The sequence below is a fragment of the Phodopus roborovskii genome, unplaced genomic scaffold, assembly GCF_943737965.1.
Source record: "Phodopus roborovskii unplaced genomic scaffold, PHOROB, whole genome shotgun sequence".
Lineage (NCBI taxonomy): Eukaryota > Metazoa > Chordata > Mammalia > Rodentia > Cricetidae > Phodopus > Phodopus roborovskii.
In genome coordinates, this window is record NW_026126436.1 from 5,158,304 (window position 1) to 5,286,618 (window position 128,315).

Below are 128,315 nucleotides of genomic sequence, written 5' to 3' on the forward strand. Positions count from 1 at the left end.
AACAAAATTTTCCTTCTTTCAGGATCTGTCTGTCAATTGTCACGACTCCTCGACTTGGGATAAAGGACTTCATGTCTACCCCACCTCTCCCATGCTGGGAGTTTGTCCAGCCTAAGCTTGTGAAAGTTTTCACATGCTGTCACAATCTCTCCAAACTTGTATATGTATCTTCATTGTTGTGTCAGGAAAATACTGTTTCCTTAAAATCACCCACCACATTTGGCTCTTAAAATTTTTGTCCTCTCTTTCACATAGGTCTATAAGCTTTGAGGGGAGGGGTGTGGTATAGACTTACCATTTAGGGCTGACCATTCCAAAGTCTTTTATTCTCTGTTGTGAGTTTGTTTTAATTGCCTTCTGTTGCAAGAAGAAACGTCTCTGATGAAGACAGAGTGATGCACTGATCTATATATAGGAATAGACCATTAGGAGCCGTTTGATTACAGAGTAGTAGTAATAGGTTTTTCTCTAGACCGCCTAACATATAGCCTCAGGTTTTTTACCTCATTAATAGTGTCAGGTTTAGGTTATGTCTTGTGCAATGGGCCTGGAATCCAATAAAAATGGCCGATTTCTTCCATTCATGCCACTACTGCATGAGTGGGAATATCTTGTTAAGTAGATCATTATTGTAGTTTAAAGGGTTCATAGCTGGGTGAGACAGATGATTAATTTTCTCCTCTGGTAGTGTGTATAACACCATCTGGCACTATCAGTAGCTATGAAGCTATTATGAAGTGTACTATTGAAGTTGAGCACCAGCTAGATTTCTCCATGTTCTATGGCACAAGTTTGTGGTGCATCCAACAATGGGGTCTTATCATCAAGTTCCAGAGAGTAACTAATAGCATTGACTTATAACATTTGAGAGACTCTGGGATCCCACTGGCAAATAACTTAAAAAGATGATTCCCATTTCTGGTACTGGAGGTTTTATTTGATAGCATATGATATCTAGTTGGGTGCATTATCCTCATTTATGTGTTAATTTAATTTAAACTCCTTTTATAAGTTTATAAAATCATATCAAGGGGGAAGGGGGAAATAATGATAGAAGGAATGAGGTGAGGAAAAGAATTGGATGGTTGGACAGAGGAGGTGGTCAGGGAAGGATATCAAACACTAAGGATATTTTTTAAAGGCCGTATGGGAATGTACTGTTTTTATAATCTCCATATACACGATAGATAGATTGATAGATAGATGTAGATAGATAGACAGACAGACAGACAGACAGATAGATAGATAGTAGATAGATAGATAGTTTGATTAGAGTTATTAGTTATCCTACAAAGGAGATAATGCAGATAACTTTAAAATATGTTTGTGTAAGTTCTTGGAGGGTCTCATTCAATGTCAGATCATACTCATCCCTCAGTCTTCCCTTGACTATCTGTCTGTCTCAGCATGGAGTGCCATTATTTTGCTTTCCTTCCTAATGCAGCTCACACAGTTGATGCAGATTTACACAGCCTCTTGGTTTCGCTCTTGTTTCACTTCCCATCTCCTCTCTTTCTGAATTCAGTGAGGTTATGGCCTAGTTCACTCAGCCTATGATTCTGAATGTCATCTACAAGCAAACGGCTCCTGGATTTACTCCTTTGAATTTAAACTCTTTCAAATCCTGGATTTTCATATCTGATTTTCCACTCAACATTTCCACTTAGGTTTCTAATAGGAAGACACCCAAGACTAAATTAGGACACTGAATTTTAGCATGTAGGACCTTTCCACCCTTAGAGCAGGTTTCACAACTCCAGTTACTCAGAATGCAACTCTTTGACTAACCCAGAATAGTCCACTTTGTCACATATCTAGTTCATATTATTTATCCATAGATAATTTTATAGTAAAAATCCATTTTTCAATTGCAACAAAAGTGATAACAAGTCTAATAAATATTAAAAATTAAAAAGTAAAACTCCTTTTATGTATTTGTATATATTTTAAAAAGTTCTTCTACAGTAGTAAATTTCCTTTTGGCTTTTTAGATAGCCTTTAGTGTTGGTTATGCCTCCCCATATCCCTTCCTACCCTGACTGCCAATCCCCCATCCTATTTAATTCTTTCTTTTCCATTTCCCCCTTTACCCTTTATAAGACTATGCTATTTCCCCTCCCTTGGGAGACCTCCTTTGCCCCATTGTCCCTCACTGGCTACCCAATCTCTATGGATATACCTAAAGCCCAAAAGTTAATATCTCACTCATGATGATCATTTTTAGTTCTGTCCACTTCCCTGCAAATTTCATAAAATCAGGAACAGTTGTGACAGCTGAATAATATTCCATTGTGTAAATGTACCACATTTTCACTATGCCATCATTAGTTGACAGACATCTAAGTTGTTTCCAATTTCTAGGTTTATTACTAGAGCAGCAATGAACATGGAAAAGAAAGTACCCCTGTAATACAATGTGAAGTCCTTTGAGGATATGCCCAATAGTAGTTATATCTTGATCTTGTGGTATCTCAATCGTCAGCTTTGTGAGAACCTATAGCCTGGTTTCCATAGGATCTGTACCAGTTTACACTCCCACCAGGAGTTAATAAGTGTTCCCTTTTACCCATATCTTTACCATCTGATGTCATTTATTTTTAATGATACTGGTGATTCTGACTGGGGTAAGATGAGATCTCAAAGTAGATTTAATTTGTATTTTCCTGATGCCCAAAGATCTTGGGCATTTAAAAAATGTTTTCCTGCTATTTGGGTCTTAGTTACTTTTCTATTGCTGTCAAGAGACACCATGACAAAGGCAACTTACAGAAGAAAGCATTGGAAGTAGGAGCTTCCTTAGAGTTTCAGAGGGTGAGTCTATGACCGTCATGGCACACAACATGGCAGCAGTCAGGCAGCCATGGTGCTGGGCCAGTAGCTGAGAGTTTATATGTTAGAAAACAACAGCAAGGGGAGGCAGAGACAAGGCAGAGACAGAAGAGGCAGAGAGACAGAAAACCAACTGGAATTTTGAAACCTCAAAGCCCAATCCCAGTGCCACACTTCTTCCAACAAGGCCACACCCCCCTAATCTTTCCCAGAGAGTTCAACCAACTGCAAACCAAGCATTCAAACATATGAGCCTATGGGGACTATAACACATTGAGGTTTGGTTTTGTTTAGTAATCTTTATTCTAGATAAAATTTTTCAATCATTCTATAGGCAACTTCTTCACTCAAACGATGGTGTCCTTGCCATACATGGCTTTTAAAGGTTTCAAGAGGTTTTGTTTATCAATTGCTGGTAGTAATTCCTGTGCTATTGGGGTCCTGTTTAGAAAGCTCTTTCCTGTGGCAATGAATTCAAGTGCATTCTCTACTTTCTCTTCTGTCAAAGTCACGGTATAAGGTCTTGTGTTTGGGTCCTTGATGCATTTGGAGTTGAGTTATGTGCAAGGTGATAGATATGGATCTAGTTTCATTCTTCTATAGGTAGTTGCCCAATTTGACCAGCACCATTTGTTGAAGATGCTGTCCTTTTTCCAATGTGTAGTTTTGATTTCTTTGTTAAAGAAAAATCAGGTGTCCACGGGTAGGGTCCCATCTTTGGGTTTTCAATTCTATTGCATTGATCAACATGTTTGTATTTATGAGAATACTATGCTAGTTTTCATTACTGTAGCTTTGTAGTAAAACTTAAAATCTGGAATTATGATAGTTCCAGTAGTTATTTTATTGTTCAGGATTGTTTTAAATATCTTGTTTGTGTGTGTATTTTCATATGAATTTTAAGAATATTTTTTCAATTTCTGTAATTTCAATTTTCTGTAAAGAATTGTGTTACAATTTTGATGAGGGTTGCACTGAATCTGTACACTGATTCTGGTAGCATGGCCATTTTCACAATATAGATCCTACCAATCCATGATCATGGGATGGCTTCCATACTTCTGATGTCTTCTTTAATTAAAATATTATACAGGTATCTCACTTACTTGGTTAGTTATTCCAAGATATTTCTTTTAGAGGCTATTGTGAAAGATGCCATTTCCCTGCTGTTTTTCCTGGTACGTTGTTGGTAGTAATGCCTTCTGAGATTAAAATTGTTCATCTCAAGACAGGCTGTTTATAGGGAATGAGACAATAGGATGTTCTATGGGAGGTGAAATACTCCAGGGAGGCTCATTAAGATACGAAATAAAACAACTCAAAATGCCTTCAAAAGGTCCCTGAAACTACTAGATTCACTAGAGCACTTACTTTCCAAGAGTATGCAAGCAGTAAAGACTACTGAGATGAGACTCTGACAAGCTGCGTCACCTGGAAGATGTAGAGACCAGCCAGACTGTCTAGAAGATCAAAGACCAGCTGAGCTGAATATAAGTAGTTCAGGTCACCAAAATGAACTGGAAGGATACTCTTCAACCTGTTAAGCTGGCTCCAACTGTGTGCTCCAGGTTTCCAGCTACTGTGTTTCCATCTAGTCTATCCATTCCAGGCTGGGGAAGACTTGGTAATGCAACTGTCTTTGCAGCTCCTGTAAGAAACCCCAATCAAGCCCACTAGTGCTATCTGTACTTTGGTTTGTCCTCAATTTTCTATCTGGGGTTTGTTCACATATCCCCAGGAATAGTGTCACACATGTTTGTCATTTGTACATAGGGAGGTTAACTTTGCATCTTTATACTTTCCTCCATGTTATTAGCTGTAGAATTTCCTGGTGGAATCTTTAGTGCCTTTTATGTATAAAAATCTTATCATCTGTAAATAAAGATACTTCGTCTTCTTCCCTTCCTATTTGTATCCCCTTGATCTCTTTCAGTTGTCCTATTGGTTTAGGTAAGACTTCAAGAGCTATATTTCAACAGGTATGGAGATAGTGGACCACCTTGTCATGTTCCTAATAGTTCATGTGGAGTTCCACCTCATTCCAAACCTTACCAGTCTCAGAAAACCCAGGAATCAGAGGCTCCTCCCCCAGAGATGCTCAAGAACACTCCTGCAGGTTATTTAACCTACCATGTGGTTTTCTGGTTCCTTCTCCATGTCGTCTCTCTGGGAGTGGGAAGAACATCTGGGAAAATTTCATTCATTAAACTTGAACTTTTCATTCTTAATTCAGTTTGGTTTGGTTTGCTGTGTCAGCCGAGAGACTTACTATCAGGGTACAGAAACCTTTCATGTGGTGTGTTGGCTGGGAGGAGTTGACTGCCTTTGTTGGCACCCATAAATTTTGGCATGATGTTTTTATTTTCATTCAATTCTGGAAATTTTAAATTTTCCTTCTTGATTTGTCCTTGACACAATTTTCATTTCATTTCATTTTATTAGCTTCCATGAGATTGTGTATTTTCTGCTGTTTCTATTGTCAATATCCAGATACTTAATTCACAGTTATCAGACAGGATGCAGGATGTTATTTTAATTTTCCTAAATTTATTGAGACTTGCTTTGTGTTGTAATATGGGTCAGTTTTTGGGAAAGCTCCATGGACAGCTTAGAAGAATATGTCTTCTATAGTGAGTGAGTGAAATAAACCCTTTCCTCCACTAGTTGCTTTTGGCCATGGTGTTTCATCACAGAAATGAAACCCTAAGACCCTGCCTATTTTTTTTTTTTTTTTTGTTGTTGTTGTTCCATTTGCTTGGGATACCTTTAACCCTGTGATGGCATCTGTCCTTCATAATGAAAGCAGTTTCTTGGAGGCAGATTTATCTTCTTTTATAGTCCAATCTGTTAGTGTCTTTTGTTGGGGGAATAGAGACAAATAATATTGAGAGTTATTATTGAATTTATTAATTCCTGTTATTTTGCTGTTGGGGCATTGTTTTCTTAGACCTCTTTGTTAAATGTTCTGAGATTATTTATTTATTTTTGTGGCCACTTGGTTGTTGTTAATGTTCCTTTCAAGCTGAAGTGTTCCTTTTTGTATCCTCTGTAGAGCTGCCTTTATGGAGATAAAGTCTTTAAATATATTTCTATCATGAAATCTCTTTCTTGTTCTGGCTGGTGATAGTTTTGTTAGGTATAGTAGGCTGGGCTTGCATCTGTGGTCATTCAGAACTTGTAGAATGTAACTTTCCTTTCACAGTTTCCTTTAAAAAGCAAGATATTATTATAAGTCCCTTAAGCTTTTAATATCCTTTTTTTTTTGTTCTCTACATTATTCTCTGAGGAAGATCATTTCTCCTGTTCTCAGCATTTCCCAGTTGCCTGTAGTTCTTGGTCTTGGGTTGAGGCTCCACATGCTTTCCCCTTTCATGTTAGCATTGGTGCCATCATTGTTCAGGTCTTTGACTTCATGGGTGTAGCCTTCCTGAATTTCTAGAAGACACAATCTCACAACAAGTTTTCTGCTCCTCTGGCTCTTATATTTCTGCCTCTCTTAAGTGCAGGAGTTTTATTGTAGATATATCAGTTGGGACTGGGTATTGTAATTAAAAAACAAAAACAAAACAAAATAAAAAAAACAGTGCTTGAAACGGCCATTAGACAGGGTTCAAGCAGAGGGTTTTCTTTTGTGGGTGGGGGAAAGGATCACAGAAAGTGGGAAAGGGGAGGGGAGAGACAGACAGACAAAGACGGAGAGAATGAGTTGGGGGTGAACAGGGCCCTTTTAAAAGGGAACAGAGTGAATGTGAACAGGTGATGCTCTTAGTAGCTTCAGCTGAGGGCATACCCTGTCAGAACCCCAAGGACAGGCCAGTACAGATGTCTGAATACTAAGACTGGTACTCCCTGATCCCTTATTCTCTGCATTTTGATCAATTGTTGTTTTTCTTTAATAGTCTCTTCTGTTGCAAAAAGATGATTATTTAATGAGGAATGAGAAATATATTTATATTTGAAGACTTGGAGCTAGGAACCACATTTGACATTTGTCCTTTGGGATCTGGGTTATCTCACTCATTATAATCTTTGCTAGTTCCATCTGCCTAGACCTTGAGAAGAATGTGCAAGCTCTATAACTGCTATTTTGAATTCTTTGTGCATCAGCTCAGTTGTTTTTTGCAGGGAGTATTACAACGGAGGTCCTGGTTTTGGGAGGCATATGGTCTTAGTGGATTATGGTTTTTGCATGAGATGTAGGCATCTGCAATTAGGTTGTTTATGGTGTTCCTTTATGTAGATACATGCTCTTAGCTTTCTTTGGTGTATGTTTGGATCCTTATGTTCTGTGACCACAACTTGTCAGATTATGGACCACATGAATGATGCTTTGTTTTCATTATTGTGGCTACTCTGAGTTCCAGGTCCAGGTTTCCAAGGGCCCCAGTATGGTATGGTGGGTAGTGTAGTTAATAGGAGAACATATCAGTGGGGAGACTGGCTATGGATGTCCCCAACTAGAATTCTGGGTTGGGCTCCATAGAGTCTTTGGGACCAGTAGTGAGTGGAGTGGCTGTGAATCAGGCAGACTAATGAGCAAGCTCTGGGAGTTCCTTTGTGTATTTCTGGTTAGGACCCTGGGTTTAGATTCCAAGCTGTCCTAGATCATCTCAGTAGGTGAGGTGGATGTAATGTGTACATATCTGGGAGGGGTAACTGCTTCTGGGAATCATATCTAAAGTTCTGGTTTGAACTCCAGGCATTCCCAAATCTGCACAGTGGGTGGGGTGGCTGATAGGGGAGCGGATGGTAGAAAAGGACTAACTCTGGAAGTTTTTAAACTGGGTTTGGAGATCAGGTTCATGTAGTCCCAGTTGGGTCGGATGGTTTACACTGGAGGGCAGGATTGAATAAACTGGCTCTGGGAATCCTAACCTGAAGTTCTGGTTCAAACTGCCCACCTTCATATTTTAAGTAATGATTTTGTTTAGTTGATGTGTAAATACCACAGCATACAAATCTTAAATGTAGAGACTGATAGATTTTTCACAAACTGGACAAACTCAGGTAACCAACAGTCATAGAAGGAACTAAGATATCACCAGAACTCTTTCATGACATACTTGCTACCCATGCCATCACCTGATATGCCAGAGGTTGTTACGAGTAAGTTTTCTGCCAGCCTCGTCTCACCCTGGTGCCAGCCCCAAATAACACACAGAGACTCTGTATTAGATATAATTCTGTTGGCCAGGTACTAGTTTCTTATCGGCTAGTTCTGTCTTAATTATTAACCCATTTCTATTAATCTAATTATTTCCATATGGTCTCATCTTACTGGAGAGTGGGCCCAGACCTCTGTTCTCCCGGTCTCTACATGCTGCCTCCTCCTTACTACTTCCTTGAATCCTCCTTCTCTCTTAGTCCTGCCTAGCTTGCTTTCCTATTGGCCAACAGTGCTTTATTCATTAACCAGTATGAGAAACATATTTACAGAATGACATCTCCCATCGTCTCTCTTTTCTGTCTAAAATAAAAAGAAGGGTTTTAACCTCAACATAGCGGGAAGTGGTTTGGAAAGAACAATGCCAAAATTCCCAAATATTGTCTATAAATGTTTGTTATCATTTAAATGGGGTTGGTTATAAATGGTTAATGACCACAGCCAATTCTTTTTAAAGGTAAAAAGGGAATTATGGTATAGATAAGAATACTTTGTTTTGGAATGGATTTTCATTTATTGATACAATTTAAGGTCAATTTTGTGATATGTATATTTCTCCTCTTATTTAGATATTGTGTAGAAATGTAATATATAATTCAATACAGATTATAGATAGTACCTATGATAGTCAGATCTTATAGTTTAGTTAAAATTTCTAGATATACAGACATGTATTTGAGATGGATGGGTATTCTTCAAACCTTTCAAAGACCTACAGAATATGGGATTTAAAATGGTTTAGGGTTTTTCTTTACAGTGAGACATAAATGCTCCTGGCAACACCACCTGCGTCAGAAAGGAAGATGGACATCAAAGAAACGCATTATGAAGTTTACTTCCAATATGGGAAGACTAGCCATTTGGACAAGATACTGCTCTTGTCTGGACTGTTTGACTTTATGCTGTATAAACTGAACATGCAGGACCCACAGGAAAGTGACTGCTAATACAAAGATGAACAATGTTGCGGGGTTCCTGCTTCATGGAAGAGTCTGCCAGACAGTCTGCTGGACACAGAGAAAAGTGACTGACAAACTGCCAATACAAGAAGACAGTTTAAAGTTTAAAGTTTCCTGCTTTGCTGAAGAGTCTGCCAGACACACTATGGCCTATGGGCTCAAGATGGAAGATTAAAAAAGAACTTCGGGTGACTGACCAGGCATTGAGTTGTCTCTGTCATTTCTAGATTTTATATACTATCCTTCTGTGGTCTTTGAAGAAGTTGAAGACAAATAGTTATGGTTATAATTTTCCTTAGTTAGGATTAAAGATAAGTTATATATAGGACTTTAAACTCAAAGATAGAATAGATGGTGGAATATTTTCTTCAAATCTTGCTAAATGTTAATGGACTAAATATTGTTAACTGTGATTCTTACTTGATAACTGTTGTGTGATATATTTTGGTATGTTAAGGTTAAAACTCTTCTTTTTATTTAGACAGAAAAGAGGAGATGATGGGAGATGTCATTCTGTAAATATGTTTCTCATACTGGTTAATGAATAAAACACTGTTGGCCAATAGGAAAGCAAGATAGGCGGGACTAGGAGACAAGGAGGATTCGAGGAAGTAGTAGGCAGGAGTCAGCATGGGGAGACTGGAGAGAGCAGAACATCAGCTCGCTCTCCGGTAAGATGAGACCACGTGGAAATACTATTAATCTAATAGAAATGGGTTAATAATTAAGACAGAGCTAGCTGATAAGAAACAAGTAACTGGCCAACAGCGTTATATATATATATATATATATATATATATATATATATATATATATATATAATTGGGGCTGGCTGCTGCGGTGGGTCCAGCGGCAGGAAAAACTACTTGTAACAAGAGGTAATATCATTTATGTTATTATTGCTGCTTTGAGAATTTTTATTGAAATGTTTTTTTTTTAATTTTGATCATATTATTTCTCATGCCCCAGCCCCTCTTAGATCCTCCCCATCTCTTTATTCACCCAACTTCATGTTTTCTCCTAAGAAAATCAAGGGGGGGTAAAAAAACAACAAAAAAGAATCTTCAAAAAAGAAACAAGCAAAAAAATCAAAGCAGACAAACAAAACAAGAAACACATAAAAAAAATTCACAAACCTAACAACCAAACAAACAAATATGGAGTCCATTTCATGTTGGCCAACTACTTCTTGGAATGGGGCCTTCCCTGGGGTATGGTTGATATCTCCATGTCATTCTACTGGAGAAAATTTATTTTTCTTTTCCTGGCAGTTATCAATTGAAAACATCTTCTTGGTCAGGGGATGGACTTTGTGTCCACTTCTCTTTACATGCTCAGATTTTATGTGGTTTGAACCTGTGCAGGTTTTGTGCATGCTGTCACAGTCTGTGTGAATAGACTGTGTGAACAGAATTATGTCTATTCACTCTGCTGTGTGTGCAACACACTGTTTCCTTGGAGTCAGCTACTACCTTTGACTCTTACAATCTTCCTGCCCCCTCTTTTGCATAGACCACTTAATCTTAGAGCCAGGGGTTGGAAGGGACATCCCACTTAGAGCCAAGTGCTCCAAAGACTCATTCTCTGTACATTGTCCTGTAGGGATTTCTGTGTTAATTACCATCTACTGCAAGATGAAGCTTTTGCCACGAGGGCTGAGTGATACTGTGTTCTATGTATATAGCAATATGTTAGGAGTCATTGTAATGCTATGGTCCTTTAGCTGAATAGTAGTACATTTTTCCCTAAGCCCAAAGCATATTTAACTCCAGGCTCTTGGTAATTTTATCAGTGTTAGGTATGGGCTCCATTTCATGGAGTGGGCCTTAAATTCAATCAAACAGTAGGTGGTTACCCATTTTACCCATATATCCTGCAGTCATGTCGCCATTGTAGGTTGCAGGGTTTTGTAGCTGGGTGAAATTGGTGATTACTTTCCTCTTCTAGCAGTATGTAGAATGTCTTCCAGCACCATGAACACTAGTTTGTAGGGGTTAAACTTCTAGTCTGCATCTGCTAAACTTCTCTATGTAAAATGACATAAGTAAGTTGTCTTCAGTGATAGAGAATTACCCTCTGGTTATGGAAAGTAACCGATAACCTTTACAATAGCCTGTGATGTTCTGGGAAGGAAGTCTATAGGACTCCTTTAGCCAATAACTCAAGATTTAACCTACTCCTGGCACTGGAGGTTTACTTGATGGCATCATATGTCTAATTGGAGCCTTGACCCCACCATTACATGGTGACTCCACTTAAATTCCTTGTGTGTGTGTGTGTGTGTGTGTGTGTGTGTGTGTGTGTGTTTGAAGTAAAGTGGAATCCCAAAGAATGGGAAAATATTTACTGGTTATAAATATGATAGAGGGTTAGTATCTAAAATATATAAAGAAACTAAAATGCTGAACATCAAGGAAAATATAACTCAATTAAAAATGGGATCTATAACTAAACAGAGAGTCCTTGAAAAATGAAATACTAACGGTTGGGAAACCCTTAAAAAGTGTTCAACATGTTTAGCAGTCAGAGAAATGCAAATTAAAACTACTTTGAGATTTTTCTCTTACCACAGTTAGGAAGGCCAAACCCAAATAGCACATGCTGGTGAGGACTCAGGGAAAGGGACCACTTACTCACTGCTGGGGAACTGCAAACTGGTATAGCCATTATGGAAATCAGTGTGGTGGTTCCTCAAACAGCTGAATAAGATCCAACACTCCGTTCTTGGACATATATGTCCAAAAGGCTCTTCATCTCTACTACAAGAGATACTGGCTCATCCAATATTACTGTGTTTTTTTTTTTTTTTTTAATTCCCTAGAAAATTCTTTCTTAGAAAAAAATGCTACTGCAAATTGGTAAAGCACTTTACTGTTTTCATCAGGAAATTTTGCTGACTAATCCCTATAAGCAAACAGTTACATCCCGAATAAGCAACTTACTTTAAGGACAACAGTTTGGTCCTCATAAAATTCACCTGCCTCTTCCTTTCTCTCCCTTCATTCTACTTAGTTCCTTACCATTTTCCTGTTATAATATTTTTCTTACTTGTTATTTTCAGGTGGGCCCCTAGTCTGACTTTTTTATGCTACATACTCATCACAACTGTACCACTCACTCTGGTGATTTTGCCAGTGCTCCACATTGGGCACTGCTAGACTGGAACCAGGAGGAATAAGGATCCCAAATATTGAAGTGTTACATGAGAGGAATAGGGATGAGAAATAAAGAAGATAAAAAGACAAATAAGTTGATAACTTATGCCAAGCATTTTTTTAAATGAGGCATCTTATATAATAATTGCAAGGGAGAATGACCAAGGCCATGGAGAGTAAAACAGATAATGCTGGCAAAGAGAACACAGGATACTGCAAATACGGTTGCCTAAGGACTGATACCCAAGGGGAAGAGTTGGGTCCTCTGGAGCCTCAACCTTGACTCTTGAGACACTAGTGCCAGCCATAGACTGACAGAGTTCCCTTCTGGACAAGGGTACAGAACTAAAGTTCTTTGTCCTTTCATTGGAGCCTCTGAGAAAGTCTTGGGCTGGTCTATTTACTCGCAACATAACACCCAACTAGAAAACCACCCAATTTTTTAAAAAATTTATTTAAATTTGAAACAAGCTTGTTTTACATATCAATCTCAGTTCCTACACCCTCCCGTCCTCCCCTGTTCTCCCTACCAGTCCCTGACCCACCCCCTTTCTGCTCCCCAGGGAAGGTGAGGCCTTCCATGAGGAGTCTTCAAAGTCTGTCATATCATTTGGAGCAGGGTCCAGGCCCTGCTCCATGTGTCTAGGCTGAAAGAGTATTCCTCTATGTGGATGGGTTCCCAAAGTCCATTCATATACTAGGGATAATACTGATCCACTAACAGAGGCCCCATAGACTGCCCAGGCCTCCCAACTAACACTACATTCAGGGAATCTAGGTCACAACCCCATTTTTAACAGTCCAAAGACTTACACTCCTCAGATAATTCATGCTGATACATTTATTCTTGATAATTAAATTATTTCTAGATATCTTACTTCAGACATTGGCTCAATTCAACACTTCAATATCTAGTTGCAGACAACAAAGATAGGCCTACTATTGTTTTAACCTAAAAAAAATGGTGGGTAAATGTCTTCTCTTTGTCCCTTTTTAGAAGCCACCCAGGAGAGACATCACACTGTGATTCTAGACATTCTAAGTGCCTGAAAATAGATCCTGAGTTACTAGCCATCTAGCTTTGGAGGCCAGAAGAAAAATGAGAAGCCCAGTCAATGGATGCTGCTGTGAGCCCATTAAGATTCTAATGGACTTCGATTTGGACAAATCCCATATTCTGGCTTCTCCAGAGTCCCTGCTGAGGCCAATAACACTTAGCTTTGCTTCTCTTGCACATCTCATTCCAGACACTAGTCAAGGACATCCTTTCCTCCCTACATCCGACAGGGTCTTTTAGATAGGCCCTGTAGAGGAGAGCCCCCAAATTGCTACATACACTCAGTACCCCAAATTCAGATTGAAGAAGCCAGATAAATGACCGCCCTAATCCTACAACAGTAGTTAGGGTTACCTCTACTTGGGGAGCATGGTTAAGAACAGGAGGGAGAAATTAGCAAGGCAGCTTAAAAGTAACCAGCTTTTTTTCTTGGCTAAAAGTCAAAAATGTACTTGGGCTTCTTGGCAGCCTCATCCTTTCCAGAGGGCAGATATCTCAAAAGCATTTTGGTCACCCTAATCTCTAATCTGTTTCCTAAGCAATTTTAGGGTTACTTTTTCAGAGGGGAGATTGGTAAAGTAGCAGTAAAGGCATATCAAGACAAGTCTCTCTGATCAAGAGAACAGGACTTCTGGCCAGGGTAAGAAATACTCCATCTGGGCCAGGTCAGTTTCTTGGTCAGTGGCTGACTTAATAGCAGGAAAAGGATCAGAGAAAGAAAGGCTCTGATCTTCTTATTTTCCCCATTTGTGCTAGTGGGGCTCCCAGCCTCTGGAATATTTCCATATTCAGGATGGTCTTCCCCTCCATCTGTTTCTCTCCAAATGCTCCTACATATATGCGCCTCAGTTCTCTAGGCGATTTTGATCCAGGCAAGTTGACAGTGAACATTAGCTATCAAGCCTGTTCTTCTAATTTTTAAATTTACTTATTTTTAAAAATTATCTGATAATTACACCCATGAGTATGATGCTTTGCTCAGTGCCCCTCAGCTCCTTGTATCCCTCTCTTCCACTCTGAGCTTCATGTTCTTTTTCTTAAGCTCACAGAGTCCATGGAGTGCTGCTGCCAGTGTGTACATGCCGGTGGGGCCATCCATTCAATGCATCTCAAGATGTGCTCTCCCTCCCTCAGCAGCCACCAGCTGCCAATAGCTCCTCAGTTAGAGGTAGGGATTTGTGTGCCTCCCCACATACACTAGAATTTTATCTGGTTTAATATTGTAAGGTATAGGGTAAAAGGGCCTGCCAAAGAAACCCACTTTGGTCCTGAAACGGGAGACAGTGAAAAACCCACTCTGACTTTGAAAAAAGATCCAGTGAAAGAAACATAACCTGGATCTGAAACCTGAGACAATGAAAGACACACTTTAGCCCTGAACCCAGAACCAAAGAAAACCACTCTGACTCTGAAACAAGAGCACACTGGAACCAGGGCCAAAACAAAACAAAGAAGCACAACAACAAAAACCACGCTTTGGCCCTAGAACTAGAACCAGTAAAAGAAATACATCAATATACCTTAGCCCTGAAAAATAGAGCCAAAAAGAAAGAAAGAAAAAAAAAGGTCAGTGAATGAAAGAAGCACAGTTTGAACAGTTTGACCCTGAAACCAGAGCCAACTCTGCCTCTGACCAAATGAGACTAACCAATCTGTGATCAGGAAACTAACCAATCCATAAGCAGAAAAATCTTCTCCCTGGGAAAACTCTGCACCCAAGAAGCCCTATTTTAGCCCCTCTGCCTTTCAGTTGCTGGCTGTCCTTTCCCACCCTGGCAGAGGCAGCCACTCTCCTGGACTTCTCCTTCCCAAATAAATCTCTTTCAAAAATGAGTCTTGGGTAAAAATCTTTCAACGGCATGGAACAGATTTTTGTTGAAAGCATCACTAATCTATGAATATAATGGTAAATATTCAGGTGAAGTTTAATATTATACGCACTTAGAAGAATAATAGTTAAGTTCTTTCCTAGGGCCTATGACATTTCCAACAACAGATTCTTGCCCAATTAACAATATCAGACATGTTTTCTGGCTTGTGAAGTGTGTGTTATATCCAATCAGAAAGTGTTTTGTTACTCCAAAAACACTTATGCCACTACTACACCAATGGACTTATTTTGCTAGGCTGGTTGTGAATGTAGCTTACAGGATTTTGTATCTAGGTAAGACTATTAATTACTTTTTTCCCTGTATAGTGTTCATAGACACTTCTAGCATTATGGAAGCTAGTCATTAGGGAGGAACATTCCAGGTCAGTGCCAGCTTTGCTTTTCCAGGTCCCATGGCTCATATATATGGTGTCTTCAGCAACAGGATCTTATCTTCAAGTTCTAGTATTCTTCTAACTTCTGTACCCAAGCATGTTTGTGGGAAGCTGTCTTGGCAGGGCTGCAGTCAGAGCCAGCTGAGTTGCCCATGATTCATACTTGAGAAGGGAAGTGTGATTTGAGAAAGGCTAGCTAAAGACATTAAGAGAAAAGATAGAGACACAGGTTAGAATTGGGAGGGCAAATCCAGTTTATTCTTCAACATTGTTAAGTACCCAACCAAAAGTGGGGATAATGGCAGAAGACTTCTATTATCATGTATAAGGGACAGACTTACTTTCCTTAATTCTCCAGATATTTGGTAACCACACCTGCTATCCAGCCTTCAGAGTCAAGAGTGAACACACCTGAGCACAAGTCTGTTAGAGACCTGACCTGTCACACCTAACTCCTCACCTTTTAAAATAATAAATAAAGGTGGGAATATAAGGATTCAGGCATTATGCTGGCTTGCCTGTCACCTGGCAGAACACACTCAAGCAGTAACTGGTCAGCCCAGGGTTCCATGGAATCTGCATGCAGGTTCAAAGGACCTCTTTAAAAGAAAAACCCCGCCCACTTAATGGTCATTTTACTCATCTCTTTTTGCTCTCTCCCTGCTCTCCTCTCTTTCCTGCTGTTTCCCTGGGGCAGGCAGAACTTTTCCTGTCTCTCTTCTCTCCTTTCCTCTCTGTGTCTCTTTACCTATTTTCTTTTCCCTTCTCCCTTCCATCTCTGTCCCCAGTTGGCCAACACCTACTCCTCCCTTCACTCCCTTCCCAATAAACTCCATGTGTGGTTCCTGTTTCATCGCCTGCACCTCCAGCAAGCATCACACACACACACACACACACAATCAGAAAGGTGAGGTATCAGATACTTCCCCAGACAAGATGCATATAAATTTCTATTTACAATATCTGGAGAAAACCAATACATTTATAACTTCCATTAATATTCTTAATTATTTTTCAGATATATCTTCTGTTAAAGATGGAGATAAGTGGTGTGTAGCTGGGGGTGAGTCTATAGAATAATAAATGATGCACTAGACTCCAGATCCCTACTTAGGAAGTGCCCATTATTAAATCGTGATGCAGACAAGGGCTGCATGTTTCTATAAACTGTCATTAACTAAATTGATGGCCCCTGATCATGTTTCTAAACAGATATGAATCACTGAGCTAGCTGAGAGCTTTCACTCGTATTTATCTTAAAGGGACACAGTAACTTGAGATTTGACTTGGTGGAGATAAGCTAGCTTGGTAAACGGATCTTCCCAGAGCAGATTGTTCTTAAATAATTTGATGGTAATATTAAAAACCACCACCTGGGCCCAAGATCAGAAATTCAGACATATTCCCTCTATATCTCTCTATCCCACAAGTTATAGACCTAGTGCTACAGAGCCAACATTCAAACACTTGGTGTTCCTTTTGCCTTTCTCTCTCTCTCTCTCTCTCTCTCTCTCTCTCTCTCTCTCTCTCTCTCTCTCTCTCTCTCTCAGAAGTTTTCCTTTTCACAAGAAAGAATCTCAATTTTGCTGAGAATGACAATTTTCCTCAGGGAGAAACTGCATTTCCAAGTTTGTTTGTTTGACAGTAGAGCTAACTATATGACAACTTTATCATAAGTGATTGTGTGTGTGTGTGTGTGTGTGTGTGTGTGTGGTGGCAGGGCTAGGGAGGTTGGTGCTTTGGGGAATAACTTAAAATGTAGGACATAGTTTGTCTTTTTACTCCAGATCCTTTCCTGCCTGAGACAGTCTATCTAGGTGCAGCTGTGAACATAACTCTCAGCTGGAAACAGTAAGTGCTTCTATCACAACTTTTTGGACATAAGCAAGACCACGAAGGAGCAGAAAGACGACTCTCAGGACACCCAAAGCACCCAGTTACAAGGTGAGGGCTGAGCTGCCTACCTCCTGGTGTTGTGACAGCCGATGAGAGAAATGGTTCACCTGCCAGGCTGCTGTCTGTTACTCCCTTGTTTTCTTCTTCACCGGTTCATTATGTCGACATTGTGATGGAAGTGGCAATAGAGAAGGGATCTTGCATGCACTGAAGACACAAGAAGCTGCTGTTGTGTTGCTTGGTAGAATTGAAATATGATTTTGAGACATTTCAGTTGTGTGGGAAAGAAATGGTGGGTTTGTTAATTATGAGATAAGAACAGATACTTCATTGCACAGTGTCTTTGGAGTTTTAACTGTATGCTACATTAGGAAGAGCAAAATGTAGAATGAGATGTACGTGCCTCAGACCTATAAATCTATCTAGTACATATGCAGGGGGCAAAGTAAGGAGGACTGAGTTCCAGGGCAGCCTGGGCTGCAGAGTGATACTTAGACAACAAAATGGCACAAGAAAGAGGATAGCCTGGTGTGTTGATTCATGTCGGTAATTCCAACACTTCAGAAGGCCAAAGCAGATGAATCATACAGTTGTGGCTAGCCTGGGCTATACAAGGATGCCTTATCTCATAAAACAAGAGTTCAATTTAAACTTGAATTAAAAGATGTTTGTGTAGGAACTTAGTTTCTCAAGGCTCAAAAGCAAATAATGTGTCATCTGAAGATGCACTGAACAATGGGTGAAGAGAGGAAGTGCTTTTTAAAACTGGACATTGGAAGCATTTAATAATTTATACTTCAGTGGCCACTGGATAAAATAGTTTGCTCTCTAGCCCTGAAAGTGATGTTAAAGAATATTTCTGAATTGTATTTTTTGTTGTACTATTTAGAGAATGATCTACAATAGCAACACTTTTGGTTTCACATAAGTTTATTAGGCAGATGGCAGACAGGAATAAATAAACCAGCAAGCAGCATATAGGTAGTAAAATATCCCGCACATCATCCAGCAGGAACCACACACACAAGTCATCTGGAGGTCCTGACCAATCAAGAGAAACCCAGGCATGATGTCTCCACTCTGGTTGAGATTTCTAAGTAGACATTCCCAACACCTCATTTTAATGTCGTGGGATAAACAGTAGCCTAGTTGTTAGCTTTGGGAAACTGCTTTGCTTTACCTACCAACAGTGTTCATGGGCTTACAAATAAATGATTTATTCACATTCTCAAAGCCATGACATTTGCACACAGGCTGTTTGCTGTTCTCTGTTCTTTACTATGGATCCAAGAGAACCAGCCCAGCCCTGAACGCTATTGAGATAAACATGTGTAGGTCAGAAGGGAGGGGCGTAACCCCCTTCTCCCCCAGCCAGCTTCTCTGTCAGTTTAAATAGCACATGGCTAACTAATAACAATGTGTGTTAGAGAGGCATAAGCAATCTATAAAGTTCCTTCATCAATAGTTCTAGAACATAGTATATACATTTGGCACTGGCAAAATAAGCCTTTCACTACACAAACTTAAGTCCACAGCAAGATCTTTTAATACAACTACCTTGAAAGAACAAATTTTGTTGTCCCAACACCTGGGGGCAGGGACAGGAAGATAACTGTGTAGCTTGGCTACACAGGAAGACCTTGTGCAATGAAACCACACAGAGGGGCACATGGGGCAGCCACGCAGAACTGGTTATGATGGTTTCTATGTTCTTTGAAATCATGGCATTGTGGTGACATGTACACGACTCACTCAACATTTTCTATGATTTTATTCATCATCTCTTTACCAGGAGGAACTGTTTCAAGGCTCAGATCAACTTCTTCAGGAGAGCAAGGCTTAGGGGAGACAGAGAAACACCTACGTGCTGAACCTGCTGTGCAGAGAGAATGGGCATCCAGGCTAAGATGTCAGGTAATGGACGCTTTTCTATGTCACATCTCCCTGTGTCATCTGCTTGTACATTTCTACCTCCCTCTAAATTGTCAGAATCTGCAGTGTAGGGAAGAATGACATCTAGTATTTTATCTTCAGGAATAAACCCTCAGTACTTGGTTAGCAACAACGCACACATTCCTGAACTTCATTAGATGAACTAAAAAATTTAAAATATTCTGTTACTGTAGGGTTTAAAAAATTTATTGTGCATGGGTGCTTTGCCCGTAAGTATATAAGTGCATCACAAGCATGCTGGAGGTTAGAAGAGGGCTTCAGATTCCCTGAAACTGAAGCTACAATATGGGTTAGGGGACTCTAACCTGGGTCCTCCAGAAGAGCAGCCAGTGTTCCTAACTGTGGAGTCATCTCTCCAGCACCAATATAAATAAATAAAATTACCAGCAAGCTCTGTGGTTAAGAACACCTGCTGTAGGACCTGTGTTCAGTTCTCAGCATCACATCAGGCTGCTCACAGAGGTCTGTAACTGCAGTTCAGGGATCCCACACTGCTGGCCTCTGCAGGTACCTGCACTCATGTGCACACACCCACACACAGGCACATACTAAAACAATACAAATAAAATCTTTAAAGAATACAAATGAGACCACTGAAACCCAGATTGACAGACACTTGCCTAATGTGACATGAAACAACAGGAATCCAGTTTTGGATTTTGAAATCCAGTATTTCAGGTTTCTCATCCACAGTTGTTTTGATGACACATCTAATAGTGGCATCATGTACTGATTGTGGATGCTTTTATTTCACCCTGTGTAAATGGTTTCTTTCCGTTAGAAGTTTCTTAGTCGCCCCCCACACACACACACAATGGGCCAGCAGCTAGTGGGCCATAGTCATTTTCCTACTTTTAGAATAGTTAACTATACAACTTTATCATAAGCACTCAATATCTGCCTCATATCAGCCTGTGTTCCTTATTGTAGATAAATTTTAAAAATGCAAAGGTAATTCTGGTTTTATTTCCAGACCATAACTCCACACTTCCAGTATCCACCCGCCATCTTGTGGGCTCCTACTCTCATTCAACTTAGCCAATTTAGTACCCAGTCATCATTTACCATTAAGACCTGTGAAGCTGATGAACTTACACACAGACAAACAAACACACACACACACACACACACACACACACACACACACACACACACACACACAGAGAGAGAGAGAGAGAGAGAGAGAGAGAGAGAGAGAGAGAAATGGAAAAATGTGTGTATGTGTTTGGAAGCATGTGGAAGTCAGAAAGACAGAAATTTTCCTTCCATTATGTAAGTTCTGGTGGTTGAACTCAGGTTAGGAGGCTTGGCAGCAAGTTACCCTACCTATTAAGCCACCCTAACACCCCAAATTAACTTTTTATGTAACATATAGTTTCAGACCCAGACAACTGTATTCCAGAAAATGCTGGCAACCCTTAGATGGATCAATGCTAGGCTACTACAATGGAAGCAAATGATATAAAAATATATGGTGGCACATGCCTGTACCAGCACTCAGGAGGCTGAGGTAGGAACACTGACTGGAATATATAGCAAGATTCTGTGTCCAAATAAACCCAAAACTTCTGAGATAAGCACTAAAAACATTACAATATTTATTGAGTAATTTATGCATATACATTAAAAATGTATGTGCTAGTGGATGTTGTGACTCACATACCTTTAATCTGAGCATTTGTGAGACTGAAACCGGGGCTCTGATTTCAAGGCTAGCCTGGGCTACATAACAACACTACATCATAAAACAAAATGTGACTGTTTTGATTGGGCTAATATGAACAACCTCTATGAAGATGGGAAAACAAAGTACTAGCTGGATTTGTAGATTCTGTCAACAGGAACAGTTTTTCTTTCCACTTTTGACAGGATTATAGTTGTGTGTGGACTTTTGTGTGTAGTCTTAGTTACCAAATAAACCTTCCATCAAGCAGTCCAGGTCTCTTAGAAATGTTAAATATTAGTGTTGCACTAATAAAAAGCAGTTCTCTCCTGTTAGCTATCCTGGCATTTATGGTTAAACAAGGTGCTTTCTAAAGATAACAAGTAATAACTATTACTGTTCTCATTTCCCCCAGAGCCAGGCTGTGCCATAGCTTTCTGTGCCTCTTATGATCTGAGTTGGGCATTCTTTATTGACTGAGCACGAAAGCCTTGAAATCTATTGGGGTATGTTTGCTCACTGCTCCACTACACTGACTTGGAGAAAGTTGCCCACAAACATTTACTAGGCTAGGAAACAAGAAGGTAAGGTAGGTTACAGGAATGCAGGTTTCAGGTCCCCCTTTATGTTTTTAAAGCACTGTGTGGCCATTACCTTAGGCCTTAAGCTTGTCTATCACTGAGCACCCTAACTCCTAGCCTATTGTTTGAGACTCAAATCTCAGATATTCTCTTGATTACCAGGGACATCAGGTTTGGGGAATGTTGGGGGAGAGCAGAGCCCAGGAACAGACCTGAAATACTGCACTGGAGCCGAAAAGAGCCTTGCCGTAATCATAGTTCATCGGGTTGTTCTGCTCTTTGCTTCCAGAGCACAGCATTGACCTTTTATCCCATTGCCTCAATTACTCTGTGTGTGAGCTAATGTGGAATCAAGACTTTGCTGGGAAAATGATTCAGTCTCATTTTAGGTAGGTAACATAGACAATAAACCCTTTGAAATGTAAGAGAACCATGCACATCTAATTTTGTCAACATAAGAATGCATCATTGTCTGCTTTCCATATCCAAAATGAAATCTGAAAACTTGTCCCATGTGCCTGTACACAGTACAGCCCGAGCCTGGTGCCAGGAGGCTGGCTTTGTAGAGTCACTGTTACAAACCAGTAATAATGCTCATGTCATTGGGTATTTTTAAGTTGTAAGTTTTAATTTAGTTCTTACCATTAAAAAGGCTTAACTACAAAAAGGAAAGCTGCCTGCAGTTTTCTGCATAAGGTCCCTAGAAAACCCACTGTGATGTCCTAGCTTGTGAAGTCAAAACTACACAGTTCACTTTGGTAAAACTATCAGATGAGACCAATAAAATTACCTGCTTCTGAATTTAATGAACATATTGCAGACCCTTAGGAAAACTAGTGCTGCTGAGTTAGCGGGCTCTTGCTTGCTTGCTATAGCGTCTTTCCCAAGCCTGAGCTCCACTCTCACTAGGGAGCACATGTGCAACTCCACAAATAGTCTCTCACACACACAGTCTTTGAGTCTTAGGTCAGCAGGAGAGTTTAGGCTCAGCTTCTCTCCTTATGTCAGAGTACCAACTTCTTACAGCCAGGTGGTTGGTGTGTGTGTGTGTGTGTGTGTGTGTGTTGTACCAACATGCAATTTGCCATTTTAGAAAATAACCTGACTAAAATTCTGAGAATGTAAAAGAGGGATGGGATGCAGTCGAGATGGTTTTGTTTCAAAGCAGGGATAATGAACACAGTTTTTGTTTAGAAAATGATGGAGATCAAACTCAAGTCTCGCAATATGAAGTAAGTCCCTTCCAGTATGTAAATCCAATGAGTTTACTGGCTCTTAGGTTGGGGGCAGCAAACAAGGCCTGCCAAGACAAACTGCTGAGCATTCAGACAGTATGATTGTCAGCAATGTCTGTATACAGCAGCCCCACAAACCTCAAGTGCTCCAGCTAACACTTTAAAGCCTCCATACAGAAGGGGCCGTTTTGTCTTGGTAAGAAATGAGCCCTCCCTTGAAGAGTTTGAGATACATTATACACTCTCAGAAGCCAATGACGTCTTGAATACCTCCCTGTTAAAGTGGGAACAGGATACGAGGCCACCCCTACCGCCTGTTACTTTTATCCAACATATCCACTCTCAGGGCACTTATGCTAATCTTAGTATTTGCAATATACAAATTTAAAATTCTTTTGCCAAGTTCGAAGGTATTTTCAGGAACAAAAAGGTCTTGCTAGGTTCAAGGGATGCAAACAACAACTTGTAGCTACAAGTTTGGATTACAGCCACCCATTTACACCCAGAGACACTACCACCAGTCTGCTCAGCCTCTGTATCATCTTCTCATTTTCTGGCACCTTGCACTTACTGGTTCACAGCTGTAGGGGATAGCTTGGAGACAGCCCTTTGTCTTCCTCATTCCCTACTGCCCCCCAACCAACACCTCTTGGGTAGGTTCCAGTTCTCCTTAAGCACAAATAAACCAACAAAAAACAAAGGTAAACATGGCTTTAAAAGACCATCCATTAACTCTTAAGGTTGTTCCCAATCACCAAAAGTCTTCCCAGATCAGCAAGATTTTGCCATCACCTTGTATTCTCCAAATCACAACCCACCAAAGGCAGGCTGGAAGGAAGCAAGTTTGCATGTTTCAAAACGCTTCTGTAAATATAGGAAAGAGCCCCAACATATACAACCTTTGCATCTTAAAATTGGATTAGAGGGGATGAGAATATGGCTCAGTGGATAAGGGGATGAGAATGTGGCTCAGTGGATAAAAGTACTTGCTATGAAAGCTTGAGAACCTGGAATTGAACCCCAGTACCATATTACATCAGGCATGGAAGGGTCTGTCTGGAATCATAATGTTCCTCTGATGAGATGGGAGGCAGAGAGAGTATCTTGGGAAAATTCCTGGGCAGCAGCAGGTCAGTGGATCTTGTCTCAAGAGATGAGGAGTGACATGGGAGGTCACCATCTGACCTCTACATATTCACCATGACATGTAACATATTCAGGTGTGTGTGCACGTTTTCACATATATACAAAAATGTAAATTGGGGATTACATTACCAAGTTGTGATGCCTATGAGGCAATGAATGGAACAACAACATATTTCTGAGGGTGCAATGGTGGCATGCAATAGCCATCTAATTGGACTTAAGGCCTATTCAACCGGAAAGCATGCCTGGTACTGGAAATCTAGCCAACTAGTTAGGTCCTGGATCTTAAAAGTTCCTATTGTCACTTTATTAAATCAGCACAATTTCTAACTTCAGTCTATATATTTATCGTTGTATCCACAGATCAGTGTCATTTCTACTCCTCATTAAAGTAGCTTCCCACTGCAGCAGAAGATGACACATATAGAGAACTACAATAGTCAAAATGCAGAGAACTGGCTGGTGTGCCCAAGTCTTATAAATACATCCACAATGCAAGCCTGCACCTAAAGTTCAGGGACATTATGGAAGAAGGGACAGATTCTAAGAGCTAAAGGGCCAGGGGGAATGCTGTGAGATTCCATTTCCTAGAAATACAAAGGAGGCTTGACCCCCTGAAAGCTCAACAATATGACTACCTAAACAAGCCTGCCAAAGTGGGAGGGGACAATCCCACTGTGTCCTACCCTCTAGTGCAATGGCTCTCAACCGTCTTGATGCTATGACCCTTTTAATACAGTGTGACCGCCAACCATAAACTCTTTTGTTGTTGCTTCATAAGCACAATTTTGATGTTATGAATCATAATGCAAATATCTGATTGCAGGATATCTGATTGGCAACCCTCAAAGATATTGCATCCCATAGGTTTAAATTTGCTGCTTTAGACAAGGAATTACAGTCAAATAAGGCATACTGACAATGGGAAATTTATTTTCCCAGGGATGAGCCCCCTAATTGGATTTAAAATACCATGTTAGAATCATATACACACAAACAACACTAGACACAGCAGATTCCATGTATGTATGTATGTATGTATGTATGTATGTATGTATGTATCAATCAATTGGCCATGAACTTGAGGAGGATAAGGGAACATCGAAGAAGTTGGAGGTAAGGGGAGAAATGATGTAATTAGAGTCCAATTTAAAAATGGTGTTTAGAGATGGTGTAAGAATAGGTAGTAAAAAATGCAAGTTCTTAACACGCACAATCAAGTAGCTGATAGAAGTTAATGGTACAGGCTAGATGTAGAATGAGAGGGGCAGAGGCAGGCAAATCTCTAAGTTTTAGGTCAGCCAGGGATACACAGCGAGACCCTGCCTACAAAGCAAAAACTTGTCATTAGCTAATCTGACATATGTGAAATAGGGTTAGGAAGGCTAGATATAGCACACTTCTACTATATAGCCCAATCTCATGGTGCCCCCCTCCACAAAGTTCTCAATTACCTATTCTTTTGAGAATTTTAATTGCTTCTATTCTATTACTACATTCTCCAGAATGGGCTCCTGGGGGAAGTCCTTCTTTATTGATTCACAGATTTGTGCACTGCAATGTCATCTTAACTGAATCAGTCTGGATCCTCCATGACAATGTATGTGCATAAACAGCTGCTTTCCAGGCTCTGCATGAATCACCCACAAGCACTGTTGTTCTATTGTCCCTAATTTAGGATATCAAGTCTTCTCCAACCGATTCTTAGGAACACAACCTATCCAGTATCAGCTAAATTCATTATTCTTCATTCATCTCCATGCTTAATTTAAAGGTCACCTCTCGACACTGTTAGGTGGAAAATTCTTACAACTCAATAACATTCAGACTCATGTTCAGCCTTATTCCTATGCCCTCTCCAACACAAGAAGGGCTCCTAGTCCCTTTACTCCGTGTCTTGCCTGTTACTACCCATACTTAATTCGTTGATGCATTACTACCAGGAGTATCACATGATCAAGCAGATCATGCTACACAGTCCTCAAAATGAGAAACTGAATGTCACCTAATCTTTATATATGTCCTAATTTACATCATTCTGATTTTCATTTTCTTTTGCTGAGAATTTGTTGCCTTATATACAACAAGGAATTTAACAATTCTACTTTTTAAATGCATCTAAGTTGTGTTCTCTGTATGACTCTAACATTCCAAACTTTGTTCTTGGGAACAGGTTCCATCTACTATCCCAATTCCTACCCCTTTGTTGGCAATCATTATTCATTATGCTTAACTAAAAAAACTTAAAAATTCTCTAAATTAAAATGACTAACAAAAATGAATTATACGGTTTAGTTTTTACTAGCGGATCTCCCAATGTCATTTGTTATGGCCGCACACCTTGTTGTGATCTTTCTGGGTCTCTTCCTTCCCAAGACTTTCCTGCTTGACTACCTTTTATTTTCTACATACTTGTATGACATGCCATCCACTCCCACTAGATATCTAATTATCTCTACCTAGTGTTAAAATGGCAAATGCCCAAATTTTATCATGTAGCCAGTCATCAATTCTAACAAAATACATACCCAAGAGATGAAAGAATGTTTCCTTCAAAGTTATTTGAAGCCCACAATTGTCCTGAGTTAGAAATGCTGTACTCTTCACCTTGAAAACCCACAAGAGCCTCAAACTCACTACTGATCCTCCTAACATGACTTCTTTACTAGCTTGGCAAATATCACTGCCATTGACATAAATCACCAAAGTCATCATCTTACAAGTCAATATATACTGTTTCTCACATTTTAATCTACCAAATCCCTCATGGGCACTTCAACACCTTTTAGAATTTGGATGGGAATCCATGATAACTTCCAGTTACCAATTCCAATTGGCTTCTAAAACTAAATAATTATAATTTATTCTTTTAAAATTAGGAGCTCCCCAGCACACACCCAACTCTGAATCTGTGTATACTCTTCCCTTCACAACCATCCATTCCTAGAACTTCTGGTCCAGTCCTACCAGAAATGGCATAACCTTTATTCAAAGCAACACCCAGAAATTCTATTTTTCCTACTGCCTGCATTTCCCTCCTTTTCCATAACCCACAATCAAATGCCATCAAATATTCTAAATCACTCAAATCTACCTAAAGTTTCTATTACTCTTCTAGTTACCATTCTACTCAGAGTTTGCTTTCCTGAATGACTGGGACAATCATTCTTTAGACTTCTTGAATTATCCACTGTATTGTCTACACACAACTTAAAATGTAAAACCCCAATAATCTCATTCTTCTGTGTTAACTCACTGGTTAACACAGTCCAATACACTTGTCTAAGACATTACATGAACTAGTCCTTGCTTACATTGCCTTGCTTACACCTTATCTCTACCAGCTCTCTACCATCTCCTCAAAGGCTTCTCTATCAGCCCCTTAAAACACAACACTTTTCTTCTGGCCTAGAATTAGCTTTGTTTTTTTCCTGCCCTAATTTCTTTAGGGAAGTCTTTCTTTCCCTCAATGCATACTACAGGGCATCATCTTCTCATTTTATTATTTTGTCTTTCAATAATTGGCATCACTCCTTTGAGAATATTAACTCTGTAATTCAACTGGGATCTCAATAAAGAAGAAAAAGCAGTAACTCAAGAGGGCATGAAGGAAATCCAAATGTTTTAGAAATAAAACAATTGTGGGTTTAAAAGAACAAAACAAACAAAACAAAAAACACTCAATGAATAAGTTGTAGCATAGTAAAAAAGACTTCAAGCAAAAGAAACTACAATGACTAAGGCATTGAGACACAAAAAGCTTACGGGTTTGAGAATTTAAAATGAAACCAATATAACCAAAATAGGCATAGAAGAAAAACAAGATGTGCTTAGAGATATATATTATGGACCCCAAATAAACATCCCAAAGCACACTGAAAATGAGTGTTTTACTCACTAAACTTTCCATTTTACAAAAGATTTAGCCAATTAGTCGTGGAAGAAAACACTCAAAAAGAAAACCAAGGGGACAATGTTCCCCGTAAGAGTTGATTGTGCTTGGGTTATTCCATGAAGACAGGTAGAAAGATTTCTTTCTCTGAAGGAGGTAGAAATGACTACAATTCTGACCATTACCATGAAGCATCAAAGGACTTAGGTTTGAAAACCACAGAGACTTTACCTTTCCACATAAAGGATAGTGGGTGAATAGATCAAAGGAGAGGAAGTAAATGGTCTGAGTATGTAATGCTTATCTCTCAAATAGATACCTGTGTATAGACCTGGAATATTGAGTTTGCTCCTTGACATACACTGGTAATAGGAACCTCCATAGAATGGACTAAAAAACACTCACCCCAATGAATCACAGGCCAAGTACTGGAAGCCAGAGATGGTCATATGGACACACAGAAACACAAACACACACCCCACGACTCAGAGGCCAAGTACTAGAAGACATAGGTGAAGAAGCCAAATATGAATGACAGGTGGTGGCAGTGTACGCCTTTAGTGGTGTATGCCTTTAATCTCAGCACTCGTGAGGTAGAGGAAGGTGAATCTCTTAATTTGAAGCCAGCTCAGTCTATAAAACAAGTTCCAGGACAGCCAATGCTACACAGAGAAACCCTGGAGAAGAGATGAGGAGGAAAAAGAATGTAGATTTCAAGTTGTTATAAATTGTACTGAATGATCTCAAGGGAATGAAAAACAGAAATAGGTATGGAAACACAAAGGAGGTGTGTGTGGATAGTAGCAGTAGTTCTGAAAGAGTAATTTTTAGGAAGATTGTACCCAAAGTGTAGAAATGGACTGTGCAATCAAATGAGCTATAATTGGACTTCTTTAAGTTATAATTGGATAGAAAAGTCTCTTTCTCCTTTATTTGCACGAATACCAGCTAGCTACTAGGGTCCATGTATGTATGTATGTATGTATGTATGTATGTATGTATGTATGTATGTATATTTTAAATTACAAAGAACCCAGTAAAAGAAAACACGATGGGCAAAGTTAACTGCAGTTTGTCTTTCTGACCTGAGGAGGGAGCTGGAAGCTTAGAACAAAATAATAATAAACAGTCATGAGAACGAATGGGGGTGGAACACTATAAAGCTTAGCAGGGGCTTTTACAGGAAGACAGAATTTCAGTAAAAATACTCTAGTCAATAAGTATTACTGAATACAGAATGATATTCAAATCATTACCAAGAAATACTACAAGGGCCGATAAACTGGAATGGCAGGTTCATCAGGAAAATCACCATCAATATACAGCTGAGATGGTACACACCACATCAGTTCTAACAGAAAGTGCTGGGGATGGAGCACAGGGTCTCTGCACATAAGGAAATCATCTACCAACAGAACAGAGACAGCAATTCTCAGTCTGTCTCTCAGATATCAATATAGTGGGACACACTGTTTAAACATCAACAAGAAAAAGGTTTCCATAATCAGCCAAGCCTATTTAAGAGTCTCTTTTTAACAACAACCTTGTTTCCTAAAAGACTTTAAAATAACTAATATACTAATGTACCTTCTGCTTTCATAGACGTTGTAACACACAGGAAATCTGATCACATGGCCCCATAGGAATGGACTACATGCTTTCTATAAACACTAGTTTCTCTCCCAACTTGTTAAGTTGTAGTTCCTCTGTTTGCATCAATTTTTCTAAACAAGGAACATGTCTTCCTGTGAATCTCCAATTTAGCCCACCTATTTGCTGAATTTTAATTGTCTAAGCTGAGTACTTGATTATTTGTTCAACTTATATACACTCAAAGACCACATACTTCTTTTAAAAACTTATCTACCTAGCCTTTTAAGACATAACACTGCTGAAAAGTGTTCAAAAGTGTTTAAACTAGGTAATGAAGTATTCTGAATAATACACTTCTAAACTGTAATAAAATCTTTGAGATTTAAAGAGAGGGGGAACAAGTTCAGTCTTCAATGATGAAACTTTGAGTAAATTTAGGTTGTAGGAAAAAGATATTTTAAGAACAGATTGAGAATAGGTATGGTGGCTTACACCTTTAATCTCAGCACTCAGAGGCAAAGAAAGGTGGTTATCTTTAAATTCAAGGCCAGCCTGGTCTACAAAGTGAGTTCCAGGACAGCCATGGCTACACATAGAAACCCTGTCTTGAATTTAAAAAAAAAGAAAAAAGAAAAAGAAAAAAAAAAAAAAAACTATATACTTTGTTAATAGCGACACATACTCCATGTCAGCATTACCAGCATGTTATTCTGTAAATTCGACCTTGTTTTATAATTTCATGTTTTACATTAAAAAACACCTCACTCATAATTATTTTAGTATTCACTACCTATAAAATAAACAAACAAAAAAATGCCACCCAATGTTAGCAAGCCCTTTCTCTGAAAATACAATAGATAGCTAAAGAAATGTCTAGTGGTCAATATTCTAACCAGGAAAGAAAATGCACACTCTGTTGATACTGTTCTCCTTGTTGTCTTTACCATTGTTTTGGCACACAGGCCCTTGTTCTGTGGCTCAGGCTGGCCCGGGCTCTGAGGCAATTCTGAAGACCAGAATCATATGTGTGGACCACAATCCCTGGCTCTGCACTGGCATTTTCATGCTACAGTGTAACTTACACTGACTGGCGACAAAACTCCCTGCTGCTGCATTCTGTCAGTCAGTTAAGCTAAGGGTCCATCTATAAGTCAGGAGGGTTCCTAAGAGAACTATAAGGAAACATCCCATGAACAAAACAATTATTCAGTTGTTTAAAAAAATATAAATCACCCATGAAAACCACCTTTATTTTAACATTAATAAATAACATTGGGCTTACCAAATGGTAAGGATTTTAGTGTGTCAAGTTTTATGCATACTGAAAAGAAACCTTAAGGTAAAACCAACTACTCAACACAACTCACTACATCCCCCAAATAAAACTATGTTTTAATAATAAAACTTTAAAGTTTCCAAAAGCAATTAAGTTCATTCCTTCACCATGCTTATTTATTCAGAGTCCCAGTAATTTCAGGTAAATGATTCATTTCTCCTGCAAGTCTGACGCTGTACAGGCAATACACACATCCATATGACCACAACACCACAGCTCAGGCTAACACTGTGAATGTAACTGCTTCATAATATGTCAGACAAAAGAAAACAAAACAATTATGGCAAACAAAAATGGAAGTAACTATTCCCAGGATGCCTTGCTTGTTTCCAGTACTGGCGTTAGCTGTGCTTCCCACGAGGCTGTCAGTGCTCCAGGGATAACCGCTCCCATCAAGCATAGGTTGGTGAATAAAGCTGAGCTAGAGTTAGATACTGAGTGATCAAATCATCAACCATGACTAATACTGCTCTTGAAGACTAATCTAATGAAAATAGTATCATTAGACAATGTGAAAAATACAGACAATCTGCACAACCTAAGGCCTATAAATAGTAAAATCAAAACATATGACTTCCTTATAGAAAGTGTTAAATCTATATAACTATAAATGTTAGGGATTCTTGCATTTTATAAACACAAGATGGGCTCACTTTGATGATACCAATTTTAAAATTTATAAAATGTCTAAGAAAATTCTTTCCACAAAAGTTTATACAGTTTAAAGCTATACACCATCCATAAATCTCAGAAAATGGGAAGAAAAAAATCTTTATAAGATCACATACAAAAGAAGAACTGAAATGTGATTTTATTTAAGGCAATACTGGGCTACTTCACAAACCACCACCTTGAATATTTACACTGCTCCACTACTAGTTTCTATCACATTGACAAAGGATATTTTAAAATACCAATGTTTAAAATCTTCAATGTAGTAAAGTCTTTATTCACATTTCCATTACATTTCATGGACTCATAATAACTATATCCAATTAGAAGCAATGGAAAAGAAAAAAAAGAAAGAAAAAAAACCTGAAGCTATATGAAACTACTGAAGTATCTGCTTGAATTTCACATGAATACCATCCAAGAAAGGAGGATGGCAAACTCATAAAGCAGAGTCTTGTAATGTGCCTACTGTGCGAACCACTTTGACATTATCTTGTGTTTTGTTAAAAAAAAAAAAAAAATCAACTATGGCAGTTTCTAGTTTTAGTTCAAAAAGTTCTTAATTTAAAACAATAAAAGTTTAAAAACTTGATCACTTTGTTAAAATTAAATTGCAAATATAAATGTATCATTTACTCATTTAGACTTACAGACTGCTGGTGGCAGCAAATGATTTACAATAATAAATATATACAAAATCTATCTACAAATAAAGAGTACTGCTATACATGAGTGGTGATCTGCTGAAAAGATACCAATCACACAGATAATTCACTATAGTTCATGGAAAGGACAATTGGGTGACAGAAATTTGAGGCTTAACTCAATTATTTACAATAACTGAAGTATTGATTTTGCTCAAGTCCCATAGGGATAAAATAAAGTTCTACATGACAAATGTCATGGCTTTTTTTTTTTCCTCATTTTTTAAAGCTAGGTTAATTCATGTCAACAAATTAAAAAGCTCACAATTACAGCATGCTTGATGGCTTTCTATTTAAAATAAAACTACAAATGATATGTATTTATAGTACATCTATTAGTACTGCCCTCGGCCTGTGGCTTTACCTATACCGACTTCTTTCACAACAGTCCTATCTGGATCATTTGATAGTACTTCAAGTTTTTTTAGGTTGACAGTAGGTTTCATTTCCTGAAGCTGTTTTAGGACAAGCTCAGTGCAATCTTTAAGAGTCTTGTCTAAAACAATTTTTACATTCTCACTGCACGGAAGCTTGGAGGGATTGGCAAACTGCACAAAGAGTTCGCTTTCTTTACAAGGACAGGTATGATTCCCACCGGTCACAGAGGTCCTATCAACATTTCTCCTTGAATGTGAATGGGACCCTCTCTTAGATCCACTGCTTGAGTGGTCTCTGTCAGTATTTTTCTTCTGCTTCACTGCAGATTCTTCAAGAAACTTAAGGAACGACACTTCAAATCCCATTGGTTTGAAGGAGCTCCAGTCAAAGGATGCAGGATGCTCCTCGGTGGTTTGAACTGCCACAGCAGTCTCTTCATCCTTGTGTGCATTATTTACCACCAATGATAAATCTGGCTCAGTTTTATCAACCTTTCTTTTTTTATTTTGCACAGTGCTTTTTTCTTTATGAACTCTCTTCAAGTTGCTTGCCTTTTGTTTTTCTGATAGGCAGGAATTATTTTCCTGAAAATCATTATTTACCTTTAAAGTAGTATTGGCTTGAGTTTCTACATTTGTGCTATCTTCATTTATTAATTTTGTAATAAATAATTCGGTCAGCTCATCCATTTCATCTTTTTCACCTTTTATACCTTCTTCCTGTGGAATGGTAGCTGTTTTTGAATTATCATTCTTCTCTAACACAAATGTGTCAGGGTCTTTTATATCATCTTTATTATCCTCTTGCTCAGAAGTTTCCTTTCCTTGTGGGTTGCCATATCGCTTAAAAACAATAAGAATATTGCGGTGTTGTGATGTAAATGCTTTAGACAATTTATGGCACTTATAATGTCTAATTATATTGCTCTCACTTGTAACAACAGAAGTACACCCCTTTATCATACACGGATACTGTGTCACAAATTTGCTTGTACACTCTGATAAGGCATCATTTCTAGCCTTTATGGAATATACATGCTTTCCACGTTTTAGAGAATAAGGCTTATTTTCTTCAATCTCTACAACTTTTGCACTTTTGGTTTCAAAATTACTTTTTTTCTTTCGTTTGGTCTTAGGCATTTTTATTCCTTCTTTTCCAGATCTGCTATGTTTTGTTACCCGATGTTTAGACTTTGATTTTTCTTGGTTTGCCTTACTTGATATATTTTCCTGCCCAGTTAATTTTCTTGGCCGAATCAGATGAGCTTTATGTTTGTCATTATGCTTATTAAAGATGTGTCGGAGGAGATTAGACCGAGTTGCATATATCCGGTCACATCCTTCACAGTCACACTTGAATATGCCATCTTCTTCTGTTTTACTTGTCCTTGTTCCAATTCCATGGTCTACCTCAAGGTGAACAACATAGCTCAGATATGTTGTAAAAGAACATTTACACTCTAACTGGTCACATGGAAATTTGCCAACATCCACAGCAGCAGTCATGCTTTCAATTTCCTCAGGGGTCATGTCATGAAGTTTCATGTAGTGCTGTATTAGGCCAGTAATTGCTTGAAAAATTCTAGAACAGTCACTCACCTGACACCGAAATTCTTTCATTGATTGTTTAGTTTCAGTTTCTTCACTTTCTCTGCCAACTTCACTTTCCTCTTCAACCTCTGCAGAAAATGTAGGAAGATTTGATTTATGTACAGCCTGGTAATGAAGAATCAAGTTTTGCTGTATTGTAAATGCAGCAAAGCATCCCTGGTGAACACAGCAGTAAGGTCTATATGGACTATATCTTGCTGGAAGTTCAATGGACTGAGAAACCGGGTTTTTATCTCTTTTTTCTTCCTTTTCTTTTCTATGCCTCTTAATTTTCCTTCCTTTGGTATTAAGATTTGTGAGATTTGCATGATATGGTTCAACAGTGACTGTGACAGGTTGTGAAGAACTTTCTGGTTTCTCAGGACTTTTTTTTTCTGTAAGTTGTTTTTCTGAAATTACTGCTACATTGCCAAGGCCGTCATCTGTCACTGGTGGCAACTCTACAGCAGGATGTAAGTCTGTTTTCATTTCTTCTGTGATGAGTGGCTGTGTCTTCACTTGAGTAATTTGTGGAGCTGACAAATTTTCACTTTGAGATTTTCTTCCATATGGCCTTTTTATTTTTAACTTTACCATTTCTTCTGTTGTAAAATGATGGACCAACTGACAGTGTGCCCGGAGATTAGAATTTCTTGTAAATGTTTTGGTACATGTAGGTACTACACATTTAAATGGAGCAAATTTTAACTGGTTCTTCTTAATTTCAAGAATCATCTCAGGAGTATACTGGTGGATCTTACCATAGTGTTTGAACAGGGCATCCTTTGTCATGGCACTATAGTTACAGCCTTGGTTTTGACACACAAAGGGCTTATTAACTCTGTCATTAAGCTGGATATGTATCATTTCGGAAGGTGGCTGAACTGCAACATTTGCAGATGATTTAGTAGGAGTAGGGGGCAGTGTTACTGTTTTGTTTACTAGCATACACTGAGAAAGGTCAGTTTCTAACTTTAAGTTTTTCAAACCTTCTAAAATGTCCTGAATTTGATCCTCCTTTTGCAATGCTTCAGACTGAGGACTGTTACTTTTTGTTGGCATTACAGTTAGGAAAGAGGAACACTGAGAAGAATCAGGTAACTTGTTTTCTAGGATAGGGTTTACTGAAGGAAGTGGCATGCTGTAATTTATCTGAGCATTCTGAGGTGTTTCACCAGTACCCTGAGATCCACTTTTTACCTCAAGTAATTGAGCATTCATAGCAGTTTTAATAATTTCAAGAGTCTTTTCAAAGTTCTGTATAACGTTGTCTTCAGAAACCTGCAAATCAGAATTCACTGATGTGCATGAACTCAAAGCCATCATTCGGGAATCACCATTTTCAGTTTTTAATGTTAAAGGGGATAACACTGTGTGTGGTTCAAGATTGGCTTTAAAGTTCTCTTTTACATCAGTTACAAACACATGATTGTCAATATTATTTAATTTCTGGGTGAGATTTTCCACCAAAACCTCAGGTTCACAATTTGGAATTACTTCTGAACTAATGTTGGTATCAGGGCCCTTAAGGTTTTTTGCTGTGAGTTCCATTGTTACATTAGTTGGTACCACATTCTGGGAAGCATTGGGTACAGTTACTGGAGGAACAACTTTTTTTCTTCTCTTGGATGCACTATTCCCTTTTTTATTCAAAGGACTGGATCTTGTATTTTGAGGACCACTTATAACAGAAACATGCGTGCTACTACTGGTAAAAGTTTGTGAAGGCTCAGTAGAATCAGTGAATGAATTAGAGCACAAAGCATTTTCAATAGTCTTTAGCAGTAAGTCATTTGTTGTAAAGATAGGCAAATTGTTACATTCCTTGATGTTGGAAGTTTTGGAATTGGGTGTTTTATCCTGGTTTGTTGGTGAGGTGTCTGGGTGGCAAGCAGTCTGTAACAAGGGTGTCACAGGTGGTGCTGGCATCCCTGTTGCACTTACTTGTGCTCCATCAGAGACCCTGGCTATAGGAACAACCTGAGAAAGCATTTCGGCACTCTCAAATGTGCTGGGAATACCAGCCGTTTCTAAAGCCTGCTTAATAATTTCACTGCCTTCCTGACTAGCACTGGCATTAAAGTTACTCACATCACATCTAGGAAATGAACTTGATAAAAATGATGAGCGGTTTTCCACAGAAAGAAGGTGCCGGAACGATGGATCTTTAAAACATGCTTCTGGATTAAAAGTAGACTGATGCGGCTGTTGCACATTTACTGCACTTGTGGAAAGAATCATGTTGGCCAGAAGGGAAGGGTCACTGTTACTCTGTAAAAGTTCCTGAGCAATTTCTGCTCCATCCAGTGGCTTACAAAAAGACCGTTTGGACAGGTGTCCACCCAGGGACCTAGGGTTCGTGAAAGCCCTGAAACACCTACTACAGATAAATTTCCCATCTCTGATAATTGCAGGCCATTTAGCCCTTTTGTTGTGCTTGGGTTTTCTTTCCTTCCCATTTGGGCCTCGACCACGGTCTTTTTTCACTTTCTTAGAAGCAGACTGCTGGGCACTGGTGCTACTGAAGTCATCTGCAATATTCACTTGTGAGGCAAAAACGCCATCTTCACTACCACCTCCTTTTAGAAAGGAGGAAGTCATGTTTCCTTCCGTCTGTGAGGGATAATGATTTGTACTATTTTCCAGTTGGGAGAAAACAGAATTATTCTCACTGTTTGCTGGTGAAGGGAAGAGAGAGCTATTTTCTGTAGGTAAAGGAAGGAAAGGATCTGAGCCGCTGTCAATATTCAAAGGCAAAACTGTTTTGGTTAGATCTTCCATTTGGGTAGGCAAGGTAGTATTAGACAAATTTTCCATTTGTGAACATAATATACCATCTTGTCCATGCTTATCCTGAGAAGGTATGTTTGTACTTAGGACACTTTCCACTGAGGGTAACAATGGAGTGGATACACTTGCTAAATGAGATGGAAAAATGGAAGGCGAGACATGCTGCAACTGGGCTGAACAGGCAGGATTCCCATTGGCTTTGGTCTGTGGTGTAAAAAAAGCATGATTAGAGCTGCTCCCTTGGGATTGTAAAAAATAAACACACTTTCCATGATTTGGTGTATTTAAGTTGTTAGATTTCTGACCTTTTTTAGTTTTGCGCTGCATTTTAAAAGCAGCATATTGGTCAGGGTGTGCTGTTTTCATGTGTTTTCCAATACTCTGTGAGGAGTTATATGTTCGAGTACATCCCTCGACCTGGCAGCTGAATTTCTGAACTGGAGCTTTTGGAGGTACTGCTGGAGCTCCCAGTGAAGTGCTCAGGCTGAGCTGTGGCGGAACAAATGCAATACTTTCTAGTGTCTTAAGAGGTAAATCGTAAAGGCTGGATGATGTCTTCGCATCACCTCCACATTCAAACTTGGAAGTTTGTGGACTATCTTCAAGTCCTGCCTGATTTTGTATAGAGAACGTCATCAGACTGTTCACCTGTCTTTCTAAGGTCTGTGGGTTAAGGTCACCCATCTTCAGTGGCTCTGCATGTGCTAAAGGATTCTGAGCAATCTGGGCTTCACTTAGGTGCTCTTTCTGCTCTTGGAGACTTGGATGACACAAACCAACAACAACACCTTCACCCGGTTTATGCAAATCTGTCACCAGTGGCTCACCAGTGCCTTCCACAGTAAGGTTTTCTTGTTTTCCAAAGTCATCCTCAATCCCATGATTGAGAGACACCTTGATGGACACAGATACTTCATTAGTCTGAAGAACACCAGTATTATCAGAGTTTTCCAGACCATTTGACAATGGTACATTAGCTTGCCTGAGTTCAGAAAGCTGGCCTGGTTTAGTTGCAACTGATTCTGCTTGGCTTTTCTTCCAATCATCACTTCTGTCTGCTCCCACGCTCTTCTCAATGCTACTCCCTAGAGGAAGCACTGCTCTTTCTTCCCCAGTATTCCCTTCTGTGTGCTGAGCCACATCATTTCCAGGTAAATGAAGTTGGTCTTCAGGAGACAGCATTTTCTCAGGAGCACTGTGATCATCCACATGCTTTTCCATCTCACTTTGAGAACGGTAAACTTTACCACAACCTGTGAACTTACAAGTATAGGTGTTATAATGTTGTGCTTCATGATCATATAGTAAATAAGCTTGTGAAAAAATTCTGCCACATTTTGGGAACAAGCACTTTGCTCTAAAAACTTGATGCTCCTTTCGGTGGGCTAACAGCTCTGCGTAACTGTTAAAACCAGCCTTACATTTCATCTGTATACATATATACGGCTTACTGCCACAGTGCATTTGTAAATGATCGTTGAGATGAGTGACACTTACAAAATGCCGTCTACAGTACTGGCAAATTACCTTTTTGCTTTGCATTTCAAGAAAGCGCTTGGCATCTTCATTATCCTTATGACCTTTTACATGAGCAATTAAATTTTTGAAGTACTTAAAGCCTTTTTTACAGAAAGTTACAGGGCAATTAAATTCATTAACAGGTACTGGTTTCTGGACAGGGATCACCTCTGGCTCATAAGATTTATCTTTGTCATCATTCTCATCATCTGAACCATCATTGTCATTAAACACTATGAAATCTGTTGAATAGAGACTATTCTTTTTTATGGGTCGTTGTTCCTGTTTAGCCACAGTATTAGTGTTAGTCTTTTGACTTTCATGGGGGGCTGTGATTTTAGGAGGCCTTCCCAATCTTCTTAATGGTTTCATAGCTGCTAATCTCTCTTTACTAGACTGTTTAACATGCAGTGTGACATGAGGAACAAAAGTTTCCTTAGAATTAAAATTCTTTGCGCATATGGGACAGCTGTAAATCCCGTCTTTGTAATGTTTTTGAGCATGCCGTACTATTCTGTGTCCAAGGAATTCTTTGTCACATAGCACACAATACTGCATGTATGCTTGCCAATTCCTAAATCTAGCAGATATAAAACCCCTCTCTTTTAATTGTTTTATCTCCTTCTTCTTTTGTTTTTCATCACCAGTATCCATAAGCAGGTCAGAATTAATACCAAGTCCACCAGAAAGACCATTCACAGATGTCTCTCTGCTTTCATCTTGGTAATCTACTTTTTCATACACTTCAAAGTCATTCAATTCATCAATTGAAGACACAATAGATGCCTCTTCGCCCATTAGTGCAAGACATTGTCGTTTTAAGGTTTTCCAATCCCAAAATTCTGGATCAAAGGGCCACTGAGTTTTCAGAACAAGTAAAAGCTCACAGCGTAAAGAATTTGGTATAGGAAGATTCTCTTCATCATATTTCTGGTCCGGCTGGTTGTATAACATTTCCACAGCATAATATGCATCTACTGTAGGCTCAATAAGAAATTCACTTAGTTGACAAGCACGTTTCACTTCTAGATCATCAGGCAACAAACATGAAATGGTCTTGCAAACTGATATTTTCACTTCGGTATTTTCTGCAGATTCCAAGCGAAGAGCTTTTACACATAATTCTATGCAAGTAGCAAGTCCAGCCCCTTCAGTCTGTGAAACAAACAAAACCAGGCAAAGTTAATCTACACTATCCAGCACAAATGCATTTTTAAAAATATGAAAAGAAAAAGAATTGTGCTTTCAAGAAGCTAACCATAGTTTCTCAAATATTTTGCCTGCTAATTTGCCTTGATACCATTTATGAACTTTCCTCTCTTTGTGTTTAGGACTACTTGAGTATGAACACAAATAAAGTGGGTTAGACAACTCACTGGTGTCATTTACTTAGCAGCTATTTTATGGTTTTGCTTGTGAGCCAAGCCTTTAACAGCTGAGCCATCTCTCCAGCCCATTAGCAGCTATTTTATAAGCCACTATTTAGCCAATATTACAATGTAGTGGAAAGGTCTATAGAATACACTGCAACTATTCATGTGTCTCCCTCAATCAACAGATCATGAAATCTTTAGGGAAGGGCTATAATTTTCAACTCTAACTTCAAGGAATGTGAGAAAAACTATACCACATGAATAAAGATATACCAAACTACACTGCTGGATATGGAGCACATGTGAAATCCAAACACTTGGGAGGTAGTCATCTTTACCTGAATATCAAGTTCCAGGCCAGCCTGGATTATATGAGATCCGGTCTTAACAAATCAAAGTACATTGTCAACAAAACTGTTTATATAATAAGAGAACATTCTACTAGCTGTGTTATATTACCATGAAGGACCACTGGGCACATAAAATATGGCAGGCATCATGGACAGAGAAGCTCTAGGCAACATAAACCCTAGCAACATGGCCTCCTTACAAGGAAGGAATAAGGCTAAAGGTGGCGTCACTTTTACCCTATTCCTTTGACTCATTTGAAAAATTAAATTGAAATTAATTGAGAAATCGTATTTAATTGAAGCGCACAGTGGTTAGCTAATCAGAGTAGTAAGTAGTGAAGCAAGATTGATACCTAGCTAACCTGACTTGTAGTTCACAGTTCCTTCTGTTCTGCCATGCTGTTGACTAAGTTAGACAGAAAGTAGTAACACAAGCTGACTATAAAAACTACACAGTAATATCCTAGGAAACATACTGCCCAATTTCAGTATACTTTTAACTGTGGCACCATATTACATAACAAGGCTGACATACAGAGGAAGAGCTAGAAAGCAGAAAGATATGATTTGTTTACATTCCTGAAAGGAAATTATTCAGGACAAAGTAAATGTAAAAATATATTAAGACTTAATGACCAAATAAAGGTAATAAAAGGCACTTTTAAAGAAGGATAGAGTAGTGGATTTTCTTTAATTTTTATTTTACCTTTCAAGAAAATTTGAACATAATTAAAATAACCCATTGTCATTCTGAATTTTTAGTTCTACACAATGATAATACCTTTTGAAGATGTCTTCTGTATACAGTTAAATAGAAATGAATTGAATTCCTATACAACTTACCTTTAAAAAAAAAAATCAGTAACACAAGGCTAGGAATAGAGCTCAGTGACAAGGTAATGATCTCTTTAGTAAATGTGTGGGCTCAAATCGGCAGCATCTGCAGCATCAGTTTCTTCACCTACATATAACTTCTGTACTCTACCTACACTGTTTTAAAATTTTCAATTACTATGTTTCTGCATTTCCAAAAGTTCTGACTTGTTTAAAATCTGGTTATTTAATATAGTGTTACTGTTTAATAGTGTGGTGGTTTGGATGTAACTGGCAGTATTAGGTGTGGCTTTGTTGGAGAAAGGGTCATTGTGGGGGCAGGCTTTGAGGTCTCAATACCACCCAATTTCTCAGACCACTTACTATTACCTCAGCTACACCTCTAGGCCATACCTGTCCTCATGCAGCCATGTTCCACCATGATGATGATGATGGTGGACTAAAGCTCTGAATTGTAAGCTAGCCCCAACTAAATACTTTCCTTTTTAAGAGGTGCCACAGTCATAGTATCTATTCATAACAACAGAACCCCAAACTAAGACAAACTAAGACAAAAATGTAATTCATGCTTTACTATTTGGTGCCTTTTCAGTGTTTTTTTTTTTTTTTTTTTTTAATAATTTATTCATACTACTAGAAAAGTTAATCTAGTTACTCTTTTCTGTATATGCTCCTGAAGGGGGCAACAGTTCCTGAGACTAGATTTCCAGGTGATTGTAAGCTGCTAGCTGGGTGCTGGGAATCAAATCAAAGAGCAGCTGGTGCTCTTAGCCACTGAGTCATCTCTCTAGGCCCCTATTAATTTCATTATTTTTAATTATGTGTCTGGACACATGAGTTGCAGTAGAAATTAGAGGCAATGGATTCCCTAGAAGTGGAGTGAGGTGATTGTGAGTTGCCTTATGTGGATGCTGGCAACCCAGCGTGGGTCATTCACAAGAACAATATATGTTTTTCACCTACAAACCTTTCCTCTAGCCCCAATCTACTATGATGAAATTATTTCAGACTTTTTTGTTCGTGTCTTTATATATGTAGTTTATGACTTTTATCCTTTCATGTTCAATTCTATCCTCCTACCTGCTAACATTTACTCACAGAAGGCAGTTTAAGGTCATCCTTGACTACAAAGGGAGTTCAAGGCTAGCTTGGGCTACATGAGACTATGTGTCTAAAACAACAAACCAGTAGGTAGAAACAAGGGTTCTTGTTTTTGTAATTTGTAAGCCTTAATGATGAGCTTTCTATGAGACTCTTGTATTAAGGTGTCCCTCCAAAGCAGTTCTGTATCTGCTTCTGCAACCATGTCACAGTTGTGATTTCTTAGGGAGTCACCTTTTAACCCAGAATCCAGCTGAGTATTATCTGAGGCTCCCTCTCATCCACTATTATATTTTTCTTGTCTATTTTCAATGAAATAATGGTACTTCACAGGTTTTAGAATTGTGTGTGGGTGTAGGAGAGGGAAGAATTCAGATCTGACTCCCTAATTAGAGAGGTCTCAACACATAATCTGATCTCTGTATAGCTATGTCTGCTCTCTAAATAGACATGGAAATCTGAATATTGTAGTTATTTCAAGTACCAATACACTGTATACAAATCAGTTCAAGCTTTTTTTCCCCCTCTACAGCTTATCTCTTCTTCCCTCTCCTTCTCCCTGACACAGTATCTCACACATCACACGCTGGCACTGAATATGTGGCCATGGAAAAGTCTGAACTGGGACTATATGTGTGTACTACCATTTCTGGTGTACATGGTGCTGGGGATCAAACCCAGGGCTCACTGAATGCTAGGTCAAGCACTCTACCAACTCATCTCCAGCCTAGCCCCTTCCTAGTTCAAGCTTCTTGCTACACTTATTGGGTTTTTTTTTTTTTTTTTTTTTTTCCTAAATCCTAGCAAGGGAGAAGTTTTTTTTTTTTTTTTTTTTTTTTAAATGTAAACTCACTGATATTTTATCAAGGATTCGTGGTTGTGTTATAGCAGATTTTTTTTTTAAGACAAAATATGATAACCTACTATCAGCAACAGAATGATTTCTACATTCCTTTTCAGACTTTCTAAACTTCCATAAAGCTAACCTACCAAAGTAGTATGTGACACATTCTAGGTAACTGAAGGAAAAAATGGCAAATATTACATAGGTGGTAGGAGGAAGTCTTCTGTTTCAAATGAACTTTACTACAACCTGTGAGAGCAGCTCTCATAACTGCACCAGGGTTGCAGAGAAGAATGCCTTCAAAGTAGAGGAGCTTAGGAAATTTTCCTATCTATCTGAAGGGGAAAGACTCACATACACTATCTGAAGGTCAAGCTCTGTATCCTTCCCAGTTCTCTTTTGCTTCTTTGTTCACATAACTTATATACACATTTAACAACAAACTTCATGCAATAAAAAGTTACAAAGGCTATTTCTCAGGGTCACAATGCATTCCTTGAGTTAAGGAGAGGGGACACAGTAGAGATAAAGTTGTCAGCTTTCTGATTAATGGGCAGCTGTAAAAGAGAATTCCGCTCTGTACAGTTTGGCTATTGCATTATCTCTTAAGGAGACTGCCTACAAGGGGCTACAGAAAAGAGAGGCTGAACTATTGCGAGGTCTAGAGAAGAAATAAAGAAGTCATGTATTATTCTACATTTCTTAAATGTATTAAGCCTTACAGGCTTATTCTTTGTGATAAACAGTTTTTCCTGAAGCCCTAACAGGAGAGTGCAGCCACATGGCTGGGGGTCCTTTGTGAGTAGTTGTGAGCAACCTATGGGAGCAGGTCTTAAAGCAATGGCAGAGGCAAATAGCACTAAGCACTTCAGCACTTCCCACATGGACTAGCATTAAAAAGTGTCCCTAGTCTAAAGATATATTTTCATATCCTGCATTCAGCCCCAGGGCACAAGGAGGGAATTACAGGAGGGAAGCATGCAACTGTTCATTCAAGGCTTGAGGCCAGCACATCCTCTACAGTCCTGGCCATATGTAAAGCCTTTCTTACTATTACCTCCGCGTAAAGCTGTTTCTCTCCAAACTTGGTTAAGTGATTAATTGCTCTTTCCACTTACCCACATACATTTCAGGACTTAAACATAAGCAGTTAGTTAGCTGAGCCTAAGATCTTGTACCATAAACTGACATTAGAGGTTAGTACAAAGTGTTAATTATTTAAAGAATATGAGTAGGGAGTGCTCTGTGTTATCAGTTAGACCTGGCAAGAGAAGGTGACAAGGCAGCTTTAGACCGCTTTTGTGTCTAAAAGAATTAGCATGAACAAACTAGACACCTGCAATTCTGTCCTTGTGCATAATCTGTGAAAGTGTAATTTACGATGGGTTCAGAGACACTCAGTTAACTATACTTAATTGCCATGTCAGCTAGCTCATAATGGGAAATAGACTTCTAAGTCGCTCACCATTTTGTGGCACAAAGGTTTAACTATACAGGCATATTTTATTCACCAGAATTACACAGTATGGGAAGAAATCATCCTTCTGTTGATTCACAGGAACAGTGTCCAATAAAGGACACTCTCAGATTGGCATATGACTACCTGTCCAATGGGTTTCCTTGGGGCAAGGCACCTGTGGAAACAGACTTTCACTTGGCAAGGACCAGTAGTAGTCCATGGGACAGTGTAGCAATTTGTAAAAACCATGCAGCTTGTAGGCTCTTTTCTCTCATTATATTGGTAATTCTTTGGATGGTTTTTAGTTTTATCAGTGTCAAGCTGTAATTTCCCCTACAGATTCTGTTCTTTCTTGAGTACTTTCCCTTATGTTTCAGCAGGGGACTAATGTCTCTCAAATCTCTTATCTGAAATTACTAACTAAATTCCTAATCCTGGGAACTTTTCTGACTTAATATAGACAAGTATATATGAGAAGTTTCAGCAGGGGACTAATGTCTCTCAAATCTCTTATCTGAAATTACTAACTAAATTCCTAATCCTGGGAACTTTTCTGACTTAATATAGACAAGTATATATGAGAAAACAACTCTTGGAACATTAAGCAGGTCTCACAGTTCTGGAGTGGAGTAAAGTATACATAAAAAGAATAGGAAAATAGCCTCAGGAGTACATGTAGTGCCAACTGTTAAGCATACATTCCCTAGAAACCAAGCATATAGAATAAATGGTAGGATCTGGGATGCTCTAATGCAGAAATAATGCAATGTAAAATATGGGATGGTAAGCTCCATCTTTTAGCATACACAGGAGCTTACATTGGTGAAAGATGTATGGTAGAGTGGGATGGGAAAAGGGTGCCTTATCAAAGTCTGCCTTTTACAGAGAGATTGAGACATGGGACCGTCTTGTAGAAATGGGGACTGGATAAAAGCATATCTTGCAGACATGAAATTGTCTGGGCTTGAATACTGTTATCTTTAAAACATTGTGCCCATGTCCATTACTTTTTAACTTTGGAACTGCAAGTAGCAGCCAGGTTACATAGTGTCATGAGAGTGTGGTTTGTCTGCCTCTATATTTAGTTAAGCCTGCAAGAATGTTGAACCCTATGTCTAGAATAAATTATGGAAAGAGTGGGAAAGTGTATTTGGAGGAGCATAAAGGGGAACAACAATGGCTTTCATAATGCTTATGATGTATTCCTTAAAATATGATGTCTTTCGTAAAAGTCAAAAATACCCAATAATAGAGCTGTTCATATAAGCCTGGTAAGAAAAAACTCTGTTTAAATATAAATTAAGATGGCTCAAGCCATTCGGAGCCACTTGAAGGCAATCAACATGGTGGTGGGAATTTTTCCTTGTACCAATGCCCCTTCCCTGCCTCAGGACCTGGGCCAAGGCTGGACCCCAGCATTTTTGGCTTCTTTAGATCAAATATTACAAAAAGATTAATAAGAAAAATCAAGACCCAAAGCACAAAAATGAAAGAAGAAATCACTGAAAGAAGTGTCAAAATAACACAAGTTAAGAGCGTATTAAAGTTGATTTATACAGTTTAAATTAAGGGAAGATACTTTGATTATTCTTACCTCTGAATTAATGACTTTAATCAGGAAGAAAATGTGATACACAGTCTTCGTTAACAAAGAAAGTTGACGACACCTTTCAAGGTACACTTGTATCGATGGTTCTACCCTCTGTTGTAATTTACTCCAAAACAGAGTGAGTTCCCTTAAATAAATAAACAAATAATTGAAGGGTGAGTGGAAGGAGTATTGCAATAATCATAGAATAATCATGGAGTAAACAGTTCAGCCATTGCATTTGAAATTAAAGCTGACTTTAGATTCTAATTCTATGGATAGAATTATGCCTAAATGCAAGACAAATCTATACCCTGAATTTCTGAAAACCAAATAGAAATCAGATGCAGTTTCTTACTTTATTGTTAGTATTTTCAATCTCAGAGTAGTACTCTTTTAGTAAGAAAATATCTAATACTTTAAAAAGTTATATAATGAGAGCCTTTGAGTCACATTTGGACTTTGAAATATGTAATATAAAAGTACAAATACCTAACAAGACATAAGGATTAAAAACACACTATACCTCAGTGATAAAACCTTACACTATCACCCCATAAAGCATGGATCTTCTAAATTAAAATCTATCTATAAAGTTACCATTATCAGATGAACAAAAGAGGCAATAATGACACAGAGCCCAGAAGGAAAACATGCATCTGTGCCATAAAGAATAAAAAAGAAAACTTAAAAATAAAATTAAAATTTAAGCTTATCTAAATGTACTAAGGTTTTCATAGAAAATAAAATGATAAATGTGCTCACTGTATCAATTTCTCTTCCACCCTTCATTTACTTCCTCCTGCTTCAAAATTTCCAGCAAATGTTCTCTCCAATGCCAGCTTCTGCTAATGTTTTCTTCAGTTTCCAGCTCCTTACAACTCTGTCCTCTTCACTGCACACAGAACTGCTCACTTACTGGATTTTAACATCTATCGAGGACCTCATGATCTGCCTGTAAAATTTGGCCACATTCACCTAGTTCTTTACAAGCCTCATCTATTTTGAATCTTCAAAACCTGAACCTTAATAGAGTCATGAATCCTATAACAGCACTTCAATTAACATTCAAACATACAGTTTGAATGAATCTGTAACATTATCCATCTTAGTAAGGCACACCACTGTAGCCTTCTCAATGACAAATGATTTCAAACCACACATTTCTCAGGATGCACCCTATCTCTAAGCAATGGGTAACTGTCTGAAAATGGTATCTGCCATTTTTTCTATTTCTACTTGAATGCATCATTATCACTGATCCAAAGGCCCTCCTCAACTTTTTTGTTATACTTGAAATTGAGAACTATGTTTCTTTTACATTTCTATCACCTCATGCCATAAACATAAGGATGGTTTTACAGCTTCCTAGTTGGATTTCTCTCTGGCTTTCTTGTGTTTGTCTAAGTGCTTCAATTCCACTCACTTTCTGCCATGTTGTCCTCTCTATGCATCTTCCAACCAGCTCCCAACTGTACATTTAAACCATTTTTTAAACATGAAGTTTTTCATGTTGCCCTTCAGAGTTGATAACAGACTGCATCTGAGTATCATATAAAATCCACGTTGATGTCTTTTTAAACCAATGTCACAATGATCCCCTAATTATCACTGACTTTCACATTATCTTATGACCCCCAAACCTGCTTATCCTTAATAAACACACTGTAGTCATCCACAACTTTTAGAGCAATCCCCCTTTGTATTAAAGATTTAAATTTTATTCAAAACAAGAAGCAACTGCATTGAAAAGCTTAGTAACTATGAACATAAATGTATTTAATTACGAAGCCATTTATTCATTTTGCCTATTCTATATTTTTCACATGCCATGTATTCCCAGAAAATGCCAGGTTATAAGCCAAATTTTCTTCAGACTAATAATGACACTGAGTGTAAACAATAGTTAGTCTCAGATAACAGTAATCTAAGGTTGGAATCAGATATTTTTTTCCTGCCATTTTAAAATTTCCCTTTACATTCTAACCATAGTTCTCCCCCCATGCCTCTTCCAGCTCCCCCACCTACTCCCACTAGCCCCCCATCAAGTTTTTTAAGTCAACAGGAGCCAATATAAGCTGCAGCCTCACAAAGGTATATTATAACAAGTTTTGGGAATACGTCAGATCAGGAAGCATGCACTTAAGAGAGAATACCAAGGAAGTCAGCAAAGAGTAGTGACACTACAGCTATGAAATAAATTATACTTCCATATATTAATGCTAAGTAACTCAAAATAGATAATATGCAGATGAAAAATATAAACCTAAATCTCAGGATGGTAAGAACAAGTTGAAATAAGAAGCTTCTGATAGAGTAAACCTTTTTAATTGTAGTGTTCTTTTCACAGACTTTCTAAAATTAAAGTATGAACTATTCCATAGCCAGTTTGCACAGATTATAATACCTGAAAATATACTTTTTGTTTTGGTAAGAAAAAAGGTCTTTAAAAATTCCTAAATTGGGGCTGGAGAGATGGCTCAGAGGTTAAGAGCACTGACTGCACTTCCAAGTGTCCTGAGTTCAATTCCCAGCAACCACATGGTGGCTCATAACTACCTGTAGTGAGATCTGGTGCCCTCTTCTGGCGTGCAGGCATATATGCAGACAAAACACTGTATACATGATAAACAAATCTTTAAAAAAAAAAAAAAAAAAAACAAAAAACCCTACATTATATAAATTCATAAAATCTACTTTGTATTCTTTTGTTTTTGTTTCCTTTTTAGACAGGGTCTCACTATGTGGCCTTGGCTGGCTTGTAACTCACTATATAGACTAGGCTAGATTGGAACTCATAGAGATCAGCCTGCCTCTGCCCTCAAGAGTTATGGGACTGAATGTGTGTACCACCCCACCTGAACTTTGTTTTTATATTTAGTGAAATCTCCTTTAAAAGAGAAAAGCAACTCACCAAGCGCAGTACATATCTCCTTGCTGGAGCTGCCGTGATAGAAAGGCAGTACATAAAACAAGGGCGCTTTTCTCATCGCCCTCAGATTCTAAATTACAGATCATTTCTAATGCATCTTTACAATCAACTTCCGAAATCTATAGAAAAAGGAAACAAAAACAGGTCATAAAGTGGCTTTAGGATATATATAGTGAGCAACATATTTAATTTTTTCATTTGAAACACAAATTTTCATCAGTAAAATGTTATTAACTTATATACTATCAAATTATAATTGATATAAAGATTTGGCTAGTTTTCTTTTTTTAAATCCTTTCTTTTTAACCAATAAAAATTCTGAAAGAAAATTATTAAGAAACACAAGATACCAAATATGTTCAGTTAATTATGAATGCCCAGTAAATAACTAGTGTTACCTATGAGCATTCTTTATCCATTAAATTGGATCCACTCATTACCCAGAGAAGAAAACCACTGCACTTTTACTATCCCTTTGACTCACTGATTTACAATACTACTAGAACAAGAACACAGACATAGAGGATGTACTGGCTATTGGTTAATAAACTCAATGTCTACTCATCTTAGGGGAAGAAACAATCCAGAATATTGTATATAGCTATACCACTCTAAAAATAAGCTCATACATCCCTAGATGAATCCTAGAATTTATATAATTATTATATATTCTAGGAATTCATATAATCTAGACAAAGGCAACCTGAATGGTTTAACCTATTAAGTATTTAAAACAGTACCATCATCTTACAGTACATCTTATTACGTGTGTGTGTGTGTGTGTGTGTGTGTATACACATATACATATGAATTAACCAATGACTTCTACAGTTTGCTACAACAAACATTATCATCTTTGTTTCACAGGACAGAAAGGCTTAATTCCCTGAGGTGTAAATAAAGTAGGAAAAAGAGCTGAAGACAAATAAGTATCATTAGCACCCTTATAACACAGAACTATGTTTCTCCTGATTATAATCTCTCTTACACCTCATCAAATACAAGGTAAGCCAAAAGTGTAATGTGCTGTGTTTAAATGGAGAACACTAATGTGTGATTTTAAGGTTGATCAATGATCAGGATGAAGATTGTGTGACAATTTGAGAGGTTGCATTATATGAAATTGGGCTAGGAAACATTAATAAGAGGCTGAGCATGGTGGGGCTGGCTGATGAATCCCAGCACACAGGAGACAGAAGACAGGAAGATCAGAAGTTCTAGGGCAGGCTGGGTTACAAAACAGAACAAACATAATTTCCATTCTTGTGATTTATTTTTTTTAAAGACCGTAAAAAAGATTGAATTTTTGTTTTCTGTATGTATGAGTGCCTACATGTACTTATGTGTAGCCTGTGGGCCTGGTGTCAGAGGAGACCAGACAAAGGAACCCAATTCTTTGGAAATGAAGTTATGGATGGTTGTAAACTGTAGTATGGGCTGGGAAGCAAACCCAGGTCATTAAGTGCTCTTAATCACTGAGCCTTCTTTTAAATAATTATGAAATTAGTAGCTGGGTTCTGACTGAAGCCTAAACTGTTTGTGGTCAGACACATATAATGTCCTAGGGATGTTGAATCAGGACTGTGAGTCTGAGGACCACCTCTTGGTAGCCCACACAGTGAGTGTTCTTCCACTCTATCTAACACACTGTAACAAATCTTTATCTGTAAGTGATCCTGTTTACACAGTCCAACGAAAAAAGGAACTAAAATATCTACAATTAATTAAACAATGCCAAACATTTCACATATGTTATTTAATTGTAATTTTACCACTAGAAAGTATGTTTTATATACATAAGAAATTGAGTAATATGCTTATGACAATTAAGAACTAGACCCACAAATCAAAACAAACCGTATCTGACTGACATCAAATACCTAAACTCTTGTCATTTTACTACATTATCTATTCTAAGAGTTTTGTTAATGTTAAATAATTACTCTAATATACATTCATGATGAAAAATTCAGCCAGACAATGCAAGTTTTTAAAACTTTTTCCTAATACAATGATAACAGTAGCGTGAGCAAACTCATTAATGAGGCCAGCTCCTTCAGAATTAGCATGGATAATCAATATAAGAGCTTGCTGGAGAGGTGCTACCACAGGCTGAGTGGCGCTTAAGTTGAAATTGCTTGGAACTAGATATGTATTACCTCTCAGATTTTTAAAATTATTTGCAAATATACAAAGAAATACTGGGTTTGGGAACCAAATCTGAACACAAAACTTCTTTTTCACATCTTATACACGATCTATAATGAAATGTACCCGTGTCTTGTACATCATATGATGGCAGATGTGGAATTTTTCATTGTTGGTATGTCTGTGTTCAAAAAGTTACAGATTTAGAGAAAATTCAGACCTCAGATTTGCTGACTACAGGTGCATGAAGAGGTCAAAACTACTTGAAATTATAAATTTATTGACAGAGTCATGACTTCAATACAGGTTTAAATTCAGTCTGTCCTCATCTCAGAACTCCACAGACCTTAGCATGCTAAGGTTCCACAGTGCTAAACATGGTTTTTTATTTGTTCAAGTTTTTGAAAAATCTCTCTATTTTGAAAGTCTGACTTCTTTGAGTCTCATGATTACTTCTTTTAAAAACCTGTGATTCCTTTGAAAGTTCAAATGTCATCAAATGTATTATTTTCTCAATGAAATTATCTCCATTAAATTACCTCTTAATATTTAAAGTGTATGCTTTAATGTACATGTTTATTCACATACACATACATATATATCATACCTACATGTACGCACATATATGTGTGTATACATAGAGTATACCAACTGGAACATATGGTATCCTAAAAATATACAAACACTTCGATGAAAAGACATTGTTATTATTACTACTAGTGTGAGGGAGTATGTGTTGTGCACTAGTTGTATTGCTTCTCACCTTTCACTTTTACATAGCTTCCAGGGATTAGACTCTGGCTACAGGCTTTTGTGGATTACACCTTTGCTCAAACTTAGTTTTGTTGTAGTTGTTGGCTAGATACTAAACTTTAACAATTTAGGTATTTTATATTCCTGATTTGCCAGGAAGTGACCTCTTTAAAAATGAAGATTTAAATATATTAAAATATAATGAAACTATATTTAAGTTAATGAATGAATGGAGTAAAATTTGGAAGTAAAATATAACCTTTGAACAATAATTGTTTTAAAACTCCAAACGTATAATTCAGAGATTACTGATAAATCACCCTACGCTCTATTTTTCACTCTATTTTAAAGACTAAGCAAAATTTCAAATGCCAGGAAAAAAATTGAAACCAAACAGAATGATCTATTTGCTGAAGACATGCTATGCTGAATCCTCTTTTAAGCAGAAATAATAGCTAAATGCAAATATTTTTGTTTTCATATGGCTCTGTTCTGCTTAATATAAGCACAAAAACATTTAAATGGTATTTCATGTAAACAAATTGTATTTATAATATATTAGTACTAATTATATTTAAAAAGCTTCAAGACTACACAGTTTGCTTATCAAAATAAGATGTTTCATACATAAAAGAACATGTAAGCCATACAACTAGCAAATATTTCTAAAACAACAATCTCCAGTGTCAACGGAGAAGTAATTTCATGCACCATTTTTAGAGGGCACATACATTGCCTTTTTTTTTTTTTTCCTGAATAATCATTCCCTAACATATTTAAAAATGTATGGATTCTTTGTTTAATTCTTGATTTTATTTTTTTTTTTTTAAGACAAGTCATAGCTCAGGCAGACCTTGAAATTGCAATCTTCCTGCTTCAAGGTCTGTGCAACAAGTCCCATATCTAAAAATATGTAGATTCTAAGATTCAATTCTACTTCTGTAAATTATCAGTATACTTGCAAGGATGCAACAAAGTTCACTTACAGGAAAATATCTACCTGACTGGTCAAATATTCTACAAATCCACATTGTGTAACCATGCAGCTATTAAATGTACACAGACCAGAATTTAAAGATGTCAGCAAAAGAAAGTGTTGTGAATGAACGTGTGTGTGTGTGTTCAGTATATAAAAATGTGCACAGAAAATGAAAGAAAAGTACATTACATTTCAAGCTTGATTATTTAAGGTAATCAAAAAAATCTATGCAGTCTGTGTAAGTGTTGGCATGTAAATGACATGGTGTGGTATGGAAATGGTACCTGTCTTCCTTGCGTGTGTCTGTCTTCATCTTCTACTTTCAGACACAGTCAATATTTGCTGTTGTACACAGCCTAACTGGGCCTTCACCCATACTCTCCCACCCAGAGAATGTGAAGCGGGAAAATGATGATTAGAGAGAAAATAAGATGGCATAAAAAACCAATCAAACAAATAAATCCTTACATGTTTATTATAAAGATAATATCAACTAAAAACTGGATTTAAAAACTAATGCTACCAACTGTCTCTACTACATATGCCAAGAATTCAAGAAAAGCTCACTACTTTGAGAGAAGTCAGATGAACCCCATAAAGTCTGACATCCACCAGGAACAGTTCTGTTACTACTGAGAAATCATTCATCTCTTTCCTATCGACTCACAGACAAATCACAGGCAGGTCACATCTGACTCTTAATTATTAAATCCATCCCTATAATCTCTAGGGAACATACTTCTAAAACTCAAATCTTACACTAAGCAAAAGAAGAGGAAATGAACAAAAAGTGTGTGTGAGAAGCAGAGACTAGAACACGATCCCTAAGTGGGGATAATAGCTCTTGGAAAGTTTCAAGGTGCAGGTGACATGACTACTTCTCTCTTGTAGCAGAAATAATAAGCCTGTTGACAAATCAATTTAAAAAATATTCTCCTCATATGGGACAACAAATAACAAGTGTCAAATATATTTCTAATAAATATTACAAAAGCAATCTATTTCACAGAAAAGGGATGTTTAACAAGGATAATCTATCTATATACAAAGACCCTGAAACTTGATCACTGTGATTGACATTTTTCCTTGGATGGAGGACACAGATCTTAGTGAGCCACACTTAAGAACAAGAAAGAAACAAAACAAAGCAAAGCAAAATAGTAAATTCTGTGTGCCTAACAAAGAAGAGGAAAATATCACTGTACAATGTCAGAGCTCCAGAGAAGCTTTCTCAAGTATGTTTCAGAGAACACTGCACTGCTGCTGCCTAACTCTAGACAATTAGACCAAAGGGGAATGTGAGCTGAGTATTTGAAGATCTGGTTATTTAGAGATCTAGAAACACAGTTTTTGAGACTACAAACTCAGTCTTCTATTTCAAAGGTAATCTAAAATGTACATCGTTAGCTCTCCATTAACAAGCTTCTTTAGTGCAGAGACTACACCTAGTTTGCTGTCCACCCTCCTACCCACAGTATAGCACATATTGTACATAATGACACACACAATTGAAAGACTATTATGAGAAATTTTTACATTTGCCAATTGTCATCTTCAACTAGTAGAAAATTTAAGTTTTAAATTTATTCTCCTACATGGAATTGAAAACTGCAAACTATCTGTGAAAATAAAAGAAACAGTAAAGATAAATAGTTATAGCTTGAACAATATCTAAACTAATAGAATAACATTCAAGACTGGGAGACTATGTTTCACATCATCCAGCTGAAAAACTGGCTGCAACCACTCTTCCTAATTTTTCTAATATCTCACCATGTCCAGGAAGCTTATCTATCATCTAGCTTAATTTTGCATTCAGAAGAAAAAGCACATAAACACTACAGACAGAAAATCTCTACCATCATGCGGGCATTCACTGCTAATGCTACCAAGTCTGAATTCTAATTACAGGCTTCTTTGTCTGCTAGAGACTGTACATAGAATATGTTTGGTAACTGTGTTCTCCTTCTTGTATTTCAGCCTTCCCTCTTAAACAAATGAAGTCCTTTAACATGTAAATCCATAAAAGGATCCTTACCTCTTGAGAATTTTCTATCAATATACAATGAAAACTATCAGGACTACCTTCATCTCCCTTCTCCAATTACTTTATTCTTAAAAAAACAAACAAACTCAGAGGTCAGTAAGTGCTGCCCATGTGTGTACGAGTGTGAGGTCATTTACTAGAGCTTAGGAATTTAATCAGCATTGCAAACCCCCTCCCCTTGCCTTATTCAGCAACTACACACTGCTAAAATAGCTCCTCAGTAAAAGATGGAGATAAGCTGCTCCATCTATGCCAGAATTTTGGCAGGCTTGACCTCCACAATACCTTTAGTTTCTTTTTACTGCTCTTATACAGGATAGACGTAAGACACTTGAAAATAGTGCTTGCAGAGTAATATACTAAATAACATTTACAGGTCAAACACACTGCTAATTTTTATCTAAATTCTTTAAACATAAACTGCTATTATAAAACTGAGTACACATAAATGTACAATTTCCTTTAGTAACAATTACACTTCCAGGTTCCAGGTGTTTGTGCAAATTCTGCACTTTACGCCAAATTAAGTTAAACTAGAATTTTATTAAAAAAAAAAATATGCATTTACACTAAATATACAAATAACATTTCATTTCTAGTGGTATATTTTTGTTAGATAATATTGCATGTTTATTTACATATAGTCCACATATACAGAGATGATTTATATGATTTCTACCTAGGATTACTCTTCTTGTTAAATTCATGCCTAGTTATCCTGATATCAGATAAATAATGCCAAAATTTGTCTTGACACTATTAAGACACCATATTTAGTCAAAACAGATGATGCACATTACTTAAATTAGAAAGTCAAATCTGTCACATGAGATTCTGAAAGCAGCTTAGAGTCAAGTGTTCTTACCCAGGAGCACACCTACTGTAAGGCACACAAAAGTGTTCCACCACCTGCAAAACAATCAAGGAATTCCAAAACATTCTACTCTAATTCTAATTAGAAATAATTTATCCACTTTAAAAAATAATTACTAACAAAAAATATACTCACCTCTTCCATTAGCTTTTCATTTGGTGATGATGTGCAAAGACAGACAAGGTAAGTTTGCTTAAAACTACCTTTTGTACCAATTTCTGGATGCTCAGAACACAGCTTTGCTAGAGCAGTTGCTTGACTTAACTGATTTGTTTTGATTAGATGTTTAATTCTCATATCCAACAAGATGGGACCCTCAAAAGCTAAAAATTCATTCACTTAAAAAAAACAAGACATAATAAATTATTAACATTTGGTAAGTCATCTGCAATACAAATACTTAGAAGCAATTAAACACACACATACACACACGAAACTAAAACTTTTCCATTTTGGGAATTTTCTATTACTGTCAGAGAAGATATAACACAATACTTGACTTTCTAAATAAAGGGAGGTCATACTACCCACTCAACCCTCTGAAATAGGCTATACTGAACTCTGTATGTAGGTAGCACAGGCTGGCTTAAAACTTGTGACCTGCCAAAAACTTGTCACCTGCCTGTCTCAGTCTACCAAAAGTTATAGTAAAAGGCACATGGTGCCATACCAGGCTTGAAAACTTTTGTTTGTTTTGTTTTTTAAGACAGAGTTTCTTTGTGTAGCTTTTGTTGTAGGGGAACTAATTCTGTAGACGCTGGCCTCAAACTCATAGAGATCTGCCTGCTTCTGCCTCCTGAGTGCTAGGATAAAAGGTGTAGGACCCCTATCCCACCTCCCCCTCAGGTTTGCCAACTTTTAGAGTTACAGGGAATGTTTTTATTCTTAAAGCCCATTGGGTTTTGGGGTGGGGATACCAGTACAGATAGGGTCTCACTATATAGCCCTAGGAGGTTTGGAACTTACTATGTAACTCAGACTGGCCTTGAACTCAAGGAAATTCTCCTGTTTCTACCTCTAGATTAAAGGTGTGTACCACCACACCCAGTTGGAATAAACTTCTTGATTATACAAATATCTGCATCAAATTCTTTTAAAATTACAATAAATTATTCTTCCCAATGCATTTCTTCTTAAACAACCCAGGAAACCACACAATTATTTGGGTACTTCATAATCTAGAATAAGAAATTCAACTAATATTTTGTTCAACACTGACAATATATTTAGCCTTTACAAAGGGGAAGTCTATATGCTTCAAATTAAATAAAAATGTGTAAAACAAAAAACAACCAGAAGGTGGAAAGCCTGGAAGGAACAAATCTCTTAAATGTCTTTGTGATTTTACTGACACACTTCTCCTTACAGGGCTGCAGAGTGACAACGGGCAATGTGCTTTAGTGCTCACTTACCAAAGCTTTATTGTCTTTCTCTTTAAAACATGTTTTAACTGTCTCAAGTCTATCAATAAAGCTATGTAACAAATGGCAATCTAAGTGTACGATATTTAACCAGTTCAAAAAGTCATCTTTCCAAAAAAAAAAAAAATGTCACTTTTATAACATTAAAAAATTACCCAGGAGTCTGAGTTCCTGCCGACAAGATCCTTGACCCCCCCCCCCCAAAATCTGGACCTCTGCTAAAGAAAGAGGCCTCAGCTGGAGAGTTCCAATTTCCAGTGAGATCCAACTATCCTGCAAAACCTTCCCAAGTTTCAGCTCAGCCTTTGTCCTCTTCTGCCAGCTATTGGCGAGAGGTGAGTCTGGGCCCAATCGGGGCTGCCTCCCCCCCCCCCCACTCCCGTGGTTTGACCCAGATTCTGCTGCTCCTGTGTCCTGTCCCCATAGAGAGCACCCGTGGAGCTCCGATACACCCCAACCCATCCCCACCGCGAGCCTGCCCCCCAAACCCCGGGCTCTATCCTGCCCACTCTCCTGCTGATCTGGTTGAGCGCTGGGACAGAGGGTGGAGCCAACAGTCCACCCTACTTCTGAGAATTCTCAGAGCAACTCTGAACAAAGGAGACCTGACTATAAATGCTGGACAACCCATAATTTACACCTGCTTGGTCTCTGACCCTATCTCCAGTCCTCTGCTGGAGTCCCTCTGCTGGAGTCCCGGGCCCCTCCCCCATCCCAGAGATCCGCCTATCTCTGAGGGTCCACTCTGAGTTCCTGCCGGCAAGATTCTTGGCCCTCAAATCCGGGCCTCTGCTAAACTAACAGGTCTCAGCTGGACAGTTCCAGTTTCCAGTGAGATACGACTATCCTGCAAAACATTCCCAAGTTTCAGATCAGCCTTTGTCTTCTTCTGCCAGCCATTGGCTAGAGCCATTGGCTCGTGTCATCTTCTACTGGATCCTCAGCCATGACCCCATCCTTGGGTCCCTGTCTGGGGAGAGACCTCCAAGAGAGCTTGGACCACACAGAGCTACAGATATTGAATCTCAGACCAACATAAGTCCACCGGGGAAGTACCATAGAGAGAAGGGGAGACCCCACCAACACCTACTGGAAGAAGCAAAGGGAAGAAGGCAATACAAGAAAACACTTAACAACAGAAAGACAAGCATGACACCACCAGAATCTAGGGAATCTACACCAACTAGAATGGAACACAACAAAACAGAGGAAGCAGAAGGGAACGAATTACAAATTACCATCATAAAAATGATAGAGGCCTTCAAAGGAGATGTGAGAAAATCCCTTAAAGAAATGGAGGAAAAAACAAACAAAAAAGTGGAAAAAATTAACAAATTCCTTAAGGAACGTACAGAAAGCCAAGAAAAAACAATTAAGCAGGTGAAGGAAATGGTTCAAGACTTTAAAAGTGAAATAGAGAAAATAAAGGTAACACAAAACTGGGCAAAAAAATCGGAAACTACAGACACAAGCATAACCAACAGAATTCAAGAGATGGAAGAGAGAATCTCAGGCACAGAAGATAAACTAGAAGAAATAGTTTCATAGAATCATAAATCCAACAAATCCTTAACACAAAACATCCAGGAAATGTGGGACACCATGAAAAGGCCAAACCTAAGAATAATAGGCATAGAGGAAGGTGAGGAAACCCAGCTCAAAGGTGCTGAAAACATATTCAACAAAATCATCGAGGAAAACTTACCAAATTCTGAAGAAGGACATGCCCATGAAAGTACAAGAAGCATACCGAAGCCAAATAGGCTGGACCAAAGAAAAAAGACCCCTCGACATATAATAATCAAAACAACTAGCATACAGAAACAAAGAATACACCACTCTCAACAATAGACAGGACCACAAATCAGAAACTCAACAAAGAAACAAAAGAACTAACAGAAGTTATATCTCAACTGGGGTTAACAGACATCTATAGAACATTCCATCCAAAGACAAAAGAATATACCTTCTTCTCTGCTCCACATGGAACCTTCTCTAAAATCGACCACATACTAGGTGGCATAACAAACCTCAACAGATACAAGAGAATAGGAATAGTCCCTTGTATCTTATCAGACCACCATGCTTTAAAATTGGAATTCAACAACAACACAAATAGCAGAAAACCTTCAAACTCATGGAAACTGAACAATGTGAAATTGCACCACACCTGGGTCAAAGAAGAAATAAGAAAAAAATTAAGGACTTTCTAATATTCAACGAGAATGAGGACACAACATACCCAAACTTAGGGGACACCTTGAAAGCAGTGCTACCAGGGAAGTTCATTGCACTACGTGCCCATATGAAGAAAACAGAGGATACTCACATAAGAGAATTAACAGCGCAACTGAAAGCCTTAGAACAGAGAGAAGCGAACTCACCCCGTAGGAGTAGATGCCAGGAAATAATCACCTTGAAGGCTCAAATCAACAAAATAGAAACCAGGAAAACAATACAAAAAAAAAAAAAAAAAAAAAAAAAAAAAAACTCAATGCAACGAAGAGTTGGTTTTTTGAGAAAATCAACAAGATACACAAACCTTTATCCAAATTAACGAAAAAGCAGAGACAGAACATGCAAATTAACAAAATCAGAAACGAAATGGGGAACATAACAACAGACACAGAGGAAATCCAGACAATTTTCAGGTCAAACTTTGAAAATCTGTATTCCACAAAAATTGAAAATTCAAAGGAAATGGACAAATTTCTGGATAACTATCACTTACCAAAATTAAATCAAGAACAGACAAACAACTTAAATAGACCTATAACCCACAATGAAATAGAAACAGTCATCGAAAGCCTTCCAACCAAAGAAAGTTCAGGGCCAGGTGGATTCAGTGCAGAATTCTACCAGACATTCAAGGAAGAACTAATACCACTAGTCCTCAAACTGTTCCACAAAATGGAAACAGAAGGTTCATTGCCAAACTCTTTTTATGAGGCCATAATAACCTTGGTACCCAAGCCTCACAAAGACACAACTAAGAAGGAAAACTACAGACCAATATCCCTGATGAACATCGATGCAAAAATACTCAATAAAATACTGGCAAACCAAATTCAAGAATACATCAGAGAAATCATCCACCATGACCAAGTAGGCTTCATCCCTGGAATGCAGGGATGGTTTAACATACGAAAATCTATCAATGTGATCCACCAGATAAACAAACAGAAAAAGAAAAACCATATGATTATCTCCCTAGATGTGGAAAAAGCTTTCGACAAAATTCAACACCCTTTCATGATAAAGGTATTAGAGAGGTCAGGGATAACAGGAACATACCTAAACATAATAAGAGCAATATACAGCAAACCAATTGCCAACACCAAACTACATGGAGAGAAAATTAAGCCAATTCCTCTAAAATCAGGAACAATACAAGGCTGTCCTCTCTCTCCATATCTCTTCAATATCGTACTAGAAGTTCTAGCTAATGCTATAAGACAACAAAAGAAGATCAAGGGGATCCAAATTGGAAAGGAAGAAGTCAAACTGTCTCTATTTGCAGATGATATGATAGTTTACATAAGCGACCCAATAAACTCTACCAGGGAACTCCTACAGCTGATAAACACCTTCAGCAAACTAGCAGGATACAAGATAAACTCAAAAAAATCAATAGCCCTACTTTTTTCAGACGACAAAGAGACAGAGAAAGAAATCAGAGAAACATCACCCTTTACAAAAGCCACAAGCAACATAAAGTATCTTGGGGTAACGCTTACCAAACAAGTAAAAGACCTATATAATAAGAACTTTGTGGCTCTAAAGAAAGAAATTAAAGAAGATACCAGAAAATGGAAAGAGCTCCCATGCTCTTGGATAGGTAGGATAAACATAGTAAAAATGGCAATCTTGCCAAAAGCAATCTACAGATTCAATGCAATCCCCATTAAAATCCCACCACAATTCTTCACCAACCTTGAAAGGATAATAATCAACTTTATATGGAAAAACAAAAGACCCAGGATAGCCAAAACAACCCTATAGAATAAAAGAACTTCAGGAGGCATCACCATTCCTGACTTTAAGCTCTACTACAGAGCTATAGTTCTGAAAACAGCCTGGTATTGGCACAAAAATAAACAGGTAGACCAGCGGAATCGAATTGAAAATCCTGATATTATCCCACACACCTATGAACACTTGATTTTTGACAAAACAGCTAAAATTATACAATGGAATGAGGACAGCATCTTCAACAAATGGTGATGGCACATTGGATGAGGGTGTGTAGAAGACTGCAGATAGACCCATGTCTGTCGCCATGCACAAAACTCAAGTCCAAATGGATCAAAGACCTCAACATCAATCCAGCCCCACTGAACCTCTTAGAAGAGAAAGTAGGAGGTACCCTTGAACAAATTGGTAGAGGAAACTGCTTCCTGAACCTAACTCCAGGGGCACAGACACTGGAGAAACAATTAATAAATGGGACCTCTACAAACTTAGAAGCTTCTGTAAGGCAAAGGACACAGTCGACAAGACCAAACAGCAGCCCACAGACTGGGAAAAGATTTTCACTAATCCTATACACGACAAAGGGCTGATCTCCAATATATACAAAGAACTCAAGAAACTAGCCAACAAAACACCAAACAACCCTATTAAAAAATGGGGTACAGAACTGAAGAAAGAATTCTCAATAGGGGAAGTCAAAAAGGCTGAAAGACACATAAGAAAGTGCTCCACATCCTTAGCTATCAGGGAAATGCAAATCAAAACAACTTTGAGATACCATCTTACTCCTGCCAGAATGGCTAAAATTAGAAACACCAATGATGACTCATGTTGGAGAGGATATGGAGAAAGGGGAACACTCCTCCACTGCTGGTGGGATTGCAAACTCACACAGCCATTTTGGAGATCAGTATGGCCGTTCCTCAGGAAAATGGGAATTAGTTTACCACAGGAACCGGCAATCCCCCTCTTAGGCATATACCCTCATCTAATACCTGTTGGAAACAGGAGTAAACACCCATACATAAACACTGAGTCGAAATAGAACCCAGATGCAGATGGAGAGAACAAGACCAGCCAGCAGAAACACATAGAGACAGCTTACCTGAGCAAGAAGGAGCTAAAGGGTCCCCCAGTCTGATAACTGGGAAGCGAGCATGGGACTGACTCAGGCCCCCCTGAATATGGGCCTCAGCCAGAAAGACTGAGCAGTCTAAGGGACCTCAGACAGTGGAGCCAGGATGTATCCCTGGTGCACAAAAGGACTTTGCGAACACATCCCCAGTGGAGGGATAATCTAGAGACAGGAGAGAAGCCCTAGTCCCTACTTCATATGACCCCAACTGGATGGCATTCCCCTACATATGGAATTGGTGTGGGGGAATGGGAAGGGAGGGTGCTTATAGTGCATGTGAGAGGGCAGAGAGGGTAAAAGGGAGTGAAGGAGGGAGGGAGGGATGGAGGGAGGGAGGGGAGAACTTGGATCGACATGTAAAATAATAAATTAAATTTAAAAAAAAAATACTTTGACTCCAAAATTTAAGTTCAAGGACAAGTTACTGGGGAAAATGATTTCTATTTTTGTTTCCACAGAAAATGAAAAGATGTGGATTCCTTCCAGACTAATGTGGTTTCATCAAGCCAGACCACCTGAAACAGAGTACAAGCTGATCCTACATTCAAAACAGCTGGACAAAGCAGCCTTACCGACTACCACTAGGATTTCTGAATCTTGTTCGAATCGATTCCCCCATGACAATGCCCCTTACCAGCAAGTAGTAGTTTGGAAAAAACAACGCCCAAATTCCAAAATATTGTCTATAAATGTTTGTTTTCATTTAAATGGACTTGGTTATATAAAATAAATTTAATATGGGGGGGAGGGAGATAGATAAATAAATAAATAAATAAATAAATAAATAAATAAATAAGAAAAAATTTTCCCAGGAAAGTGAATTAAGTCTAGACAGGATTACAAAGGCCTTATCTCAAAAAGGGAGAAGGAGAGGTAGGGAGGGGAGGGGGCAGTGGGAGATGTAGAAGGAAGAGGGGATGGAGAAAGAAGAGGAGTGGAAGGAACAAAAAGAGGAGACAGGAGAAATATTAATGATGGGAGATGTCATTTTGTAAATATGTCTCTCTTATTGGCTAATGAGTAAAGCACTGTTGGCCAATAGGAAAGCAAAATGGGCAGGACTAGGAGACAAGGAGGAGACAGGAAGTAGTAGGGAGGAGATTCAAGATGTAGGATGGAGAAAAGAACCCTAGCCCCTCTCTCTGGTAATGTATGTCCATGTGGAAATAATTAGATTAATAGAAATGGGTTAATATTTAAGACAGAGCTAGCTGATAAGAAAGTAGTAACTGGCCAACAGAATTATATCTAATACAGCATCTCTGTGTGTTATTTGAGGCTGGTGCAGCAGTGGGACCAGGCCAGTAGAAAAACCTACTCATATTAATGATGTTTTGTAAGTGACAAATAAACCACAGCACAAACACTGTATTCTATGTAAAAACTCATAGTCCCACTGATCTTAAATTCCCCACAAAAAAAGTTACTAATGGAGCCAACTTAATTTACTAAGTGCATGTTCTCATGCTCAGATTTATAACTGTTCTGTTGTGTCTTTGATGCATTGTCCCAGAAGCACTGAGAATCCCCTGCTGAACGTGATGGCTAACGCCTGGAACCCAGCACTGAAAGGCTGAAGCAGGAAGTCTGGCATGTGTTAGAGGTCAGCCTGGGCTACACATAAGCTCTAGGCCCATTTGGCATGTATAGGGAGATGCTCAAAAAGAAAAAACAAGTAAGAAAATCCCCAAACAAAGAAAAAAGTCCTACAGCACAATATGTAATGTTCCCATGCTTACATCTACTTAGCTGTGCATCCTAGTCTTCAACATCATTCTTATTGCTTGAATACATTCTCATCCAGGAATCTAGGATACTGGAGTGGTTTTTGTTGTTTGTGAAACTTTTTAATTCATTCTGACAATTTTATACATGGATCTAACAATCTACTTTCATGTATTTTTTTAGAAATCGCCTACTGAGTTCAATTAGGGCCTATGAATGTGGAGTCATTTATAGAATATGGGCAATTTTCTAGGCTAGACCACAGAAGAAACAAACATACCCAACAAAGCAGGCAAATGGATGAAGCTGGCAAGATGGCTCAGCAGAACAAAGTATCTGATATATAAGTCTGACAAGATCTTAGTTTGATAAAATGCATTCCCACATAAAGACAGAAAAAGAACTTTACAAAATTGTTCTCTGCCCTCTCTCCACATGTATGTGTACACACACACACACACACACCACACACACAACCTATACATCCATCCATCACGTACACATACATGCACACACATATACACACATACATCATACACACCAACAAACACTAGCTGACAGGTGGGGGGAGGTGCTGCTCCCCACCCTTTACTGAGGAGCTATTAGAAAGCAAAGAGGCCCTGGCAAGGGAAAATGTGTCTTTTATTCATGTATGGCCACTGGTAGATTTCCCTCCAGCCCCAACAAAAACCCTGATATGATACTGGTATAACAATAAGAACATGGATCATGCAACAGAAAAGAATTCAGGAGAAACCCTACCACTTCCAATCAAGCGATCATCAAAATGTATTTAAGATAACTCAATGGACAAAGACAAGTCTCTTCGAATAGTGCTAGGAACACTGGATAAGCACAAGCTAAAGGATGAAGTTGGACCCTTAATCTTGTACCATTTATGAAATTCACTTTAAAAGGGTTAAAGGTCCTAACCAACATAAGACTCAAAACTACAGAACTCCTATAACGAATTATAGGGAAAACTTTTAATGACCTTATACTCTGAAATTATTTCTTAGCGATAACAAAGGATCAGTCAATAAAAACTAAATAGTTTCTCAAACTTCTGTGCATCAAAGAACACAGTCAATACAGTAAAACAGCAACTGATAGGAGAAAACATTTGCAAACCATTTATATGATAAAGAATTAATATCCAGAATATTAAGAACACTTATAACTCATTCACATTTAAAATGGCTAGGCAGTAAGTAGATCTTTCTCAAAATATAATATACAAGTACCTAATAAGCATATACAACATCACAAATTATCACAGCAATATGACTTCGTGACATTAGAATAACCTAATAAAAGAAATAAGTGTTGGTGACAATATGGAGAAAGCAGGAGCAGTGTGTGTGATTAAGACTGTAAAATCTTATAACCTATAGAGTAACAAGTATAACAGCCTACCAAAAATTTACAACAAAACCATCACATAATTCATCTATGCTACTTCTGAATAATACCTCAAATACCTCAAAAGAACTAAAAGCATGGTGTCAGAGATAGCTGTACTCAGGTTTACAGCAGAAAGTACTGTCTAGTTTTATGTCACCTTGAATCAAGCATGAGTCATTCTGAAAAAGGGAAACTCAATTGATGCCTTCACCAGACTGGTCGGTGATACATTTCTTGATTGATGCAGGGAAGTCCCAGCTCACAGTGGACCTCCCTGTGGATTGTGGTGCTGGGTACTGTGAGAGACAGGCTGAGCAAGTCAGGAGGAGGAAGGCGGTTAAGTTGCACCCCTCCACAGCCTCTGCACTGGCTCCTGCCTTTGGTTCCTCGTGTAACTTCCCAGAGAGATGGGCTGGCTACAGGTTGTGAAATGAAAAAAACATTTCCTTCTCGAGGTAGTTTTGTTCACATGACGTTTTATCACAGCAAAAGAAATCTGAATAAGGAACAGTTACTACTCATGGGCTAAACGGTGGAGGTAGTATTCAGACAAGCTTTAACCTTTAAAAATTCTGTTTGAAGAAGGAAGAAAGGGGATTCTGGACTAAGACTCAATAAAAAGATGACAAGCCAACAAGAGGACAATAAATTGTTTCAACAGAGAAGCAAAGGGGTAAATACTAAAGGGTTCAGTGTGACTATGTTTTATTTGATATTTAAAATGATACACACAAAAAGAAAAACAAACCTGAAGACAGTATACTAACCTGCAAAATGTTAGTAAAACTGAAACCTCAAACTAACCTGTAATTCATCAAAAATGGTAAAGCATTACAGTGGAAGGAGGTGGTTTCCAGGGAAGGGCCCAGTGCTTAAAATTAACTATTAGTTACGACAAAAGGAGAATTAGACTCCTATGAAATTGTGTGTTAAGACTTTGAAACCAACAGACACTGTAATGCTCAAAATGAATGGTACATTTGCAAAGCAACAGAGGGAAGATGACTTCCTGGATACCAGTCTAAGAATGGACTGTGCTTGTTCAGGAACATAAGTGACTACTGAGAGCCAAAACAGAATTCATTCAACACAAATGGGTTATACTTCCCCTCCCCACCCCACCCCTGACAGGGTTTCTCTGTATTGCTTTGAAGTCTGTCCTGGAACTTGCTCTGTAGACCAGGCTGACCTCAAACTCATAGAAATCTGCCTGCCTCTGCCTCCCGAGTGCTGGGATTAAAGGCATGCACCACCACTGTCTAGCTAGGGTTATACTTTTCAAAAATTATCTCAAAACAGATCAAAACCCCCCTATGTAAAATGTGAAACTATGCTATCTAGAGAAAAAAACAAAAGAAAAATCTGATGATGTTCAATATTAAATAAATGAGCAAGTAAGTAAATGGAGAAAGCATAAGTAAGTGCAGAATTCTGAACAGGGTATATGGCTTCTGCTCACACCAGGAGGTTGAGCAGAATCTACCTCTTCAGTGTGGGATGAACATAGAAACATCCTTTGAAGATCACAACATGGGAAGAAGATCAAGCTCAGAGTACAGAAAACTTACACACTGTTCAGCTAAGGAGGCTGTCCAGGTTCACACTTACACACTGTTCAGCTAAGGAGGCTGTCCAGGTTCACATCAACAATGGTTAAATCATGCTGACATGATGAGCTGACAATGTGGCATTTCCATCTGTGGTTCTTTCCCCTAAAGCCTGAACCTCAATGTGATCATAAGATCAAACAAGTTTCAAGTAAGGAACATTGCACAAAATATCTGAATCAGTACTCATCAAAACTGTCAAGATCATCAAAAAAGGTAAGGTCTGAAAACCTATCATTCCCAAGAAGAAACTAAAAAGATGACTAATGTAGTATGGTATCCTGGGTTGGATCCTGGGACAGACAAAAGCTGTTAGTAAGACTATAGAACTCTGAATGAAACATTGGACTTCATTAATAATACAATGTTTATACTAATTTATTAATTTGGGGCAATGTAATATTACTAATCACTAATCACTCTGTAAGGTTGTAAAGACTGTAAATGAGGCTAGGTATTGAGGGTCACAAGTGTAATTGCATTACCCAAGAGGCGAAGGATTGCAGCAAGTTGGTGGCCAGCATATCTCAGAAATAACAAAAAAAAAAAATAATAATAATAATAATAATAAATGAAGTCAAACTTACTTCATTTGTTAAGAGAACTCTGCTTCTTAAGAAAACTCTTTTATTTAAGAGATCTCTGAACAATGGTTATGGTCTTTTCTCAAATGCTTAAAGAAAAAGTAAAGAAGTGTGGACCAGATATAACAAATAGATTCATTTGGTAAATAAAGCAACAAGGATAAAATAACTAAAGGCAGATAAGAAAGTTAAAAGTACACGAGAGCCTCGATTTCTGAATTTGACCCTCCCTATCCCATCCCCAGAAGTGGTGGACCATACACAGGGCCTTGTGCACACTAAGCAGGTACTTACCAACCAGCCCTTGGATGTTTGATACAGGATACCAGAGCATGACTCAGACCCGTCTTAGATTCATTATGTAGCCCATGCTGTTCTTTATTAAGATCTTTATGCCTCTAAACTGCTAGAATTACAGACATATACTATTGTGGTTGGCTTTAAGTGGTCTTTTTATTGTTATAATTAGGGACCTTAATTAATTGCTATATGCTATATGCTAAAAACTATATGCTAATAGATCTACCATTGATAGAAACTGAGAAAGAAAAGCACCTTGAATAATAAATGCAGTACCCAAGGAATCTTGATGAGTTGGGGAAAACAAAATAAATGGAGTAGTCAAGTTAGTTTAAAGAAATTACTGATGTGGGTTTGAAGAAGTGGCTCAGCACCCATGTTTGTTATCCCAGCACCTACATCAGGCTCATAAACAGCTCTAACTCCAGCTCCAGGGGATCCAACAGGCCTCTTCTGGCCTCCACAGCAAGACATACATATAAACAAACATCAACAACAAAAATATTTAAAACATCATTCATGTATTAGAAAAATAAAGGGAGACTGGGACATAACACTCCAAGAGTACCAGTGAGTGGGGCTGAAGAAATGATTCTGCAGTGAAGAGTACTTGCTGTTCTTGCAGAGGACCTGAGTTTCCAGTGCTAACACCAGACAGTACACAGATGTCTGTAATGCTAGTTCTAGGGGATTTGAAACTACTGAGTTCTGGGGCATCTACTCATGTGTACATACCCATATGCACACATACATATAATTTAAAATAATTTTAAAAAGAAAACTAATCTAGTGTCACTGTAGTAGTTTTAATGACGTGAGAAATAGCTAACCAAAAACATAATTATCATATTAACTACAAAATTACTATAATGAATGGGGTAATCTAAAGCTCACCATATCACATTTGGGATACAGACTAAATTGACAGTTCAATTCAATAGAACAAAAAACTCCACAAAACTAAACATAACTATGACAGTGGCCTTTAAAAACTTGGTTGTGGGGCTAGGGAATGGAAAGTTCAAGCATGAAGGACCTGATTCTCTTAACAGGGCTGAGGGTAGACTGAATTATAGATTATAATTCTTTGCAATTGTTTGGTGTGATTTCATTTTTCAGTTATGTTTCAGAGGGGCATTAAAATAGGAAGACAAAAATTGAGCATTAAGTAGCTTTCCTATTCTGTTACAACTAAAGGAATGCACAAGTGCTATGATAAGAAATCCTAGCTTTCCTCTGACATTCAAAACTATTTACCCGAAGCCAGGTAGTAGAGTCTACCTTCCCTGTGAAGCCAAGGCAGAAGAAGCATCCTAAGGTTGAGGCTAGCACAGTTTACACACTGAGACAACCTACTTTCCTTATACTGACTTACTAGTTACCTCATTCCAAAGGGAAACCACGTCTGCAGTTTCTGAGCCCTGTCTATGATCACACTTTCAAAACAAAAAACAGTTTGTTGTCGTTATAGTTTGGCTTGAATTTAACAGATTCAGTAATGAACTAAACTCGTTTAAGTGGGTTACCAGTGTTCAAATACTCCATTAAAACTTCAAGGGCCTTACTGTAACAAGGATGGCCATTAGAGGCCTGGCCATTCTTTCTGTGCTTACTCTCCTGTATGCACACACCAAAGGCTGACTCAGGATAAGTGAAGACTAGTCAGAGACTATTAAACCTAAAGTCATCCATCCTTCCTTGTTTCACTACGTTTGAAATTATAAGTAAATTAGTACACAGATGTCAAAATTTAATTCTTTCAATGTTATCAAAGGAGAAAATGAATATATACTTGTGGTTTACGTGGTTATTCATGAAAGCTGCAGTCTCTCAAGCCCACAACTACTTGCTTGCTATGCCTGCAATCCATCTGACAAGAAACCCCAAATTATTCCAGTGGCTATATGAGGTTATGATTTAAAAATGAGGCAATGGGCTGGAGAGATGGCTCAGAGGTTAAGAGCACTGACTGTTCTTCCAGAGGTCCTGAATTCAATCCCCAGCAACCACATGGTGGCTCACAACCATCTATAATGAGGTCTGGTGCCCTCTTCTGGCCTGCAGGGGATACATGCACAGAATGGTGTATATATATAATAAATAAATAAATATCTTTTTTAAAAAATTAAAAAAGGAAGAAAGAAAACAGCAAAGAGACCAACAGGCAGAGCTATTTTCTAAGAAAAACTATGTTAAAACACTCAAACACATAAGGACATAGAACACACTATCATTAAAATTACAGCAAATCTCTGATAAGGTTAAGACTCCTTTTTCCTCTGATTTAACCAACTGTTTAAATTTGGCAAAAAGCTACTGAGAAATTGAAAATAGAAAGGAAAGCTAAGTCTTTATTTAGGTTGGCTATAATTTTACTTTTATTAGGTTACTTGTAATAGGACATAATACTAGATGAAGTTCAGGACTGAAGTTTAATTCTCAGCTATGCCTCATACCTAGAAATGTGATACACAAAGACAACCAATCTTTTATGTTTCTTTTTACTCATCTATAAAATGGACAAGAGGTAGTAAGTCCTGCCTTCACCAGAGAACCATTTTAAAGGACACAAAAACATACTCGAATGCTGTTATGAACTATATTCAAAATCATTTGATATACTTACTATTAACATGTATATCCGACATTTCCAAAACTAAGATTAAAAGTATAATTTGATAATAGAAATAAAGCATGTTGGTATTAATCTATTAGACAGAAATCTAGTATGTCAAAAGTAAATAATTAAGACTTGTTACTCTAAAATTATTGTTGTTGTTTTAAATAATGTTCAGCTAGGAATGATGACTTTTGACTATAACCCCAGCATTGGGAAGCCTGAAGTTTCAGACCATTCTCAACTATACAGTGAGATCCTGTCTAACACACCACCATCACCATAAGTAAAGTAAGTATGATCTTGTGGTAGTTTGAAAGAAAGTTGCTTCCACAGGGAATGGCACTATTAGGAAGTGTGGGTTTGTTAGAGTAGGTGTGGCCTTGTTGGAGGAAGTGTATCATGGTGGGGATGGGCTTTCAGGTCTCCTATGCTCAAGCTACGCCCAGTGTGGCACAGTGTCGCTTCTTGTTGCCTTCGGATCAAATGTGGAACTCTCAGTTCCTTGTCTAGCACCATATCTGCCTGCACACCTCTATGTTTCCCACCATGTGATACTGAACTAAACCTCTGAAACTATATGCCAGCCCCAGTTAATGTTTTCCTTTATAAGAGTTGCCCTGGTCACTGGGTCTCTTCACAGCAATAGAAAACCTAGCTAAGACAGATCTATTCTCAATTTCTCTGAGGTCTTAACACTACAGAGACGTGGATGTCCTTAGTAGAAGGGATGACACTAGAACAATCAGGAATGCATGGTAGAGATGGCAGAAGAGAAGAAAGGAGGGAATCGCCTGTCTGATGAAATACTCAGATGAGCATCTCATGGCCTTCATAGCTAGCTGTCACAGAGCAAAGTTACCTAGACTTTGTCAGCAGTCACTAAGAAATGCAGCAGTAATGAGGGAGGTAGATAGCAAAAACTACATGCCCTTTTCTACTGGACATGCGGATTCTTATTACTCCAATTAAGTATGTATTCACTATCTTAGGGTTTACAGTAAAAATCTGTACTAACTTTCATAAATAATCTTTTTGTTATTTTACTTTTTGGAGACAGGGTCTCTCTCATTGTGTAGTCCCAGCTGGCCTGAAATTCTCTATATAGGACAAGGTGGCCTCATACAGAGATCTGCAACTCTGCTGGCCAGAGTAATTTTAAGTAATTCAAAGAAAAAATACCTAGGAGACAGCTATGCTGTTGTTCTTTGTGGTATAGCTTTAAATGTTGTGTAATATTCATCACTTTGCTATCTAGGTAAGACATTACTGGGGTAGCTGATAATTTAACTGGGATCTTTACTGTCTGAGTTCATAAAACAATAAACACAGTAAGACTTCCAACAATCTGAGAGAATTAGTCTTAGAAACAGAAGACTTCAGAGTTCCAGCAGTAACAGCTTACTCTTATTTTGAGGAAAATCAGGTACTACCTTATTTCTGCTTTTTCATCTGTCAAATGAGTTCCATCATTACACACAAATTACACTGCTACCAGCCAGGGTACCACAAAAAGAACTGTTTGGATAAAAAGATATTGAGAGAAAAAAATTGCTGTTTTGGTTGTTCTAAATTCCTATAAATATATCTTGCTCCAAATAAAGTTGAAAGGTTTTAAGTACTTGAATACAGTGTAATTACTGGGCCTCTGATACTCATCTTGAGATGAGTTATAATCAAAGTTAAATATTTTTTCTTAGGCTAATGATTCATTTGCTTGTCTCTGTCTGTCTGTCTGTCTCTCTCTCTCTCTCTCTCTCTCTCTCTCTCTCTCTCTCCCCCCCCCCCCAAAAAAAAAATTTACCTTTATCCTTATCCAATGGTTCCTGGGAAAGAATAGTGGACAGTACTGCGTTTTTCCACACCCCAGTCTCCTGAGCTAGAGTAGCTAGGAAATGCAGCTCACAACTGCCACTCTCCATCAGCGTCTCATGAGCCACCTACAAATATTAAATGAACACATGATTTAGATGCTTTAAAGTTTAACCAAATAAGCAAAATTCATAAACCAAATCGCATTAGATAGGTAAACAATCTCACCTGCACCAATGTCTGAAATTGTTCCCACTGTTTATCTGATAATTCAACAGGGAGACATAGTAAAAGTTCAACACAGCTTCTAAAAAAGAAAAGGATACAAATGATTATGAAAATATAAGAAAAACCGATAATTTTTGTATCAGCAGTCTTCATTAACTATTCAAAATCTACTTTCAATTAAATAACCATAAAGCCAGAGAAAATAAAGTTTAAGAAAAAAATTAAATATGGTCTTTGATTAATTTTTGAAAGTTCTACTCACAATGCCAAGCGTTCCAGAACCAAGGCTACACTTTCACATTCAGAGGTAAGGTATGGTCGAGCTTTAACATAACTTTGGATGGCCACTGTGTATACCTCCAGTAAAGGTAAGGGGTCTTCTGAAGTTTTCCATTTCTCTGCATATTCAAGGAGTGTCTGTTTTGGAAGGAATAATAAAACATTCAAATGTAAATAAAAATTACACATTGACTAATCGTTTTCTTTTTCAACCATTTTAAACAAGAATGTTTCCAACAGTTTTGAGCAGTAACAATAAAAACAAGCAGTTTGTGCCAGGCAGTGGCCACACACGCCTTTAATCCCAGCACTTGGGAGGCAGAAACCGGATGTCTCTGAGTTCGAGGCCAGCCTGGTTTACAAAGCAAGTTCCAGGACAGCCAGGGCTGTTACACAGAGAAACCCTGTCTCAAAACAATAAAGTAGGTAAGTATTTCTAGAAAGCAGTTTGTGTTAAACACTAAAGATATAATCCTGTTTCAAAGAGATAAGGGATGAATATGGCTTACTAAGCAACATCATCATCTCAACACAGCTGCTTTAAAATTGGGCAGTGCAGGCATTACAAAAAGACCTTGTCAAGCCCAGGCATAGAAAAGCCTAAGTTTACACAAATGGACACTTACATTATGGCGGGAAAAGACGGGTTACCAACTGTCACCTCAACAATTTCAGGTCACCTGGAGATGCAGTGTGGGGCTTGGCAGGGAGAGACATGACTGCTAAAAATGTGAATACTCCAAATCTGTGTGTGTAGTCAGTGAGGAGTCTGCAACTTTTCACTAGAGTGGTATGAACTTCACCTTACGGTTCAAGCATAATTGTGAAGCATTTTAGTTTCAGGTAATAAGTTCTCTGGCAGTCTACTATCACTTCCTGTTGGAGCACTGGAGCTAAGATGCAAAAAAGAGATTTCCCCTCTTCCAACCAACTGAAGAACATCTTGAAGCTTCTTTTTCAGCACATTCCAGAAACTCCTATGCTCACTTTTCTAGGCTTGTCCCTCAAGAACCATGTCCTACAAAACCACCTCAGATCCTGAAGCAGTCCAGCCTGAGGCAAATCAGAACATGACATCAGAAACACAAATGAAAGAAATCAACATGCTACAGTCACATCACAAAAACACCATAAGACCAGCAGTATGACACCACCTCCTCAAAACCCACTAGTCCTATAGTACAATGAGAACTACCTAGATGAATTCCAGTACACAGAATGTAAATGAACAATCACAAACTTTATATAAAGATATCAGAGATCTTTAATAAACTTAAAGAGGTTATTAATATGTTGTGATAGCCACGGAAACAAAACCATAAACAGAGTAGAATGGAAAAAAATTAAGATTTGAAAGTGAATTCAGTAAAATGACTATGGATAGTGGGAGCTGAAATTAAGATGGACCTTGTCCTGGTTTTTTTTTGTTGTCAATTTCACTAGAGGGAACTGAACCTGAGTAACTGCCTCTATCAGATTTGCCTGTAGGCAAACCTGTGGGGTATCTTCTTGATTAATGATTGATATGAGAGGGCCCAGTCAATTGTGGATGTGTCATCCCTGAGAAGGTGGTCCTGAGTATAAGAAAGCAGCTGAGCATGCCATTGAGAGCAAGCTAGTAGGTAAGCAGCACTCCTCCATGGGCTCTGAGTTCCTGTCTTGAGTTCCCTAGGTGATGGAGTGTATTGCTTTCAGTCTTAGTGTTTTATCAAAGCAACAGGTCTCATCTGTGTTTCAGTTCATGGACTGAAAAGGTGGTATTGGAGGGCACAACCTCTGTGTCCAACACCTTGAGGGAAGGTACTACACTGGTGGTCATGACTTTGTCTAGATAATCCTCTCAGATCTTTTTGATGAGGGTACCCATCCCAGACCCAGATTTCCCACGCAGGGATTGGGCCAGCTGAAAACCCTGCAGGCAGCCATTAGTCTCGGCTTCTGCATAATGTCTCAAAATAAAGTAAAGATGTATTACAATTAGGGATCAGAAAGAACCGTCCAACATCCATACACCTTTTTGATGTAGTGCTTAGAGTACTAGCTGGAGTAGGAAGGCAAGAGACGACATTGACGGGATACAAATAGGAAAGAAGTCAAATTATCCCTATTTCCACATGATAAGGCAGAGACATTAATTGTACATTAAGAGATCCTGAAACTTCTACCAGAAAACTTATAAAAATGTCAAACATTTTTAGCAAATTTGTAGGAAAACAAATCAACTTACAATTTTTTTCTATACACCAACAGCAAACACATTAAAACGAGAATCATTGGTATGCTCCCATTCATAACAGCCTCAAAGGGGGGCAGAAATAAATTTAACTACACGAATTTCAGATAAAAGATGTAAAGACAGTCCATACTGATAAAATGATAGAATATTGTGAAAAATAACCATTGTACCAAAAACAATGTATAGAATAACTGCAATTCCAATAAAAATTCCCATGACATTTTCCAAAGAAATAAGGAGATCCCTAAAATTCCTAAGTAGCACCAGACGATTCAGAATGGCCAAAGACTGGGCAAAAAGTACAATACTAAAGAAATTCCAATTCTAGATTCAAGATATATTAGAGAGCAATGATAATAAGAACTGCACAGCACTGGCGTAAAAACAGCCAATGAACAGAAAAGAATGGAATATGGACGCATATAATTATAGTCACCTGATATTTGACAAAGCCAAATATATGCACTGGAGAAAAGACAGTCACCGCCAACAAAGCTACTGGGAAGATTGGGTGACCAAATGTAGAAAAATGAAATCAGACCCCTAGCTATCAAGCAAACAGCACAAGATTTCGATGTGGTACCTGGAACTCTGAAACTACTAAAAGACAAAGGCATTACTTACAGGAAGAACTTGCTGAACAGATTCCATTTGCCTGATAATAACCCCCCCCCCCAAAAAAAGGACAATAAACTAAAGCTAAAGAACAATCAACCAAGTTAAGAGAAAATCTTTGTCTGAGGGTTGATATCCAAAGTCAAAAGAATTTGAAAAACAGAGTCAAGAAACAAATGACAAAAATAAAGGGGGGAGGGGAATCATTACAGATCCCCCCAAAAAAAAATTGATTACAACTTTTAATCTTTTCAACAACAATAACAAAAAACAGTTCAACATTACTAACAATTAGTGAGTGAAAAGCAAATTCAAATTATATTGAGACTTCATCTTATCCCAGTCAGAATGGCCAAGATCAAGAAAACTGACAAGAAATGTTGGTTAGGATAATGGTTGGTGGCTTGCAAACCAGGATAGCCACTATGGAAATCAGTGTGGAGGAAAAAAAGCTAAAAGTAGATCTGTCATATGATATAGCTACATCATTCCACAGCATATGTCCAAATGACTCACATCCTATTCCACATAAACTTGCTTGGCCATGTTCCTTGCTGCTCTATTCACAATAGGCAAAAATTGGAAAATAACCTATATGTCCTTCATCAGATGAACAAATAAAAAATGTAGCATATAAACACAATGGAATATTTACTCAGCTGTAAAGAAAAATGAAATTTGCAGGTAAATGAACAGTACTAGAAAATACACTAAGTGAAGTTCGGCAGATCCAAAACAACAGATACCATATCTTCTTTCTCATTTGTGGATCCTAGCTCCGAATCTTTACAAAAGTGGATATTATCTGGAGTAACTGCAAAACTACAGAAAGGGACCAAGGGACGGGGGATGGTGGAGCTCTGGAGAGGAGATTATAACATGAGTGCTGTATGTATGAGGGGAAAATGGAAAAAATGGGAGTGGGATACCTGGAGAGGAAGGATAACTAGTACTAAAGATGTTGGAAAAGCTAGAGTTTACACATACACACATGCACATGCACATGTGTGCATGCACAGAGTTCAAATGAAGTTATGCCACTTGGAGTGGCAATGCTGTCCCCAAGAGTCAATAGACTAATAAAAACCCAAGTGCCTCTCTTAGAGTTGTTAGTCAGGAGTCCAAGAAACTCCCAAAGCAATATAGGTTATTTCCATTCTAGATTACCTCTCACAACTTGAAGCTAAGCCCCTATTGCTGAAGACACCACACACTTTGAACACAGTACTCCAAGGAAATCAAGCTAGAATTGACCTGGAAGCCTCCTCCTTGAATTCTAGTCTCGTAAGTATTTGAGGCTGCTATGCAAGCTGCCAAGGGAGAAAAGAAGGAATTATTATCTAGCTGTAAAGACTAAGAAGCATAATGGCCATCAAGGCAAGATATCCCCAAGGGTATAATACTGCCATTTATAATCTTGGGTATAATCAACAGCTACCTAATTAATTAGACTTAAGAACTGCTCAATAGAAATAAATTCATGTTGAGTACTGTAAACCTAGCCAAATACTGTGGATGGTGAGGCCACAGACCCTAGAGGGGAATCTACTGCCCACTTTCCTAAATCTGTGTAATTTCTAACTTAATTCTCTTTCACCACACGTCAAAGAAGCTAACCCACAACTGATCAAAATTCAGAGAACAAGAATCCCTACACCTAAGGCTCAAGGAACACTGGAAGATTTTAGCAGCCAGAACCATGCTATGAGACTCATCAATATATGACATGGAAAACACACTCATAAAATTTCAACAATATGGCTGCCTAAACAAGACTAGCACAATGGCAATATCAGTTGACATGCCAATAAAGATAAATCACCAAAGCTTCACCCTTAGACAAAGAGCTACAAGTACTTAATGGCTCTGGAGAAAGGGAGAATCAGTCTTGCCAGGGACAAGACCCCTAATAGATTACCCAATCCAAAAGGTCAACCCTAAACACATGTGAACATTAGCAACACTAAATGGACAAGTTGTATTTACATATACATGTGTGCTCATGTGCACACACAAATATATAACAATAATTATTCACTAAGAGGAGGTCATGAATTTGAGGAATGGGTGGAACAAAGAAGGGGAGGAGAAAGGGTAATTTGGTAATTAAAATCCAAATAAGAAAAAGGATTTTTAAAATACAACTCTGCCGTCCTTTCCTTTGGAGGACTGTTTTCTTCCATGTCTTTAGCAGTTTTTTATATAAAATTTTTATATTAATTACACTTTTTTCTTTTAATTATTTTTCATTTATTTTACATCCCGACTGAGTTACCTCTCCCTCCTCTCTTTCCATTCCTCCCCCCCCCAACTTCACTTTTATTAAGTGTTTTAACAGTTTTTTAAATAAAATTTACTTCTAGGGCCAAAAGAAAATGAAAAAATTGTTTTAAATAAGTTCATTTGTAATTTATTTGATAACAAAATATGACATAGGTTCCACTGCTCTACTTAAATGAGTATTCAGATGTTTGACTCAAAATACTTCCCAGACTCAGGGGAAGTTATTGCATAATGCACGATTATAAAATTCAAAGCTACATTAACTTGCAAAGTATTCTACATATTTTAAATTTGTATTAGACAATTTGAGAAATTTGAGCAGTTGATTTTTTTTCACAGCTGACATGTTAAACAGCTGAATTTGAAGAAACTTTCCCTTATAATACAGTTATATTAAATTAACAGACAACTGTGACCATGTCATTTACATTTGTTTAATGAATAATCTAGATGACATTTTAAGTCACAAGCTGTTCTTCAACTCACATTAATGTAATACAAATATTTTATAGTCTAGATAATCTTCAATGTTAGATACAATTATACATATAAAATAAGAATCTCAAGGTTGATAACTGAGTTGTACATATACTAAGGCAATCAAAAGTAATTAATATCATCCAGTATCTAAAGTCAATAATAAATCTTCACATACTATTGGACAAAGTATAAATTGTGTGGTAGGTTTTGTGATCTCTTGCGATCCCTTCTCAGAAGGGAAAGTTTTGTGGATGCCATCAAGGTTATATATAATAATGCACTACTAATTCTATATAAAGTTAATAGAATATTTACCTTTTGTGTGAAGCCACAACACTTTTAATGCATAATCCATACATTCTTTCATAAACTGTATGCTGTCTTTATCTCAACTGTAAAGTGTTCAGATTAAGTCTTTACAAGTCATAAAACTTCATTTCAAAAAGTAGTTAAGCCAAGACACATGAATTGCCCAAATTAGGAATTTTATTTTAGCATTAAGCCACATAATTTCTTAGGTTACTAAGTTATTCCCATTTGTTTAGAGAGAGACAGAGATAGAGGGAGAGACAGGGAGGGAGGGAGGGAGGGAAGGAGGGAGGGAGGGAGGGAGAGAGGGAGGGAGGGAGGGTTGCTGTGTCTTCCCACATATATCTTCTCCCTGTTCAGCCATCTCACTTCCTGTCTATCTGTACAGACCTCCAGACCTCTATGGTTAGTTAGTGGCAAGCTCCATTCTCTGGTCTTCAGACAAGCTTTATTTGTACAAGCAAGATATTACCACACACATTACATACATACATACATACATACATATATATTATTTTTTCTTATTTTACATACCGATCCCAGTTCCCGCTCCCTTCCTCCCCCCTCCCATCCCATCCTCCCCCAACTTCACAGGGAGGATGATACCTTCCAGGAGGGATCATCAAAATCTGTCAAGTCATTTGCAGTAGGGTCTAGGCCCTCCCTCCTGCCTCTAGGTTAAGGGAGTATCCTTCCATGGGGAACGTGCTTCCAAAGTCCTTTTGTACACCAGGGATACATTCTGGTTCCACTGTCAGAGGTCCCATAGACTGCCCAGGCCTTCTGAGACCCACATTCAGGGGGTCTGGGTCGGTCCTATACTGGTTTCCAGCCATCAGTCTGGGGGTTCATTAGCTCCTCCTTGTACAGGTCAGCTATCTCTGTGGGTTTCTGTAGCCTGGTCTTGTCCCCTTTACTCATCACTTCTCCCTCTCTGGAATTGGATTCCAGGAGTTCGGCTCAGTGTTTAGCTGTGGGTGTCTGCTTCTGTTTCCAACTGCAACTAGATGAGGGCTCTATGCTGACATATAAATTAGTTATCAATCTCATTTTCAGGGAAGGGCATATAAGGTAGCCTTTCCATTGTTGCTCAGATTGTTAAGTTGAGGTCATCCTCGTAGATCTCTGGACATTTCTCTAGAGTCAGTTTTCTCTTCAAACCTATAATGGCTCCCTCTATTGATGTTCCCTTACTTTGGTAAAAAGGGAATTAGGACTACCACTACCCTGCCTCTTCAGATGCCCTGCCCCTTCCTTCTCTACAGACAGTGGGTGGGTTCCTTAACAAGCACTGAGCATGCTGCTACCGCTGCAGTGTGGAAGAAACACCTTCAGGTTTAGTCAGGGTAAAAGCATGTCTCCAGATCAGTCTGGGTTCCTGACATGTCCTCTCCAAGGTCCCATCAGTGGCAATGTTCTGAGAGTTTCTGATTATTACATCTGGCTACTGCAAACAGGAAATGTCCATGGGTGGTCCACTCAGAAGAATAAAATCAGTTTACCACAATTCAATCAGAAATGAGGCAATTTCCCCATTTTTATTTAGTTTTCAACAATTTTTTTTCTGGCTAGTGTTACGAGTAGGATTTCCAGCAGCCTGGAGCCACCACCACCACGCCAGCCCCATATAACAGAGACACTGTATTTGATATAACGCTGTTGACCAGTTACTAGTTTCTTATCGGCTAGCTCTGTCTTAAATATTAACCCATTTCTATTACTCTAAGTATTTCCACGTGGTCTCATCTTACCAGAGAGTGGGCCCGGACCTGTTCTCTCCAGTCTCTACATGCTGACTCCTCCCTACTACTTCCTCGAATCCCTCCTTGTCTCCTAGTCCCACCTATCTTGCTTTCCTATTGGCCAACTCATTAACCAGTATGAGAAACATATTTACAAAATGACATCTCCCATCATCCTAGTATAAGCACAGTACCTGAAAATTATTTGAAAAGTCAGTCTTACATGTTACTTCACTTCACTTTCTTAGTAACCTTATGAACTTTAATAATGCCAGAACATATATTTCAATAAAAGATTAAGTTTTAGATTAAACTTAAATAATTAAATGTAAGTTCTATAGTTTCCTATACTAAAAAATTACTATTGCATTTTATTAACATTATAAATTCCAATGCTTAATATACTGACATATTATCTATGTATCGTGGTTGATACATGTGATTAAAATAAATCTTAAGAAATCTGAGAAGGTATTTTGCCAAATTTCATTAAGTTCTAAAGGAAAAACAACTTATAAGCAAAACTGTTATTGGAAAGCATGATGATAAACATTTTATTTATACTGGAAATAAAATAAAGTAATATAGGGCAATAGTCTTTCTTCTCCAGTCAAAATTTCCCAAAAAGGAATTACTTAGAAGACACTTGAGCAAGCAAGATTTCACAGGCATGGGATGGAGAGTGTAAGAGACTACTTTGACTCACATAGGAAGAGTGGAGACATGCTATTTTGATAAGTTTTACTATTTCTCCAGACCCCACACAGAAGACCAATTTTAAAGATATTAAAGAATGATTACAAGATCAAAGCAGTATTTGTAATAACGAGGGTTTTTTTTTAATTAAAAAAATATCACTCATAATTCAGTTAAGAAACTTTTTCAAAAAGAAAAATGTTTCTTTTCATCACTGACTAAAAAGATGGAGGACACTGGCATCAGAAAATACACAAACAACATAAAGGCTCAGCTGTTAAAATCACCTGTCACTAAAAACTCCTCAGTCTTTACAGTTATGCTGAGTGATATTCAACTCTAAATGTCTTTATAATGTAGAAGACTTCCACAGCTGGTGACTTCTGTGCTTCAATTTTGAAGACACATTTAACCACACATGCAAATCCAGCACCCTCTGCTCAAACAAACAAAAGCCAGAGGGTACCTGAAGAGAAAAGACCCATTAGACTCCCAGAATGTTTTCAGATCCACAACCCCACCTCATCTCTCCATCCTATCACATAGATATCAAATGCTATGTGGGGACAGAAACAATCAGCTAACTTCCAGATCTCCACACAAATTGGGAATACAAATGCAGAGATTGGGGGAGGGGAGGTTATGTTATACAAACCAGAGCAGCTTAAATCCACAGAATACCCCTGCCTTGGTTTACCTGGTGCTGGGATTACAGATATGCACCGCACCACTAGACCCACTCCTTCCTTACCTATTAACGAAGGGAGGTGATCCAAATGCTAGGAGAGAGGGATTCATGTTTCTCCACAAAGCTACTCTCAAGGGATTCTCTCAAAGAGGGTGCAGGCCTTTAAAGATGCAATTATGAGAAAGGGACTCTCACTGGTCATGACAAAAAAAAAATGAGGTGAGGCTGATGTCTTAGTTCCTACATGGCTTAACCACTGTTATGTCATTCCAATCTGACTCACTTTTCTTGCAGAATTCTTATTACTTATTTCCTAAATATCCCTGAGATAAGGAGTAACTTTACATTTCTTAGACCGGCAATATCCTCCAGGCTCTTAACTAGCTAGACCATTTAGATGTATGATGAAGCAGGAAGCTTAAAAACAAACCCACAAAGAACTCTGCATGATGACTGACTAGAACAATTATAAACTGGCATTAGTTTCTGGGTAAACCAACATGAAACAAAAAGCCAAGAAAACTGGGAATTCAGTGATGCAACCATTCTGTAAAAGGGCTGTTAAACTGCCAGCCTTTCTAGCTTGTGCCATAGGCATTCAGTGATATGGGATCCCATCTCTGGTTTCTATACTCAGTTTCTAGCATAGAACTTCCAAAATCCTTGATGTCTACTTGAGTTTCAAAGTGTCTCTCTTTTGGCCAAGGGGCATCTTAATAACTTCAGGATGGAGACTGGTCAATAGAAAGACCATGTCACAGTTAGGTTGGGCGTTCAGCCCACTATGCAGAGGCTTCTGAGGAAAGGGAAAGAGTTAGGGATTGAGGTTAGTCTCCAATCATATATGACTTAATGAACCATGCTTATATAACAAAACTTAAGCATTAACATTCAAAGGTGTGGCATATTCTACCTCCACAGGGACAGGGAAGCACCTAAGCCTCATCCTCTGTACCTGTGTCCTTCATCACAGTCTAGAATGATAGCATTTTCCTGACTTCTGTGAATCATTCTAACAAATTATTCCACCATATCAACTAAGCAGGGCTCACACGGGCTCAAAGAGACTAAGGTGGCAAGCATGGCGGCCTGCATGGGTCCACAAAAAGTCCTCTACATATATGTTATGACTGTTAGCTTGCTGTTTCTGTGAGACTCCTAACAATGGCAGCAAGTGTGTCTGACTCTAGCCTGTCTTGGGACTCTTTTCCTCTTATTGGGTTGCTTTATCCAGCCTCAATATGGGGGATTTCTCCTTGACTTACTATATCCTGTTTTGTCCTGTTTGGCCGTTATTTCTTGGAGGTTTGTTCTTGGGGGGGGGGGAGAATATGGGGGGGGAGAATAGGGGACTAGGAGGGAGCAGAAACTTGTGGTCAGGATGCATTATATGAAGAAAATAATCTATTTTCAATTAAAAAATAAAAGGTCAAAATTTGAAAACAAAACATGAAGAGGAGAATATAAAAGTCTTTAACTTTGGAGCCACATCTGATGAAGTACAGGGCAATCTGGGCCCTAGGACCTAAAGCACGAGTATCCTTGAAGACACACCTTTGACCTATAGAGTCTCTCTCCAAGTATGCAATATCAGAATTAAACCAAATTATAGGATAGTGATTTGGTGCTAGACAAATACGGGGGGGGGGGGAAGCTACTAGAAAAGACTGCACTTGGTGTCAGCAATCAAGGTCTCAAGAAGACTACTAAAGCTCCAAATTAGATGGACGAAGTGGTATATGCCTGCAGTCTCAACCACAGCAGGAGACTGGGTTGAACCAAGAGTTCAATACTTTCTTGGACAATATAATGAAGTTTTTGTCAAAAATAAAATAAATGCTAGCATGGTGGCACACACTGATGATCTCAGCACCTAGGAAGCTAAGGCTGGAGGATCACTTTAAGAGCAAGGTCAGCCTGAGTTCAAGTTATGCATGAGTGCATAACAAGATTTTCAGTTTAACACTAAAGTTGTTTGAGAAAATTATGATCACGCTGCGTATTAAGGTGTATATGAAGCAGCTTTGTTGTTTTTAAGTTCCTTTACTTCATAGTTGTACCTTTAAATATCTGTATCACACCTTTAACCCCAGCACCTGGGAGGTAAAAGCAGGAAGATCTCTCAGTTCAAGGAAAGCCTGGTCTAGATAATGGTCAATTCCAGGAAAGCCAAAGATACGTACCAAGATCCTATTTCAAAAAACAACAAAAATCATTTCATGTCTTAAAGAAAATGTTTAAAGCTGGACATGATGGTACTCATCTTTATTTAATTCTAGCAATCAGATGTTTTGTTTGGTATATGAATTGTTAAAAAAAAAAATTAACGACTTCCTAATATACAAAAAGCTTTTTCATTAAAAGTTGGTAATTCTAGCCAGGCAATGGTGGCACATACCTTTAATCCTAGCACTTGGAGGCAGAAGCAGGCAGATCTCTGTAAGTTCAAGCAAGCCTAGTCTACATAGTGAGTCAGAGGCTAGGGAAGGCTATACAGAAAATATTAAGTAATTAATTAATTTTTTTTTAATTTGGCTACACTGGATCCACATTCCATGGTAACTGACTAGTGCTGACTGGAACTCCCCTAACGAAGACACGGCTCTCTGAGTGCTGCATACCTCATCTAATACTTCAAAAGGCCAATTTGACCCTAACAATGTCTATGTTTGACTTATAGGGCCAACTTGGACAGGAAAAGCAAAAGACAAGATATAGGATCAAACTCCACAACTTTTTATTACTTTCTTCTACTAGCAGACTTTTGACCTTTCACCTTTCCCATCCTCAGTGAAATTGTGATATCATTTTTTTAACCTGCGTATGGAACACAAGCCACGGTTAACAGTTAGGTTTTCTGCTCCCTAAGAGACAGTGTTTACCCCTTTGAAGCATAAATGCACTTAATAGTTTAGCTATTGATTTGAAATTGGCAGGGATTAAAGGATATATTCTCTGAAGGCCAGTACAGATTAATTTTCAGTAGCTTCTTTTAGTTACCTGCAGAACTACTAAGAGAAGTAAAACCATAGGTATCTAACAAACCCAAGTGGAGTACCAGAACTCTTTACTCATTCCACTTCCTGCTGAGTGCAATGTCTCAAAATGTTTTGATCTAATAACTATTCTAACATTGCAAGGGATCCTGGGGTCTTTTTAATATGGATTATGATGATTAATAGTTATTCAAAATGAACAGTTTTAAAATTATACATCTATAAACTGATTATGGAACTATAGCTATTTTAATTAAAGATGCACTCTAGGAAAACAATAATGAGAGTGAGGCTGTATAGTTTTCAAGTATCTCCAATGACTTAAAGTTCATGCTTACGATATTGGTTTCATAATCACAACATAACATCATGTAACCTTTCAACAATGTGACAACTGAACAAAGTCTTACAGCTCTGATTTTCACCCCATGCTTTTGCTAATAGTTATTAACATTTATTTTGCTAGGTGTGGTGACACTTGCCTGTAAACCCTACACTTGGGGGTTCAAGGAGTTTGAGAGCAGTATGGACCATATGGTAAGCCCTATTTTAAGAATACCGGGTAAAGTATTTTAGTTTTATATAGAATGGTATAACAATCATATTTAGAACTTGCATTATCTCTCACTAAAAGTATGGTAATTTCCTACAGTAAACAGGAATGAACCAGAGAGAACTGGAAATCATAGATTACGGATAGGTATCATGTACAGACATGTGGTTAAACACCAGCAATGTCTACCCTTGAACAACAAACCAGGAAACAACAACAAAAAAACAACAGCTGTGAAAAGCATATGTGGAAGAGAATGTTCCACAAAGGCTCGTCATTTTGAATGCTCAGTCATCAGGGAGTGGTACTATTTGAGAAGATTAAAAGGTATAGCCTTTTGAAGGAAATTTGCCACTGGGAGTGGGCTCTGAGGTTTCAAAAGCCCATTCCAAGCCCAGTCTCTCTGAAGATCAAGATGTAGAACTCTCAGCTACGCCAACATCGTTATCTGCTTGCATGCTGCCATGTTCCTACCATGATGATAATGGACTAAGCCTCCAAAACTGTAAGCAATCCCCTAATTAGACATTTAAGTGTGTCTGACAGCAATAGAGTGACTAAATCAACATATGTAATAGTAACACTCCAAGAAAAACAAAATTTGACTTTTCAGGAAACTTTAGGTCTAAAAAATAGGAGCTGTCGAGAAAGCTGAGTGGGTGCTACCAAGCCTGAAAACCTGAGTTTGATCCCTGGGACCAGTGATAGCCCAGTGATGGAAGCAGAGGTCCAGCGCCAGCAAGATGTCCTCTGACTTATGTACATGTGGCACACACATGCCTACTCAAAAATGAATAACAAAGAATGTAATAAAAAAGAAAATGAAATCACTATGGTGGGATACAAAAGTAGAGACAGGAGCCTCGAATGAGTCTAAGGCCAGCTTCAAAAAAACAAAATCCCACAAAGTGCTTACTGTAAAATTAAGAAAAGGCTCAAGAACTGGGAGCACCAGGTTCCTCGGTGAAGAAGGTTAACAATGTGAGGGATTTGGGAAGTTCATTTGGCCAAGCCTGCCTTATTTTGTTCCTCATTCTCTAAATGAAGAGAACCAGGCAATGCAGGACTCGGCTCCATCCCCAGCAGAGTCTAGTATGTTCTGATAAGGTAAAAAGGAAGCATCTCTTATTTTCCCAGTATTAAGTCAACTTTAAACAAAGAGAGAAACAGCTATGTTCTCACCACTAGAACCTTTAATTTTTAGTTGAGTCCCTTTCTACAAAGAAAAGACTGCAGTGAGCAGGACCAATGGGTCCTGATTTGGTAAAAATTAAAAACAAACAAACAAAAATGTCTCTAGAATTTGAGAAAACAAAGGATTTGCAGAACTATACTAGATCTCCACTAAAAATGACAGGAGTTCAAGGTCAGAAACGACAAAGGAAACTAAAACAAACCAATTCCAGATAATTTCCTAGATGGAAATGAATTTTGAGAATGAAAAGACCCACTTCGACGCTCAGCATGATTACTGAAAGAAGGGTGCCCCAAAACGCTATCCCATAAAATCAAGTGTTTCCATATGTTTAAAAATTGTACTTTAATACATTTTAATTAAAATAGAATTTCTAAAAATACATTTAATTAAAATAGAACCTTATCATTGGGTCCCTCCCAGATCTTCCCAATTTGTTAGCCTCTTTTTCTTTATTATTGCAACACACACATATATACACACGTATGCATAAACATAAATGCCACCAGCTGAGTCTGTTTTGTTGTGTGTATGATTTCAGGGCTGACCACTTTGCTGATAACCAAAGTGACCCTCCCTGGGAGAAGCTAATTCTCCTCTCAGTGGTCATTAGTTGGCCATAGTTCTTCATCTAGAGCTGGGACCTCATATAAATATTTCCTCTGTCAGTCTTGCTTATGCAGCCATTTCTTAGACGAGACTGTCACAGTACACTTCTTCATATTCTTTCTGGCTTTGAAAACCTTTCTGACCCCTCTTCTGTGATGTTCCCTGAACCACAAATGAAAGAGCTATAACATCAATGTAACCACTGGGGCTGGGCTCCCCATGACTGGTTGATCTCTGCATTGTGCCCAGTTATCGTCAACTGTGCATGAATCCTCCAGGCCTTCAGCACCAGCTGGGAATGCTGAAACATCCAGTCTCCTGAACAGAATAACTACAGGATTCTCAGCCTCTCCAGTATGGCAGCCATTGTTGGACTACCCAGACCATATCCTGTAAGCCATTCTAATAAATCTGCATACATGCATGCACAAAAGCCAGAAGAAATAGAAAGTGCTATTTTCTTCACATTCCTTGAACACAGTGCAATAAAATTATATTCTACTAACAAAGAGAATACACCTACCAACCAAGGGTAATTTTAAATGCAATTCTATGTCACAGATGAAGAAGTAATAGAAATCAGAATACTCAGGTACAAACTGATGTCCCAGCAGGTATCATAAGCTAAAGAGACACTTGTGTTCCTTCTATGTCAATATCTGGCTATTGACACAATGGACCTGACAAAATTGAAATTTCTCACGCTAAGAGAAGGAAATGCTTGGCAAACTGCTGCCAAACAGAAAGAGGAGTTTGTCTGCTAGAAAGAGATTCCCATACAACCTGGACAGCTCGGCAGACCACTTCACTGGAGACACCACAACCCAGACAATGATGGAGTAGATCACACCCTGACCAGTACTGCCTACTTGCATAAACCTCTTTCTCTCTATTTAAACTAATCTCATGTCCTGAAGACAGACTGGACCTTCTTGCTGCCCTTCCCAATGTGGATATATTGAATAAGTCTCCCTCCTCTCCTTTTCACCATTTGCTCTCTAATGAGGATCGGTGGCCACCCCTAGATTGTTAGAGATGCTAAGGCCCTGGCTCTGACCCAACAACTCTGATTATAACAAACCATAACATAATCACAATCTTTGGACAGAAATGTATATATGTGGTGCTTATACTGTCATTTCTGCTAATTTTTAAAGTGAATTTTAAATTTTATTTTATGTGCATGTATATAAGTGACCACAGAGGCCAGAAATGGCACACCACCTGGAACGGGAATTATACGCAACTGTGAGCTACTTCGGTGCTAGGATCCCAACTAAAGTCCTCTGAAAGAGCACCAAGCACTCTTAACCACTGAGTCATCACCAGACCCTGAGTCATCACCAGACCCATACACTTAAAAAACAAAAACCCCAAACTTATTTCAGCAAAATGCAAATTTATTACTTATGTGTTGTCTCTTTTTCGGAGGGACGGGTGTATGAGATATGAAATATGGTCTGATTTAACCAAGGTTAACCTTGAATTCCTGAATCTCCTGCTTCTATCTTCTGGAATGCTGTGATTACAAAGAGCCTCAAAGGCCAGGATTTTGTTGGGTTTTTGTTTGTTTGTTTAAGTTGGGTTTTAAAAAAAAAAAGTTAAATCTATACTCTATAGAATTGAGGTGTAAGAAAACACAAAATACAAAGATGTACAAAATAACCTATGGACTAACTAGTTACCTCACTTCATTATGAATGTTAATGGCCATATTTAGTGTGATATGATGATACCCAGAGGAAAGCATTGTAAGGAAAAACAATTTTTTTTTTCATCAGTCTGAGGATAATCTATCACAGTGGGAAAAGACCTTGTAGTGGGAACTGAAGGCAACTGGTCACACACATCCACTGCCAGGAAGTGGAAGTGTATCAGCTCACTTGCTCCTCATTATAAAGTCTAGGACCCAAGGCCAGGGAAAGGTGCTGCCCAGTCAGCAAACCTAATCAAGGTAATTATACCTTCACAGACATGCCCAGAAGATAACCAAATCTAAATAATTCCTCTGAGACTTATCTCCTAGGTGACTCCAGAACCCATCAAGCTGACAGTCATAGCTAAGCATCACATTGATTGTGCTGGCATGAATGGGAATGTTTTAATGTTTGATTCCCAGTTGGTGGAACAATTTGGAAAGGATTAGGAAGTGTGGTCTTGTTGGAGAAGGTGTGCCACAGAGGGTGCACTTTGAGCTTTCAAAAGCCCACACCATTCCCAGTTAGCACCATCTCTGCCTCATGCTTCTGGATCAGGTGGTAGTAGCTCGGAGCTACTGCTCCAGGGCCATGGCTGCCTGCCTGTTGCCTGCTGCCATGCTCACCACAATGATGGACTGAAACTGTGAGCAAGGCTCCAAGTAAATCCCACCCCCAATTTTTTGGTGTTGTTTTTGTTTTTGTGCCCCCCCCATACAAGGTTTCTCTGTGTGGCTCTAGCTATCCTGGAACTCCCTCTGTAGAATAGGCTGACCTCAAACAGAGATCTGCCTGCCTTTGCCTACTGAGTGCTGCAGGATTATAGGCGGTGACACCACTGTCCAGCTAAATGCTTTATTTTATAAGGTTCCTTGGTCATTATGTTTATTCACGGCATTAGAAAAGCAATCTTAACTGTTCAAACAGTTCTGTTCCATTTCAAAGCACTACTACCATCTTCACAGTATCTCAAAATGCATTTCTCTGATGTATACTTTATTTCCAATGTCCACTTTCACAAGCTATTACATTTACTGTAATATTCACATATTACATAACCATTTTTAATAGTTATAAAACTCTCAGTCATGACCTTTCCTGTCACTATTAAAGAGAAGAAATACCTTTCTAGCAGGACAACTGGGAAAAAAATAACACCCTCAAAGCACTGTTAATAAAACCGTTATGGATTTTTTTTTAAATAGAATTGGTTAATTTCACACAAAAAGTTAAACCAATTTTGAAGAGCTGGGTAAGAACACTTGATGTAGACAGACACCAAGAGTCAATCTACAGCTACAGAACTAAGACAAAGTAATGCTGGCACAGGCACACACAACAGAGAAGATGAAGCTACGGAAGCTACAAGAGTTAATGTAAAGCAGAGGGCTCAGAGGTTAAGAGCACTGGCTGCTCTTGAGGACGCACATGGCAGCTCTTAACTATCTGTAACTCTAGTGGAATCCGATGCCTTCTGGCGCTGCATGCATGTGGTATACATATATACATGCAGTCAAAATACACACAAAATAAATTTTATATTAAGTTCAAAGTACCTAATATATACTGCTCAAACTGTTACCAGAGTGCTAAGCTAGAGGTTTAACACTGGGAGTCCCAAAAAGTAGGTACAGTCACCTGTCCCAAAGACCAAATGGGAAAAAATTAATGGTAAAAAAACAGGAAAGGGACCTCATTAAGGACAAACTTTGGAGGCAAGGAGACTGTACTCTCAGTGCCCACTTTTTAATGTGTGTGTGTGGGGGGGGGGGTATGGATGCCAGGAAACCCTTAAACTTCTCATCAGCCCAACTCATTCTCCCAAGTAGTTGAAATCCCAAATCAAAAGACTGCATTAAGAAAATCAACCCCAATCCTGGAGAGAGGGCTCAGCAGCTCATGCAGAGCTGCTCAACTCCAAGCATCTAGCAGCTCACAACTACCTTTAACTCTTGCCCCAGGAGATTGGCCTACATGGCTACCAGGTATACATATGGTACACAGACATGCATGGAAATAACACTCATACACACAGAATAAAATAAATGTTAAAGGGGCAGGTAAAACTTGATCTGAGTTCTACCCTCAGGGCTTGATAGGGTAGAAAGAGAGGAACAACTCCTGAAAGTTATCTTCTGTCCTCTACATGTACACAGTGGCACATGTGCCCAAACCAGTCATACACACACGCATACCGTCAGTTTAAAAAAAAAAAAGTTATACATTTTTTTGAAAGCAGGTAATATGACCAGGCACGTCTTTAACCCCAGCAGCACTCAGGAGGCAAAAACACGTGGCTCTCTGTGAGTTCCAGGCCAGCCTTGACTATCTATGCAGGGAGTTCCAGGCCAGTCAAGGTTACACAAGCCCTGTCTCAAAGGGGGTTGGGTGCAGATAACACCAAATGTTGGCAAAGATAGAAAAAAAACTAGTGCCTCATGTACTGTGTTAAAGGGAATGTAAAACTGTACAGCTTTAGAAATTGTCTGCCAGTTTCTATAAAAAACACAAATTTACTGTGCCTGTGTGTCATGTGCCTGTGTGGAGACCAGAAGACAATCTAAGGAGTTGTTTCTCAGCTGCTGTCTTTGAAATAGTCTCAACAGACCAGACTTACTGGCCACCAAGTCCAAGAGAGCTGTTTGCATCTGCTTTACTAGCAATGGAATTACAAGCACACTAGCACGCCCCCCCCACCCCCATTAGAACATGAATTGTGGAATCCAAACTCAAGTCTTCATACTTTTGAGGCAAACACTCTACCAAATAAACTATTTCCCCAGCCTAAACACAAATTTACTACTGAAATAAGAATTCCAACTTGTAGCAATTTTTCCACCTAAAACCTGTTAACAAATAAGAAATTTAATGTCAGGCATCGGTGGCACATGCCTATAATCCCAGCACTCAGGAGGCAGAGGCAGATCTCTATGAGTTCAAGGACAGCCTGGTCTATAGAGCAAGTTCCAAGACAGCCAAGGCTACATAGAGAAACTGTCTTGAACACCCCCCCCAAAAAAAGAAATTTTTGGTGCCCACTATTCATAACCAAGCAAATATTTGTCAGTGATGTGAACAAACAAAACATGCCATGTCCATATGGCTAACATTACTCAGCAATAAAAAGGAATGCCCAGGTTTGGTGGTACACACCTGTAGTCACACCACTTGGAAGGTAGAGGCAACGGACTATCAAGAGTTCAAGACCATCCTATAGTGAGTTTTAGGACAGCCTGGACTACAAGACAGCCAATCTCAAAACAAAGATTATTCACATGCTTTGTTGTAATTTATGGTTTACCTGAGGTACCATTTAAGGGTGCTGTGTAATAATTTAGTATATATGCCAGATCACCTCTTAGAAAGACAAACAATTCTCACATTAGGGTCAATTTAAGTGAGGACTAGGGAATCAAGAAATAATATGCTCCCAAGCCCATCTAATACAAATGAGCACCTCAAACATTACAATAACGTTAACTAAGCACCATCCACTTATTGACTACTGACTAGTTCATTTAACAAGGCAGTGGTGGTACACATTGTTTACCGACTTGCTTTTAGCTAGCCTCCTTACACAATCCAAACCCACTTGCCTAGGGGTGGCTCTACCCTCAGCAAGTTAGGCCCTCCCACATCAATCACCAAGAGAAGCAACAGAAATGACTACATATCAACTTGATTTGGATGGCTATCAACATGGGGGAAAACAAACAAACAAACAACAACAAAAGCCACCTAATCAAGGGCTCAGCAGTTAAGAGCAGTCTTCCAGAGGACCTGGGTTTAGCTCCCAGCAACTTCATGATGGCTCACTAAGGTCTACAACAATAGCCCCAGGGAATCGAACACCTTCTTCTGGCTTCCATAGGTACTGCATGTACATGGTGCACATATGTTATGTACAGGCCAAACACCCATACACATAAAAATAAGTAAATCTGGGGCGGGGGAGACAGCTCAGTGGTTAAGAGGACTTGCTGCTCTTCCAAACAACGTAGGTTCAAATCCCAGCATGCACGTGGCAGCTCACAACTGTCTTGAACTTCAGTTCCAGGCTCTATGACACCATCACACAGACACACATGTTGGCAAAACACCAATGCAAACAAAATAAAAACAAATCATTTTTAAAAAGTAAATGTTTAACAAAAAAAATTAACCAGCATAATTCATTATTAGTGTGTATGTGGTGCATACCATTATGTGTATGTAGAAGTCAGGTCAGAGAACAGCTTGCAGGGATTTGTTTTCTCCCTCTATAGTTGGCCTTAAAGAGCAAACTCAGGGTGTCAGGCAAGTGTTCTCACCCACTGAACCATCTTAATGGCCCCAAAGTCTGTGTTTTAAAAATAATTTGCACATCATTAAAAAATTAAGTTATGCATAATGGTTCATGTCTATAATTCTAGCACTTGGGAGACAAAAGCAGTTCCATGACAGTAAGGGCTACAGAGCTTAAACCATTTCTTAACAAACAAACCAACACACAAAATAAATATTTAAAAGTAAAACAAATATATGCTTAAAGACTAACTAGACATTCCTTGGAAAACAGGGTAGTAGCTGTGTCTATACCAGGGCTACAGAGCAGCTTGCTGGCTAGCCAGTCTAGGTGAACCAGTGGATTCTTGGTGCAGTGAGAAATCCTGTCCCCAAAAGAGAAGTAGTAACTGATTGAAGAAGACATTCAATATCAATCTATGGTCTGAATACCTCTTCTAACAAGAGTGTCCATACCTTCAAAATCTTCCTGAACACTAAGATTCCATTCAGATACAGGAGCTTGGGAGAGATATTCTAATTCAAACCACCACAACTCTTTTTTTCTTTATTTTGTCATCCTGAGAATTAAATCCAAAGCTTTACACATGCTAAGCACTCTATAACTGAGCTACAGCCCCCAATAATCAAGAATATGACTGCTCATGTATTAAACTTAAATTCTGTATTAATATTAAAAAGTTAAATTAAAACAAAACTGTCTACGAACTAATTTTAATGCGTATTTAAAAATGTTTGTGCCCGGAAAGGTGCCTATATACCAGCACTTGATGGAGGCAAGGAGATCCTAAGTTCAAGGCCTGTCTTTAAAAATGAGAAAAATAGGACCAGGCAAGGATGGTGGCACGCCTTTAATCCCAACACTTGGGAGGCAGAATCAGGTGGATCTCTATGAATTTGAGGCCAGCCTGGTCTACAAAGCTGGTTTTAGAACAGCCAAGGCTACATAAAGAAACACTGTGTTGAAAACTAAAAAAATTTAAATATTTAATCATCTCATTTTCAGGTTAACAGTTACAGACTAGTGGTACCTCTGTTCGCTTATCCTTCCCCTGAAATACTTATTATAGAACAACCTGTGAATAACTCAATGCTTATAGTTGTGAAAATGATATGGGTGAGTTTGTTTATGTCTATGAGATCATATGTTAAGTTAAGCCACAGAGGCTAGCTGCATCAATATAAGTCCCCCAGGAAGACAGTAAGAGACTGCTGTATCTCCTAGTTGTGTACTTAAGAGACAACAAGGAAAGGAGGACAAGGACTAGGACAAGGAAGAATGATGCTTTTATTCAGTCAATGAAGGAATCTACATCACCATGCCTGATGCTCAATCTCTGGGATCCATATGCTTTCTTACTTTCAAACAAATAAAATGTGTACACACCGTAAGGGAAAAGGAAGATTTTTAAATTTAAAAGCAGCCAAAATGGCTTCCCTTCCCTTGCAATGTTCGCCATTTTTATAAGACTTTTTGCAGATGGGATTCAAGAAACTAAAAACGAATCAAAATTCACTTTTGGTTTTTGTTTGTTTTGAGACAGGACTTCTGTGTCCTGGAACTTGCTCTGTAGACCAGGCTGACCTAAAACTCATAGAATAGTGTAAAGGGACACAATAATAAAAATCCAACCAAAAACAGTATCAAAGACTCTCAACAATAATGGATGCCTGCACACAAGTCCCTTAACACACCAACGCAGATGAAAGAAAAATTTCACAAAGCTCAACTCCTAAATGAAGACTTACCTGCAAATGGACATAAAGGGGGAACAACCAGGCAGTTTTCTGTTTATTTAATTGTGCCAATACTAAGAGCTTAGCCCTAAACACAAGCAAATAAAGACAGCACTACTATGCTCACTATTGTGTAAGACACACACACACATACACACACACTTACTTCTATAAGTATGTTATATAAAAGAGAAGGTGATGAAGTTGGAGAGGAGTAGCTAAGGGGTCATAGAAGGGAGGGAATGTGGGAAGGATGAAAATACAGCATATTCATGTATGAAATCCTAAAAGAGTAATAAGTTTAAGAACAGCATTTTGTAGTTAAACTGTAGAATAGTTCTATGACTATCATTTGATCTGAGTCTAAAAACTGTAGGTGTATACTGGAATAAATGATAGAATAAATGAAAAGATCACAAAGTAAACATGATGCCATTTAATCAAAAGTTAAAAGATAACTTATAGTCACATAGTAACCAGAAGAGATTAGAGTGTTAATGTACAACTGGAATCCTGAACTAACAAAATGTAAAACATTTAATCAGCACGTGAATTTTGCCTGTAACTGGATGGGAGCAGTTGGGGGGGGGGGTTGAGTGTATGCTTTTAATGAAACAGATGAGCTAGAGTATACTCAAACAACTATTTTTTAAAAAATGCTTTGTGTGGTGGCTCACTACAGTCAACTACCAATTGCGTAGCTGAGGCAGGAGACCTGGGCTCCAGTGTGAGACACTATTTTTAAAAAGGGTGGGAGAGGGAAAGGATTAGACTCAACAGCCAAGGCACTGGCTTTCTTTAAGGATTCTTGTACTCTAAATTATTTTTCCCTATACTACATTTTTCCCTTAAAGGTTTTGTCCACAAGGGCATGTATTTTTATCATTGCCAACTCATGCGTTCTCATCTCCCTCTCAAGTTCACGTACTCCTCTTCCGTGTGTGTGTGTGTGTGTGTGTGTTTGTGTGCACTCCTTATTAATATTCCCTATATGTACATGGGTATAGGGCTGGCTGACCACTCCAGCATGAGCAACCTATTAGGTGTGCACCCCTGGAGAAAACTGGCTCTTCATTCCTCAGCAGCCATCTTCTTGTCTGTACTCTTCAAGTACCTTGTGAGGTCTTCCCCATCCATGCTGGGATGTCAACTGGTGTGGCTTAGTACAGACAAGGAATATACCATTTTTTTGTATAACAGACCTGTCATGTCCAGAAGACACTATCCCACAGAAGTCATTCCAGTTCTCTGGCTTTCAAAAATCTATTTGTTCCCTCTCCCTTGATTGTAACCTGGGCCTTTGGTGTATGGGCTATTTGGAGATGAATACTCTAGTGACTTATTCTCTATATTTTTACAAGCTATAGTTCTCTGTAATTGTCTGCTATAAAAAGAAGCTTCTTTAATATGTGAAACTGTACTTATCTCTGGGTATCAAGATGCCTACTTAGAAGGCAGTTAGGTACTTTATCAACTTGAGTAAATGGTAGTAGTAAGTTCTCCTCTAGGGCTGATGATCTTTCTAGTAGTGGGTTCATGGCTATGTTGATAGTACCAAGTGTACTGCATTCTACTGAGCAGACCTTATGTCCAACCAGACATCTGCTGGTTATTCCCAAGATGAAATTCCCACTACTGCACCATTTGGGCATGTCTTGCCAAGTCAGATGTTACTGTAGTTTTCAGGATGTACAGCTGGGCAGGACTGTTGATAACTTTTCTTCCCTTGGTACCTTGAATAGATAACACATTTAGACACTATGAGTTATACAAACAGCCTAGGTATCTAGCAACTGATGAATGGCTAACAAAAATGTGATATGCATACACAATGGAATTCTATTCCACTGTAAAGAACAAATGAAATCCACAAATAAGTATATATAACTGGAAAATAATATTCTAGGTCAGATAGCCCAAACCCAGAAAGACAAATGCCACCAGATCACTCTTATATCTGCATCCTAAAGATCTCAATCTTTATAAGTCTTGGTAAATAACCTGAAGTTAGTGTAGAGGCCAAAAGAGTAGGAAGAGATCACTGAAGAAGGGGATTGGGAGTGAGGGAGAAAGCTCCATAGTTAGTGACAGAATAGAATGTAAGTGCTAAAAAGGAAGAAAGGACGGGAAATGAGAGGGGCTTAAATGGAGAGGATATTGGAAGAAAAGCACAGAGGGAGGGTGTCTTGGCTAGTTTTATGTCAACTTAACACAAGCCAGAATCATTCTGGAAGAGAGAAGCTCAATGGGGAAAATGACCTCACCAGGCTGGTGTATGCACAAGCTTGTGGTGCAGTTCTTGATTGATGACTGATGTGGGAAGCCCAGCTCAATTGTGTATATAGTTCACTACATGGAAAGGTAGAAAGAAAACTGAGTAAGCCAGTAAGCAGTGCTCCTCCATGGCCTCTGCTTCAGTTCCTACCTCTAAGTTCCTGTCCTGATTTCCCTCTGGGATGGGCCATTGCCTGGGACTGTAAGCAAAATAAAGCCTTCAATCCCTAAGCTGCTTTCGGTCACAGTGCTTTCATAGCATAGAAACCTAAGACAGATGGAATTAATGCTAAAGATACTTGTAGTCATAGGGAAACCTATGAGAACTACTTAAGACAAGTCAGGAAGTGAGTAGTGGCACACACCTATAATCCTAATCTTCAGAAGGTTGAGGTAGGACCATCATTGTGAGTTCAAGGCCAGCTTAGGCTACATGGTTTATGCTTTCTGGCTGCTCACATTAAGACATGTAATCTCTAACTATTATGGAAATATAAATATATGACTGTTCTAGAGGTCCATGCCTTTGAGGACCATTCTGCATAATTGCAAACCTACTAGAGTGAAGAACATGCATCATGATAGTTTACTCTTTAACATCAAGGCTGGTTCCATGGACAAGCAAATGACTCAAATGTGTCATATATTAGGGGAGGGGGGAATGTGGTATGATCCTTGCTTTTGTAAATATAGCTGTTCTAACTCATTTTAGCTCACTGCATCTATCTGGGCCTAATCCCTCCCCCTCCAAAAGAATCTGTAACTTAGCTGGGAAAGCTATAAAAATAAAACATTAATTACAAGTTACCATTAATATGTAAAAAGAATCGTATAGTATTAACTAGTCCTAACCCTTAGGTTCCAATGATCCTTCTACCTCAACCTCCTGAGGAGCTAAAATTATGGATATGTTCCACTCTACCTAAGTATGAACCACTTTCATCCTTTCTTTCCCTTCTTGGCTTGGACAGTGGATTTATTGTTTTTTTTATCTGGAAGAAAATTCATGGGAATTGGTTTGGCTCTCAGTAGTCCATTCCTGAACTCTAGGAAACTTGGGGTGCCCAAGGTTTATTTCGGGAAAGGCACACTTGGGGAGGGCTGTGTTTCTTTTAACTATTCTTTTAAGCTTCTCAGAGCCCAGATTCTTTTGTATCCCAACACAGACGTTCCTATACATCACCTGTATGTCTGGAGTTATTTCTTGTAAGCATTTTTACCTTCCATTACATATCGAATATATTCTGTCACATTCTAATCCAAAATTCACTTCTGCATCAACTCCTTGCTTTCAGAATTGCAACCAAAGGATACTCTGGTTCTGTGATGGACAGAAAAGCCTCCATCCATATTTCCTTTCAGGGTCTCACCAAAACTTTATAGCCAGTTATAGTTCTGACAAAGCCTATATTTAAATAGCAAGAGAAGGCACAAGGTTGACCATCAATGAATTCTACATTGTATTCATCACCAGTCATTTCCACTAGGCTTTCTTAGATTTTTGTCCATATTAAACCTATCAAGAAGCCGAACAACAGAGCTGTACCATTAACTGATAGGGTGAGTTTCATGGCTTTGTTTTGGTAGTTTGTATACATATGCTGTATAGACAGACTAGCTTCCTCTTCCATATGAGCAAAGCAACACAATGTACCTGATAGTTACACAAACTACCATCCTGTACGGGGGTTGGGGAAGCAGGAGTTACTCTTATTTCAAACCACCCAGTGTTCCAAAGCACTTTCGAAACTTCTGGTCAGCTCCTAAATTTCACATAGCATTTCTGAAAGCAGGCTTTATTCCCCACAACCTTAGCATCATCATATGAGAAATCTTTATTGGGTTTTTTCTGCTGCTATGATAAAATGCCCTGATAGGATGGGTCTTCCCACATCAACCTAATCAAGATAAGCCCTACAGGTATGCTTATGGGTTTTTCTCATTGGTGATTCTTCATCCTCTTGACAATATTAACCATCCCAAGTCATGTGCCTGCTTCTTGACTACAGGACTAGCAGGGCAGAGGGGGTGTAGTGTATGACTATTTTATTAGGAAAGAGTGTCCCAGGTATATCTATGAGGATGTTCTTTCTCACTTTTGCCCTTCCTTTCTGAAAGTTTCTGCCGCTACATCTTTTGTACATCAGACTCCGGGTTCTTTGTCTTTGGGCTCAGACTTTCTACCAGTGGCTGTGGAGGAAGGCACTCAAACCTTCATACTCAGCCTGGGAACTACATGATCTACTTTCCAGTTCTGAGGTTCCCAATTTGGTTTTTTGTTTGTTTGAATTGGTTTAGTTTTTCAAGACAGGGTTTCTCTGTATAACAGCCCTGGCTGTCCCAGAAGCTGTTTTGTAGACCACATTGGCCTCAAACTTACATTGATCTGCCTACCTCCTGAGTAGTGAGATTAAAGGTCTGTGCCACCATGCCCAGCCAAGTTTTCCAACTTCTGACATTGAGCTGCTACTGGCATTTCTGATCCTGCAACCTTTCAGTGGTTCATGGAGCCTTTGCTGATATTTCAAGAAACAGGTCTTGGAACGTTTCTCTAATTAATTATTAGTAGGTCTTACCTGCTTTGTCCATTCAAATAGCTCTGTAACTATTTCCTCTTTACCATATCTAAGCATAAAATTTGGAGATACTTCTATATCTTTGAGCCTTAATTTCCAAAGAGTTTTGATAATACTTTTTTTATTATTATTAAAGGTGCTATGTTTTTATCTGGTTTTATGAGACACATCCCAGCCATGTGCCTGGTGTAGTAATGAGAACCAATTCCTTATTCTATCCTACAAGGAAAAGAACAGCAACAACAAAAGCATACTCAATCTGTGCTGGTAGAGTGCCTGCCTAGTGATGATGAAGGCAGCCTAGGTTCAATCTCCAGCACCACACAAAATCAGGCATGGTAACACACGCCTGTAACCCTAGCAACTCAGGAGGAGGAGGCATGAGGAACGTATGTTCATCAAGTCAGAGGAAGATCTTATAAGGTCACAAAGGTGAAAATCAAATTGAAAGAACGTAAAAAATAAGCCTAGCAAGTGAAAACATGCCTACAATCCCAGCACGTATGGGAAAACAGAAAGGCATGAGAGTTCAAGTTCATACTAATTATTGAACAAACCTGAAGCTAGCCAAGGCTACACAAGACCCAGTCTCAACATAATTTAAAAAAAAAAAAAAAAAAAAAAAAAAAAAAAAAAATCCCCTGAGCCAGGGTTTCTCTGCGTAGCTTTGGCTGTCCTGGAACTCACTCTCTAGACCAGGCTGGCTTCGAACTCACAGAGATCCGCCTGCCTCTGCCTTCCAAGTGCTGGGACTAAAGGCATGGACCACCAACGCCTAGATGTAATATTTTTTTTAAAGAGAAGAGCAAAGAAAAATTTTCATAGAGGGCTGATGAAATGGCTCACTGGTTAAAACACTTGCTGCAAAAGCAAAAGGCCCACAGTTCAAGCTGGGTGTGTGGCCCATGCTTTTAATCCCAGCACTCAGGAGGCAGATGAAGGAGGATCACTGTGAGTTTGAGGTCAACAAGTAAGTTCTACCACGACAGCAAGGGCCAGCAAGGGCTGTTTACACAGAAACCCTGTCTCAACCACCCCCCTCCAAAAAAAAAAAAAAAAAAAAAAAAGACCACACATTATATAACATAAACACTGGTTTCGGGATGCCCTGTTATTCCTGTCTTGGAAGATAGACAGGGAGTCCCAGAGAAAGGTGGTAAGACCAATGTGCTCACTGGGTCTGAGAGAAACAGCCTACAAGAAAACAGCAGGAACAATGGAAAGATTCCCTATATCTACATTTGCCCTCCACACACACATGCACATATTTGCATGTGCAGTCACACACATTCAACGCATACACATAAGACGTATGAAAGAAGCTGGGCAGTGGTGGTGCACGCCTTTGATCCCAGCACTCTGAGGCAGAGGCAGGCAGAAAGTTGCACAGAGAAACCCTATCTCGGAAAAAACAAGAAACCAAAACACAAAAAAAAAGGGGGGGGGGAGGGAGTTGTGGGTTTCTTTTTGTTTTACTCTTTTGGAGTTTGTTCTTTGCTCTTTTGGAGGACCCAGCTCCCAAGCAAATACATGGAGGCTTCTTATTACCTATGAATACCAAACTTAGCTTGTCTTGTTTCTCACCAGATTTTCTTAAGTTATCCCATCTACCTTTTGCCTCTGGGCTTTACAAATTCTTCTAGATGAGACCCTTCACAGTAGACAATCACTGGTGATATAACTTCTGTAGACTATTCACCAAAGAGGTATTAAAGGCTGGTCCATGGAGTACTTATGCTCGCTGGTCTGTCTTGTCTCAAGCAGCCTATGTTGCTATATTTTGATGCTGGTCCTTTTCCTCCTACAACTGTTTATCTTCCTAGTCACACTTACTGTACACCAAAGTCTTCAACTATAAGAATCTGTTCTCTTGAAATGTGGGCCATGTGATGATGGAGTAAAATTCTTACCCATTTTACATGTGCAAAGTTCTCACTGTTGTAAATTCTTTCCTTTCCTCAGTATGCAAGATAAACACACTGTGTGCTACATTATTTCAAATTGTGTTCTTTAAGAACCTTCTACTATGTGACTATACTCATGGTAAACTTTAAAGTCTGAAGAGACTAACCAATGAGTCCAGAACAACTTATTCTCACATATGATACAACCTTTCCAAAACCTAGCACCTTCTGTGCCTGCTGCAGAAACTTGCCAAAACCCAGTACCTTTTGTGCTTGCTACCAGATCAGTCCAGCATGCTCTACTTCTGCTGGGTAGCTTGTCCCTGAGGTGACAGGTGAACCGCTACTACTCTGGCTGGTTTGCACCACGAAACTTTCTTAAGGGCAACAACTTCTGCCCCAGAAATCACACCATTAAATTATGATTTTTCCATGAAGGAAAATAAACTCATTTTAAAAATCAAATTGTGTGCCGGGCATTGGTGACACATGCCTTTTGCCCCGGTACTCTGGAAGCAGAGGCAGGAGGATCTCTGTGAGTTCAAAACCAGCCTGGTTTACAGAGCGAGTTCCAGGACAGGCTCCAAAGCAATACAGAGAAACCCAGTCTCGAGAAACAAAAGGCAAAAGGCAAACTGTGATCTTAAAATATTAACTGTATTTTTCTAAAAAACAAACGAACATTAAACAACCTATGGGCTGTCAGATTGCTTTCTTAAGTCTACAGTTAAGAAGTATAAATTTTCCAAGCAAATGACTTTTAAATTGGGGTGATGAGTGCTGGAATTCAAGCTGCAATGGAAGGTCAAGAAATGAAGACAGTGACCATGGTTCCTTACTAAGTATAGCACTAAGTAACAGAAATCAAGATAAGCCAAAGCAATCTCCAATGTGGGCAAACATCAGAGGAAGGATGTTATGTGGAAACAGGTGTCCAACGAAGTAAAATAGATGAGAAAGACTAGAGAACTAAAATAATGATGGAAAGGAAAGTAATGAAGATACAGGCAAAGTTGGGAGATGCTAATTAAATGTGTAGAGTTTGTAAAAGCAACTTGGAAGAAAAATTACCATGGTCTGGTGGCACAGGCTGCAATTCCAGGTACTTGCAAGGCTGAGGGAAGAGTATCCCAAGTTGAAACCAGACAGTCTCAAAAGGAAAAAAGAAAGAAAATAAAGAAGAAAGGAGGCTAGGGAGAGAGGAAGAGAAGGGGAGAGAGACATTAGCCACTTCTTTAGAAACCCAAGGAGGAAAGTAAAATCTGATGGCTCAGAGAGCTACAAGCGCTTTCCCATGAAAGGCCTGGTGACCCGAGCTCAATCCCTAGAACCAACCCAATGTTAGAAAAGAAAACTCTACAAAATTGTCTTCTGACCTCCATATGAGCACAGTGGCATATAACGCACATTCACACACAAACACACACACCACAAAGTAATGACAAAGTGAAAATCAGGTTGAAAATATCTGCAAGAATGGTCTAGTTCTTTACAATAATTTTCAGAATAAAAAACACTACCCTTATTTTATGCATTCCATTCACCACTACCTGTTATCTGTATTGTTTCTATATCCTATAGTATATACACTGGCACCTAGCTTCCAGATATAAGGTCTTAGGTACCAAAGCAATAAGCTTATCTAAGGTGCCTTACTATGTCACAGAGAATAAACAGCACAATCAACTCTTTTATCCCCCCTTTCTTTCTTTTTCATTTTGGAGGCAGAATCTTGCTATGGCTGACCTGGAATTTGTCCTGCAAACCAGCTTGGCCTTGAATTCAAGAGACCAATTTGCCTCTGCCTCCTGAGCCCTGGAATTAAAGATAATGCCACCACTATGCCCCACCAAAAAGAAGTCTTTAAAAGCTATAAGCGTTAAAGTCTTCAACAGCCAGGACTGGGGCAAACACCTATAATACCAGAAGTTGAGAGGCAGAGGCATGAGGATTGCAAGTCTGTGGCCAATCTAAGCTAACGGGGAGACCCCATCCCAACCACCAAAAAGAAAAATGGGAGGTTAACAGAAGGGAAGACAGACAAAATACTGAACCTTTTTTTCCACTCATATAGAGTTTAGACTGACTGATCAATCAACCAGTCAGTCAGTCATGTAAGTCAGAAGAGGAATTATCTGGGGGAGAAAGGGAAACAAGCAAAGTATGAGACAAGGGAGTGTAATGGGGAGCACATACAAGCATAATGATACATGTCAAAATGTCATACTAAAGCCCACTACTCTGTATGCTAATTAAAACATTAACAACATAAAAAGGGGAAGTCTTTTCTAAAGCAAGATTGCTGGTTGTCTTTCAAAGTACAGAAAAAAATGGCAGAATAAGGACACAAAAGAAAAGGAAAACCTCACCAACTCAGGAAGAAAGTAATATCAAAGCTATGCATCAACTCAATCTCACCACTGGTATTGCTAAACTATCAGTTAATCTTTGCCCAGCTTTCTACAGAGGTTAATTTTTCTATTTTAGACAAGACCAGTTTCAAGGTAGAATGCTCATAGACTATTTTTCTATTTTATACATCAAAGCAGAAGTAAAACTTTGGAGAGAAAGGAGAGATGCTTGGTTTTCTTTTTAACTTAAAAATCACTATCTAGACAAGAAATTTAAGTTGTTCCCTCCTCGATCCCCTTAAGTGTAAGAGAGGAGAACTAGGTGGGTGCTTTGCCACTGACTAAAGCCCAGAGTTCCCAGTAGTTCACTACTGTTAAGACTAAGGTTCTTAGGTGAAGGGGAGATCACATCAGCACCTCCTAGTCATAATAAACTAGTATGTACCCTTTATTTCAGCAAGCATTCTGCTTTTGGGTCTATATTAGAACAGAGACAAAAGAAGGGCCATTGCTGGAATCCAAGCTGAAGTTCTAAAACTATACTTTCAATTTCCTAGCTTCTCTCCATCACCACCACCCCAGCCTACCCCACCCAATCCCACTTGCCACCAGTTTAAGTTTTGGGGCAAACTAAGGAAATCTTCAAAACAATTTCCTTTTCTGTGAACAAAGGAAAAGTTTCATCTCTAAAACAATAGCCACCTAATAATATACCTGTATGCATCACTGCAGAAAACCTTTTTATCCTTTCTAAAATGCAGGCTTTAAACAAACAGATATATCAATGATGGTGCTATTTTCAAAGTGATAACAACAGATGACTTGAAAATAACAATTGCCCTGGTTAGTTTTTGTCAACCTGAAACAAGCCAGAGTCATTTGAAAAGAGGGAACTTCAACAGAGAACATATCCCACCAGATTGGCTCATGGCTACATCTGTGGGACATTTTCTTGGTTAATGATTGGTATGGCAGGGTCTAGGCCACTGTGGGTGGTGTCACCCCTAGGCAGGTGGTCCTGAAATGTAAGCAAGCAGCATTCTTCTAAAGACTCTGCTTCAATCTCTCACACCTGGTCCCCTTTAAGATCCTGTTCTAATGTCCCTCAGTAATGGAGTGTGACCTGAGAACTGAAGGTCATTCCTCAGCTACACAGTGAATTCCAGATCTGAGATACCCTAGAGCCTGACTCAAAAAACAACTATTATAAATTTGTTTGTTCCTCCTAATCAAATAGAATGTTTTGAGGGAAGTTGGAATATGCTCAGGGACAGAACCCGTGAAAGCATGCACATGCCCCAATCTCCCAGTCATAGCACTGCAAGGAAAAAAAGGAATGTCCTGGGTCAAGCCAACTAACAAAACAGCTTAACCTTAGGAGCAGCTTGGCTTTCTGCTGCTAGCAGGTAAGGCCCAAAAATCCCTTCGAAAAATGTTTTCTAGGGCTTGAGAGATGGTTCAGCAGTTAGGAGCACTGGCTGCTCTTCCAGGAAACCAATGTTCAATTCTTATCACCCACATAGCAACTAACAACTGTCTGTAACTCCAGTTGCAAGGGATATAATGCCCTTTCCTGATCTCCACAGGCACTCCATGTACACGGTACACAAACATACATGAAGGCAAAACACCCCTACCAAAAAAATTAGTTTCTTTTTCCAACTATAGATTATGATCTACTAGTAGGCCACAAAAGCAAAGGTAACTTTTTTTTAAAATAAGTGAAAGCAGAACAACACATCTCACATGGTAGTACATACATACATACATACATACATACATACATACATATTATATATATATACACACACACAATGCCAGCACCTAGGACACTGTATCAGAAAGACTAAATTTGAGGGCAGTCTGCACACAATGAGACCCTACAGAACAAAGCAAAAAAAAAAAAAAAAAAAAAAAAAAAAAAAAAAAAAAAGGCATAGAGAGCATAGTGCTATGTTTGAGTGCCTGTCCAACAGGGCCTGAGTTCCATGGAGAAGGGAGGAGTTACACATTGTAAGCATTGTGTGATAATTTTGTTTCAGAGTGGCAAGAAAAAATTACATCTTATGAGCACAAGTTAAACTACAGAGTTTCTTAGATTCTTATTAAAAAAAAAATATTGTTTCAAGCACTAGACTACCAATAAGGAAGACAGACAAAAGACTTCATAAGCAAAAAGACCCAAAATTGGGATAAGAATTAGGATGCTATTAGATTGTACAATCAAATCACAGAATTTAGAGCCACAGGAAAGAAACATGGTAAAATGAAGAGTCTATTCTACAAAATTCCAAAGTCATAGTGAAGGGTAGGACACTTCATTTTTTAAAGCTGAGTAGGTGGTAGCTCAACACCCAGGGGATTAGAGTGGCATAAGTTTGGGCCAGCCAGAACTACAATGTTAGTTGACCCTATCTCAAATTGATTTCTTATTTAAGTAAAAATGTACAGGGCTAGAGATGACTCAACAGTTAAGAATGTTTGCTGCTCTTGCAAAGGACCTGTGGGGCAATGACAGTCAGTCTTAACCTGATGGCACAGTGTTTTTGACTGCCCAGAAATTAGAAGTGTTCAGACCTCAGTAATAATAAACACAGGTCCCTTGAGAGGAATAAAGAAACTTAATATGGAGTAGGAGTCCCTTGAGGGCCATTGGCCTTTTGCCTTGGGAGATCTTAGTGGCCTGTAGGTATTAACAGCTATCCTTGCTTCTGTAAAACCTGCTTACCACTATGGGAAAGGGATGAAATGATCTTTGATTACTATATAGTGGGGGAAGTAAGAAACAACTGAGGAAGTAAGACAATTTTCCTGTCCAGCTGTGGGTTGCATGGATAGTTATAATAATACACACCATTCTGTTGTCCCCTTTAGAATCCCATCTTAACCTCCCTTCTACATGGCATACTGTTTGGCTCTAAGATCCTCTTCTAGCAGCAAGAATAAATTTAGTCTACATTTGAATTACGCCTAAGTCTTTGGTTTCTCCCAATGGATTCAAACACCACCACAAGAACTAGGTTTGATTCCTAGCACCCACATGGTGGTTCACAAACATCTGTAATTCCAGTTCCAGGGGATCTCCCCAACACCTTCTTCAAGGGTACCAGGCACACATGGCACATATTCAAACATGCAGACAAAAACACTCATACATAGAAAATAAAATAGATAAACCTTATAAAATACTATTTAAAATAATGGTGTAGTAGCTCATACTTGTAATTCCAATATCCAATATGCTGAGAATTGCCATAAATTGAGGAATTCTTGGTCTACATAGAGAATTCCAGGCCAGCAAAAATTATAGTCTCAAAAGCTTTTGCTCTTCAAAAAGCTCTACCTGTCTTAACCTATATTCCACTTAACTATATTTATCACTAGGCTCTTACTACCTACTGTTATTGCTCAACTAAGTATATTTCCTGGATTTTGTATGCATAACAGCAGAGATATACTCCACAACTCTGATTAAATAAAGAAATGTGTATTTGATAATAAATATTCTTGGCTAAATATGTACACTTGAAGATCATTAATCTTTTAATGCAAAGTTGGAGAGGAAAAATAACATTTTTCTTCTGAGGTACAACCAGGAAGCACTCAGGAAACCACAGGTGAGACAGGAGGGCCAGGAGCTCAAGGTCCTCCTTAGCTATATAGCAAGCCCCAGGCTACTCTGAGACCTTGTCTCAGAACAAAATCCCGTTCTCTGTATTTTAAGCCAATGTTCCAAGGAGCTGAAGAGTATAAATCACTGGTGGAGTAGTTGCTAGCACAATCAAGACTCCTGATTTGGCTCTCCAGCACTGAAAAATCAAATAAATAAACCAAGGAACTAAGGTACAAAGGGCAACTACAGAACACATTTTCATCCCTCATTTCAGTTTCAGACCAAAACACAGAAAGAAGCAGAAAGAAGTTTGGTAAAGTTTCCTCCTTTGCTAAAATTGACATAAGCACATTTTAGAAAGTAGGACTTAATAGCTTCAGTATGCAAAACCATACTAATTATGAACATTTAAAACACTTCCCATGAGCATTATTTAAGTTTTTAAAACTTAAATGGCCTATTACTCCTTCAATACCCAAAGTAATTATCCCTAATTAAGAAGCAAGCCATCTTATATTCTGATTTAATGTGTCTACCAACTGAGAGAGCCCCTAATCAAAACCAGGCTAGTCTCTTAAGGAACATGTTATACAGTTTCAAACACTTTGCCCTTATACTTTTAAAATTTACAAATTAAAGCTCTGGTCCTGCTAATTAAGCACTCTGCCACTGAGTGACATTCCAAGGAAGCCACGCCCTCTTCTGGCCTCTACAGGCACCAGGAATGTGCATGGTACACATACACACAAGCAGGCAAAACACTCTAAACATAAAATAATCAAAATAAATAAATAAATGGCTTATTCTTCCAATAACTGCCAATAATTGCCTAGTAAGACACAATCCCAAACCACAATTATTAGGCAGAGTTTTGTTGTTTGTTGCTGAGATGTCTTGTGTAGACAGGAATTCACACTGAAGTTTACAGAGTGCTGAGATTACAAGGCTTTGTTATCTTCATGCCTGACCAATTTTAAAACACAAAGCCAAAGAGTTGTATGATTTGCTACAAAATTATTTCGACAACAAATTTTGAGTCAAACACACATAAAAACACATAAAAAACAAAACAGGGCTGGGGGTGTAGCTCAGTGTAAAGTGCTTGCCTAGCATGGAGGCCTGGGCTCCATCTGCCGAGCACTAGAAAACAGGTACAAATTAAAATATGTTACTTACACTTACACACACACACACACACACACACACACACACACACACACAAACCCTACCTAGAAAGATCAAGTTTTCACTGTGACTCTTTGGGTCTGAATTTTTACTATTTAAATGGACAATCATGTGTTGCTTCCTAACGGGAATACAGGGGTTAGAGAGATGGCTCAGTTGCTGCTCTTCCAAAGGACCTGAGTTCAATTCCCAGCAACCATATGGCAGTTCACAACTGTCTGTAATTCCAGTTTCAGGGGATCTGGCATCCTTACACAGACATACATGCAGGCAAAACCCCCAATGCACACTAGAAGAAATAAATAAATCTACCCTTTAAAAAAAAATGAAACAGCAATACATTCTGACAAATCCATCACCAGGTCATTTTGTCACTGTTCTAACATTAAAGAGTATGCTTGCATTACACAAACATAGCTTATTACATATGTATTAGACTATATGGCATATACATCACACATAGTATTTTATGACACATAACATACTAGACGCTTTCAATGAAAAGGCAGAGTTAGCAATAAAACAAATCTTTGGTTTTTTATTATAATAAACAACAGGCTTTGTTGTAATTCTAAAAAGCACTGCACAAGAGAAAGATGCCACGCAGAACTTGGGTAAAGGGGGGTTTTATTGGGGGAAAGTGAATGGGAATAGGGGGGAGAGAAGGGAGACCAGCCTCTGGGGACAGGAGCAGCAGAAGAGAAGAGAGCTGGAGGGAGGGAAGGGAGGAAAGAGACAAACAGAGAAGGGGGGAGAGGCAAGCAGAGAAGGGGAGGGAGAGAAACAGACAGTGGGTGCGGGAGTTGAACAGGGCCCTTTAAAAAGGGAATGTAGTGAATGTGCACAGGTGATGCTCTTAGTGGCTGCAGCTGGGGGCATATCCTGGCAGACCCCCAAGAACAGGCCAGTAAAGATGCCTGAATGTTAACAGGTTTATAGCCCCAGCTTTTGGGGGGGGGGATAGGGACAGGATGAAAAAGGAGGGTTACAAGAATTTCAAGGCCTAACCTGATGAGATGGCTCAGTAAGTAAAGGAGCTTAATGCCAAACCTGACAACTGTAGTTCAATACTGGAAAGCATGGGATGAAAGGAGACAACTCTAACAAGTAATCCTCAGAGCTCCACACTCAACCTATTCTCCACCCACCCCCATACCCTAAGTAATTTTAAAAAGAAAGAAAGCAAAGTTCAAGAAGGCCTGCCTAGGCTACACACTAAGTTCAAGACTTGTTAGGCCAATTTAGCAAAACCTCACAAAAGACAAAAGGGTTAGGGAAAAGTTCAGTAGCAGGATGCTTGCCTAGCAGGCACAAGGCTCCAGTCAATATGCAAAAGCAAAACTACTTCTGACATCTCTGGACAGACATAATGAAGTGGTGTTTAAATCTTGCTGCATTAATGTTTATCTTCCTAGAGTCCTGGCATCTTACAACTCCTATATCATCTAAACCTAGGTCTTTGAATATAAATGCTTTATTTTTGTCTTTAAAAGTATTTTAGCTTTGTGTGTGTGTGTGTGTGTGTGTGTGAGAGAGAGAGAGAGAGAGACAGAAACAGAGAGACAGAGAGAGATGTGGAGGGGGGAGAGACAGAGATGTTAGATACCCATGGTGGAACCTCTGGAGCAGGAGTTACAGAAGGTTATGAGTCACCCAACTTGGGTGCTGGGAACTGAACCAGGGTCCTCTGGAAGAGCAGCAAGCATGCAATGACTAAGCCATCTCTCCAGCCACTTGGCTGACCTTGAACTCTCATTCCTCCTGCCTGGTTTAAATGCTTCCTTAAAAATTCAAAGTATCTTTAATCCCAGTACTTGGGAGACAGAAACAAGCAGATTTCTGTGAGCCTGAGGCAAACATGGTCTACAGAGCAAGTTCCAGGCCAGCCAGAACTACAGACTGAGACTGTTTCAAAAAGAAAGGAAAAAGAAAAGTTCAGAATTTCAATCACATCAGGGTGTGTGTGTGTGTGTGTGTGTGTGTGTGTGTGTGTGTGTGTATGACACACAATTCTAAAATTCTAATTCAATCTTTACAACAGAGGTAGGCTTGAGGAATAAATAGCTCAGTGATAAGCACTTGCTTAGTACCAACTTCCAGTAGTTAAAACAACATGTTTATTTATAAAAAGGAGCTAGGCACTAGAAGACAAAGATTTGAAACAGTCACAATCAACAACCAGCCCAGTACACAATGTTGTAAACAAACATTATACCCAAACAAACCACTGTTAAACTACTAAATTGGCTTCTTTTTCAACAAGTAATTATCTTTAAGTGCCTTTAAGAACTCTGCCAAATGTTTCCATTTAAATTCCTAAATAAGTAACTTTCCATCACACTGTATTCATCTTAGAAATAAGACAGATCACATTAAAAAATGCTTTTCTATAGACTGTAAGCCACTTGATGTCAGGAATCATAGCTATGGTTCTTGACCCATAACAGTAAACACTCAATGAAAATCCTGTCAGGACTAGCTCAACAGCATAGCCATTCAAAAGGTTCCATCTAGACAGCCAAACTTTACATTAGAACTGGAGCAATTATTCTGAAACAATGTCAGATTATCCCTGGGACCTTATGATCTCATTTTGAGACAATATTAGGAAAATAGTTACATAAAAATAATTTTAAGCTAACTTTAAAAAGAAAAAAGAAAATTAAAGATCTACAACAGGTTATCTTAAATACATCCATGTTCTATTGCTCTGCACTCTTCCCAGTAAGCAAAACCTTAGAGTCTGATTTTTCTCTTCCCTTGCACATCAGGGGAGAAGGAGGCCAGGAGCTTCTGTGTCAACTAGGGGCCATAAGCAATTTCTATTTTTTGTGTTTACTGTATTCTCCAGCCCAATTCCTGTTGAGTAAAATTCAAATTTTAAATTCATTTTTAGCTCACACATCAATAGCTAACTAGTGTTCCACAAAGTACCAAGAACATACATTGGGAAAGAATAGTGTCAGTAAGTGGGACCTGGAAAATCCAACATCCAAAAGGAGAATACTCCTTTCTCTATACAAAACAACTCAAAACAGATTAAAGTCTTTGGTATAAACAATAAAACTACTAGAAAGGGGGGGGGGAGAGACTGGGCAAAGACTTTTTGGCTACAATCCTAAAAGAAAAATTAAATGACAGATATTACTTACATCCAGCTAAAAACCCCTGCAGAACTTCTGCCCAGAAAAAGAAACAAGAGAACCTTCTGAATAGAAGAAAATATTTTTACAGACTATTCCTCTAATAGGTTAATGTCCAGAATATATAAGCAATTCAAACAATTCAACAGCAAAACACAAACTCATAAATGGTCAAAAAAACACTTAGACAGAAACTAAGAAGGATGAATTATAAAACAAACAAAAACCCACAATAAGGTAGCTGAGGTTGCAGCTAGATGACAATGCATGTACTTAGCATTTGCAAGGTCCTGGGTTCAAATGAAAGAAAGAGTAATACCAAAGATTCACCTCACCCAGTCAACGGTCATTATAAAAAAAGACAAAACTAACAACAAAAATCCTGCAGTGATGGTGCATGCCTTTAATCCCAGCACTTGGGAGGCAGGGGCATGTAGATGTCTGTGAGTTTGAGGACAACCTGGTCTACAAATTGAATTCCAGGAGATCCAGGGCTACACACAGGGACCCATCTCGAAAAAACAAAAACAAATAAACAAAAATCCATGAAAGCCAAAAAATCCCACTGCTGGGCATACATCCAAAGGAAATGAAATCAGTATATCATAACCAGTGGAGACTATTCACAACCACCAAGATAGGATGTTAACCAAGTGCCCATCAACTGACAAATGTAAGATACATATACAATGGAATACTATAAAATGGCCAAATCCTGTCATCTGCAAAAAACATGGAGTAAACAAAGATATGAAGTTTAATTAAAGGTACCCAACACAGAAACACAGAACAAGGAATCTCAGTCATATGTAGAGTCAAAACTGGAACCAGAGTCTGGAGAAAGTGAGAACAAACAGAATTTACTTCATAACACCAAGTTATAAGCAGGAATAGGATGTCCTATTACATGTTGGAGTAACAAGAATAATGTATGTGTTTTTCAAAATAGCTAGCTAGCTAGAATCGGGGATATAGAATAGCTTTTTTACAAAGAAAATATTGATGTTTTGAGGTGGTGGAGCTGCCAATACCCCTGATTCAATCATTATATAATGCATGCAATCATTACATAATGCATAATATAAGCTGTCCCAAATATATGTACAATTACTGGAAGGGAGGGTGGGTGGACAATCGGGCAAACCATGGTGGTACATACCTACAATAACCCAGCACTTAGGAGGCTGAGGCAGGAAGGCTAAGGCCAGCCTGGGTACACTGAGACTGTTCTGTATTTTTAAAGGAAAAGAAAGGGGGAGGGGTGTGAACAGGTAGCTAGCTGTTTTTGTTGTTATTAGGCTTTTGTTGTTGCTGTTGTTCTGACACAGGTTTCCCAAGCTGGCCCAGAACTCAGCAATTTTCCTGTCTCAGATTCCAGAATGTGGGGACCTAGCTTAGTTTACAATACAGTGCTGTGGGAATGGCTCTGAAGCCAAAGGTGCTTACTACACAAACCTGATGATCTGAAATTTACCCTGGATCCCACTGTGAAAGTGCAATCCAGTTTTGAAAGCAGTCATCTGACTTCCATGTACACACTGTGACAGGACTCCTTTCACACATGTCACACAAACACAGAATAATGGCTGTAAAATAAATAGGCTGGAGAAATGGGCTCAGTGGCTAAAGCACCTGTTGCTCTTAAAAAGAACCTTTGGTAGGTCACCAGCATCCACATTTGTGTTAACAACACGGTAACTCCAGGTCCTATGGGAAGCATGGAGTTCCTTACAATCACAAATAAGCACTAAGAGAACCAGAAATGTTAAACACGCAAGGTTGGTCCTTCAAAGGAAGGGATGTTATCTGCCCAGAAGGCTGAGTGGATGTGGGTAATAGACAAAGTCACACCAAATCATCCCCCAGACTCTTATTGTAAAGCTTATCAATCGATAAAGCCTGTCTTTATAGAATATGTCATATCATCAACTTTATTTTGCATGTGGGATTGACCAGGAAACTTTCACCAAACTACGCTGTGCTTAAATCTGTCTAAAATAAACTACTTGGGGCCAGTCCTGAAGTTAGAACCAGTACTTGGCTAAGGACTGCATGGTGGCCATTGCTGCTTGACAAAGTTCTAGCATTTCAACATTGCAGACCACACTTCCCCAGCACCTTTCATTTTTAATGATTCTCAACATTAATGCCTTTCCTTAGGGACATTTTGTGTGAGCTTTAGTAAAGGATAAAAGTGTATACAATGGTAGCTCTCTGAACAATACTTCTTTGCAAAAAAAAAAAAAAAAAAAAAAATCCCCACCACCACAGAACCAGGAATTCCTATGTGTCCTCCTAATTACACCAAGAACAGGAATGTTAGAGATCAGGAATGTTAGAGATTTACTAGCCACACCTAATCCCAACGATGAAATGCCTACAATTCAGATCCAGAGCCTAAGGCCATTAAGGACAAGAGTTCAGTTAATAAATGTAGAGAAATCGGAATGGTGTTATAATAGAGCAGGACATCAGGACCTTCCCATAAGAGAGCTATAAGGGAAACAGGCCCACAGAGTAAGACAAACTGTAGTACAGTATGTGTTCCCAAGAAGTCGTTTTTCCCAAGGTCAAACATTCAGATAAGAGTCTCCATTTCCTTGGGGGCTTGAGGAAGTTCTAGCTTGATAAACTTGTGGTTCTTTTATAAACATACGACTGGTGCCCATTGTCAAGGTCAATACCAGATTCCTCAACCCCTGATCTGAACCACATCCCAGCTCACATTGTCTCCCATTTAATCCTATGTGTAACTAAGCAGTATTAAAAAGTGTGATCTTTTCTCCATTAAAGTTCGATGGCAGCAAACCTGATTCACACTCAGATCTTGTCCATTCTCCACCCACCCCATCCCCATCTACCCTACACAGCCTCTTCTTCGAACACCGGCTATTTAGTCCTGCTGAATTTAATCCTGCTGAACTGAAATGCCTTCTTGCCTCCCTCAGTTACTCTGTGCTTGCACAGACCCCCCCCCTCAAAAGGTCAAGAGCATTTAGACACCCACTTCAGGTTTGTGATTCATGATCACAAACATAAAAGCAGACAAAACACCCATACATATTAGATAAAAAAAAAAAAATAAACCTTAAAAACATTTTTAGTATATAAGTAAAAATAGGGCTAGCCAGATGGCTCAGCCAGTCAAGTCCTGAGTTTGATACCTGGGACCACAAGGTAGATGGGAAGAACTGACTCATGCAAGCCTTCCTCTCACCTCTACACCCTGTGGCACATGCACACTGATACTGACACACACACCACACAACAGACACAATAAATAAACACAAAAGTGACAAGTTTAAAAAAACTGAGCACTGCTCAATGTTCACAGAATATTACCTCTGAAGCCCAGTGACTGTCAAAAAACTTCCACTCTGACTTTCCTGAGCATGTGTACAGCCCAGTTTTACCAGAGAAAGATGTAGAAAAGATTGAATTGTAATTCCAAGGTTAGAAAAACAGGACTTAATTTCTAGCTCCTCCTACTTCTAACATTAAATACCATGTTAAGGGAGTTAGAAGTCCAGACACAATTTAGAGCCCCGCCCCCAATTCTCTATGTAGCCCAGAGTGGCCCTCAAAATCCCATATGCCTGTCTCAGACTCTCAAATGCAGGATTAGAGCTGTACACCAGCTCTAAAGATGGCTTTTATAATTCATAAGTTGGGGGTGGAGCATAAATAAGCCTTTAGAGTGCATGCCTAGCACCCAAAAGACACTGGGTTTAACCCTCAGCACAGAATAAACCCCAGCATCATGAAACACACTTGTAATCCCAGCACTGGAGAGATGGAAACAGGAAAACCAAAGATTAAGGTCATCCTTCACTAATGAGTTTGAGACCAGCCTGTGCTACATGCTACTGTTCTCAATATGAATTATAATTTAGTTTTGAAAACCACTGACTACTTCATTAGTTTGATTTTTGTCATCAAGAATAAAAAGTGACTTACTTTCGTTAATTAAGACATATCACTTAGTAAACCCAATATAGGAAATTACTTTTATTTTTTAAACTGTTTCATCCCTTAAAGTAACTTTAAGAGCTGTGGATATACCTGGAATGGTAGAGGCCCTCAGCTCAATCTCTAATACCATTTTACATACACGAGTGCACACATGCTGATACTTTCTTTCATATCAACTGCCAAAAGAGCACCCTACAGTCTTTACTGAATGAGACTTCATTTTCTCAGTATTATTAATCCTTAAAACCATCATCAGTGGACACTACTAAGGAATTAATACGCCAAACTAAAACAGACTTTAATATTTTTTCCATGGATTAAAAAGCTGACCCCAAACTGGTCATGGTGGCACAAATCTGTAACCCCAACATTTGGGATGGGGAAGTAGGGCAAGTACCCAAAATTCAACACTAGCCAGAACTACACAGTAAGATTCTGTCTCAAAATAAACCAATACCCCGCAAGGTCAAGTCCACTTAATGAACAAAACCCCCAAAAATGAACTCCACTTATAAAGGAAAGCCTTATTTGTAAATTATACTAAAATAATTTCTCATGTTTAAAATACATTTCATATATAATGTCCAACTTAGAATAAGTGGGTACTTTCGGGGCACAGAAGATAACAAATTTCAAAAGTTCTTTAATACAAAGGTTAAAATGACTCTTCAATGCTGCCCCCAACTTTCTGATTATATATATCTATAAACAAGTCATCCTCGATCCTACAAAGTTCTTTTTAAAATAATGAACAGCCATTCAATAATATATGAGCATAAAGTGCATACAGCAATGGAGACTCTTCTGTATGTGATCAAGTACCCTGAGCCTACAAAGAAAGATTTCAGAATCTGGAAGAAGGCAAGTGAAAGTGTAACTATGAAATCCTACAATACACCACCACTGTTCAAACCCCAGTGTTTCCAAAACAAATTCAACAATGACACCTCCATTAGGTCCACTCGTAAGTGAAAACGGTCTATTTCCTCCTCAATTAGGCAATTTAATCAATGTCCTCCATAGCAAGCAGCAGCTCCTTGCAATTTCACATGTTATCTGGGGAGTCGTGGTTCATTCCAAGTGTAAACCCAAGCTCTGATGTCTGTCATAAGCAAATTGTTACTAACATTGTAAATCCCACTTAGAACATGGTGCTGAAAAGCAATGTCCTTGGGCAAGAAAAGAATGGAAAGGTCTGAAACTGACCCCTAGCACAAATCCCTTGTCAACTGAGACACTCAACAGGAAAGAACCCAAGAAATGTGGGGTTGGGGTGGAGGGGGTGCAGGGGGCCGGAAATCCTACTCTTCCGGAACGTAAAAGAGAAACCGACACTGAAAAGCCGCCCCCAAGGGACAACCGACTACGGAACGGGTGACAGCTCCTTTGCACCGCGTACAGCAGCCAGAAGCAACGGCCGCAGGGCAGACACCGCCGCCACTCCCAGCTTGCAGGTCCGGCGGGACTGGCTCGAGAACATCAACAAAGACCTTACGGTCGGAGCCTAACCTAACAACAAAGGCCGGGCGACTGCGCGCACCGGCCAGGCCCGGGCACCGGCGCGCGAGGACCAGCCCGGGAGCCCGCGGCGCAGCCCGGGAGCGTGCACGGAGCTGGAGGCCACCCGGCCCAGCCCGGCCGCCGAACACAAAGGCGCGGACCGCCCGCGCTCCGGCCGCTCAGGCCCGCGGAGGGGAGGGGCTCACCTGGCACAGCTGCCGGCAGTACGCGGCGGCCGCCTCCACGGCGGGCTCCCGGCTCTCGCACAGCCGCCGCTCCAGCTCCTGCAGCCGCTCGCCCAGGCGCCGCAGCTCCGCCGCGCAGCCGCCACCGCTCAGGCGCTCCTGCTCGGCCTCATCGTCCGCCATCTTCGCAGCCCGCTCCGTCGCGTACGCACCTGGGTCACGTGATAACACAATGCCACGTTCGGCGGGGTCACGTGCCGGGTGCGCTGGCACGCCTGGGCGCACGTACAAAGGCCGGGTGCGGGGCGGGCTGCAGACGCGGGGTTGCGGCGAGCTGAGGCTGCTGCGGCCGCGGCCCGGGCGAGTGCATGGGCTGCAGGACAGCTGGAGGCCAGGGCGGACTGCAGAGCCGCCGCTTGCCCCGGCCTCTGCGCCCACCCAAGAACGCCTCCTGGAAACAAGCTCTGTCGGTGTTGGAGGCCACAAAGAAAACAATTGGGTCAGAACAGAATGACGTTCAAATCTCATTCTGGAAAACCTAGTAGAGAGCACAAGAAAAGTATAGTTTGGAGAGAATCCAAACAGACCAAAATGACTAATATTGTAGCCAGGCGGTTCTTAAGGCACAAAAGCTTTTCTAAGATAAATGTGTCTCGCCACTGTTTAAGACTGCTGCAAAGAATCAACACCTAATGCAGGCTCTCTTGAAAGTAGGTCAAGGAAAAAAGAATACTATTAAGGATACTGGAGTAAAAGAACAAGGATGTCAATAAATAAATACCACCAGCATTTTCTCCTTGAAGCTGTAAACAGACGACCTTCTAAACCATACCTTTCACTTGCAAGCCGAAAGCAATGAATAGTTTAGCATTAGAACTGTAGAAGAGGGCAGTGTATTGTGTGCACCTTTGTAATTCCAGCACTTGGAGGCGGGAGGTTCAAAAGTTCATCCTTGGCTATATAATATTTTCTCGGCCAACCCAACCCTAAAACAAAACAAATTTTTTTTAAGGGAGGGGGTAAGAGGTAGTCGGAAAATTAAAGTGCTTAACCATAAATTTCGTAATCAAGCTAATAGCAAAACCAATGTTTGGGGGCTGGGGATATGGCTCAGTTGGTAGAAAGCTTGGCTTGGTGGATGGAGAGGGTTCAGTTCACCACGCTGCAAAAACCAAGCCAAAGGCACACAGCAACATGTTTAATCTAACCACTCCCAGGTGGAAATAGAAGTTCAGCTATGCTACATAGCCAGTTTCAGACCAGTAAAAACAAACAAAAACCTACAATCTAATGCTAATATAAGTGGCAAGAGATCTTTTCTTACAACTGAATCCTTTACAAAAAAAAAAAAAAACAGTAGAAATAACACTTCTAATCTACTTTCTATTATGTTCTGACAGCTATATTTTTTAAAATATCCCTAAAATAAAAATTCGTCCTGGCTGGTGGCTCAAGCAGGACAGCAGCATTCAGGAATCTGAAGCCAACAGTCTGCTGGTCCAATCCAGCTTGGGCTACATTGTAATACCCTGTCTCAAAAAGTAATTTCTATTGTGTACAGTGGCCTTGTCAGGAAAGTTATATAATAAAGTCAGATCTGGCACAAGCCTGTAATCCTAGTACTTGGGAGGTGGAGGCAGAAGGACATTAGATGCAAAATGTTCTCTAAATACTATGTCGCCCCAGTGAATGTTTTGTAATGCGTGTTTAAAAATCATTACATAAGATGAACTAGCACAACTAAACCTTTTAGGAAAAACAGCATCAGTATTACATATTAACAAGACAGAGTGTTTGCTTATGCAAGAGACCATGGGAGCACACTGAAAGGCTAAAGCTTTCTCCTAGCTGATTTAACAGTTCAAAAGCCTTGAAAAACAACCATGACAACAGTTGTTCTGTCTTTGCCTGGCGCCTGCAGATACTACCACTGAGCTATCCTGTACCCTCCTTGCTAATGATTTTTAACTTTGTGCTTGCTTTCCCAAGTTAGACATTATTCAAGTATTGAAGTGACGTTTTATCAATGTATGCTATTTTCAGGTTCCGGTGAAAAATATAAAAAATATGTGACCAGGTGGGGATGGCTTACATCTTTAATCCCCTCACTTGGGAGGCAGAGGCAGGTGGATCTCTGAGTCCCAGGGCAGCCTGGTCTACAGGGTTAGTTCTAGGACAGCCAAGACTACCAAAAAAAAAAACTGTCTCAAGAGAAGAAAAAGAAATATGTGATTAGCCAATTCATTAATACATCCAAGGACTGTAAGATATCAAAGATTATAGGAGTTCATTTTTTCTTCAATTGTATTGAAGCATAACACATTTCTTCTACAGAGAAAGTGAAAAAAATGTGTGTCTAGGAGAGAAATATCCCAAATGAAATAAGCTTGAATGATAGTTTTTAAATGATTACTTAGGGTTGGGCATGTAGCATATGCATGAGGCCATGGTCATGGGGGAGAGGCTGTTACCTAAAAATGTTCAGGCCATGACACCCTTACAGCTAAAGAAACTGGATTAGGGGTTGGAGAGATGGGCTCAGAGTTAAGGGCATTGGCTGCTTTTCCAGAGGACTGGGGTTGGATTCCCAGCGCCACCATAGCTGCTCACAATTGTCTGTGACTTCAGTTCCTCTATATGCAATGCCCTCTTCTGGCACCTGAGATGCAAGTGGTGCATAGACATCATGCAGGTAAAATACCCAAACACATAAAATAACTTTTACAGGAATATGGAATACTAAATTGATTCTGAGCACTAGTACTGACATATAAATGCAGCTGTACCTTTTCCTTTTATCTGGTGTCTGTGAATCCTCTCTCCCTATTTCTACATCTCCAGAAAGGATAAGGTCTGGGGGTAAGTAATATCAATAGAACTCAATATTTAGCAGGCAGTAGCTGCTCTGTGAAAAATGGAATAGGATAAAAATTATCTCTGTCTTGAAGGAACAATTCCATGGAAGAGTGACTCATAATTGTAATGACTACAACAGAACAATCTTTTATGAAAATGTATGTAGAATCAGGGTACAGTGGCAGAGGCTGGAAATCTTGTCACTCCGGAGATCGAGATCCAGGCAAAAAGATTTGGAGATCAAAGTCACTCTCAGTTATATAGCAGGTTCGAGGCCAGCCTGGTTTACAGAGCTAGTTCCAGAACAGCTAGGGCTGTTATACAGAGAAACCCCCCCCCCACAAAAAAAAAGACAATGCATATGGATTCAACTAAGAACATCAACGTTGTCTGACTAAAGTGCCTGGGCTCAACATCCAGCAAATCTCTACACAATTGCAGGCTTTATTTTTTTTTTTTTTTTTTAATTAAATGAGAAAAAGCTATTCATAGTGGTTCAAGAATATAATCCCAGCATTTGGAGGCAGGTGGAGGAGTAATTCAAGGCCAGCCTCTGCTTCTTATGACCCTGTCTCAAAAAGACACAGACTATCCCTTGACAACTTGGAGAGCGCAGGAAATCGTGTTAGCCACAGAGAAGATGAATGAATCAGCAAGCATACTGAATGAAAATGAGGGCATGACTACTCCTAGGTATGGGCGAGAAGGGAGAGAACAGTCAGAGACATCTGAGAGAGTCCAGACTGAACACGGCCAGCAGAATAGACTGTGCATGGAGTGGAGTGGGACAAAGGGACTAAGGGAGGGAGACCTGAGACCCAAGAGCACCAAGAGCAGAGCCAAGATAGTATTCAGCGGAAACAGCTGAGTTATATAGGAAGCAGAGGATGGGGGAAGAAAGGCAGACTTCTAGGTCTGTACAGGTTTAGGGTAAGGGGTGGAGAGGCAAAGCTGAGTGAGCCTAGTAGCCTGCGGTGGCTTTGACATGTTAAATAGACACGCCAGCCACTTGACCCGGGTTTCTTTCAGACCCAAACCACCAAACTTACTGTGCCCCTAAGTTTCCCAAGTACCAAACTGTCACAGGAACCGACACACACACACACACACACACACACACACACACACACACACACACACACACACACACCTCTACCTACGGGCTCCTAGGACAAATTGGAGACCCATTTCATAAAATGGCAAGCCCCTTGGGCCACAAGCCTCCAGGTTTCTGGGGATACAGTACATTGACACCTCGAGGCTGTTATGGGCGTGGTATCTCGAGGGCCTTCACTCCCTAGCGCAGTACCCCAGCCACCAGTTAAACTTGGGCAAAGCATTCATGCTTCTGGATCGCCCAGCTCCGCGGGTTCTGCGGGCTGCATCCCTTGTCTAGCACACGCTCTTGAGGAATTCTTAGACTGCAGGGCCTGCAGCCTGGAGAAGGACTGTCTAGTGCCTGCTACCCGCAGGCTGCGCAGATCACCTGGCTCCGGTTCGCGGCTGTGGCCACGCCGCTCCCCAGCCCGGTCTGCACCCCGAACCCCGCAGCGCGTGGACAGGCTGGCACTCCGCGACTCGAGCCGGCGCAGCTTTCCATGCAGCGCTGCGGGAGGAATCGCAGGACGGCCGCCCAGTTCCCCAGACTGCAGCCCGCAGGCGCACGGCCTCCGGAACCGGGAGTGGCAGCTCCAGCTGTGCTCAGAGGACACAGGGCGGCTGGAGGTGGAGGACTTGACCTGCTTTCTCCGAAGAGCTGGAAAGCAGCCAGACGGACGGACCGGCGGCCTTATGGACACGAAGATTGGTGTCTGGAACGGATCCAAGAAAAAGTCTGGAGACCTATTGCTGAGACCACCGACCTATCTGCTAAAAACACACCGCACACCGTGCCTTTCCAGGGAAGACATTTTCTCTGAGAGGAAGAGCAACCGAATCAAATAAAAGTGCTGAAAACATAAGCCAGGCACCGGTTCGCTTACAGAGATAATCCCAACGGGCCGGAAACACATAGCTCGAATGTAGTCCTTAGGGTCTTTCCATTGCAAGGAAACTGAGGGAAGATGATTTTGTCATCTATCTGGATTTTTTTTTTTTTCCTTTTTCCTTACCGGGAAAAAAAAAATGGGAAATGAGGAGCAACGACGTTTTAAAGAAGAAACAAGTAGTGTTTTCGATAGTCTCACTTTGTAGCCATGCTTGACTCACTGGCAGAAAAAATATTTTATTCTTTTTTTTTTTTTTTTCCTTTACGGCTCTTCACCATCACACTTGTTTTGTGCAGACTGATGATAAAGCCCAGTATTGTGTGAGAGCTCTCTATTTCTATAGCCTGATTGTTCTAACTTCTTAACTAAATAAAAGTGATCATAAAATAAAGCAAAACAAAACCTAGGAAACAAGCTCTATGGAGTGTCTTCGACTTGGTGCACACCATTTCTCCAAAGAAGCAAAGAGAAATATAGGAAGTATTTTTTTTTTCTTTCCTTCTTCCCACCCCCTGCCTTGTGCACGTGCTCTATTACTAGGAGTGGCACTCCCAGCCTCACAGTTCTAAATTCTAATCACTGTTCATCATTTATGTCATCAGGAATATATACCACTGTTGTAGCATTTGAGTTCTTAAAAAATAGTAATGTTGAGGTGAAATGAATTTAGAAATGCACAAGTCTTCCCATTTTAAATTCCCGTTTGTGGAATTTTGTTGATTTTCATGGATCTTACAGACACTTTCTTCAATATAGGAGCAATAATACTTTAATGGATAACATTCTTAGCATTACTGCCCTGATCACATATTGAACAAAGATTATCCCCAACAAGCACCCTTTATCATCCTTCTTTTAGTATTTTAATTTTATTATTTCGCATATGTATTTCTGTACTGTGTGTGTGTGTGTGTGTGTGTGTGTGTGTGTGTGTGTGTGTGTTGCCTTCAGTGGCCAGAAGAGGGCAACAGATCTTTTGGAACTAGAGTTACAAGAAGCTGTGAGAGAAATGTGGGTGCTGGGAAGAGCACCCAGTAACCCAGAGAGGCCAGAGCTCTTCGCTGTTGAGTCATCTCTCTAGAACTCATACTTCTTTTTGTTGTTTCATTTTGCTTCTTGAAATCCTCCTACTACATAGTACTTGTTGGCCTGAAACTTTCCATGTAGAACATGCTGGCTTCAAACTTAGAAGTGATATCCCTGTCTCTGCTTCTAGAGTACTAGGATCTTAAGCGTAGTATACCTTTACAAAATGTCCTCTTACTTTTATACTTCTCCATCCCTCACCCTTTTGAATCCCTGTAATATCTGGAGCTGCTCTGTGGGGAAAAAAAGAAAAAAAATACATGGGTTCAATTATCTGAAACCAGAGTAAGTTGACTTATTTGTTCTGCTTCCTCTTAGGTTTCTCCTCCTTTAAATAACAACTCTGCAAATCTCGATAGCTTTGGTGGACTACATGCTGTCTTTTTACTTGAGCCAAACAGTTAACCCTTTATAGTTACTCAACTATAGTTGAGCCTCATTCCCAAACCTGTCAGCCCTCTAAAAGTAGAAACTGTGTTTTATGTCCAATATTATTTTCAGTAATATTATTTGTCAATGACAATGTACTTGGTAGTCAATATATTTTCACTGAAATAATTTAATACACTTTGTATTGACAGTAGTCTGTCATACTTGTCCTTATTATAAAAATTTTAGATTGTAGAGAGACCATATTGCCTTTGAACTTCAGGATCTTTATGCAGATGTCTTTAAAAGATTTAGGAGACTACATTTTATCCATAAAATTATCTAAAATAATAGAAAAATGCCATGCTAGGGCTGTAGCCAAACAAGAACACAGTCCTAGGTTGGGGCCCCAATAACTGAAAATCAAAGAAACAAAAGTTAGAAGTTATAAGCAGATGCATTTTTGAAAGACAAGATAACTGTTCAGTTTGGGCTATGGGAACTTCATTCCTCTGCAAGAATAGCAAATGCCCTTGACTGCTGACCCATCAATGGTAAGTCAGGCTGACTGGAGCTCACTGTGTAGCTCATTCTAAAGAATGACATTTTTATTAGAGAGAGAGAGAGAGAGAGAGAGAGAGAGAGAGAGAGCTTGCATGCACAAGAGTGTGCACAGAGGTGCCCACAGAGGCCAGAAGTTGCAGGATTCCCTAGATATGAAGTTTCGTGTGGTAGTGAGGTGTTAGGATCTGTTCTGCAAGAACAGGAAGCACTCTTAACAGACAATTCATCTCTCCAGCCCATGACCTCATATTTTAAGATACTTCAGTCAAGTAGAGCTGAATATCTCAAGTCTGAAGTTAATTAGATATTGGGGATTGATTAAACCATTTGGTCCTATTTTCTAATTCCTTATTTGCATTGCATGTAGTGATATTTCCTCCAACCTAAGTAGTTGGGATAGATTGAAATGTGTATATAAAGTACTCAGTACTCAATAGATACCAGTAGTTACTTCAGGTGACTCAAAGCAGTCACTTTTACCATGGTGACCTCTAACATCTCTTCCTCTAACATCGGGCCATATTCACACTCACACTTTTTTTTTTGATTATGTATGCTTAAGTGTTCTGTACATAATTCACTTCTCTAAAATGATTTTTACTTCATAGTTTGTCTTATATTTAATTTCTCTGTCTTAGAATCAGTTCTTAAACAATCTACTTACATATTCCTTCAAAGTAGGTTAAGTGAAAATGGGAAAAACCATTAGCTCGTGTGCAAGGGCTAGCCAGGCCCTGGAAATCAGTATACAAAATATCAAATATAAGTCTTTTCCATCAAATAATATAAAACTTGTTTCAGTGTGTTTGAGCTTCCAAGACTAAAGTTTGCCTTGTCCAGACACTTTAGTTGGAATAGAGTTCACTTTCTTTGCAACCTCAAACTTAATTTTTTAGGGGAGGGGTTAATTTATTCTTTCATACTTTACATCCCAACAGCACTTTCCTCCTTCTTCCACTCCTCTCAATTCCCCTCTTGGATGCCTTTATCCCCAAAGTTCTTCAGATAAAAGCAGGCCTCCCAAGGATATCAGCCAACACAAAATAACAAGTTATAATAAGACTAGGCCCAAACCCCTGATATGGTGTGGGATATTTAGCTGTGTAAAGATGTATTTCATTTGTTTATGCTGTGGACTATTTAAGTGTATAAAGGTATGTTACATTTGTTTCTGCTTCATTTGTCTAATGATGTGAGAATATGTTACATTTGTGTCTGCTGCATTTGTTTAATTATGAAAAGATGTGTTGCTGTTTCTGTGAATAGAGATACTTTGACTTCTTTCAATTTGTATCCCCTTGATCTCCTTTAGTTGTCTTATAGCATTTGATGTTCTAGCTAGATAATAGGTATGGAGAAATTGTTTTGTTTCTCTCCATTTAATGTAATGTTGGCAATTGGCTTGCTGTAAATTGTCTTTATTATGTTTAGGTATACCCCTTGTATCCCTAATCTCTTCAAGACTTTTATCATGAAGGGGTGTTGGATTGTTTTCAACTTTTTTTTCAGCATAAAAATAGATAATGATATGATTTTCTTATGTGAACCCACCAAGTAGGGTAAAGCCTACTTGATCTTTGTGAATGATATTTTTGATGTACTCTTGGATTTGGTTTTCAAGTATTTTATTGGGTATTCATAAGAGAAATCGGTCTGTAATTATCTTTCTTTTAAATCTTTGTGTGGTTCAGGAATCAAGGTGACTGTGGCCTCATAAAATGTAGTTGGCAATGTTCCATCTGATTCCCTTTTGTGGAGTAATTTGAGAAGTATTAGCCTTAGCTCTTCTTGGAAAGTCTGTTAGAATTCTGGGATGAAACTGTCTGGTTCTGGGCTTTCTTTTTCTTTTTTCTTTTCTTTTTTTTTTTTTCTTCTTTTTTGACTGAGAGACTTTTAATGACTGCTTATATTTCCTTAGGGAATATATATGTTTACACATATATGTATATGTACATATAAATAATCTGATATGATTTAACTTTGGTAAGTGATATTTATTGAGAAAATTGTCCATTTTTGAAGATTTTCTAATTTTGTGCAGTACAAGTTTTTAAAATATGACCTAATGATTCTTTGGATTTCTTTGATATCTTCTATATGTATACATTTTCATTTCTGATTTTTTTTTTTAAGTTGGATATTCTGTCTCCAAACCTTTGGTAAGTTTGGATAAGGGTTTGTCTATCTTGTCGATTTTTCTCAAAGAACCAACTCTTTGTGTCATTGGTTCCTTGTATTGTTCTCTTTGTTTCTATTTTATCGATTTCAGCCCTCAATTTGATTATTTCCTGTTGTCTACTCCTCTTGGGTGTGTTTGCTTCTTTTTGTTCTAGAGCCTTTAGGAATGTTGTTAATTTGCTAGTATGAGATCTCTGCAATTTATGTAGGCACTTGGTGCTATGAAATTTCCTCTTAGCATCGCTTTCATTATGTCCCAATGTGCTGTATATTCATTTTCATTGAATTTTAGGATGTCTTTAATTTTGTTCTTCATCCTTGCCTTGACACAGTAGTCATTCAGTAGAGATTTTGTAAGCTTTCTGTTGTTGAAATCCAGCTTTAATCTGTGGTAGTCTGATCGGATTCCGGAGTTTATTTGAATCTTCTTGAATCTGCTGAGACTTGCTTTGTGACCCAGTATGTGGTCAGTTTTGGAGAAAGTTCTGGGAGGTGCTGAGAAGAAGGTGCATTCCTTTGTGTTTGGATGAAATGTTCTGTAGATGTCTGTTAGGTTCATTTGCTTTATAACTGCCGTTAGCGCCAGTGTTTCTCTGTTTAGTTTTTGTCTCACCTATTGGTGAGAGTGGGGTGTTAAAGTCTCCCACTATTGTTGTGTGGGGTTCAATGTGTAATTTAAGCTTTAGTAATGTTCCACTTACAAATGTGGGTGGCATTGCATTTGGGGAATAGATGTTAAGAACTGAAACATCCAGTGGAAGCTCCCCTAATAAAGTCTCCTAGTAATAGGGGGGATACAGAGCTGCAACCAGCCATCTTCTAAACAAGGTAAGGGTCCCAGCAGTGAGACTGGAGTACAAGCAGAGAGCCACAGCCAAAACGCTAGGCAAAGCCAGCAGAACCACACACAAGGGGAGGAAGGATTATGAGCTGGCCGGGAAGGAGGTCTGGGGGAGGGGGTTCAAGAACACCAAGAAAACACAGCCCACAGAAGCAACTAAGCAGAGCGCATTGGGACTCACAGAGACTGAAGTGACAGTTTCAGAACCTGTATGGATCTGAGCTAGGTTCTCTTGTATATGTTGTGTGGTATAGCTTGGTGTTCTTGTGGGAACTCCTAACAGTGGGAGCTGGGGGGGTGGGAGCTGCCTCTGTACCTCTGACACCTTGGCCTGTGCTTGGGATCCCTGTCCTCTTACTGGATTGCCTGTTCTAGCCTTGATATGAGGGTTTGTGTTTATCCTTACCATAATTTTTTATGCATGTTAGGTTTATGTCCTTGGGAGGCCTGCTCTTTTTTTTTTTTTTTTTAAGAGAAATGAAGGAGAAGTAGATGGGGGGAGAGGGGAAAGTGGTGGTGGGAAAGGGGGAGTGGAGGTATGAGAAACTGCAGCTGGGATGTAATATGTAAAAAATAAAAATTTAAAAACATAATTGAAATATCACCTTGGTGGATTTTTCCTTTGATAAGTATGAAGTGTTCTTCTCTTTTGATTAATTTTGGTTTGAAGTCTATGTTGTTAGATATTAGAATGGCTAGCTGTATCAGCTTGCTTCTTAAATCCATTTGCTTGGAAAACCTTTTTCCAACCCTTTACTCTGAGGTAGTCTGTCTTTGTTGAGGTGTGTTTTTTGTATATAGCAGAAGGATGAATCACACTTTCGCATCCATTCTGTTAGTCTGTGTCTTTTTATTGAGGAATTAAGCCT

At 39.0% G+C, this 128,315-nt stretch overlaps 1 protein-coding gene across 1 annotated transcript; it reads right to left on the reverse strand.

Moving 5' to 3' along the window:
- Positions 1-30,613: 30,613 nt before the first annotated feature.
- Positions 30,614-117,784, reverse strand: Znf292 (zinc finger protein 292). The gene is made up of 8 exons (XM_051187514.1): positions 117,586-117,784; positions 72,725-72,879; positions 72,463-72,541; positions 72,227-72,362; positions 55,793-55,995; positions 48,839-48,975; positions 45,931-46,072; positions 30,614-39,530 (listed from the first exon to the last, which is right to left on the reverse strand). The coding sequence occupies exons 1-8, from the start codon at positions 117,745-117,747 to the stop codon at positions 32,436-32,438; spliced, it is 8,109 nt and encodes a 2,702-aa protein (XP_051043471.1). The 5' UTR covers positions 117,748-117,784; the 3' UTR covers positions 30,614-32,435.
- Positions 117,785-128,315: the final 10,531 nt, after the last annotated feature.

What these genes read in the sequence shown, in the direction of transcription:
- Znf292 (XM_051187514.1), bottom strand. Translation starts at nt 117,747, where the DNA reads ATGGCGGACGATGAGGCCGAGCAGGAGCGCCTGAGCGGTGGCGGCTGC. An exon ending in ATGAAAAGCTAATGGAAGAG is followed by an intron (nt 48,976 to 55,792) that starts GTGAGTATATTT and finishes CTTTTTCTATAG; the next exon opens with ATTTCGGAAGTTGATTGTAA. An exon ending in TTAAAGTCATTAATTCAGAG is followed by an intron (nt 39,531 to 45,930) that starts GTAAGAATAATC and finishes TTTGTTTCACAG; the next exon opens with ACTGAAGGGGCTGGACTTGC.